Here is a 144,179-nt window from a genome sequence, read left to right on the forward strand (position 1 = left end):
ATTTGGTAATATTTGGTGGGATAGCCGAATCTGATTCCATGAGTCATAGACCATGACACTACCGGTTGTCCCAATTATGGTCTGAGAATATTTTATTGCTATTTATTCACCTTTACCTAATCACCGCGATTTGATATATGTATCGCATGAATGGGTTTGCATCACTTTTACTTCTAACCACTTTCGAAGCCACAGCTGAACCTGCAACACTACCGGGAATCTAATGTGGTCTGACCAAGTCTGACCCTATTTTTCCATCAGGTTGTCGATAAGTCGTGATCAGTCTTGTTTGAGATCATAGTCATTTGAACCTTTTCGTCGATATTCGGCCTCCTTTGTTTCCGACATTCGCAACACAAGCAATCAAACTACTGTTCGAAACAAAAATGTCAAACGAATGCACTTCACCACGATAGCGGCTTCGGGAGACGGTTCGGCTTTTGTTATTCCTGTCTTCTTCCATAATAAGAGCTATGTTGCCCATCTGTGTGTCGTATTCAATGCAACATGCAATAATAAACTAATATTAACATTCATAATCGGAATTGGCTGAAAATCTATGCGTAAAGCTACAATTAGACACATGCCATCGTGACAGATGACATAGATTTGACCCTTTCTTATGTTTATTGATCTTCGTTCTACTGCTCGTGTTATGTGTAGGTAAGAGGTAACGATAGCGCACGAATGTAACAAAGCCGTAACAATGCCGTAACACCCGACTGCGGCAACGAAATGAAGGTAGGAAAAAGTGTCGAATGTTTACAAGACTGGTCGTGATTTGATGTACCACATCTATGGGTTTGGTTAAATTTTACATTTTACTACCCGGATCTGATTCCGGGTAACTACCGGCTGAACCAAATATGGTCTAACATTATTGTCTTGTTAACTGCTCATCGGTTAACCAACATCGCTGCAAATTGAAGGTGTCACATGCAGAGTTTGACAATTTCGACGGGACTCTCGGAACCAATTCCGGAACACTACCAGTTGTCTTTAGTGTGACGTAAGGCTATTTTCTAGCTAACTGTTTATTTATTTATTTAAATACTTCCAACTGATCTTTTCGATCTCATTGAAATCTTTTAATCTAAAATTTTACATAACAAATCCTTATGCACAGAAACAGGCCTCACTAATAATCAGAGACAAGATCAAACATATTTTAGCATAACATAACAAAGCATACTTTTACGTTTTTCACACACATAAAATGAAACATTTTCTAAAGGAACACTTAATCATATTTGATAAATAACGCAAACTTTATGAACTCTATAACCTTATCCGTTGTATGTATGCCATGAAAAACTGTGATTTATAAACTCGCGGAATTTTACACCTTTAGGCCATGTAGAAGGTTTCATTGCTAACGGCTTCAATCGACTATCCACCGTTACTTTGAAAGAAACATAGTCTAATTCATTTAATTTTCTTCCTTTCGGTACCAGCATCTTAACATTAATTTGATCTGATTCGTTGGTTTTGAGACATTTACGCACAAGTTGGTCTATATCACCCACAGTGGTATGAATCGAAATATTCGTGATAAACACAGAAAAAGTTTCTCCACACTCGGCTTGAGTTGAGCAAGCAGCTTGGTCGACAGTTGTATTCGGCATTTCAGGCACATCGTTATGATCACTTTTGGTTCCATTGAAAAGGCATCCTTGATTCGGCAGCACAGGAGTTGAGTGTACCACTTTATCTTGCTCGTGGTGTACATCTTCGGGGAGGACCATGGAGAGCGTTTCAATGATTTCGGCAACTTTGAGTTTCAGCTCAGCAATATCGGTTTCAAAAGTAGTTGGACTCCCGGACGAATGATCGTGTTGCTCTGTATTGTCGTCGTTGGTGTCACGAGTATTGCAGTAGTGCTCAAGACAACCATCACACATCCACAATACATTTTTAGCAAAGAGTGCAGACACAGTTGCGTCTGCCAGTTCTACACAAGCAGCATGATATCGCTTTGCGCATCTGCCTTCGCATATAGTATAGCGTTCATTGTCACGGTCGATAATGTGCGAACACTTATTGCACACTATTGTTTTAGCTCTAATGTGCGACATATTGAGCTTCGGTGACTACGTCGGATAAATTCAAAGCTAGTTTAATTACACTTCCCGGTGGTTAAGCGTGTGAGAACTATGTGCAACAGATCAAGGGGATGCGAATGCTACTACACAACAGAGGCAACAATTTTATGCGTTATCATTCACAAAAAAAAAAAATCGTTCAAACTTTCAGCACGCAAAAACAAACCGTATCAATAGCGATCAAGCACACACGAGGTGCTTCAGGTTATCGCAAAAGCCACGATTTGATGTGTCACATGCCTGGATTTGGTTTACTTTTACATTTGGCCTCTTCCGGCCACTCAAAACCGATTCCGAAACACTTGCTGGCCGTTCATTAGGTAATCTAAAAACCCGCTATTTGATGTGACGCATGTACGGGTTTGTTTCTCTTTCAGACTTAACCACTTAGGCGGGAACCCCGGAACGGGTGCCGGAACACTACTGGTTCAGATATGGTCTGAGATGGTTTTCCTGCTCATTGTCCATCAGGTCATCGAAAATGCCGTGGTTTGATGTGTCGAATGTATGGGTTTGGTTCAATTGTATATTTGGCCACTTCCAGCGGTACGCCTAGAACCGGTTCCGGAACACTACCGGTTCAGATATGGTCTGAGATGATTTTCCTGCTCTTTATCCATTAGGTCATCGAAAATGCCGTGGTTTGATGTGCCGCATGTATGGGTTTGGTTCAATTGTATATTTGGCCACTTCCAGCGGAACGACTAGAACCGGTTCCGGAACACTGCCGGTTCAGATATGGTCTGAGATGATTTTCCTGCTCATTGTCCATCAGATCATCTAAAATGCCGTGGTTTGACGTGTCGCTTGCATGGGTTTGGTACAATTGTATATATGGTCACTTCCAGCGGGACGCCCAGAACCGGTTCGGGAACACTACCGGTTCAGATATGGTCTGAGACTATTTTCCTGCTTACCACTCATCAGGTTATTGAAAATGACGTGGTTTGATGTGTCTCATGCATGGGTTTGGTTCACTTTGATATTTGCCACTTCCGGCGGGACACCTGAAACCGGTTCCGGAACACTACCGGTTCAGATATGGTCTTAGACTATTTTTCTGCTTACCGCTCATCAGGTTATCGAAAATGCCGTGGTTTGATGTGTCGCATGCATAGGTTTGATGCATTTTCATATCTGGTCCCTTCCTGGGGTACCGTTCCGGAACACCTAAATGGCCATATCTCCGGAACGGCTGAACCGATCCGAACCATTTTCAATAGGAAACAATGGGACCAGATTCCGCGTCGAATGAACCGTCGGTCATTGAAATTGGATGAGGTTTACTGCCAAAAAGTGATGTGAGTTTTTTTGTACACACACATACACACATACACACACACATACATACACACACACATACATACACACAGACATCACCTCAATTCGTCGAGCTGAGTCGATTGGTATATGTGATTTGACCCTCCGGGCCTTCTATCAAAAAGTCATTTTTGGAGTGAACATATAGCCTTTCCAGTACACTGAGTGTACGAGAAAGGCAAAACATGTTTTGTTGGGCAATCCTATTTTGTTATGATCAAGTTTTTGAAATTCATCCACTAAATAACATTTCAATAATATACTTTGCTGTTCATCAAATCTTGTCATTATTCTTCTATTGGAAATGTACAAATATGTGTTGAACTATAACACAACAATTTTCAAATTCGCTGCAAAAATCATTGTTATCAAGTTGTTATTGAACCTAACAAAACATGTTATTAAATTGGTCTTCCAGGAACATTTTTTGTTATGATTTCTGTTATTTTGCCGCTTATGACAGACGAGTTTATAACATAATAAGATATGTTAATAACATAAATATTACTGATTCTATTATGCAGTTATTATGCCAAAATAACACTTTTTATAATGCTGTTGATATTCTCTTCTGCTCGGGACCGGGGTCAAGAATAACGCTGAGGTTAACTTGAGTGATTCCTTGCCTGAATCTTTCCCAATCTGCATACTACCCATAGGGCACTGCATGCAGCTTTTGCTAAGGAAAAATGAATACCATTTAAACCAAGTAGAGTTTTCGAAGATGTTACATGCTATTTAATGCTTACCAATTAAATCCAATTAAAATCACCTTGAAACATAGAACCCCGCAGGATTTTCGTCTGGTATTCCACTAGCAGTTCATACTAGGACTGTTCCAGGAATTTCCCCTTGGGATTCTCGAGTGAATCCTTCTGGGATTCACCAAAGAGTTTCTTCTAGGATTCCTACTTTCTTGGATTTCCTTCTTCCGACATTCTTCTAATAGCTTCTTTTAGAAGTATTTCTGGAAAATGGAATTCCGGAAGGAACTGTTGGAGGGAAACCAGAATGAAGTTGCTGGGGTATTGTATCTAGGAAATCCTGTAGGAGCTTCATGAGGAATCTATAAACAAAAACTGTATGAGGAATTTCTCAAAATAATCCCTAATAAACTCCAGGAGAATTTCAGAATGCACTTCTAGAGGCATTCCAGAAGGATCTGTAGGTATTCCATACGGAACTCTTGAAGGAAACCAGAAAAGAGTTCTTGGATGAATCCTGGAAAAAGTTTCCAAAGGAATCCGCGAAGGAGTTCTTAAAAAATCCAGAAGCAATTCCTGACAGATGCCCAAAAGAAATTCCCAGAGGAATCCCTGAAGAAGTTTCCGAAGGAATCCCGGAAGGAGTTTCTGATAGAATCCTAGGAGTAGTTCCTGGAGGAACCAATCGCTCCCAAATTTTGCACAGTTGCTTTGGACACTAAAATGAATCGAAAAAGCTTTGTTCCGAAAAATCGATTTTGTTGACCTAGTCTAATCACTGTGGAAGTGATCAAATTCAGTTGAAATTTTCTCAAATGTTTTGAAAATACGTACCGGTGGGTCGCTGAATTCCAATACAATCAAAAGTGTGTCGCAAGCTGGAAAAAATTAAGAATCTTTGTACTAGAGTGTCAAGATAAAAAAAATCGTCCACAACATCAAACTTTTCACCACCTAGCACCACTTCATCACTACTACCACGGCCGGACCGACGTTGACCACCAGCAATCATGTACTTGATCTTTGTGGTGTTAATCGTTAGTCCAATCCTCGCAGTCTCCCTTTTAAAAGGTATGAACGCCTCTTCCACGGCCCGACGTTCGATCCCGATGATGTCGATATCATCCGCGAAGCCCAGGAGTATATGCGACCTCGTGGCAATGGTTCCGCTCCTTTGCACATCAGCTCTCCTTATCGATCCTTCCGGCGCTATGTTGAACAATAAGTTCGAAAGAGCAACGCTCTGCTTCAGCCCGTCAAAGGTTACGAACGATGACGATATTTCAACCGCAACCCGAACACTTGATTTCGAACCGTCAAGCGTCGCACGAATCAGTCTAATCAGCTTCGCCGGAAAACCATGTTCAATCATTTCTCTTCACTGAATCGTACGCCGTCTTGAAATCAATAAACAGATGATGAGTCTGCAAGTTGTACTCCCGAAATTTATCGAGAATCTGCCGCAGGGTGAACATCTGATCCGTCGTTGATCGGCCCTCACGAAAACCCGCCTGGTATTCGCCGACGAAGGACTCCTCAATCGGCCTCAGCCCGTAAAACAGAATTCCGGACAAAATTTTGTTCGCTAATAGAGAAGTGTTATTCCTCTGTAATTCGCGCACTTCAGTTGATGCCCTTTTTGTATAGATGGCAAATGAGACCATCCAACAAACTAGCAGGCAGTTCTTCCTCTTCTCATATACCTATTCAATATAATACGGTGTAAGAGTAGATACTGCTGCTCACTACCGCGCTTGAGAAGCTCTACCGGGAGTTCGTCCTTTTCAGCAGCCTTATTGTTCTTCAGCTCTCTAATGGCTGTCTTGACCTCGTCTAGCGTTGGAGGTTCTACAGCTTGTCCGTCGTCGTCGATTCGAATTCTGTCTGTCGCTCTTCCAATCCCACCGTTCAACAACTCCTCGAAATGCTCTCTCCACCAGGCAGCCACCATTGTTTTGTCTGTCAGCAAGTTTCCTTCACGGTCGTTGCACTGTTGCACATGACGGGAGAAGACGCTGTTTTTCTCCGCACGCCATTGACAGTTTCGTAAAATCTCCGCATATCATGCTTTCTTGCGCCTGGCCTGAGCAATCACATTTTCCTCATGGTATTTTTTCTGTCTGCGGTGGATTCATTTCTCGGCTGGTCTCGCTTCCCAATGTCGCTCCCTGCTCTGCCGGGTTCCAGACACCAGCATCCGGCTTCTGGCGACATTCTTCTCATCCGTTACCCTCTGACACTCCTTGTCGAACCACCCGTTTCTAGGTCGTCTTTGAGCTGTGCCTATCATCTCCCGCGCTGCCGTACTCATTGCTCCGTGGATAGACTCCCACAGTGTTGAGATTATCGCTCTCGTTGATTTCACTTATCCGCTCGTCCAGCTTCTGGTGAAAGTCGTCTACCAGCACATGGTCGATTTGGTTGCAAACTTCGCCATTTGGGTGCCTCCAGGTGTGCTTGTGGGTATTCTCGTTTATCGGCTTCCACCTCAAGACTCGGTTCATCTGTTTGCCGATCACTATGAATCCGACCCCATGTTCTGCCTTATCGCTGCCGCTGTGGTAGATGTTATATTTGAATGAAGTGTTGGCGACGGGATCCACCGCCCTGAATTCACGTTCATCAGATTTGGGCCACCGCACTTCCTGAATAGCAGCAACACACACACCAACTTTCTGCAATTCACGAGCCAAAAGGCTTACTCGTCCAGGTTCATTTAAGGTCCTGACGTTCTAGGTACCTAGTTTCCAGTCGTAGTCCTTATTTCGTTGCCGGGTCGGTTTCCGAAAGTATCGTTCACATTTTCTTCTATTATCTTCATTTTTCGTGGTGGAGTAAGGCTTCGACAGGCTACCTTACCGGGGTCGCGCTGCCTACATCGCGTTGGTGGGGCTGCCACCTTAAGTGTAGTTGACGCGATACAGCGTTTCATAATCAGCCGCTGGATGGCAGAACACACGCAGTTTGAGCCGCACCTCGTTGGTGAACAGACGCTCGGGTCCTCCTCTCTCCTCTTCTTGGCGTAACGTCCTCACTGGGACAAAGCCTGCTTCTCAGCTTAGTGTTCTATGAGCACTTTCACAGTTATTAACTGAGAGCTTCCTCTGCCAATGACCATTTTGCATGCGTATATCGTGTGGCAGGCACGAAGATACTCTATGCCCAAGGAAGTCAAGGAAATTTCCTTTACGAAAAGATCCTGGACCGACCGGGAATCGAACCCGTTACCCTCAGCATGGTCATGCTGAATACCCGTGCGTTTACCGCCTCGGCTATGTGGGCCCTAACAACAACAGACGCTCGGGTCGTACCTCCTCAATCTAGCTGAAGTCAAAGGACAACAGTGCCCAGGCTGCACTACCAGCTAAGCACACAACTCTTAGTTGGCGGTCTTTTCATCGCTTGACCCGTGGAAGCATGAGGTAGGAACTTGTGAGGACCAGAGCTATGTTGGACGCTCTCCTTATCGACTCACCGTTTTGCAGCCCATTCTTCTGCATTTTTATATTAAAAAGAAAGCCGCTTGACCTTTCTTACCACTATATTGTTTGAATGCTGCCTTAGAGATGAATTTACGGTTTGAAATTTCTTCAATGAAGGCATCTTAATTGTGTAAACTTTATCCTACTTAGGTATCAATCAAAATCGTGAATTTACTTTTACTCAGTTAGACAGACGTATATGTAGGTACTAAGGTGGGTTCACCATATCGAACAAATCATACTACAAAAAGGAACTTAGTTTCCATCCTTGTGCAAAATATTCGTCCGACGAACAAAAACAAACCCAGTCGAGCGACTTCATTATCGCCGTCACGTATCATCGTGGGCACTTAGGCATTCCATTTGAATTCATGCCATAATTTCACAAAACGTAAAATATCTTCCTTTGCACTCGACGGAGCTCAAACGCGAACCGTGTGATGCCCGTCGTGGTAATAGAATGCTGCCGGCCGTGCCCCATGGCAAGTGTGGTGGGTTGTTCGGGCAAATGCTGGCGACACCGCACCACCGTCAGCTACCGGGAGCCATAGGTTGAACGGTCGAGCCAGACATAAGCGTGTTCAGGACAGGACCGACCGCCTCGAGCTGGCCGTTTGAGCCTGGAGTTTATGTATAGTGGGTTGAAAACGAGGTTTTGCTCACATTGTCGATGCTTACAACTTTTGGGTTCGCGTTGTACCAAAAATAACTTTTGCAGGGTTGTTTTCTACATTCGTACACAGTTTCCATCTAATACACTGGCCCAGCCTCAGTCTCTTATCGTGAATACTGAGTTTGCAAAAAAGTTACGCTTGAGATGAAAAGAGCTCACCAATTCACCCGGTAAATGCATACCAATACGTCCGCTGGCAGTACGGATCGCACCCGTTGATCGAACTATGCACGCCACTGATATCGTGTGTTATCCTTCCAGTGAGCCAACAATAAATGCAACCCGGGAACTTGTGTGACACAGTGACTCACTCAATGGAAGGCATCCTTTACAGTAGATGTTGCTCGCTATGCCTCCAATAGTCTGTAACACACGGGTCACGTACTTAAAAACGATGATGACAGACACACATATGACGTACGTATGCAGCGGGTAATGTGTGCGATGCTGCACTGTGCGACGCCATTCCGCGACATGCGGAACGTGTCTGATGGCTTTTATTTTTTATATGCATTTTCGGCCCCACACGCCGACAGGAAGAGTTGCTCCAAGCAGTAGGGAATACCTGAATAAAATGCTCCGAACATACCCAGCAGTTTCGACGATTCTCTACTTTTTCTAGTCGGAACACAATGAATAATTACGGTTTTGAACGATAGGGTAAAAAATATAATTTGGACATACACGGCGATGTATGCCTTGTTCCGGAGAGCTAATAAAAGTAGATACTTCTCAATATCGATTATTGGATCAAATAGACCCTATTCTGATGACTTACGTTGAAAATACGCTTAACATTTAAGAATTTACTTCAAAGCTATCGAAAATGTGATTTATTTCACTAAAACCCCTCAAATGCACAGGTATGCAAGACGACATACACTTCACAGTCACATACAATATTCACCTCAAAGTCGTTGAATTAATAATTGTAAGAAATTTAAAAGCCTTATTGCATTGAAACATGTTCAATAAAGAAGCATTGGGCAGCGAATCTCTTAACATTCATCTAGAACGCTTGAAATAGGTGTTGTCCAAAATACATTACAAGTTTTCTACTGTAAATATATTTTGGTCATCTGACGAACTACATGGGGATGCAGTGCGATTGCATACTTGGAGGCGTATTCTGTGGATCTGGCGATATTTCTTCGATTTTAACAAAAACTGTAATAGTTATCAAAACAGATGCCTGTTAAGCGGAGACACTTGATTATTTGTAAGAAAATATTTGTTAATTTATGCTACTTCCATGATTTAGAAGTATTCATGGCTAAACATTGAGATAATTGCCCTGTCCAAATTATATATACCTGAGGGTGTCCAAAACATATATTCGGTGTCCAAAATGCAATTCTTACAGGCGATCGGAAATTGCGATTTTCTCAGCTTAAAATGCTTTCGTTAAGGTTTTTGTCACCAGGAACGCAAAGCACAATCATATTATAAGCGTATTGGTAACTTTGCAAAATAATCAATTGCTCTCTAAGGAAGCTAGGGGACGATTTTTTCAACGTTGTCCTCAGCCTGTCCAAAATACATGAATTACCCTAGGACTATTTTAAAATGATTGATGATAAAAATGGTTTAAAGACAAATCGTTTACTGCCTAGATTCACTGAAGAAGCTGTAGAAGTAGAACATAATTCTGCCATACTTTTCAATGTTTGTTCAGAAAGGGAGCCATTCTTTTTATTTTCGCCAAGGGGGCGCTTTTTACCACGATTTCCTCACTCTACCGCCAGTGGTTGAGCACGAATGTACGAAACGACAACCGAGCCACTACATATGGAGTCTGTTTATCTACACATTTACACCGTGCTGAACTTGAAAAGGATGAAGAGCTGATTCGCTTTTCTCGGAATGTTGTACCGGACTGGTTTAGAAGCCGAGCGCCGCCAGCGACAAAAAATCTGATCACGTTGCTGGTGGCGCCGTAGGTGAAGGACAACACAACCGGGCCAGGATATCTAAAGCCTAATTCGACAGCAGAAGTTCTGCTGGTATGCTGATTCAATTAGTTTGCATAAACGACAACTAGTTTCCGCGATAAAGTCGGCACTCAACGTACACTACGGCCACGTTTGAAAAAAAAAAAGATGAAAGTGTAAATGATTTCGATGCAAACATATCTAAATTTGAGACACTTCTGCATCAGACAGACCAATAAATCCACTTATTCTTTCCGTATTATGCCTTATTTGTCGGAAAAGAAGAACCCCCGGAATCAAACGAAAAGGAAATATATTCTATAGTTGTACTAACGGTGTTGCTGCCATTCTGGATGAATTCATTGAAGGCCACCCTTTCAAAAAACGCTGATGTAAACGATTCGAGAAAATTTTAGGATCATAACCCTTTAGCCGATTGCTGAACCGATTTCACCATGGTATCGGAATGGTAAGAACCAATACTCAGCGGTCGGTGGTTTATATTAAAAAACCCGGATTGATCCACCTAGTGGTGATAGTGCCTTTCTCGTCGAATATGTACTCATGACGTTTCCTTTGACGTGAGCTGAAATGTTCCTGAATCATGAGAATACTTTACTTAGAATTTTATCAGAGCCATCATTGAACTGACTTTAAACTTATTGATGGCACATATTCCGACGTTATGTTCAACGTATAGGCAGAGCTGAAAAATATCAGACCTCTCAGTTGACAGCTTGACCTCCTTCACTAGCACTGGAGGCCGATCAACACCAAGACGATACAACTTTTTCACAAACACAGATACCTTAACGATTTTCGACAAAGTATTTTCTACACACTTCTACACACGCTATATTTTATTATCATTGGCTACAAGATGCATGTAAAATTTGACAAAAACATGCAAGTAACTGAAATTTTTCATACTGAATCCCATTCAACTTTCAACCACATTAGAGTGCGTGAGAGATCAACCAGTCGCACAAACATTTTACGCAGTCATTTTAGACGCGAAAGAGAATTGAAAAAGTTTGTTCGGAGTTATTACGATTAAATTTTAATTTTCCCATACAACGTTGACCCATCCTTCTGCATTATTACACCTAAGGAATCTGAAATGGTGTGATTGGATGAGATCGTCTTAGTTTTGTCAAGATATCTATCGCTTGCTTTAATTTTTCTCACTTTTGAATTCCGACGAAGCACCCAACGCTAGTTTTGGAATACTACCGGTAGTTTCTTATGTGGTCTGAGACTATTTTCTTGCTTACCGTTCATCAGGTTATCGGAAAATCCGCGATTTGGCGTGTCGCATGCATGGGTTTGGGTCGCTTTTATATTTGGCCACTTCCAGCGGAACACTCGGAACCGGTTTCGGAACACCATCGTTTGTCCCAAATATGGTCTGAAACTATTTTCTTGCTAACCGTTCATCATGCATGTGTTTGGTTCACTTAAATATTTGGCGGTGGAGCGGGCCTGGTTTGATGGTTAGAACACAAGACAATCATGCCAAGGGCCTGGGATCGAATCCCACTCCCGACATATTCACAAAACGTAGGTTCTTCCTTCGGAAGGGAAGGGAAGGGTCCCGAGATGAACTAGCTTCGAGTTAAAAATCTCGTTAATAAAGACAAAAAAAAATATTTTGCCACTTCCGGTGGGAACCCGGAACCGGTTCCGGAATACCACCGGTTGTTTCAAATATGGCCTAGAACTATTTTTTACTAACCATTCATCAGGTCGCCTAAGGAGCCGCGATTTAAAGTGTCGCATGCATGGGTTCGGTTCACTTTTATATTTGGCCACATCTGGCGGGACATACGGAACAGGTTCCGGAACACTACCGGTAGAATCTTAGGTTGTCTGAGACTATTTTCTTGCTTATCATTCATCAAGTTATTGAAAAAGTCGCAACTTGATGTGTCGCATGCCTGGATTTGCTTCAATGTTATATTTGGTCATTTCCGGCGGGACCTCCGGAACCGGTTTTGGAACACCGGTAGTTTCTTATGTGATCTGAGACCATTTTCTTGCTAACCGTTCATCAGGTTATCGCAAAGGGCGCGATTTGACGTGTCGCTTGCATGGGTTTGTTTAATTTTTATATTTGTCCACTTCCAGCGGGACGCCCGGATCTGGTTCAGGAACACTACCGGTTCAGATATGATCTGAGACTGTTTTCATGTTAACCGTTCATCAGGTTATTGAAAAAGCTGCGATTTGATGAGTCGCATGTATGGGTTTGGTTCACTTTTATATTTGGCCACTTCTGTTGGGACCTTCGGAACCGGTTCCGGAACATTACCGGTTCAGATATGGTCTGAGACTATTTTCTTGCTTACAGTTCATCAAGTTATCGAAAATGCCGTGGTTTGATGTGTCGCATGCGTGGGTTTGTTGCATTTTCATATCTAGCCCCTTCCTGGGGTACCGATCCGGAACGCCTAAATGGCCATAATTCCGGAACGGCTGGACCGATCCGAACCATTTTCAATAGCAAACAATGGGACCAGATTCCGCGTCGAATGAACCGTCGGTCATTAAAATCGGTTGAGATTTACTGCCGAAAAGTGACGTGAGTTCGTTTGTACACATACACACACACATACACACACACATACACACACAGACATCACCTCAATTCGTCGAGCTGAGTTGATCGGTATATGTGACTCGAATCTCCGGGCCTCCTATCAAAAAGTCATTTTTGGAGTGAACATATAGCCTTTCCAGTACACTTAGTGTACGAGAAAGGCAAAAAATGGATGTATATTTATTTCTACCGAGTGCGAAGATCTCAGCAGTGCCAGTATCACAGAGAAGCAAGAAATGATAATCCATCAAATTTGAATGTATTTACCATATAAGGAAAACATGAATATGATTCAAGAAACGGTTTACGACAAGGAGCATTAATTAAACAAGTTACTTACCTTACCGGTCAGGCTAAGACCTGAGTGGCCTCTGCTGTACATAGTAGCCGTCTTCATACTGCTCTGTCCATGGCTTTGTGTCTCCAGTTTCGCATTCTGCGTAGATCTTCCTCCACCTGATTGACCCATCTAGCTCGCTGCGCACCACGTCTTCTTGTACCAGTCGGATGACTCTCGAGAACCATTTTAGTCAGGTTGCTATTCGACATCCTGATGAAGTGATCCACCCACCGAAGCCTCCCGATTTTCGCGGTGTGTACGATGGTTGGTTCCCTCAGCAGCTGGTGGTTCATTCGTCTTCTCCAAGTCCCATCTTCCATCTGCACTCTGCCATAGATGGTACGCAACACTTTCGGTTCGAAAACTCCAAGGGCTTGTTGGTCCTCTACAAGTAGAGTCCATGTTTCGTGCTCATACAGGACTACCGGTCTAATCAGCGTTTTCTAGATAGTTAACTTCATGTTACGGGAAACTTTAGTCGATCGTAGAGTTCTGCGGAGTCCAAACCTAGCCACACGATCGCATATGCTGTTAAATAGGATGTACACGCGGTTAAATGGAAGCATGTACGCATATGGCCTCCACTTTAGCATCATATTCTTCATAATATACGACTGCGTGTTGGCTGGGAAGTAAGCTCGATTTCCTGCCACAATGCGCCTCTGAAACTCTCTGCTGGTGTCGTTGTCGGCGGTCACCAGTGAGCCTCGATTTCATCACCGTCGATAAAATTTCGTGGTGGGGGGCGCGATGATTCCTCCTTGGAGCCCTTTGCCATCATGTACTTTGTCTTCGACACATTAATGACTAATCCAATTCGCCTGGCTTCACTCTTTAGTCGGATGTACGTTTCCGCCATCGTCTCAAATTTACGAGCAATAATATCAATATCATCAGCGAAACCAAGTAGCTGAACGGACTTCGTGAAAATCGGTCCACTCGTGTTTATCCCCGCTCTCCTAATTACACCCTCTAAAGTAATGTTGAACAGCAAGAACGAAAGACCATTACCTTACCGTAACCCTCTGCGAGATTCGAAGGGATTCGAAAGTTTCTCTGATACTCAAACTACGCACATCACTCGATCCATCGTCGCCTTGATCAATCGTATCAGTTTATCCGGGAATCCGTATTTGTGCATAATCTGCCATAGCTGTTCTCGATCGATTCTATCATACGCCGATTTGAAATCGATGAACAAATGATGTGTGGGCACGTTGTATTCGCGGCATTTCTGCAACACCTGGCGGATGGCGAACATCTGGTCCGTTGTAGCGCGTTCACCCATAAATCCAGCCTGATATTGCCACATGAACTTCTTGCAATCGGTGATAGACGGCGGCATAAAATTCGAGAGAGTATCTTGTAGGCAGCGCTCAGTAGTGTGATCGCGCGGTAGTTCCCGCAATCCAACTTGTCGCCCTCGATGTCGATTAAACAAGTTAGAGATGGAAAATTCGAAGTTGCGACAACAGAACGGATTTCTCCTACGAAAAGTAGCGGTTGTCGAGCTTACGACAGTTTATATCGTTTCACATCATCGGTATATCATCAGGAATAGTATATGAGGCAGTAAGAATTAACTTAAGTGGGAACAAACCTCCATCCTCTAAAATAATCATCATCATCATCAAAATTGAGGATAAGAAGTCACCGCTAATTTCAAAAGCTTGCGATGGCCCAAATACATATATTGTCACAATCAGTGCTAAAAATGTCATTTTGACATTTCTAAATTCAACCACATCCAGCTCATTGTAGAAGCTCAGCCTGAGAATGTGGTATATGAAAAACTTGTGAGGCTAGACGAGCTCTACAAGAAAGTCTACAAGTAGTACATCGGCTACAGCACTAGGCTTCGCGACTCCGAATCACAGAAACGACTGGTACGACGGCGAATGTGAACAGTTGGAAAACGAGAAGAATGCAGCACCGCTAATCCGAGAATCCTGCAACACCGTACGAGAGCGAACATTATAGACAGGCGCGGAACAGGAAGCACTCAGTCTTCCGGATGAAGAAGCGCCAGCAAGAAGAACGAGATCGCGAAGCGATGGAAGAACTGTACCGCGCTAGGGACACACGAAATTTCTACGAGAAGCTGAACCGCTCGCGCAGAGGCTTTGTGCCACAAGCCGACATGTGCCGAGATAATCACGGGGATATTCTCACGAGCGAGCGTAAGGTGGTTGAGAAGTGGCGGCAGCATTACGATGAGTACCTCAATGGCGACGTTGCAAGTACCGAAGGTGGCGTGGCTACAGATCTAGGAGTATGTGCACAGCACGGCCCCTGACCTCCAAGAGATTGAAGAGAAGGTTGCCTGGTTGAAAAACAACAAAGCCGCTGGAGCAGATCTACTACCAAGCGAGCTTCTAAAATACGGCGGAGAAGCACTACTGAGAGCACTACACTGGGACATTACCAAGATTTGTGAGGAGGATGTATTACCGGAGGAATGGATGGAAGGTATCGTGTGTCCCATCTACAAAAAGGGCGACAAGTTGGATTGCGGGAACTACCGCGCGATCACACTACTGAGCGCTGCCTACAAGATACTCTCTCAAATTTTATGCCGCCGTCTATCACCGATTGCAGGAGAGCTCGTGGGGCAATATCAGGCTGGATATATGGGCGAACGCGCTACAACGGACCAGATGTTCGCCATCCGCCAGGTGTTGCAGAAATGCCGCGAATACAACGTGCCCACACATCACTTGTTCATCGATTTCAAATCGGCGTATGATACAATCGATCGAGAGCAGCTATGGCAGATTATGCACGAATACGGATTCCCGGATAAACTGATACAATTGATCAAGGCGACGATGGATCGAGTGATGTGCGTAGTTCGAGTATCATGATGGTCTTTCGTGATTTGATTTGTCTTTATTAGAGAGACTTTCAGCCCTTGGCTGGTTCGTCTCTATGGTCTTTCGTACTTTAGAGGGTGTAATTAGGAGAGCGGGGATAAACACGAGTGGACCGATTTTCACGAAGTCGGTTCAGCTGCTTGGTTTCGCTGATGATATTGATATTATTGCTCGTAAATTTGAGACGATGGTGGAAACGTCTGGCATCTGGCTGTGGCGTAATTGTGGGTAAAAAAACTGCGAAAATTACACTAGTTTACAAAATAAAACGAAAGTCGTGAACTTCTGGTCAACGACCAAAATTTTTGAAGCATAATTTAGCGCTGATTTCGAAATTGTGCTTCAAAAATTTTTAAGTAGAACAGTTATTGAGCTTAAGCTCAATGTCGAGTTTTACAACTTTTTAAAATATGGCATTTAATAAAATTCAAACATCTTACGTTTTGTTCAACCAATTTAAAATCTTTTTCCATAAATTAAAATCTGAATACAATACCATTCGATTATCTGAATGTAGGTTTTGCGTCAGATTGATGAAATTCAAGATATTGGTGAGTTTTGGGGACAATCTCCTTAAATTTTAGCAAAATTTCCAAAAATATATGAAGAAAGGTTGGTAGAGCGAGAGGTTATAGGTAATCGACTTTTTATTTGTACATGGACATCCCTAGTACATGTCTCCGTCGGTCCGGTCGGTCCGCTCTCTTTCTCATTTTGCGATCGGTCTCGCATATCGGGGTCGATCGTTTGTGTAGTATTTATGTATAGTGAATAGAGAAAGCAAATAGGGAAATCAGCTGCGCTGTAAATCAGTTAGAATAAACCGCCGCGGAGGAAACATCTCCTCTTATCGATCGCAATAAAAGTTGTATCATTCAGTGTTCGCGTAATAAAGTGTTTCTGTTGCAAAAAACGATTTTGTTTCAAGTGTCCGAAAGTAGAAACCGCGGCGGGCGCGAACATTTTGGTCCTTCGAGCCGGATTTGTGAAAAGGACACTTGTGTGCGGTTCCGTGTTGGAACCCGGCAATCTAGTTCAGAGTGAGCTGCTGTTTGCCAGTGCAGCAGCGTAGTGCGATAAGGGACAAACAGACTATCAGTGCGCGAAAGCCGTCGGCAATAAATTTGCACGGCTCGGAAGATTGCGGGCGGAGTGAAATTTCCGCCGGTGTTAGTGCTTCCGAAGAAGAAAAGTCTGGCCTGTGCCAGTGAAAGTTTCCGGCGCCATCGCTGCAGCAGTGGCGCGGTACGTGGTGCGACAAGCAGCCAGAGAACTGCGGCGCCATCGCGAGGAGGAGCGCGCTTAGACGAGGACATCTTGGACGAGCAGACCACATCCAGAGCGCCATCGTAGGGACGGAAGAAGCCCAGCGGAGGACGGACATCTTCATTTGGGAAGTATTCTGTGCATGTTGGGTGGAAATTGCATGTGAATGTAGCTGGCAATAAATGATTGAAGTGCATGCGAGTTGCTTTTCTTGTTTGGAGCATAGCCCTGAGGTGTCCGCTAGTAGTTTTTTTGTCTTGGTGTTCGCTGGATATGTTGGCTTGTTTGGTCCTCTCTGGTCGATACCCCCCTCGCTGCTGTCTACATTTTCGTCGAGCAGTCAAACTGTTTCTCGAGGTCGCGAATTTGTGGAACGTTGAGTCGATCGCGAGTGTTTTGGTGCAAGTGCAAGTGCTGTGCAGTGTTCAAATTTGATTGATTGCGCTTGGCGCAGTTAATTGCAGTGTAGTGCAGTGATTAATTAGTTAGTAATGGCCGATCTTCGCGCCCTTGCTAAGAGTGAGCGACGTGTGCTGAATACGCTGGAAGGACTGGAGAATTTCGCGCGGAGATACGATCCACAAATTGCAGTGCGCCTGGAATCCCTGGAGGCAATCTGCAAGGAGTTTTACGCGATTCGGCAACGAATTGAGCTGCTAACGGACGAAACCGCTGAGGATGAGGACGACAAGGATGTCCAAATGCGCGAAAAGGCCAACCTGGCGACGCTTACCGAGTTCGAGGAGCGGTATTTTCGATTAAAGGCCAGTCTCACATCGAAGCGAGCTCCCCCACCACCAATTGCGACGACGTCCGGAATCGGTCAACCTGGTGACCGGTCAGAATCCTCTTTTTCAAAGGTGAAGCTACCAGAGATTCGCCTTCCTTCGTTTGGTGGGAGGATTAAGGAGTGGGTCCCGTTCCGAGACAGCTTTTGCAGCCTGATCCATGAGAACAAGCAACTCAACGACATGGACAGGTTCAGCTATTTGAAGTCGGCTCTTTCTGGAGAAGCGTTGCAAGAGATCGAGTCTGTGGCAGGCATTGCATTCATCATCTGATCAAAAGATCATCTTTGTGTGGAGGAAAGATTACATCCCTAATCAAAGATGGCACTGCAATGATCCATCTCGTCATCTTAAGATGATCTTGACCCATCTGACAGTCAACCGAACAGCGAGGGTAAAATGTTATTTTTTTTTTTACTAACCTGGTCAGTTTTTGGAACATCTGAATGTATATCGGCGATCTGGGATAACATGAGTATAATTTGGAAGTAGTGTCATTTCCGTCGTACTGTGGCATATTCGTAGGGGGATGGTTAATGAATTTCCTGTTCAATTTATACTATAATACTGGGCCAGGCATAAGTTGAGTTCACTTCTTTTGCACCGATATGTTATAGCAGAAACCCCGACGAGTAATCCTTGAAAGGACATGCTTTTAGACTATCTTCTCGGAAAAAGTGGCTATCCGATTATACCTGAACGCTGACAAGAATGGATAGTCAAGGGATTTTCGAATTTTCATCATGGCTTTGATAATAAAGGCCCGTTCATAAACAATGTAGACTCTGAGGGGTGGGAGTAGTCTAGCCAAGGTCAACGAAAGTCGGGGCTCGTGGCGTAGTTGGTCACACGTTCGCTTCATATGCGGATGGTCATGGGTTTGATTCCCAGCCCCGGCACTTGCTATTTTTCGTCAGTTGTTCCTCACCGAGAGCGGCTGACACTGACCCTCTTCTGAGCCCCATGGCTCAAACGGACCCGGATACCTGGACATCGGCGAACTGCAACTCATAATGGACCCCCAATCGGACTGGAAAGGAACAACGGCCACCTATCATCCTTGTGCTCATCATTCTACCATGTAGAGTAGAAAGGTGAAAGCAGCAGAAAGGCAACCAGTTCGATAATAGTAGTTTACGCAACAAGGTGCAGAATGAAGATTTTTACAGCACGAGTCGTACACTTATCCAACGAGGCTTGCCGAGTTGGATAATTACGACGAGTGCTGTATAAATCGAGTTCTGCACCGAGTTGCGTACAACTTTTTTTGCAATTTTATAAATTACCACTTGAGCATAGTTTTCAACAAAACTTTTTCATCAAACTGCACACTGATGTTCAGAGCCATGTTTAAGAAAGTCTGATCATAGCTGGTTATAACGTGCAGTTGTCACAATTTTTCAAACCTGCGACCAGAAAGCATCATGAAATTGATCAAAACTAAAACAGTGCTGTAATGGTTCATTACGCAACTCAAATCAGTGCTGTAATGAACCATTACAGCACTGTTAATTTGGTGTGGGAAAGAAGGCCTTTTCCTGTCAGATTTGCGTGAGGTAAAACAGCCTATTACGATGAGAAATTGCAAAAAGTATAATAGAATACATCTAGGCTCTGTACAACACTGTAGGTACAGCTGTCAATTGAAATCGCTCACGTAGTGCTTTAGTGGACAATAGCATTAGCATTAGCATTAGCATTAAGCGAGTCGCACAAATTCGTAGGTGGTACAGTCCTAGACCGCTGTTATGAGGGTTGCCTCCTTCCCGTCCGAACCGAAGCACACAGATTTGGAACTAATCTCTGACTCTTAGACAAGACTGACGCAATCCTCCAATGGTCGAGCACTGTCCTGGCCACGTCCTTGCGACTGCTGAGGAATAGGAAAGGATTGTTAGTTTTGGACACCTATGAAAAATGTAGACAACTCTACGATCTCTCAGGCCTAGGTGTCACGGGAATTTGGGTGTTGTTAGTGGAAGGGTAAACTCCAAAGGATACGCTTGGTTAACGTTCAGGCACACCATTGTTAGACTGCTTCGATCAGTTGTCTGCCCAATTCATGCTGGTTTACTCGTCATCTTGTTGGCATTTAGTTGAATTACTAGATTCTTCGGTTGATAATCTGAAATATAAAATAATATTAACATCATACGTCAAATAAGCGACATATTAGTGATACGCTCGCCACAGTTGCATATTTTTAAAATATTATTTATATCGTACGATACATTTACCTGAATCCTGCTGAAATAAAATATTAATTAGCAGTACATTGAAACACAAATACTACAAAACACAAGGAAAAGATCATCAAACTTTGATCTTGGAATATTTAAAAATACGGTAAATATCAAGATCAAAATTTGATTTGGTAGATCTTACACCGCAACGCACCAAAAAGGTCAACGATTCATACAGGTGTTAAAAATAATGTTTGAATAGAAGTCTCCAAGAGGGAAAGATGTTCTGAAATGGCGGAAATGACCAAATATTAGTCTACCTAGTCTATGAACAGTGCCAAGATACAATTTTCAAATCTGACTTTGATTTTTCAAGCCTTTTGCTTTCAGTTTAATAAATATGTACATATGTGGTGAAAAAAATCGGATTATTAAATCATTCCACATACACGTTAACCAAGATGTTAACTGTAAGAACATAGAATTCCTTGTAGAATTCAAGAAAAGTTAAAGTACTCAAACTATGTACCTAATTAATTGTAGACTTTATTTCATAAATTAATAATTGATTTAAAACGTTTCACATATTTGAAACTAGATTTGAAATCATATGGTAATATTAGAATTTTCAAAATGATAACGTTCTCAGTAACGTCTTTTTATGTTTAACGCATTCGTCTAGCCATCCCGGTAAGGGAAGTAGAATTTCGCGTTTCCTGCCGAAGCATAAAAGGCTCATCGAAAGAAATGTACATAGTTAGATCTTCGAGCTTGGAGTGCTGAAAATTAAAAGAAGGCAATTCATTGCGTGATAGCTTTCAAATTACTCTATATTCACTTACCAATTCATCTATGTGTACCGAAAACAGTAATAGAGAATCGTAAATTGCATCAGGCGTCTCCCTTGTATCGCAGAAACTGTCAAAGTGTTCGTCAACGATTTCTACACAGTCTTTCCGGTTTGCTAAGATAGCGTTTTCAATCAGATGATCAGATGAGCAGAAGATTGTTATGGAAAGTTCAATCCAAGAGCACTGGGATGATCTTGTACCATTCGATCAGTATCCCGCTCCAAAGATGGAAAGATGAGATAAATTGCAATGCCTGGTCTGTGGAGCTTTCAGCTGCAAACTACAGCGTGGCGTGGAAGGCGCTGGAATCCCGCTATGAGAACAAAAAACTTATAGTGAAGGCCCACCTCGATGCTCTTTTCGCCGTGGAAGGCATGCAACGCGAGAGTTACGACGGCTTGAGCAACCTAATCGGCGGGTTCGAGAAAAACCTCCAGATGCTGCAGAAGATTCTAGAAGACACCGCTGCGTGGAGCACAGTTCTGGCTTACATGGTGTATTCCCGGCTGGACCCTGCCACGCTACGGCAGTGGGAAACGCACCATAATTCGAAAGACGTGCCAACGTACCAGAACATGATCGCTTTCCTACGCAGCCATTGTGCAGTACTGCAATCCGTCGCTCCCGTGAGTTCGAAGCTGAGCGGTTCCGACTATCGCTCATCGAAGCCATCCGTGTGCCATACCACCGTCAAACCGTCGAGGAAGTGCCCATTCTGCGGAGATTCGTGGCATCCCGCCTTCGTCTGTGGAAAGTTTCAGCGGTTACAAGTTGCGGAGCGCCTCGAAGTTGTTTCCAAGGCAAAGCTGTGTCGGAGCTGTCTCAGCCTTGGCCATTGGGCCCGATATTGCGACAAGGGAACCTGTCGTCACTGCCAGCAGAAGCACCACACTCTTCTGCATGGAGCACCAATCAGATCCTCCGTTCCACAATCGCAGTCAAATCCTCCGACACAAACCAGACAACAGCCACAATCCTCGCAACCAAGACCGAACCCGAGACCACAGACATCAAACGCTAGCAACACTACACCCAGCAACTCTCAACGACCGAGCACTCAGTCACCAGCCACCAACACTGCCACATCCACCACTCAAACACACATTGCACTCCCAGTTACTCCCACACACAACATTCTGCTTCTACCGCCCTTGCCAGGGTCCTGGATCGTCACGGCAATATCATGCTAGCACGAGCCCTGCTGGATTCGTGTTCCCAGCACTGCCTGATGACGAAAGAGTTCTCCAGCAGAATGAATTTCTACGTGTCTCATTCATTCCTCTCCGTTCAAGGAATCGGTTCGTCGATCAGCACGTCGACGAAAATCGTCAGCGCTGTAGTTCGGCCAAGGTTGGAGGACATGTCGGCTTTCTCGCAAGAGATGCATTTCAACGTTCTCCCGTGGCTGACTGTTTCGCTACCGACAGCCAGTTGTAGCATCAGCGGATGGAACCTTCCCGAAGCAGCCTTCATCGCCGATCCGCGTTTCCACGAACCAGGACCGGTAGACATCATAATCGGAGCAGAGTATTACATGGACCTGCTTCGAAGCGAGCGACACAAGGCGACCGAAGATGGACCTACGCTACAGAATACTGAGTTTGGCTGGATCGTCTCCGGCAAGATACCCGATCACCCTGTCGGTGGATCGCCATCCTTGACTTTCGTCTGCTCCACGAACGATCTTCAAGACCAGCTCACGAAGTTCTGGGACCTAGAAACCTGTCAAAGTCACAGTACGCAGTCACTGGGAGAGTCAGCTTGCGAGGCGTACTTCAACCGTACAACCGTACGAGACGAGGCTGGTAGATTCATTGTGACCCCTGAGAGTGTAATCAGTCGACTAGGTTATTCCGAGACAACAGCGATCAAGCGACTGATGGGAATGGAAAGACGATTCGCAGCTAATCCCGAGCTGAAAGCGATGTACGCCGAGTTCATTCGCGAATACCTCGAGCTAGGGCACATGAAGCAAGTGGAACAAGATGCTGGAGAAGAAGTCAGGAGGTACTTTCTGCCGCACCACGCAGTTCTGAAACCGGACAGCACGACCACGAAGCTGCGAGTGGTTTTTGATGCTTCGTGCCAGACGTCGACCGGCGTTTCCTTAAACGATGCGTTGATGGTCGGTCCCGTCGTCCAGGACGACCTGTCCAGCATCTGTCTACGATTTCGAACACACCAAATAGCCGTAAACGCCGACATTGCCAAGATGTACCGTATGATCCGAGTCCAGCCCCAAGATTACCCGTTGCAGAGCATCAAGTGGCGGAACGATCCAAGTGAACCGCTTCGAACGTACGAGTTGACTACTGTCACGTACGGCACCTCGTCCGCTCCATACCTGGCTACAAAATGCCTACAGCGTCTCGCTGAAGACGGAAAGGCGTCACACCCCGTAGCGTCTGAAGTAATCGAGAAAGACTTCTACGTGGACGACATGCTCACAGGAGTTGACACAGTTGACGAAGGTCGGCAGCTGGTGAAGGGAGTCATCGAGCTGTCGGATTCAGCGGGTTTCACGTTACGAAAATGGAACTCCAACAGCGTGGAGCTTCTCGAAGTCGTCCCGGAGAACTTGCGAGATGAACGTTCCATCCTCGCACTAGATTCCGCCGAAACAGCGATAAAAACTCTCGGTTTAGCGTGGGAACCAGCTACAGATGTCTTCCGTTTTACCTTCCCCTCGTTCAACTGGACTGCGATGATCACGAAGTGCATTGTAGTCTCCGACGTTTCGCGCCTGTTCGATTCGCTAGGTCTGGTCAGACCTGTCATCATTCAGGCCAAGATTTTCATCCAGGAGCTGTGGAAGCAGAGTTGCGGCTGGGATGACCCTCTGAGTCCCGAGTTACAGGAGCAATGGCAGGAGTACAAACGCAATCTAGCTGGATTGGAAAACCTAACCGTTCCCCGCTGGGTAGGAACCGGCGGTCATGCTACTGCCATCGAGCTACATGGCTTCTGTGATGCGTCAAACAAGGCGTATGGTGCTTGCTTCTACGTGCGAACCATCTCCGAAACGGGGGAGGTGTGTGTGAGGTTGCTGACGGCGAAGTCACGAGTCGCCCCACTCGACAACCTGAAAAGGGGGAACAAGCGTCTCTCGACCCCACGGTTGGAGTTGTCGTCTGCGTTGCTGCTAGCCCATCTCTTTGAAAAGGTCGTGAGCAGCCTTGGCATACATGCAAGGTACTTCTTCTGGACGGACTCAACCATCGTCAAGTGTTGGCTATCGTCGTCGCCGTCAAGATGGAAGCAGTTCGTCGCTAATAGGGTTTCGGAGATTCAGTACATCACGAAGGACGGTGTCTGGAATCACGTTGCTGGACTGCAGAATCCGGCGGACATCATTTCCCGCGGAATGGCTCCCGTACAACTGCAATACGAATCGCTCTGGTTCAGTGGGCCGTATTGGCTGAGGTCGGACGAATGCAACTGGCCATCAGCCCCACCGATCAGCGAAGACGAATTCAATCCGGTGGATCTCGAGGTCAAGACCGTCTCGGCAGCACTTCCAGTCATCCAACCAAGCGATATCTTCAGCCTCCGATCATCGTTCAGCGACCTCCAGCGCCTCACTGCCTGGATATTACGATTCCGCTACAATTCGCAATCGGCAAACCGAAGTACGCGACGTCAAGGAGCCCTCACGAAACTAGAACTCGAAGAAGCGACGAAGGTGTTGGTTCGCCTCTGCCAGCAAGAAAGCTTTCCGCAGGAGTTGGCAGACCTGACGAGCGGCAGAGAAGTTAGAGAATCGTCGAAGATCCTAGCTCTAAACCCGCAACTTGAAGACGGAATACTGTGCGTCGGCGGCCGGCTTCGTCACGCGTCAATCACGAACCGCCGCAAGCATCCGTACATCCTCGATCATCGACATCTGTTCGCTTACATCGTCGTCTCGCACTACCATCGAAAGTTGCTGCATGGCGGACAACAACTGATTATTTCGACCGTCCGAGAACGTTTCTGGCCGACAAGCGTCTGGAATCTCGTGCGGAAGGTGCTTCACGAGTGCGTGCCCTGCTTTCGAGTCAGACCCAAGATCCAGGATCAGCTCATGGCTGACCTTCCACCGGAAAGAGTCACTCCTTGTCCACTCCTTGTCCACCGTCCAGCGCGTAGGAGTCGATTACTGCGGCCCGTTTCAAGTCGCTTACCCGCACCGACGTTCTCGGCCAGTGAAGATCTTCGTCGCCGTCTACATCTGCCTCGTTACCAAGGCTGTACACTTGGAGCTAGCGGCAGACTTGTCCGCTCAAGGTTTCATTGCGACCTTGAAGCGCTTCTCCTCCCGGCGTGGCAAGCCGAACTTAATCATGTGCGACAATGGCAGAAACTTCGTTGGAGCGAGACGTCAACTAGACTTCGTCGGCTGTTCATTAACCAGCAATTCCAGTCAGACGTAGTCAGGGAAGCGAAAGGAGCAGATAGAATTCCGCTTCATCCCAGCGCGGTCGCCAAACTTCGGCGGACTGTGGGAGTCAGCAGTCAAATCGTTCAAGCTGCTGTTCAAACGGACGATCGGCACGCACACGCTCCTGTACGACGAGATGTCAACGATTTTGGCCCAGGCGGAAGCAGTTCTGAATTCGAGACCGCTGACGCCGCTCAGTAATGACCCGGACGATTTCGAAGCGTTAACTCCCGGGCATTTCCTCATTCAGCGTCCCCTCACGGCCATTCCGGAACCAGATCTGGATGGAATTCCCGAGAATCGACTGTCAGCCTTCCAAAAGGCTCAACGGTACCGTTTTCTATGCGGCCGAAACTATGTAGTCGAGATGGGGCTGGTGTCGTTTGACGGCGCCGGAACTGGAAACAAATGAAGTCGGAACGGAATTGGACAAGGAATGGCAGCCATGTTTGAGCTAGAACAAGAACGATGGTGTGCAATCGAATTTAGAAATGAGTTAAAACAACGTAAGAAAACATTTTCGGCACATTTTACTTACCAGTTTCTTTGAGAGAAGAACACACTAGAACGCTAATAATACAAAAGGTGACATAACTATTGTATTTTAAACTATTTTTCAATTAAAATAATAGCTTTTTTCATTTTTTCCACCAATCACCAACGATACCACACATTGAATGATCACGTTTTGACAGGTGTGCGGAGTGCGCGTAACGCTTGATAATTTTCATGAGTTCAAGCTCATAAAAATGGTTGCAACGAATCATGATATCAGTTGCTCAGATTATGAAATTATGATTCGTGATCATAAATCCATAAAATGACAAATCTTTATGTTTTATGATTTGTGAATCATAAAAACAGGATCAGATTTGTTCCCGTGTATAGTTCATTTTGCGACAGCAACTGGAGCATCTGATGTTGAGGGACTCCGCCATAATATCAGCAATGTACCAGCACACGTTTTCGGTCACCATCGAAAATGTCGAGACTACTTTTGCACTAAGTCGTCAGTTGAAAATGAGTGTCATATAGATTTGATCCAGAAATATTGGGTTTCTCATCAATGTTTAGACTACTGTGATAATTTGAGAATCCACTGAATCATCATTTCCCCGCGAAATTTCACACTAATCAAACTTATTTTGTTTACCTGTCGTGCATCCGACGCCACTGTCACGAACTCAACCAAACGTGAGCATGCCAGCCAGTGTTGCGAATACTCACTTGCAAGAGTGATACTCATTTGCTTCTATCTCAGTCCAGAAGCATGCTATCAAAAAATGATGTTAGAAGGGCTTTTAGATTGTTGTTTAATCTAGTAGAATAACTAGCCACAGAAGTCCAATGTCGCGGCTGTTCGTGTGACTAACATCTAGTTTGCCACGACCTTACAGCGTCAGCAGTGGTACTAGAAGTGTCAAGTTAAATTTGTTTACCAAAACAAAAGGTCCTCTACACGATGGCCACTAAAAAAAATAAATTATTGCAATTAACGTTATTAAAATAATTAAATGAGAAAAGTGACTACAGCGCCATTGGAGTTCTAGTGTATTTCTATTTTTAATCTAAAAGTTTGCCGAATAAAGTAAATGTCGCAGACGCATACCAAAGTTGTGAGAGAGCTGTGAGTACGAGGTGAGTAAAATTCGTGTAATTTATACTCACCTTGGACTCACAGCTCTCTCACGGTTTTGGTATGCGTCTGCGATCTTTACTTTATTCGGCAAACTTTTAAATCAAACTACAATCTAAAACCCCTTCAAACATCATTTTTTGATAGCATGCTTCTGGACTGAGATAGAAGCAAGTGAGTACAATTTTTTGCTAGTGAGTATTCGCAACACTGATGCCAGCTGCTGTGAAGTCGTGTGCAAAATTCGACTGTGATGATAATGAATTTCGACCGAGTCTAAATGGGTGCAGATGTCGCAATATGGTGTGTTATCCAAAATTCATAGTGTGGTTGAAGCGGTTGCTGCCAAAGCTGAATTTCAAAATAACAGCAAGACCAGAAACCACGGTGCTGAAGCCCAATTGCCTGCAGATATACCTACGGTATATTAAGGCAATCATTACTTTACATGCAAACATAAGGTTGACTTAAGGTGGAAATGGGCAATTATAGAATCAAATTAAGATTACATTGGTATAATATTAGCACAGTACTTGCCCATCTCAACTTTTAATCAATCTTAAGTTTGCATGTAAAGTAATGATCGCCTAAATACACCGCATATGTGCATGCAATACGGCTCCAGCATCGTGATTACTTGGGTAATTACAAGTCGAGCTGTTTCTATAACTTTATGTTTTTAGCTCTGAAAATGTATTTTGTCGGTTGTGTAAATATAATCAAAGATTTTAAAGTACAAGATAACCTACTTCTCAATTCTACATACTATCCCCAGGCGAACAAACTTTAGTGAGCTTAACGCTACCTAATGGTGGAAAATCAAACTTTTGCGAGAAAATCAATCAAGGTAGCATTGGTGTTGTGCGGATACAAGTTATTATTATTTTTTTTTCGTGTCGTTCTGACATGTCAGATTTGGCAAAAGGGTTGATCTTCTGGTTTATCTAGTGGAATGCATATCATCATGCAGGCAATAAAGACTCCTGTTCCATTTTGTGTTGTTGAATGAACGAACGAGTGCTGTCTAAATTTACGTCATAGCATCTCCAGTGTTTTTAGAATAAATTTTCTTTGTAGACGATTTTTCATAGTCTACAGTTTTCTCAAGAAAACTTGTATCTTTTGGAAATTTTGATGGCATATTCGGAAGAACTTATTACTATTTCGGTATCTGAATAACTTGGAGGAATTTGTGGTAGTTTATTTTGTAGAAGTTTGTTATTGAATGCTTCATGAAATCCTTGTGAATGTTGGGTTAATTTCTGGAGGAAGAAATCGCAAAAGTGCTTTCTGGAAGATTTCTGGAAGAATATTGGAGCTTGGATTGCTTTGTACTAATATTGAAGAGGGAATTGTTTCAGAATTCCTAGGAATCTTTCAAAGAATCGTTTTGAGAACTCCTTCATAAGTTTTTGAATTCCACCAAAAAGTTATTTTTTATAGTTAAATGGAACGATTTCGAGAATTTACTAATCTTCAAATAATCTGAATTGAAAAGTATCTGAAAGACATATAAAAACATCAGGGAACGTCACAATGCTCTTAATAAAGGCAAATGAACAAGCGATGTCCATAAACTGCGTACACTCAGTTTTGACCCCTCCATCGTTGTAGACTTCCGTCTATACACAATTTGGATGGACCGTAGACTCTGACCAGTCCTCATCACTCCTAGAGTCTACGTAGTTTATGGACTGACCCATACGTGTACATTCCATTTTGAAACGCTTTTTTTCAATGAGGAAATACAAATTTATTCAGCTTATAATTAAAAAAGTCTAACAGTGCTAAAACATAACTAAACAAAACAAAAATCTATAACATAACTTGAAATAAAACATAATGAAAAACTAGAAAAAGTTTAAAAATTACAAAAAAGAAGATTAAAACGAAAACCAAACTACTTATACATATTTAGCCATTAATATTAAGCTTGCGACGTTTCGCTGTGACTTTGGATTTTTTGTTAGCGCGTTTCTTCCTGTCTGCAGCTTTCATATTCGTGTTCAAAACTTGTAATTTGGCTTTTATCAACATATTGATATACTTGTTGGCGATCATTCTAGCACAAGGAATGCATAGGATGTCGTATACAATATGTTCCTCTGATTAATCTGATTTGTATGGCCAAAACAAAACATCCAAAAGTTTTTTCTTCACTGCATGTGTTGACTCTTTCAAAAACTTTTCAAAATTTTTCTCAAAAATAAATACAATTTTTTTACAGAATTTGTATAATTTTAGCCCTGGAACGCATAAACGTGATGTATCCTTATACTTTTTGTTATTTAATAATATTTTAAGGCCTGACCCTACATGATCCACATCCGAATAACATCTTTCCAAACAGTCTTTATGCAAAATTTTTGATCCTATCCAACCTGTTGTGTAAAATATGCTGTTTGCTTGGTTCAAATCTATATCCTCATCTTTAAAGTTTGCCTTAGTCGTTTTGAGTTTTGGATTTGGGGTTGAAATCAGCTTTATATCCGCCATTTCGGGAGTACTAACAAAGTATTTGGATAAATCTGCTTCGACGTTTCCAAGTTTCTTCGGAGCAATGAGCTGATTCACAACGATCGATTTATAGGCCGAAGAAAACTTGCTTGGATCTGGATGATTGTTGTGGCTGTTCTTCCATCGAATGATCGAAAAAAAATGCTCCAAGCAGTCTTGAGACAGATTTCTGGTCCGTAGAAATGCGAATCCGTATTTTGTGTGTAGCTCCTTCCATAACATTTCTATTGCGGATATGTACAAAATCCATCCTTCTATGAAATACGGCTTTCGAGATTGAGTTGGTAGCCTTGGGTGATCGTTTTCCTACAAACATGATGTATTTATAAAACTTTGATTCAAAACTTGTTGAAAACGTATTTAAATAGAAATAATTTTATTTGGTATCACGACAGTTACCGTTTTCAGAGATCCGCAAGCTTTTGAAACAAATCGTAATTTTTTCAACTGAAGCTTCATTTGTTTTAAAAACTCCCAATGGGCTGAATGTTCTTGGATTGGCCTTTTCAATTCCTGATGAGATAAGTAAGTTATGTTTATTACCAGAAACAATGCTATAATAAATAACTTATCATATTAAAAAATATACCTTTGTCTCATTAAAAGTGCTGGAGCTTGCACAATCAAACATTTTGTCGAATCTTTCACAGTAATTCGCTGTATTCAAACATTCTTTGGGTAGTCTTCCAGTTTCAACAAACGTCTTGATTCCTGCGCTCACGGACTCGCTTAATGTTTGAGCGGCCAAGTTAACTCTCATCTCAGCGAATGGTGCCAGGTCTATGTGACTGTACGTTAATTTTGGCACTGATCTTGGAATGATTTTGATGTCCTCGTTATAAAGTTCAGCAATGTGATCGAATTTACAAATTCTACCATCAAATATTGCATTATGCCTTAACAGATTGTTTCTGCTTGATTTGATTAAATGACAGGCATCGAATGCGCAGAAAATTTTGGATTTTTTGTACTCAAACCATGGCTTCTCCGGAGATATATTTAACGATTTGAAAAGGGATCGGTTTACCGAGCTTTGATCACAAACAATAAGTTTGGGTATCAAACCGGTATCAGATACAAGTTTGACGGCTTGTTTTACTAATGTTTGGATTCGGCTTGAGTTGGATGAAGAATTATTAAAAAAATATCCAATGGCTTGCTTAAAGCCAGATTTCATTGATTTCACCATGAACGTTAGCGCCGAATTTGCTCGTTTATTGATATCAATGTTCTGTCTTCCAACCTTTAACATAAAAACGTTTAAATAAGATGATTTTTCTTGGCTTCTTTAACATCAAATTTCAAATTACTTACCTTCGTAGGGAATCCAGTAAAATAATCTGTCTTGGCATTTGCCACATAAGTAATGCGTTGCGACACAGACATCTCATCTAAGAATATGGTGACAACTCGTTCATCTCGTGGTAACGCAGCTGCCTTAAGCTTCAACAATTTTAGAATAACTGTGGAGAAACCTTCTTTTACATCCAATCTGGAAAGCCACTTTTTTATGGTATTAATTGAGGGCAGAGCAAAATATTTTCGCATTTGTTTGTAGGCTTTTCCTGAGCAGTAGTGTAAAATAATTGCCATATTTTTCATTTTATCGGAGTACCCTGCACCGCGCAGTTTTCTTGTTTTATTCTGCTGCAGTTCTAATAAAACAGGATCTATCAGACCCGTGGATCAAGCTTGCAAACGTGATTTTAACTGTTTTACTTCAGCTTTTAGTGATCGTATTTTCATCTTTAATTTTGAAGTTTCCTTTTGCTTGGATTTAAGCTTCTTTTTCAACGTTATATTTTCGTCCTCTTTCAAAACGAGCTCTTTCATCATTTCGGTGATATCATCAACACTACAGAAATAATCATGGTCATTCAACGGACTTGATTTCTTGCATTTTTTGTTGGAAAGTGGTACAGTGTCATCAATTGGAGCAAATCCCAGTTCAATGTTACATGCAACGTCCATATCAGTAACCACATCATTTATGGTGGAATCGGAATAAGCAAGATGCATATCTTCGTCCTGATCGATAGGTACTTCTGGATCCTCTTTTTTCGGAATCTCGCTTGTTTTTATTGATGGACGAGCAAACAGATACAAGCTGAAATCATCAATTTTACGTACTATATTTTGAAGCCTTTGCATTAGTGCACATTATGTATACGTACCCTTGTGATTTATTTTTAGGGTTGTGAAAATCACATTCTTGAAAATGCTTGGAGCAAATAACGCTATGCTTTGTTAAATATGGGTTATCGCAGAACTCAGCCCATCCTCTCACGGCCCTAGAATAAAAGGTTGTGTTATCTATATATATAAAAGTCAATGTATGTATGTTTGTATGTTAATTTGTATGTTAATTTGTATGTTAATTTGTATGTTAATTTGTATGTAAATTTGTATGTTAATTTGTATGTTAATTTATATGTTCGTATGTATGTATGTATGTATGTTCCAGCATAACTCTGGAATGCCTACACCAATTTAAACCAAATTTGGTATACATAATCGTTAGGTTAAGGAGGTGGTTATAAGGGTATTGGAATTCAAGATGGCGGCTCGGGATCCAAGATGGCGGCCAAAACGACAGAATGTAAACTATTTAACGGTAAATCTGTCAAGGATACTACGCAATATGGGTATCTATCGATCGGGCTTGATGAGTAGAAGTCAAAAATCGATATTTGACGCCATTTTGAAATCCAAGATGGCGGACCATAATCCAAGATGGCGGCCATGGAATGGTTGTTTGAGCTATGATACCATGCAATATGGGTATCTATCGATCGGGCTTGATGAGTAGAAGTCAAAAATCGATATTTGACGCCATTTTGAAATCCAAGATGGCGGACCATAATCCAAGATGGCGGCCATGGAATGGTTGATTGAGCTATGATACCATGCAATATGGGTATCTATCGACCGGACTTGATGAGTAGAAGTCAAAAATCGATATTTGACGCCATTTTGAAATCCAAGATGGCGGATCATAATCCAAGATGGCGGCCATGAAATGATTGATTGAGCTATGATAATATGCAATATGGGTATATATCGATCGGGCTTGATGAGTAGAAGTCAAAAATCGATGTTTGACGCCATTTTGAAATCCAAGATGTCGGACCATAATCCAAGATGGCGGCCATGGAATGGTTTATTGAGCTATGATACCATGCAATATGGGTATCTATCGATCGGACTTGATGAGTAGAAGTCAAAAATCGATGTTTGACGCCATTTTGAAATCCAAGATGGCGGACCATAATCCAAGATGGCGGCCATGAAATGGTTTATAGAGCTATGATACCATGCAATATGGGTATCTATCGATCGGACTTGATGAGTAGAAGTCAAAAATCGATATTTGACGCCATTTTGAAATCCAAGATGGCGGATCATAATCCAAGATGGCGGCCATGAAATGATTGATTGAGCTATGATAATATGCAATATGGGTATCTATCGATCGGGCTTGATGAGTAGAAGTCAAAAATCGATGTTTGACGCCATTTTGAAATCCAAGATGGCGGACCATAATCCAAGATGGCGGCCATGGAATGGTTTATTGAGCTATGACAATATGCAATATGGGTATCTATCGATCGGGCTTGATGAGTAGAAGTCAAAAATCGATGTTTGACGCCATTTTGAAATCCAAGATGTCGGACCATAATCCAAGATGGCGGCCATGGAATGGTTGATTGAGCTATGATACCATGCAATATGGGTATCTATCGATCGGGCTTGATGAGTAGAAGTCAAAAATCGATATTTGACGCCATTTTGAAATCCAAGATGGCGGATCATAATCCAAGATGGCGGCCATGAAATGATTGATTGGGCTATGATAATATGCAATAAGGGTATCTATCGATCGGGCCTGATGAGTAGAAGTCAAAAATCGATGTTTGACGCCATTTTGAAATCCAAGATGTCGGACCATAATCCAAGATGGCGACCATGGAATGGTTGATTGAGCTATGATACCATGCAATATGGGTATCTATCGATCGGTCTTGATGAGTAGAAGTCAAAAATCAATATTTGTCGCCATTTTGAAATCCAAGATGGCGGATCATAATCCAAGATGGCGGCCATGAAATGATTGATTGAGCTATGATACCATGCAATATGGGTATCTATCGATCGCGCTTGATGAGTAGAAGTCAAAAATCGATGTTTGACGCCATTTTGAAATCCAAGATGGCGGACCATGATCCAAGATGGCGGTCATGGAATGGTTGAGCTATGATACCATGCAATATGGGTATCTATCGATCGGGCTTGATGAGTAGAAGTCAAAAATCGATATTTGACGCCATTTTGAAATCCAAGATGTCGGACCATAATCCAAGATGGCGGCCATGAAATGATTGATTGAGCTATGATACCATGCAATGTGGGTATCTATCGATCGGGCTTGATGAGTAGAAGTCAAAAATCGATATTTGACGCCATTTTGAAATCCAAGATGGCGGATCATAATCCAAGATGGCGGCCATGGAATGGTTGATTAAGCTATGATAATATGCAATATGGGTATCTATCGATCAGCCTTGATGAGTAGAAGTCAAAAATCGATATTTGACGCCATTTTGGAATCCAAGATGGCGGCCATGAAATGGTTGATTGAGCTATGATACCATGCAATATGGGTATCTATCAATCGGGCTTGATGAGTAGAAGTCAAAAATCGATATTTGACGCCATTGTGAAATTCAAGATGGCGGACCATAATCCAAGATGGCGGCCATGGAATGGTTTGTTTGTTTATTAACGACCTTTAACCGTTATGTGGCCGGCAAACTTTTTGCTTTTTTCCACACCGTGTATTTTAAATGAGTGCTGTGTACCCGGGTACCCAGCCGGTTATGGTTATCTAGCGATTGGGGTGGATGAGTAGAAGTCAAAAATCGATATTTGACGCTATTTTGAAATTTGTAGTCGTAGATGGTGACCACGGAATGGTGGATTGAGCTGTGACAAAACAAATCGACGTCCGATGAGGTTTGAAACACTAAGATGTCAAACCTCAATCAGTATTGGTTGCCCGTCATCATTTTAAAATCTAAGGTGAAGGAAACTATACAAAAGAAGTAATAGTTTTAGCCAAGATATTATGCAATATTAACATTATTTATCAAAGACTGTGTAAAAATGAAAGTTATCCCATCAGTAGTATATCAGATTACAAATAATTGTTTAATGTTGAATGGACGGTGTTAAAAAAATAAAGAATTTGTTGCACAATTGGTAGAACTACTCAATTGCAACATCATTCTGAATTTGAGATTGAAGGAATTTTCACATTTGGTCTGAATTTGAGATTGAAGGAATTTTCACATTTGGTCAATATGCCCTAGATTTTTCTTAGCTCCACAATACACGCCAGAGCCCCACATTTTCAATTTTAAAGAGACAAACAAACGTAAGAGATTCACAAACAGCAAGCAAACCGAGCTTCCGTAAGAAATTGACATCATTATTTGTGCTAACTTTCATTGCTGCTCAACCAACTTCGTCAAGGCAAATAAACACGAAGAAAATCGGATGCCCAAAAAATACGTCATAAGAACGCAAAACTAAATAATCCCGTTCGTTTTTTACTTAGCACTGAGTTGTTTACTACTCAAAACTCAAAATTAGGTACTTTTAAACTAAAATTTTATTTCTTTTTCATCTCCCTTTTCATGCGCTTTTTGATTGTGTAGATAGAAAAATAATCGCGAATAATTGCATTTATTCATTTGGGTATCTTCTATGTAGTTAATACTTGGTTAATTTCCGCACTTATTAAAGAAAATACGAGCATACGACGATATACTGGCGAACATCTATGTGAAATTTTGTACATTTTTTGTGCGATAATCTACGGCAAAACGCGCAATATTGTTGTCAGCAAGAAAATAGTGAAACAGCCCAGCTTTTGCAGATCGAGTGTGTCATCCTCAACATTGAGTTTCTGGCATAGTTCTCAAATTTGAGTAAATAAATTTTAATCGATTTTTTGGTCAGGTGAAAAAACATCTAACCATACAGTATATTTTGGACAAGGGAACTAACGGGAACATCGATTCCATAAACTCAAATTGTCCTTGACACACGCAACCCCGAAGTTGGATGGATATAATTTAATTTAGTTTGAGTACTTTTTCTTTACTCGGCTGATCCGCCATCAGCCGATTTTTCTCTTAGCAGTCCAACGCGTGTTATTACAACTCACTAAAATGAAGTATTATGGCTCTCAGATAGTGGCGCATCAAGTATGAGCTAACCAGTACTGCGAAGTGTCAGTATCAACCGACATTTAAAGCTGAAATTGAGATAGGTAACCACTCATTTTTCCATTTACCATCAGAATATCAATTGACTAGCCTCTGATCATTCGATTGAGCACCAGCTTGGAAGCAAAATTTGTGCTGTTGTAGATTTCGTCGGTTTTCTGCAATAGGGACACAACTCAAAAAAAGTGAATTTTCAGAATAAGCGTTTGAAAATTGGCAATCTTGAAGCACCTCCTGCAAATTCACTTATTTCTCTCAACTTTTGACAAAAGTAAACAAATTTTGATTATTGTATCATCGAAAGGGGCTGAAGGACTATCTGTTTCATGAATTTTTGATTACTATTTTTAAACGACTATTGAAAAAGTTGGCTGATTTTGAGTTGTGCCCTTACTGCGGAAAATTGGTGAAAATGCCCAAAGCTCGCGTTCCACAACGAATTTTGGAACGGGTCTTTGTGAGATGAAATTTTACATAGTTTTTCATCATTTGCCATCAAAATCTCAAAAATGACAAATTTTGAGTTGTGCCCCTATTGCAGGAAACCGACGATTTAAAGCTTTTTCCATCATTGATGACGTCAAACCCGACATCAACCTATCATTCACCTATTTTTATTTTGGCCACCAAACCCAACATAGACCCAATAGTTGTTCAATGTTGGTCCAACAGTGGTCCAACATTCGATAAAAATTGACCCGACTTTGACCCGACATTCGACATTTTTTCAGTCTGGCGGAATTTTGCAGGGTTTTTCGTGTTCCGTGCCCTGCTACTCATTCGTTGATAGGTGCTTTGAATAAATGAAATCGTTTTGCACATGACTAGAAGGAAAAGTTACTGAAAAGATCTGTTGGTTAGAGTTCAAATGAATGAGATGAATTTTTGCAACACTGGAGCTAACACATCGTTGACATTAACAATGCGTTAAGAGCTGTCAGGCGTTAGCATAAGCACGTTTATACACCGAGAAAAAATCTACTCTGTGGCTGAGTTGGTCTTACTCAGAAATAAAAAAAACCCTTTGTTTTCTTACTCAGTTTTCGCTAAAAGTGGGACAACTCATTGCCTATGAGTTGTCCCTTTTTATCGGAAACTGAGTGAGAAAACAAAAGTTATTTCTATTTCTGAGTAAGACCAACTCAGCTACTGAGTAGAATTTTTTTCTCAGTGTATAAATTCATTCATGCACGCTAAGATAAAGGCATGCGTAAGCGCCAAGATAATTCAAATAAAAATGAGACACTCAGAATATACTGCTTTTCCGTATCTGGCACCTCAGGCACAGGCAGCCAAATTTGACTTATTCCGAGTTAACTCGAATTTAAGTGAAAACAACATCACTGGGTTAAAATGTTTGCAGCGACCAAATTGAAACTACTTTCTCACCACTATTGCTGCTTGATCCATTTCTGAGTTATCCCAACGCGGTGAAAATCAGATATACATAAGCATACTTTTTAATCCATCTCTCGCTTCTTCTGTTGTTATTTCAGGCTTTCGATTTGAATAGGTTAAATCACAGCAAACTCACGACCTATTCAAATCGAACGCCAGATTTGTATGCATAAGGCAATTAGATCGGTTCAACCATTACTAGGGATTGAATGACTCAAATGCATAAAAATGCATACAATTGGGTTTTCAGATTTTGAAAAAAAAATATTTTTTTATAATTTTATACGAAAGAGCACCTTTTTCTGAGCCATGTTTTTTTTCAGTTTTTTTTAACCTTATTTTGGTACCTAAAATCAGCTTCAAAGATATTTTTCAATATCACCTTTTGACAGCTTGGCACAGTACAAAATCCGATGAGAGGTGATTCAACAAATCGCTCCCATACAATCTTCAAATTGATTTTTTAATAGAGCTCCAAAATTCTTGAAAATTTGAATTTCGGCTTCGTTTGGCGCGCAGATTCAGAATATGGAATTATATCAACATCGCTTAAGAAGCCAATTGCAAAATAAATAACTTGAAAATACTTGAGGTTTTTTTTTGTAGTTTGACCAATTCTAAGATTATTTCAAAGTCAACGTTGGGAAGAAATAATATTGCTACGAGCCGGGATCAGACGAAAACAATCCACTCACAGTAATTACACTGTTTATCCAAATTTGGGTTTTCGCACTTCCAGATGAGTTAAAAGTCAATTGCTGTGTTCCGGGTCAAAGTGAGGTACACGGAACCGCCAAACTACCCAAAATTGAGTTCTTTTGACGCAATCCCATAGTTCGGCCCATTAAGCCAAAATTTGAGAAAATCGATTAAATTCACGCTAGGTAAATTGCCTTTATCTCCGGCTTAAAATAAATTCTTGAGTAGGTAAATTCATCCCTCCATTCAACCCGAATTTAAATAAAGCTACATTTACCTAAAGTTGGCTTACTGGCCTCAAGCACAGGTAATGAAATTATCAGCAAATTGAGACGAAACTTGGCGTTTTTCGAGCAACCGAACAATTCAACGATTCTTTTTCCAGCGAGAAATGTTTATCGTTCGCTGCTGTTATCCACGACCAAAGATAGCCGAAAACTGAAAATCGCTCTTGCCATTTTCGCTATCCATCTTTATCACCTTGCCGGTTGTCGCGATAATTATCAGGAGGCAAATAACAAAAATTGTGCCGCCAATGGGATTCGAACCTAGACTCTCCACAAAAATGATTTTTAGCGCGCACCATAACCACGCGACCACACAAGCTGCTCGAAAGGAGAAAGAAATTTGATTTATAAAAGCTACCTTTGGTGGCGACGGCCAGCCGGAAAGGCGAACAAGGTGCAGAGAGCAAACCAGTCGGCTTTTCATTGCTGGTGATAATCCATTTTCGGCGCTGCGGGACGAGCGAGAACACATTCTCGGGAGAAAACCGGGTCTGAATTTATCGCACGTCTTTTTTCGCCGATAATGCGTGTGAGAGAGTTTTCTATGATCACGATCGTGATCGATAATTTCATTCCCTGCTCAAGCACACCTGTTGGATAGACGCATCACTGTTTATCGATGGGAAAGAGAAACCTTATTTTGGGTAACAAGTTTATTTGATATACTGAATTTTGGGTGAAATTGGTCCACAAATTATATATATAGTTTGGATTTTTCGTGTACTATTTGGAAAGCTTTCAGAACATGAATTTTCCGTGTGTGGTTATTTCACACTGGGGCAGTTGCACAACTCTATGCACAGCACAACCCTACAGATTGACAGTTCCCAGCACGGAGGAAGTTAGGCGTTCGACAATGTTAGGCATTTGTTAGTTATGTTGCTCATCGAAAATTTTCGGAGAGCATAAATCATAACCCCGAATTTATGCTGAATGTTCGATTTTTTCGCGCACCATTGACAGTTGAGCAAATGGCAGTGGAAAAACACTTTGTTAGTTGCGGCAGCTTAAAAATCGCGTTCGTCGGTCGAGAAAATGAAAAAAATTGCGCGTCTCAATTAGTTTAAACTCGTAGGAACTATTTCAGTCGTTTCGTCGTCGAACCCGTCAGTTCCTCGTCGCTGCTGCTGGCCAATAAGTTCGGTTCGTTCTCGTCCTACTGTCGCCGGAACCAGTCATCACCAAAACAGTGTCCGATTCCGTTAAGTATGGCCTCATCGTGTCGGTGAGTCACTTTAATTTTAATTCAATTTCAATTCAATTTTAATTTAATGTAGAATTAAATTTAATTTAAATTTAATTTAAATTTAATTTAAATTTAATTTAAATTTAATTTAAATTTAATCTAAATTTAATCTAAATTTAATTTAAATTTAATTTAAATTTAATTTTAATTTAATTTTAATTTAATTTTAATTTAATTTTAATTTAATTTTAATTTAATTTTAATTTAATTTTAATTTAATTTTAATTTAATTTTAATTTAATTTTAATTTAATTTTAATTTAATTTTAATTTAATTTTAATTTAATTTTAATTTAATTTTAATTTAATTTTAATTTAATTTTAATTTAATTTTAATTTAATTTTAATTTAATTTTAATTTAATTTTAATTTAATTTTAATTTAATTTTAATTTAATTTTAATTTAATTTTAATTTAATTTTAATTAAATTTTAATTAAATTTTAATTTAATTTTAATTTAATTTTAATTTAATTTTAATTTAATTTTAATTTAATTTTAATTTAATTTTAATTTAATTTTAATTTAATTTTAATTTAATTTTAATTTAATTTTAATTTAATTTTAATTTAATTTTAATTTAATTTTAATTTAATTTTAATTTAATTTTAATTTAATTTTAATTTAATTTTAATTTAATTTTAATTTAATTTTAATTTAATTTTAATTTAATTTTAATTTAATTTTAATTTAATTTTAATTTAATTTTAATTTAATTTTAATTTAATTTTAATTTAATTTTAATTTAATTTTAATTTAATTTTAATTTAATTTTAATTTAATTTTAATTTAATTTTAATTTAATTTTAATTTAATTTTAATTTAATTTTAATTTAATTTTAATTTAATTTTAATTTAATTTTAATTTAATTTTAATTTAATTTTAATTTAATTTTAATTTAATTTTAATTTAATTTTAATTTAATTTTAATTTAATTTTAATTTAATTTTAATTTAATTTTAATTTAATTTTAATTTAATTTTAATTTAATTTTAATTTAATTTTAATTTAATTTTAATTTAATTTTAATTTAATTTTAATTCAATTTTAATTTAATTTTAATTTAATTTTAATTTAATTTTAATTTAATTTTAATTTAATTTTAATTTAATTTTAATTTAATTTTAATTTAATTTTAATTTAATTTTAATTTAATTTTAATTTAATTTTAATTTAATTTTAATTTAATTTTAATTTAATTTTAATTTAATTTTAATTTAATTTTAATTTAATTTTAATTTAATTTTAATTTAATTTTAATTTAATTTTAATTTAATTTTAATTTAATTTTAATTTAATTTTAATTCAATTTTAATTTAATTTTAATTTAATTTTAATTTAATTTTAATTTAATTTTAATTTAATTTTAATTTAATTTTAATTTAATTTTAATTTAATTTTAATTTAATTTTAATTTAATTTTAATTTAATTTTAATTTAATTTTAATTTAATTTTAATTTAATTTTAATTTAATTTTAATTTAATTTTAATTTAATTTTAATTTAATTTTAATTTAATTTTAATTTAATTTTAATTTAATTTTAATTTAATTTTAATTTAATTTTAATTTAATTTTAATTTAATTTTAATTTAATTTTAATTTAATTTTAATTTAATTTTAATTTAATTTTAATTTAATTTTAATTTAATTTTAATTTAATTTTAATTTAATTTTAATTTAATTTTAATTTAATTTTAATTTAATTTTAATTTAATTTTAATTTAATTTTAATTTAATTTTAATTTAATTTTAATTTAATTTTAATTTAATTTTAATTTAATTTTAATTTAATTTTAATTTAATTTTAATTTAATTTTAATTTAATTTTAATTTAATTTTAATTTAATTTTAATTTAATTTTAATTTAATTTTAATTTAATTTTAATTTAATTTTAATTTAATTTTAATTTAATTTTAATTTAATTTTAATTTAATTTTAATTTAATTTTAATTTAATTTTAATTTAATTTTAATTTAATTTTAATTTAATTTTAATTTAATTTTAATTTAATTTTAATTTAATTTTAATTTAATTTTAATTTAATTTTAATTTAATTTTAATTTAATTTTAATTTAATTTTAATTTAATTTTAATTTAATTTTAATTTAATTTTAATTTAATTTTAATTTAATTTTCATTTAATTTTAATTTAATTTTAATTTAATTTTAATTAAATAAAAATAAAAATTAAAATTAAAATTCAAAATCAAATTCAAATTCAAATTCAAATTCAAATTAAAATTAAAATTCAAATTAAAATTAAAATTAAAATTAAAATTAAAATTAAAATTAAAATTAAAATTAAAATTAAAATTAAAATTAAAATTAAAATTAAAATTAAAATTAAAATTAAAATTAAAATTAAAATTAAAATTAAAATTAAAATTAAAATTAAAATTAAAATTAAAATTAAAATTAAAATTAAAATTAAAATTAAAATTAAAATTAAAATTAAAATTAAAATTAAAATTAAAATTAAAATTAAAATTAAAATTAAAATTAAAATTAAAATTAAAATTAAAATTAAAATTAAAATTAAAATTAAAATTAAAATTAAAATTAAAATTAAAATTAAAATTAAAATTAAAATTAAAATTAAAATTAAAATTAAAATTAAAATTAAAATTAAAATTAAAATTAAAATTAAAATTAAAATTAAAATTAAAATTAAAATTAAAATTAAAATTAAAATTAAAATTAAAATTAAAATTAAAATTAAAATTAAAATTAAAATTAAAATTAAAATTAAAATTAAAATTAAAATTAAAATTAAAATTAAAATTAAAATTAAAATTAAAATTAAAATTAAAATTAAAATTAAAATTAAAATTAAAATTAAAATTAAAATTAAAATTAAAATTAAAATTAAAATTAAAATTAAAATTAAAATTAAAATTAAAATTAAAATTAAAATTAAAATTAAAATTAAAATTAAAATTAAAATTAAAATTAAAATTAAAATTAAAATTAAAATTAAAATTAAAATTAAAATTAAAATTAAAATTAAAATTAAAATTAAAATTAAAATTAAAATTAAAATTAAAATTAAAATTAAAATTAAAATTAAAATTAAAATTAAAATTAAAATTAAAATTAAAATTAAAATTAAAATTAAAATTAAAATTAAAATTAAAATTAAAATTAAAATTAAAATTAAAATTAAAATTAAAATTAAAATTAAAATTAAAATTAAAATTAAAATTAAAATTAAAATTAAAATTAAAATTAAAATTAAAATTAAAATTAAAATTAAAATTAAAATTAAAATTAAAATTAAAATTAAAATTAAAATTAAAATTAAAATTAAAATTAAAATTAAAATTAAAATTAAAATTAAAATTAAAATTAAAATTAAAATTAAAATTAAAATTAAAATTAAAATTAAAATTAAAATTAAAATTAAAATTAAAATTAAAATTAAAATTAAAATTAAAATTAAAATTAAAATTAAAATTAAAATTAAAATTAAAATTAAAATTAAAATTAAAATTAAAATTAAAATTAAAATTAAAATTAAAATTAAAATTAAAATTAAAATTAAAATTAAAATTAAAATTAAAATTAAAATTAAAATTAAAACGGGCTCCGAGTTGTTTTTATTAAACATGTTTCGTCCAGCTTTCATTCGAGGCAAGAGTACGGTTGTAGTAGTGAACGTCGACAAAAGTTCACTACTACAATCACACTTCTTGCTCGAATGACAGCTGGAATGAAAACAAGCAGTATAAAATCTATGCCTAACATTTGTCTAACAGCCCATAGTAAAACATGTCTAACGTTAGTCTAATGTTAGACTAACAACATGTTTCGAATTTGCAACATGTCTAACAAAAGTGTGTCATATCTGTCTAATTTTAGACTAACATTAGCCAAAAGTGAGACAAAAAGTTAGCCTAACATGCTGGCCAGTTAGTCTCACATTAGGCTAATGTTAGGCTAACTCTCCGTACTGGGTTTGATCGGTCATGTCCGTGACCGCTAAGCTGAAAGCCGGTGAAGAGGTTGCTGCTGACACCTGTCTCTTTTTACCTCACGCATTGAACATGAGCATGTTTTCTTCGGGAAATCATTTAGTGCGTGAGTTGGATAGAGGTAGGTGTCAATCATCAACAACTTTTATTTTACGCAAGAAGACAAACCGAAAAAAATGCGAGTTTTCGGCGCGAGTTTTATGGAAAATTTGTATCCATTAGAATCATACGGAATCTATAATTGTGATTAATTGTTTCTATTCGTGAATGATGTGTAAAATGGAATTACTTCCAGTAATTCAAAGAAGGAATCGTAATTTCTGAACTCTGTTATGGTTTAAAGCGGAAAGGTTGAAAAAGATTATGTTGGTGCAGTGCCTGATATAAAGTGATACAATAGAATTCCAAAGAATTGTTTGATGTCTCATAAGTGATAATAGGTTGGTCAATATGTGAACCTGTGAAATGAGACTTACTAAATCATATAAACTCATACTTGATGTGTTGTTTTCCAACCCAAAACCTTGGATTCGTGAAAAACCAATACTAACAGATATTGACCAATCTCTGCACAGAAGAAATAGTGCTGGTCATTTTTTGTACGAAACATATATATATATTTGTTTTCTTCTTTTTGTCTGGCTTTACAAAAATAAGCGTAAAATTTTATCAGGAGAAAAAAACAATTGAAATTAAACGTGAAAAAGTGTGATAAAAGCTGAACAATGTCTACGGTGCCACCTTCCAATTTCCGAGGTAATGATCATACAAAATCTCCAAAGCTGATGATCGTCTAAACGGTGAGTAAAGTTTACTTGATTTAACATACCTAAATGCAAATTATGAAATTTCAGCTGAACGACCTATTAAACATTGTCTATAGTTGGTGATAACAGTTGACACAAAATCTATTGATTTTGGTGGGACTGTTATCTTTACGTTTAAAATTATGAAGTGTTTTTTTTTTTCGTAAAAGTAAATAAGTAGGGTATGTGTGCCATCAGTAATCTCATGCTCCCATATTCATCCTATTCGAAAACAAGCGATTACGGCACCGATTTATTCCGTTCTTTATGTTTTCATGGGTACTCACTTCTAACAAAAAATACAAAAATAAAAAACAAAACAAACTACGCTTCAATCCTTTGTTTTTCGTAGGATGAAAATGGGAGCCACATGCTTAACAAGGGAACCAGTACCCTACATTCTTAAATTTCATAACATATTTTATACATTTCCACCTTGCAACACTTTTTGAACGGATGTTTTGAAAGTCTCCATCAATTCTCATACTGGAGATAAACATACATCTCACTCCATTCATTTCCCATAGCTCCTTTCTTACCGGTTAGTTTAAATATACTATAGTTCGCAAATCGTTCCCTCACGGCGCTCACATAGTTTCTGGTCCTATTTGACGTATACTCACTATCGCCACTTACTCAGCAAGTATGTTTGTCTGTGGTTACACCATAATGGTACTCATCCACCCCGTCCAGCTTTATGGAATTTGTAAATTATCCTACCAATTTCAGCTGTATTATGGTCAGCAAAACAATGAAAATAATTTCATGGTCGTTACTAACCATTCTTACTATTTTGGCATTATATTATTCAACCATGTTTATTCAAGATTCGTTATTCATGCAACCCAGTCATCCATCATCAATACAATACCAAAATAACATCTTAAATGGTTCAAGCTTAAAGTCATGTGTGGCAATATCAACAAAGTTTCAATAAATTTAACGAGATGTTGTAGTTGGTTGAACATTGCTGATGCAATTCTCAATTTTACGATTGATTCAGTAGAAACATGATTTTTATATATGATTCTGAACGTGAAACTTTTAGTTTTACACAGGGCTTCCCAACTTACAAAAGACGCTGAATAGCAGCATATGGTTTTGTGTTTTCGAACTCTTATTTAACAAAACGATTAGTTGGGTTTGTACATAATGAGACAATCAAAAATAAAGTCCATCGCATAAGAAGGGAAGGAATCTTTGAGAGTTTGACAGCAAATTTATTGAGTATACGGAATATAATTACAAAGAAGCGATAGAAGGATGGGACTTTAATGTTAAAGCAAATTACACTCACAGTATAAAAATTCTAATATAAAAAGCTAGGGAAAAAATAGATGTTTAAATATTTGGGAATAAATTGGAAAATATGTAACTACTGATTGGTACAAAAATAGCAATAATAGAAAAAAAAAATCAAATAAAATATGGCATAGAGACAACAGTTTCGTTATTCAACGATAAACTTTTTTTGCTGCTTATTTTCAACATAGAAAAAGTAACCGATTTTTATATTGTTTATAGGAATTCGACGATTAAAGAAAACGAAAACCGGTTGATATCCAAACAGGGGTGACAAAGAAAAGTAGATGTAAGGGGTTCTGTAATACTGGAAAAATCCTTAAAATACATATATTTTTAATTTACAGACAACACTTTGTTTTTCAAATATAAGTATTTTTCTCTACGATTCCTGCAATGGCTCCCAATAAACGAAAGTGTATTGGTCGGATGCAAGGTAAAGCGAAAAAAATGAGAGAACAGCGTCACAATGAAACTGCTTTGGCACGAAGTAAACGCCTTTCTGCGTTGCGTGAAAGAGCTAGGGCATCTAGGGCTTTAGAGAATACAGCAGAGCGGGAGGCCAGGCTAAGTGGTATGGCATACCGAGCGTCTGCAGCCAGAGCTTTAGAGACGGTAGAACAAAGTGATGATCGGCGACGACATATGGCAGAAAGAGCCGCAGTATCCAGAGCAGCAGAAACACAACAACATCGTGAGGAACGGCTTCAGGACATGGCACGTCGAGCAACGGTTTCCAGAGCAGAGGAGATAGATGAGCAGCGTGATGTTCGACTGCAGAATATGGCACAACGAGCAGCGGCATCCAGATTTGAGGAGACACAGCAACAACGAGAAGTTAGATTGCAAGGTGCAAAACAGCGAGCAGCGACATCCAGAGCAACGGAAACAGCTGAACACCGTGAGGTTCGATTGCAGAATATGGCACAACGGGCAGCGACATCCAGATCTATGGAGACACAGCAACAGCGTGAAGCTAGATTGCAAGATGCGGCACAGCGAGCAGTGACATCCAGAGCAACGGAAACGGTTCAACAACACGAAGCGAGAATACACGATATTGCATTGCGAGGAGTACGATCCAGAGTTGAGGAAACAGATGAGCAGCGTGCGCTTCGACTGCAGAATATGGCACAACGGGCAGCGGCATCCAGGTCCGGGGAGACACAGCAACAGCATAAAGCTCGATTGCAAGATGCGGCCCATCGAGCAGCGACATCCAGAGCAGCGGAAACGGTTCAACATCACGAAGCCCGAATACGCGATATTGCAGTGCGAGTATTAAGATCCAGAGCGGAGGAAACAGATGAGCAGCGTGCGGTTCGATTGCAGAATATGGCACAACGGGCAGCGACATCCAGGTCCGAGGAGACACGGGAACAGCGTGAAGCTCGATTGCAAGATGCGGCACAGCGAGCAGCGACTTCCAGAGCAGCGGAAACGGTTCAACAACACGAAGCCCGACTACGCGATGTTGCAGTGCGAGTAGTAAGATCCAGAGCAGAGGAAACAAATGAGCAGCGTGCGGTTCGTTTGCAGAATATGGCACAACGGGCAGCAACATCCAGGTCCGAGGAGACACAGGAACAGCGTGAAGCTCGATTGCAAGATGCGGCACAGCGAGCAGCGACTTCCAGAGCAGCGGAAACGGTTCAACAGCACGTAGCGCGATTGCACGATATTGCATTGCGAGTAGTACGATCCAGAGTTGAAGAAACAGATGAGCAGCGTGCGCTTCGACTGCAGAATATGGCACAACGAGCAGCGGCATCCAGGTCCGGGGAGACACAGCAACTGCGTGAAGCTCGATTGCAAGATGCGGCCCATCGAGCAGCGACATCCAGAGCAGCGGAAACGGTTCAACACCACGAAGCCCGAATACGCGATATTGCATTGCGAGTATTAAGATCCAGAGCGGAGGAAACAGATGAGCAGCGTGCGGCTCGATTGCAGAATATGGCACAACGGGCAGCGACATCCAGGTCCGAGGAGACACAGCAACAGCGTGAAGCTCGATTGCAAGATGCGGCACAGCGAGCAGCGACTTCTAGAGCAGCGGAAACGGTTCAACAGCACGAAGCACGATTGCACGATATTGCATTGCGAGTAGTACGATCCAGAGTTGAGGAAACAGATGAGCAGCGTGCGCTTCGACTGCGGAATATGGCACAACGGGCAGCGGCATCCAGGTCCGAGGAGACACGGGAACAGCGTGAAGCTCGATTGCAAGATGCGGCACAGCGAGCAGCGACATCCAGAGCAACGGAAACGGTTCAACAACACGAAGCGCGATTACACGATATTGCATTGCGAGTAGTACGATCCAGAGTTGAGGAAACAGATGAGCAGCGTGCGCTTCGACTGCGGAATATGGCACAACGGGCAGCGGCATCCAGGTCCGAGGAGACACAGGAACAGCGTGAAGCTCGATTGCAAGATGTGGCCCAGCGAGCAGCGACATTCAGAGCAACGGAAACGGTTCAACAACACGAAACGCGATTACTGGATATGGCACAGCGAGTGACAGCATCCAGAACAGAGGAAACTGTTGAGCATCGAACCATTCGGCTACAGGAAATGCGCGATATGGCAAGACAAACAAGGACTATGCAATATTCAGACATGGATTTGGCAGCATTCCATTACGACCCGGGGAGGAACTATGCAGAACACAATCATGTAATAATTGGAAAAATGGATTCAGTGTGCAGATATTGCCAAGCACAGAAGTTCAAAAATGAGTCTCCGGGCCTTTGCTGTAAAAATGGAAAAGTAAAGCTTTTGCAGCCAGACCAGCCACCACAAGCTCTCATGAACTACATGTCGGGAGATACGCCAGAATCGAAGCACTTTCTAAAAAACATCCGAAAGTACAATTCGTGCTTTCAGATGACATCATTCGGAGCAACATCTGTAGTTGAGCAAGGTGGATTTCCATCTACATTTACAGTGCAAGGTCAGATCTACCACAAGGCGGGTTCATTGCTTCCGATGCCGGATCAACCTCCAAAATTCCTGCAGCTGTATTTCATTGGCAACGACCAAATGGAGATTGATCAAAGATGCGGCTACATCTCAGGAACAAAACGTGAGATTGTGGACAATTTGCAAAAGATGTTGCAGGAGCATAATGATTTGATCAGAACATTCAAATCTGCATTGGACCGTATGCCGACGGATGAATATAGAGTAATAATAAGGGCTGATCGAACACCACCAGGTGAACATGAGCGGCGTTATAATGCACCCCAAGTAGATGAAGTTGCAGTGGTCATGTCCAGTGATAATTGCGAACGACGAGACATAATAATCCAACGACGTGGTGAATCGCTGCAGCGTATTTCAGAAACCCATCGCTCTTATGATGCCCTGCAGTATCCAGTGATGTTCCCATATGGCGAAGATGGGTACCACTTCAATCTGGTGCAAACTAATCCGACAACTGGCGAAGCGACGAACAAAAAAGTTTCCGCGATGGATTTCTACTCATATCGGCTGATGACTCGAGGTGCTGACTATAATCACATAGTAAACTGCAGACAACTATTTCAACAGTTTGTTGTGGATATGTACGTGAAAATCGAGAGTGAACGACTTCTCTACGTGCGCTTAAATCAACGTAAATTGAGGGTTGAAGAGTATGTGCACCTGAGAGACGCTGTAGCTAACGACGGAAATATTGACAGTCTTGGGGCTTTGGTTATTCTACCTTCATCGTTTACTGGTAGTCCTAGACATATGGCGGAGTACACCCAAGATGCTATGACATACGTCAGGATGTATGGAAGACCGGATTTATTCATTACGTTTACCTGTAATCCAACTTGGACTGAGATCCAGGAGATGCTTTCGAACGGACAATCAGCTAATGAACGTCATGATTTAGTTGCGAGAGTGTTCAGACAGAAGCAACAAAAATTAATCGACGTTCTAACTAAAGGCCATGTGTTCGGAGTTGTAAGGTGTTGGATGTACACAATTGAATGGCAAAAGCGAGGGTTGCCACATTCCCACAATTTGATTTGGTTGGTAAACAAGCTTCAGCCAGCACAAATCGATGAAGTAATATCAGCTGAGCTACCAAATCCAGTCGAAGATCCGGAACTCTATGCAGTGGTAACGAAAAATATGATCCATGGTCCATGTGGCAACCTCAATCTCAATTCACCATGCATGAAGGACAGGAAGTGTACTAAGAAATATCCTCGAAATTTCATCGTAGAAACCCAAACCGGAAATGATGGATATCCAGTATACAGACGGCGAGCACCAAAAGATGGAGGGCATACAACAAAGTTGAAGATAAGAAATACGGAAGTTGAAATAGATAACAGGTGGATTGTACCGTATTCTCCGTTTCTATCGAAAATGTTCCAGGCGCATATCAACGTGGAGTTTTGTAACAGTGTGAAATCGATAAAGTATGTTTGCAAGTACGTGAATAAGGGAAGCGATATGGCTGTATACGGGATAGGAAACGAGAAATCAAACGACGAAGTGATGCAGTATCAGCTTGGAAGATACGTGAGCAGTAACGAAGCTGTTTGGCGGATTTTTGGATTCCCGATCCACGAGAGACACCCAACTGTTGTCCATCTTAGCGTGCACCTTGAAAATGGCCAGAGAGTGTATTTCACACCAGAGAATGTGCCTGCATTAGTTGATCATCCACCAAATACAACACTGACAGCATTCTTCCAGCTTTGTCAGGATGATCCTTTTGCGCGGACATTATTATATCCTGAAGTTCCACGGTACTATACATGGAATGCTTCAAGTAAGACATTCCAAAGAAGAAAAGTGGGACAGTTTGTTCCTGAACACAACGTGTTTGCGAGCGATGCGTTGGGTCGAGTGTATACTGTGCATCCCAACAACGCGGAATGTTATTATCTGAGGATGCTTCTTCACTCTGTTCGCGGGCCAAGATCTTTTGCGGAGGCTAGGACAGTGAATCAAACCGTTTGTCAAACGTTCCGGGAAGCCTGCCAGAAGCTAGGATTGCTCGAAGGTGATCAACACTGGGACGATGCTTTGCGAGAAGCATCGTTGTTATGTCTCCCAGAGCAAATTAGGAGACTTTTTGCGATTATTTTAACCACATGTGCTCCATCGAATCCAAACACATTGTGGGAAAAATATAAAAAGGATCTTAGCGAAGATATGCTCTACCACGTCCGCAGACAAAACCCTTCGATTGAAATCAATTTCAACCAAGATGTGTTCAACCAAGCTCTGATTGATCTTGAGAACAAATGTGTGGCCATGGTCGGCAAATCATTGTCACAGCTCGGTTTGCCAGCACCAACAAGAGGCGAAGAAAGAGTACTTGAAGCTGATTACATACGGGAAATGAACTACAATAAGGAGACTTTGGATGAATATGTTGCGGCTAAGGAACCACTACTCAACGAAGATCAGAAAATATCTCTCGGCATGATTATGGATCGTGTAACAACGCAACAGGGCGGTATCATCTTCCTGGATGCTTCAGGAGGGACAGGCAAAACATTTCTGACTAATTTGGTTCTTGCGAAAGTCAGAGCACAAGGAGACATCGCTCTTGCAATAGCGTCTTCCGGAATAGCAGCAACATTGATGGATGGAGGAAGAACTGCTCATTCTGCCTTAAAGTTACCACTTGACATAGCCCGGCAAGAAAACCCCATTTGCAACATAAGTAAGACAAGCGGAAAGGCACAAGTGCTAAAGATGTGCAAGTTAATTATATGGGATGAATGTACTATGGCCCATAAGAAAGCCCTGGAAGCTCTGGATGCAACATTGAAAGACATACGAGGAAACAATAACTTGATGGGAGGAGCTGTTTTACTGCTTTGTGGAGATTTCCGCCAAACATTGCCCGTCATCCCAAAGTCAACACCGGCTGATGAGATTTACGCTTGCCTCAAATATTCGTCGGTATGGAAGTTTGTTGTCAAGGTAAGTTAAAATATAAATAACTGAACAATAATATAATGTTAAATATTTTTTCAGACTACGTTGAAACAGAACATGAGAGTTCATTTGGGGGATGAACATGCTGAAACATTCGCTAACAAACTTCTGGCAATTGGAGAAGGGAGAGTTGCCACTGGTTCTAATGGACTCATCAGACTTCCACCCGATTTTTGCAATTTGGTTTCATCGGTAGCAGAGCTGATCGATACAGTTTATCCAGAAATTGCTAAAAAATATCGTGACACCTGCTGGCTGCGTGAAAGAGCCATTCTTTCAGCAAAAAATGAAGACGTCAATGAGATAAACAATCAGATTCTCGCTAAGCTTCCTGGGTTGGCTGTTGAGTACAAATCCATCGACACCGTAGAGGAAGCTGACGAGGCAGTCAATTTCCCACAAGAATTCCTCAACTCGCTCGATCCATCCGGAATGCCACCGCATCGTCTTTTCATCAAAGAAGGATGTCCCATCATTCTCCTGAGAAATCTGGATCCGCCGAAGCTTTGCAACGGCACGAGGTTATGTGTGCAAAAGATGCTTGGCAATGTTATCGAAGCAGTCATATTGACAGGAAAGGGACAAGGTGAATCTGTTTTCATTCCAAGAATTCCACTCGTGCCATCAGACCTCCCGTTCAGTTTTAAGAGACTGCAATTTCCCGTAAGACTCGCGTTCTCGATTACAATCAATAAGTCACAGGGACAGTCAATTAAGCATTGTGGAGTAGATTTAAGATCATCATGCTTTTCTCACGGTCAGCTGTATGTTGCTTGCTCAAGAGTTGGTTCACCTAATCATTTGTGCATCCTTGCTCCTGGTGGCGAAACGAAAAATGTCGTTTACAGACAGGTTTTGAATTGAATCTGGAGAAAATTCTGATATTTGTATTACAGTAAGACGTCCGGGAATAGTGGACGTTTAATCAGAAATAACAAATAAATGATTAAAAAAGTAGAATTAAATAAAAGAAGTTTGAACTGATCTACATCTTTTTCAATATATATGTTGCCAGGTGCGGAGGGTTCGAAAGATGATAACGTGTTTGTCTTTTTTTGTAACTTTGGAAATGACATTTGTTGAGACGTCGTGCAAAATAATCCTGTTCAGTGACGTAGGTTGAACTTGCTCGAAGTTGCTTGGGCTTGATAAGTAGAAGTCAAAAATAGATATTGATTTCAACAAGATGTCAGACTATAAATCCAGTATGGCGTCCATGGAATGGTGGTTTGAGCTATGCTACCATGTAATATGGATATCTATAGATCGGGCTTGATTAGTAGAACATTAAAGTCGATATTTGACGCCACCTTAAAATCCAAGATGGTGGGCTATAATCCAAAATGATTTGTGCTATGATACCATGCAATATGGGTATCAATCGATCGGCCTTGATGAATAGAAATCAACATTGTAATCAGAAATCAAAAATTGATATCAAACGCTATTTTAAAAATCAAGATAGTGAGCATTCATTTACCACAAAATATTTAACAACTTCTGGCAAATTTTTGCGTTGCAACTGTATGGAGGACCGAGGAACATCGGCGGCAGAAAGCCGCCGATGTTCCGAAAGTCCGATGCGCCGTGTTTGCGTCGATTCACTTCCATGCGAACAGCACATCCAAGCATTTGCCCGGTAGAATGCGAACAGAGGTGTTTTCCTTTTTTTAAGTCCGACGAGCGTAAGCGAGTCGGACAGCAAACGTTTACACGGTGTAATGCTAACATATTTCTACTGATTGAGACTTGAAATCACGGCTCAGCAATTCGATAGGTCATACAGCACGAACCTGAGATGTATATGAACCTTTAACACTTTCTCAAAGTACCGTTGAAAATTGATTGATTGATTGCTTTGTCTTCATTAAAGAGACTTTCAGCCCTTAGCTGGTTCGTCTCTCCATTGAAAATTGATGAGAGCACATGATTTAGGTTTAATTTATTTTGAGCTGTTTGTTAATAGAGCAAAACATGAAGAAACATAATTTATATTGAAAGGAATGAAACTAATAAATCTAACAAATGCCCTGCTGCCATGTAGTCAGAAACGAAAATAAAATTTGAGTTATGGAGTTGAAATTGACCTACCTCTCTTCCGCTTAGTCATTTTTTTTTAAGACAGCTTCTGTTTTTAATTGAATGGCTTCTTTACTTTACATTGCATAAATTTGTTTATTGTGTGGCAAACACAATGTCGCAATATTCCGTAGAAACGTATCAATAGATTTCATGTTTAGTATTAAAACTGCCAAAAAGCTGAAATTCCAAAGCATATTTAGTATAATACTAAATATGCTTTGGAATTTCAGCTTTTTTGCAATTTTTTTTTCATATGGCTTTTATGTCACCTGAAATCTCTTAATCTTCAGAATGGTCTTGTGGAATACCAGCACTCATTCGGCTATATGGGACATCGCATTTGCTTCAATCCTCTTCAATAAATAAACCCGAGCAAAGCCGGGTAATTCAGCTAGTAGAATATAAAGCCCTCTGTATTTAGGATAATTGGCTCCCGATGTATATAAAATGACACAGCAGAGATTGTTACTTCGAAAGAATGGGTATTTAATTACCTGTCGCCCGCAAAAATTTTATAGAATGATAAAGATGAAACCTCATCTTTCACGCTAATGCAACCGTTCACTGCACAATAAATTCGTCCCATAATTGAGTATTTCACCGTTACGTTTTACACAACCGAAAGTTTGAAAACCGACCAATCTGGTATGACGTTAGGGTACAATTTGTTATGACCGTAACGATAGAGAAGCTTACTTTGATAAAATAGTTCGACCGCGGCCCTCAAGGGCGCTGCGATCACTAAAATGCGTTCGCCAGTTTTACGGTAGAGTGGGCCATATTCTTAATCTATATATATAAAAGTCAATGTAAGTTTGTATGTTTGTATGTTTGTATGTTTGTATGTTCGTATGTTCGTATGTTCGTATGTTTGTATGTTTATTTGTTTGTATGTATGTATGTATGTTCCAGCATAACTCCGGAATGCCTCAACCATTTTCAACCAAATTTGGTTTACACATTTGTTAGGTTAAGGAGGTGGTTATAAGGGTATTGGAATTCAAGATGGCGGCTCGGGTTCCAAGATGGCGGACTATAATCCAAGATGGAGGCCATGGAATCGTGGTTTGAGCTATTATACCATGCAATATGGGTATCTATCGATCGGGCTTGATGAGTAGAATTCAAAAATGAATATCCGGCGCCATTTTGAAATCCAATATGGCGGACTATAAATCCAACATGGCGGACCATAATCCAAGATGGCGGCCATGGAATGGTGGTTTGAGCTATGATACCATGCAATATGGGTATCTATCAATCGGGCTTGACGAGTAGAAGTCAAAAATAGATATTTGACGTCATTTTGGAATCCAAGATGGCGGACTATAATCCAAGATGGCGGCCATGGAATGGTGGTTTGAGCTATGATACCATGCAATATGGGTATCTATCGATCGGGCTTGATGAGTAGAAGTCAAAAATAGATGTTTGACGCCATTTTGGAGTCCAAGATGGCGGACCATAATCCAAGATGGCGGCCATGGAATGGTGGTTTGAGCTATGATACCATGCAATATGGGTATCTATCAATCGGGCTTGATTAGTAGAAGTCAAAAATGAATATCCGACGCCATTTTGAAATCCAATATGGTGGACTATAAAACCAACATGGCGGACCATAATCCAAGATGGCGGCCATGGAATGGTGGTTTGAGCTATGATACCATGCAATATGGGTATCTATCAATCGAGCTTGACGAGTAGATGTCAAAAATAGATATTTGACGCCATTTTGGAATCCAAGATGGCGGACCATAATCCAAGATGGCGGCCATGGAATGGTGGTTTGAGCTATGATACCATGCAATATGGGTATCTATCAATCGGGCTTGACGAGTAGAAGTCAAAAATAGATATTTGACGCCATTTTGGAATCCAACATGGCGGACCATAATCCAAGATGGCGGACTTGAAATGGTTGTTTGAGCTATTCAACCATGCAATATGGGTATCTATCAATCGGGCTTGACGAGTAGATGTCAAAAATAGATATTTGACGCCATTTTGGAATCCAAGATGGCGGACCATAATCCAAGATGGCGGCCATGGAATGGTGGTTTGAGCTATGATACCATGCAATATGGGTATCTATCAATCGGGCTTGATGAGTAGAAGTCAAAAATAGATATTTGACGCCATTTTGGAATCCAAGATGGCGGACCATAATCAAAGATGGCGGCCATGGAATGGTGGTTTGAGCTATGATACCATGCAATATGGGTATCTATCGATCGGGCTTGATGAGTAGAAATTAAAAATCAATATCCGACGCCATTTTGAAATCCAAGATGGCGGTCTATAATCCAAGATAGCGGCCATGGAATGGTGGTTTGAGCTATGTTACCATGCAATATGGTTATCTATCGATCGGGCTTGATGAGTAGAAGTCAAAAATCGATATTTGATGTCATTTGTAAATCCAAGATGGCGGACCCTAATCCAATATGGTGGACCATAATCCAAGATGGCCGCCATGGAATGGTGGTTTGAGCTATGATACCTTGCAATATGGGTATCTATCGATCGGGCATGACGAGTAGAAGTCAAAATTCAGTATCCGGCGCCATTTTTCAATCCAAGATGGCGGTCTGTAATCCAAGATGGCCGCCATGGAATGGTGGTTTGAGCTATGATACCATGCAATTTGGGTAGCTGTCAATCGGGCTTGATAAGTAGAAGTCAAAAATCGATATTTGATGCTATTTGTAAATCCAAGATGGCGGACCCTAATCCAATATGGCGAGCCATAATCCAAGATGGCCGCCATGGAGTGGTGGTTTGAGCTGATACCATGCAATATGGGTATCTATCGATCGGGCTTGATGAAAAGAAGTCAAAATTCAGTATCCGGTGCCATTTTGGAATCCAAGATGCCGGACAATAATCCAAGATGGCGGCCATGGAATGGTAGTTTGAGCTATAATACCATGCAATGTGGGTATCTATCGATCGAGCTGGATGAGTAGAAGTCAAAAATCCATATTCGACGCCATTTTGGAATCCAAGATGGCGGACTATAATCCAAGATGGCGGCCATGGAATGGTGGTTTGAGCTATGATACCATGCAATATGGGTATCTATCGATATATGACGCCATTTTGGAATCAAAGATGGCGGACTATAATCCAAGATGGCCACCATGGAGTGGTGGTTTGAGCTGATACCATGAAATATGGGTATCTATCGATCAGGCTTAATGTGTAGAAGTCAAAATTCAGTATCCGGCGCCATTTTGCAATCCAAGGTGGTGGACTATAATCCAAGATGGCGGTCATGGAATGGTGGTTTGAGCTATGAATGCATGCAATATGGGTATCTATCAATCGGGCTTGATGAGAAGATGTCAAAATTCCGTATCCGGCGCCATTTTGGAATCCAAGATGGCGGACAATAATAAAAAATGGCGGCCATGGGATGGTGGTTTGAGCTCTGATGCCATGCAATATGGGTATCTATCGATCGAGCTTGATGAGTAGAAGTCAAAAATCGATATATGACGCCATTTTGAAATCCAAGATGGCAGATCATAATCAAAGATGGCCGCCATAAATATCATGCAATATGCAAATCTTTCCATTGAGCTTGACAAGTAGAAGTCAAAAACCGACATTTGACGCCATTTTGAAATCCACGATGGCGGGCCTTAAACCTAGATGACGGCTAAAACGTCAGAATACATGCTATATAACGGTAAATCTGCCACGGATACTATGCAATATGGGTATCTATCGGTAGAGCTTGATGAGTAGAGGTCAAAAATCAATATTCGACGCCATTTTGAAATCGAATATGGCGAACCATAATCCAAGATGGCGGATTCTAATCCAAGATGGCCGCCATGGAATGGTGGTTTGAGCTTTGACACCATGCAATATGGGTATGTAACGATCGGGGTTGATTAGTAGAAGTCAAAAATCGATATTTGACGACATTTTCAAATCCAAGATGGCGGACCCTAATCCAAGATGGCAGACCATAATCCAAGATTGCCGCCATGGAATGGTGGTTTGAGCTCTGATACCATGCAATATGGGTATCTATCGATCGGGCCTGACGAGTACAAGTCAAAATTCCGTATCCGACGCCATTTTGGAATCCAAGATGGCGGACCTCAGTCCACTATGGTGGAAAATAATCCAAGATGGCTGCCATGGAATGGTGCTTTGAGCTATGATACCATGCAATATGAGTATCTATCCATCGAGCTTGATGAGTAGAAGTCAAAATTCGATATTAAACGCCATTTTGGAATCCAAGATGGCAGACTATAATCCAAAATAGCGGCCATGGAATGGTGGTTTGAGCTTTGACACCATGCAATACGGGTATCTATCGATCGGTCTTGATGAGTAAAAGACAAAAATCGATATTTGATGCCAATTTGAAATCCAAGATGGCGCATCGCAATCCAAGACAGCGATCAAGGAATGGTGATTGAGCTATGATACCATGCAATATTGGTATCTATCAATCAGGCTTGATGAGTAGAAGTCAAAAACTTATGTTTAACGATATTTTGAATTCCATGATGGCGATCCATATTCCAAGATGGCGGCCTTGGAATGGTGGTTTGAGCTTTGAAAAATGCAATATGGGTATATCTCGATCGGGGTTGATTAGTAGATAGTCAAAAATGGCTATTATCCACGATGGCGGCCATAGAATGGCGGTTCTATCTATGATACCATGCAATGTGGGTATCTATTAAACCGGCTTGATGAGAAGAAGTCAAAAATCCATATTTGACGCCATTTTGAAATCTTAGATCGCAGTTATGGAATGGCAGTTTGAGCTATGATACCATGCAATATGGGTATCTATCGATCGGGCTTGATGAGTAGAAGTCAAATATCAACATCCTACGCCATTTTGAAATCCAAGATTGCTTACCATAATCCAAGATAGTGGACCATAATCAAAAATGACGGATTATAATCCAAGATGACGACCATAAAATGGTGTTTAAGCTATGATACCATGCAATATGGGTATCTATCGATCGGACCTGATGAGTAAAAGTAAAAAATTAATATCCAACGCCTCTTTCAAATCCGAAATGGCGCATAATAATCCAAGATGGCAGACTATAATCCGAGATAGCGGCCATGAAATGGTGGTTTGAGCGTTGATACCATGCAATATGGGTATCTATCGATCGGGCTTGATGAGTAGGAGTCAAAAATCGATATTTGACGCCATTTTGAAATCCAAAATGGTGGACCATAATCTAAGATGGCGGCCGTGGAATGGTGGTATGAGCTATGGTGCTATGCAATAGGGGTGTCTTCCCAGCGGATTTTGTAAGCAGAACACAACAATCGATATTCAACGCCATCAATGTTTTTTTTTAAACACGGACACGTTCAATGCTTCCAGTGAACTACTTGCTCTTTGAAAGAAGCACGACACTAGACAACGGACTAGCATTCAACGCCCACTGGCATAACAGGAAACATTTCCTGGCAACTGCGGCGGAAATCGAACCCGCGTTCCTCAACACGATGCGACTAAATGCTTGGTGACGCTAGCCGCACGGACATGAATCCACACAGATGACGAACAATAATACAATTTTGCGGCCGTGGAATGACAGCTCAAGCTATGATACTATCGATACTATAATGAGTTGTTGAACTCAAAAATTTATATCTGATACCAAAATAAAATCCAAGAAAGTGGATCATATCCCAATAAGGCAATGATACTATGCAATATGGATATCTGTCTATCAGACTATTACAATCAGACTATCCGACCTTAAGAATCGATATCAGACGCTGTTTTGATAAGTACATATGGCCATTTCCAAAGTGATGGCTACGAAATGGTTTTTCAGTGCTGACATCCGGCGCCATTTCGAAAAGCATGTCATGCTGTCGTACAATAAAGATTTTAATCAATCGCGAAGACCATAAATCGATAACCAATGTGATTTGAAACGCTAGGAAGACGAACCGAAATCTGTAATGGTTGCCCAACATACTTTTAAAATCCAAAGCGAAAGAAAACTATTCAAAAAAAAAAAGTAGTAGTTGATATCATAACTGTACATTATATATTTTATGATCAAAGGCTGAGTAGAAATAAAAATATTTAGGCTTACAAATAATTATTTTATGTGGAATAGACAGTATATTTATGTAGGTCTTCGCGTGAAATATGTCAATATGCCTTAAAAAGTTTTAAAAATCATCTCAGCCCCACAATACACGCCAGGGCCCTATATTTTCAATTTTATAGAGTCAAATGAACGGAAAAGGCTCACAACTGCAATCAAACTGTGTTTATGTACTCGGCAAAAAAACAGATTACCCAAAAATACGCAAAAACAAGTAAACCGATTGAACTTTTTACCCAGCAGTGGGTAGTTTCCTCGCGCTTCCCCTCGCAATGTTGTCAAAAACAAAGCGGAAAGCAGCTACCTAGCCGATAATGTCCGTGTGAGAAGCCAAGTTCGTTTTTTTTTTTTTCGTTTACCCAAAAGTGGGTTTATTTCAGCCGACTAGGGTACTTTGAAAGTCAACGCTGGATAGAAAGAACTTTGCGATAGGTTGTAAGTTTCTGCCGGGTTCAAACGGAAACTACCCACTTAGAGCTTTAACGCGGTTTAGCCAAAATTGGGGTTATCGCACGAAAGAGTCGATATGCGTGAAAAGAACGTATATTTGGGTTGTTTTCTGATTCCATATACTCTCATCGCCGACTTCGTCAAGGTATATAAACACGAAGAAAACAGATACCCAAAAAAAATACGTTATAATAACGCAAAACCAAGTAAACCTATTCAAAATTTTTACCCATTTTTGCGATGTCCATTTGCTTTGAAACGATGGCGATCGATATCGACAAACAATGTACTATGCATAAAAGTCAGAATCTGGTTAATAGGACCGAACTGACACGGTAAGAAATAGTTACTCTTAAATGGGCAAGATTTACACAAATTTGATCTAAACTGGAATAGCTCGAAAAAATGAGCAAATTACATTTCCAGCGCTAGCGCCGTATAATATTCCTAATATTGTCGCTATCGTTATCGCTGCTTGATGTGTTTCTGAGTCATCCCACACGGAGAAAATCAGGTATGCAACGTAAGCAAACTTTTCTATGCACCTCTCGATTCTTCTGCTGTAATGTGTATGCATTGAAGACAATTTGATAGGTTCACCCATTGCTAGGGTAAACCGATCGAAAGACTCGAATGCATAAAAATTACAGCAGACGAAGCGAGAGGCAAATGGAAAAGTATGATAAAGGTGCATAGCTGATTTTCTTCGTACACGGTAACGCGGGATTGCGCCAAAAAAAAAAACTAAATTCGGGTAGACTACATTCCGTGTAGACTTCTGACAAACTGAAGTACAAATCGACCCAAATTTAAGTTCTTTTAACGCAATTTCGGTGTTCTGTGGAATAACTAGAAAATACGTCAAACTGCGCTGGTGGCGAAAATTTTAACCCAGTAGTATTGCGCATTACGTTCACTACTGGACTGTGCAGCTTATTTACAGAAGTGCAACAATCTGTATAAAAGTGCGCGTTTGCAACAAATTGAGTTGATTTCTTCAGCGCACCATTTCTTCGATCAACGCTAATAAGTGCTTCGAAGACACCGAGTCGATTTTATATAATCGCGTTCTTTTGTCGCGGACTTATGAAAACTGCTGCGATAGTCCAGTTGTGAAATAAATGCACAATAAGTTGTTTCCGTTCCATTTGTCGCAAATGTGTGTTTAAATATTTTTTACATACTCGAAAAAAAAAGGATTTCAAAAAAATAACGCAAATACCGTTTCAACTGTTTACCCAAAGTTGGGTAGTTTTCACGCAGTATTGTCAAAAACATGTACTGGCCGAAAGTTAGGTAGAATTTGAGACGCTTTCAAAACATTAACTTATTTTTCCGTGTGTGGTTATTTTACACTGGGGCAGTTGCGCAGCACAACCCTATCGTTTGACAGTTTGATCGATCATGCCCGTGACAGCCAAGCTGGCCTGGGAGCCGGTGCAGATGTTCCTGCCAACAGCTGTCTCTTTTCACCCCACGCATTGAGCATGAGCATGTTTCCTTCGGGAAACGATTCATTGCATGAGGTGGAAAGGGATGTCAAGCATCAACAGTTTCGGCACAAGAAGATAAACCGAGATGAAAAGGAGCGACAACTTCAGTTTTCGGCGTGAGTTTTCTGGAAGTTTCTATCGAATCATACAGATGTAGTTGATTGTTTCTATTCGTAAGTAATGTGTAAAATGAAATTCCATCCAGTAATTCAAAGAAGGAAGCGTTATTTTTCAACAGTGTGAAAGTAAAAAGTGGAATGGTGGAAAATCATTATCTTGGTGCAATGCCTGAAATAAAGTGATACAACAGAATTTCAAAGAATTGTGTGATGCCTCAAGTGAAAATTGGTTGGTTAACATGAAGAATCTGTGAAACTTATCAAATTTCAAAAAACACATACTTGATATGTTGTTTTCAACCTAAAACCATGGCTTCATGAAAAACCAATACTATTTACAGGAATCTCTTCAGAAAAGAAATAGTGCTGTTTTTTTTAGTACAAAACATATCTATACAGTCAGGTCTTTTTTTTACGCGGTTTTCATTTACGCGGCCGCGTAAATGAAAACTCCATACAAAAAAAAATCATTGTCTTATTTTTGCATGATTCGTCGAGAAATGGCGAGACTTTTTCTACGCGGTTTCTTGAATTTTGAACTGAGTTTTTTTACGCGGTACGTATCCCCCGCGTAAAAAACCTGACTGTATATATATTCTTTTCTTTTTGTTTGTATTCACAAAAATAAGTGTGATAAGCTTATTTAGAGAAAAAAGAAAACAATAGAAAATTAACCGTGAAAAAGTGTGGTTAAACCTGAACATTGTCTACTGTGCCATCTTCCTATTACCAAGGTAATGATCATACTATATCTCCAGGGCTTTTGATCGACTAAACGGTGAGTAAAGTTTATTTGATTCTACATACCTAACATACATGCAAATTATGAAAATTCAATGGAACGCTTCAGCTCAAATTTCATAACGTATTTAATACATTCCCACGTTGCAAATCTTTTTGTACGAATTTTTAAAAAGCTTTCATCAATTCTTACACCAAAGACAAACAAATATCTCACTCCATTAATTCCCCATCATCTATTTTTTCACGGATCAGTTAAAATATTCTATAGTTCGCAAATCGCTCGCTCATGGCGCTCATACCGTTTCTGAGCTGACGTTTACTCACTACCGTCATCTACTTAGCACGTCTGTTTGGTCTGGTCACACCATAATGGTCATCCACCCACCCCGACTAGCGTTTCGAAATTTGTGAACTATCTCAAAGAAGGCAGAATTCATTTATACGGTATGCATTACGAAATGTTGCCAAGTTTCCGTTCATTTTCAGCTATGGGGATTTTTTTTTATTACCGTACGGGTTTGGGCTGAAGGGTCTCAGATTTTCATGAAACTTTTTCCACAGGCAGAGCTCATGGATATATGAACAAAAAAAAAATTGAGGAAAATTCAGGTTCGCCTATTTTCCCGGAAAACTCAGGTGGATTTTTGTTGTTTTCCTCTGATACTACTTACTTTGAAAAATCATAACTCAAGAACGAAGCATCGTAGAAACTAAGTTTTTTTTCCGAAAAAAAAATAACTGGAAAAAGCTTCACAAAAAAATTTCCACAGTTGCATAAAAGATTTAGAAATCATATGGGTATTTTTAGGTAAAAACCTGAAATTCTTCAAAATGTACTCATTATCTCTAAAAATGATAGAATTAGTGAGAAAATTCGATCAAAGTTGAAAAAATATTGTTTTATCTTAATTTGGTGGAAAACTACTAATTTTTGGTGTAGTAAATTTAACCCTGATTTAGGCAAAATCCAGACCGAACTTAAATGCGTATTCCAGTTCCAACATCAAATATTAATTGGTTTCAGGTATTCCTATTACCAAAGTGTCAAAATAGTGTACTATGGTTAGCGAAATTCCACAAACACTAGATTCGAGATTTTGCCCCAGTGGTGGGGCAAGAGTTCGAATAAGACACACATAGACAAAAAGTATTGTAAATCAAAATTGAAAGACATTTGGCAAACCTTTGTTCAGCAAAGTTTTAGCTCATGAATGGTAGAATCACCACACGGTATTCATTTATTTTTATCTGTTTCGATTTTTCTACTCTATGGTTTTGTGTTTTCAAACTTTAACAAAACGGTCAGTTGAGTTTGTACATGATGTTACATTAAACAATTTAAACTTCGTTGGATATGAATTTTAGAAAGTTGGACAGTCTATGCATTGAGTATCAGAAAAATAGGACAAAGAGAGGGTTTGGCTTCAAGAATTGATAAGATAAATGAAAAACAAGATATCAATGAGTCTAGAGAACGACACAATTGAAACAAATTTGTGTTTTTATAATTTTCACCAGCAGCCTTTTGGTAAAGTTGTTTATAAAACTTAAAAACCATTGTTTGGATCTCACAGAATATTTCTCATTTCAGTAATTTATATTCTCAATTCTATTCTATTCATAATACATTTAACTCATACATTTTATGTTGAAGTGGTTTTCGGCTTATGCAATCGGAAGACCAGCTAAAACGTTATTTTTAAATTCTGATCAGAATTTAAAAATAATGTTTTAGCTGGTCTTCCGACTGCATAAGCCGAAAACCATTTCAACATAGGTTTTCACAGTCGATAGCCCCTAAACTACCATACATTTTATTCCCAAAATAACCATCTACATATGTATAAAATACTATCTATAAGAATTTTAATTACCTATGGAGAAGTAATTCACATAAATAGTACTCAAATTCTATTGTAAACCTAAAAATTAGGACAGATTTTCAAGTATTTGGCAATAAATTGGAGAAGAGTCAGTTCTGATTGAAATAACAATAGAAATAACAGAAAAAATGAAATCGAATAAAATATGGCATAAAGAAAACAGTTTTGTTATTGAATGATATACTTTTAAGCAGCTTATTTTCATCATAGAAAGAGTAATAGATTTTTAATATTCATTGTAGGAATTGGACGATAAAAGAAAATGAAAACTGGTTGATTCTTAAACCGGAGTGACAAGGAATATCAGATGTAAGGGGTACTAAAAAAACTTAAAATACATGTATTTTTAAATTACAGACAACACTTTGTTTTTTTTTCAGTATAAATATTTTTTCTTCGATTTCGCAATGGCTCCCAATAAACGAAAGTGTATTGGCCGAATGCAAGGTAAAGCAAAAAAAATGAGAGAACAGCGTCACAATGAAACTGCTTTGGCACGAAGCAAACGCCTCTCTGCGTTGCGTGAAAGAGCTAGGGCATCTAGGGCTTTAGAGAATACAGCAGAGCGGGAGGCCAGGTTGAGTGGTATGGCATATAGAGCGTCTGCAGTCAGAGCTTTAGAGACGGTAGAACAAAGTGAAGATCGGCGACGACATATGGCAGAAAGAGCTGCAACATCCAGAGCAGCAGAAACGCAAGAACAGCATGAGGAACGGCTTCAGGACATGGCACGTCGAGCCACGGCTTCCAGAGCAGAGGAGACAGATGAACAGCGCGAGGTTCGACTGCTGAAAGTATCACGACGGGCAGCGACCTCCAGATCAGTGGAGACACCGCAACAGCGTGAAGCTCGACAGCTGGATGCGGCTCAGCGAGCAACGACATCCAGAGCAGAGGAAACGGTTAAACAGCGCGAAGCTCGGTTACACGATATGACACTGCGAATGGTAAGATTCAGAGCGGAGGAAACAGATGAGCAGCGTGAGGTTCGACTGCATAATATGGCACAACGGGCAGCGGTATCCAGATCTGAGGAAACACAGCAGCAACGAGAAGCTAGATTGCAAGATGCGGCACGGCGAGCAGCGACATCCAGAGCGGATGAAACAGATGAACACCGAGCGGTTCGGCTGCAGAATATGGCACAACGGGCAGCGGCAGTCAGATCTGAGGAGACACAGCAACAGCGAGAAGCTAGAATGCAAGATGCGACACAGCGAGCAGCGACATCCAGAGCGGAGGAAACAGATGAACAACGTGCGGTTCGACTGCGGAATATGGCACAACGGGCAGCGGCATCCAGATCTGAGGAGACACAGCAACAGCGAGAAGCTAGATTGCAAGATGCGACACAGCGAGCAGCGACATCCAGAGCGGAGGAAACAGATGAACAACGTGCGGTTCGACTGCGGAATATGGCACAACGGGCAGTGGCATCCAGATCTGAGGAGACACAGCAGCAGCGAGAAGCTAGATTGCAAGATGCGACACAGCGAGCAGCGACATCCAGAGCGGAGGAAACAGATGAACAACGTGCGGTTCGACTGCGGAATATGGCACAACGGGCAGCGGCATCCAGATCTGAGGAGACACAGCAGCAGCGAGAAGCTAGATTGCAAGATGCGACACAGCGAGCAGCGACATCCAGAGCGGAGGAAACAGATGAACAACGTGAGGTTCGACTGCGGAATATGGCACAACGGGTAGCGGCATCCAGATCTGAGGAGACACAGCAACAGCGAGAAGCTAGATTGCAAGATGCGACACAGCGAGCAGCGACATCCAGAGCGGATGAAATAGATGAACACCGTGCGGTTCGACTGCGGAATATGGCACAACGGGCAGCGGCATCCAGATCTGAGGAGACACAGCAACAGCGAGAAGCTAGATTGCAAGATGCGACACAGCAAGCAGCGACATCCAGAGCGGAGGAAACAGATGAACAACGTGCGGTTCGTTTGCAGAATATGGCACAACGGGCAATGGCGTCCAGGTCCGAGGAGACACAGCAACAGCGTGAGGCTCGATTGCAAGATGCGGCACAGCGAGCAGCGACATTCAGAGCAACGGAAACTGTTGAACATCGAACAATTCGGCTACAGGAAATGCGCAATATGACAAGACAAACAAGGACTATGCCATATTCAGACATGGATTTGGCAGCATTCCATTACGACCCGGGGAGGAATTACGCGGAACACAATCAGGTAGTAATTGGAAAAATGGATTCAGTGTGCAGGTATTGCCAAGCCCAGAAGTTCAAAAATGAGTCTCCGGGCCTTTGCTGTAAAAATGGAAAAGTAAAGCTTTTGCAGCTAGACCAGCCACCAGAAGCTCTCATGAACTACATGTCAGGAGATACGCCAGAATCGAAGCACTTTCTCAAAAACATCCGAAAGTACAATTCATGCTTTCAGATGACATCATTCGGAGCAACATCTGTAGTTGAGCAAGGCGGATTTCCATCTACATTTACAGTGCAAGGTCAGATCTACCACAAGGCGGGTTCATTGCTTCCGTTGCCGGATCAACCTCCAAAATTCCTGCAGCTGTATTTCATCGGAAACGACCAAATGGAGGTTGATCAAAGATGCAGCTATATCTCAGGAACAAGACGTGAAATTGTAGACAATTTGCAAAAGATGTTGCAGGAGCATAATGATTTGATCAGAACATTCAAAGCTGCATTGGATCGTATGCCGACGGATGAGTATAGAGTAATCATAAGGGCTGATCGAACACCACCAGGTGAACATGAGCGGCGTTACAATGCACCCCAAGTAGATGAAGTTGCTGTGGTCATGTCCAGTGATAATTGCGAACGACGAGACATAATAATCCAACGACGTGGAGAATCGCTGCAGCGTATTTCAGAAACCCATCGCTCTTATGATGCCCTGCAGTATCCAGTGATGTTCCCATATGGCGAAGATGGGTACCACTTCAATCTGGTGCAAACTAATCTGACAACTGGCGAAGCGACGAACAAAAAAGTTTCCGCGATGGATTTCTACTCATATCGGCTGATGACTCGAGGTGCTGACTATAATCACATAGTAAACTGTAGACAACTATTTCAACAGTTCGTTGTGGATATGTACGTGAAAATCGAGAGTGAACGACTTCTCTACGTTCGCTTAAATCAACGTAAATTGAGGGTTGAACAATATGTGCACCTGAGAGACGCTGTAGCTAACGACGGAAACATTGACAGTCTTGGGACTTTGGTTATTCTACCTTCATCGTTTACTGGTAGTCCAAGACACATGGCTGAGTACACTCAAGATGCCATGACATACGTCAGGATGTATGGAAGACCGGATTTGTTCATTACCTTTACCTGTAATCCAACTTGGACTGAGATCCAGGAAATGCTTTCGAACGGACAATCAGCTAATGAACGTCATGATTTAGTTGCGAGAGTGTTCAGACAGAAACAACAAAAATTAATTGACGTTATAACTAAAGGCCATGTGTTCGGTGTTGTAAGGTGTTGGATGTACACAATTGAATGGCAAAAGCGAGGGTTGCCACACTCCCACAATTTAATTTGGTTGGTAAGCAAGCTTCAGCCAGCAGAAATCGATGAAGTAATATCAGCTGAGCTACCAAATCCAGTCGAAGATCCGGAACTCTCTGCAGTGGTAACGAAAAATATGATCCATGGTCCATGTGGCAATCTCAATCCCAATTCACCATGCATGAAGGACAGGAAGTGTACGAAGAAATATCCTCGAAATTTCATAGAAGAAACCCAAACTGGAAATGATGGATATCCAGTATACAGACGGCGAGCACCAAAAGATGGAGGGCGTACAACAAAATTGAAGATAAGAAATACGGAAATTGAAATAGATAACAGGTGGATTGTACCGTACTCTCCGTTTCTATCGAAAATGTTCCAGGCGCATATCAACGTGGAGTATTGTAACAGTGTGAAATCGATAAAGTATGTTTGCAAGTACGTGAATAAGGGAAGCGATATGGCTGTATACGGGATAGGAAATGAAAAAACAAACGACGAAGTGATGCAGTATCAGCTTGGAAGATACGTTAGCAGTAACGAAGCTGTTTGGCGGATTTTTGGATTCCCGATCCACGAGAGACACCCAACTGTTGTCCATCTTAGCGTGCACCTTGAAAATGGCCAGAGAGTGTATTTCACACCAGAAAACGTGCCTGCATTAGTCGATCATCCACCAAATACAACACTGACAGCATTCTTCCAGCTTTGTCAGGAAGATCCTTTTGCGCGGACATTATTATATCCTGAAGTTCCACGGTACTATACATGGAATGCTTCAAGTAAGACATTCCAAAGAAGAAAAGTGGGACAGTTTGTTCCTGAGCACAACGTGTTTGCGAGCGATGCATTGGGTCGAGTCTATACTGTGCATCCCAATAACGCGGAATGTTATTATCTAAGAATGCTTCTTCACTCTGTTCGCGGGCCAAGATCATTCGCGGAGGTTAGAACAGTGAATCAAACCGTATGCCAAACGTTCCGGGAAGCCTGCCAGAAGCTAGGATTGCTCGAAGGTGATCAACACTGGGACGATGCTTTGCGAGAAGCAGCGTTGTTATGCCTTCCAGAACAAATTAGGAGTCTTTTTGCGATTATTTTAACCACATGTGCTCCATCGAATCCAAACACATTGTGGGAAAAATATAAAAAGGATCTTAGTGAAGATATGCTCTACCACGTCCGTAGACAAAATCCTTCGGTGGAAATCAATTTCAATCAAGATGTGTTCAACCAAGCTCTGATTGATCTTGAGAACAAATGTGTGGCCATGGTCGGCAAAACATTGTCACAGCTCGGTTTGCCAGCACCAACAAGAGGCGAAGAAAGAGTACTTGAAGCTGATTACATACGGGAAATGAACTACAATAAGGAGACGTTGGATGAATATGTTGCGGCTAAGGAACCACTACTCAACGAAGATCAGAAAATATCGCTCGGCATGATTATGGATCGTGTATCAACGCAACAGGGCGGTATCATCTTCCTGGATGCTTCAGGAGGGACAGGCAAAACATTTCTGACTAATTTGGTTCTTGCAAAAGTCAGAGCACAAGGAGACATCGCTCTTGCAATAGCGTCTTCCGGAATAGCAGCTACATTGATGGATGGAGGAAGAACTGCTCATTCTGCCCTAAAGTTACCACTTGACATAGCCAGGCAAGAAAACCCCATTTGCAACATAAGTAAGACAAGCGGTAGGGCACAAGTGCTAAAGATGTGCAAGTTGATTATATGGGATGAATGTACTATGGCCCATAAGAAAGCCCTGGAAGCTCTGGATGCAACATTAAAAGACATACGAGGAAACAATAACTTGATGGGAGGAGCTCTATTACTTCTTTGTGGAGACTTCCGCCAAACATTGCCCGTCATCCCGAAGTCAACACCGGCTGATGAGATTTACGCTTGCCTTAAATATTCGTCGGTATGGAAGTTTGTTGTCAAGGTAAGTTAAAATATAAATAACTTAACAATAATAAAATGTTAAATATTTTTGCAGACTACGTTGAAGCAGAACATGAGAGTTCATTTGGGGGATGAAAATGCTGAAGCATTCGCTAACAAACTTCTGGCAATTGGAGAAGGGAGAGTTGCCATTGGTTCTAATGGACTCATCAGACTTCCACCTGATTTTTGCAATTTGGTTTCATCGGTAGCAGAGTTAATCGATACAGTTTATCCAGAGATTGCTGAAAAATATCGTGACACCTGCTGGCTGCGTGAAAGAGCCATTCTTTCAGCAAAAAATGAAGACGTTAATGATATAAACAATCAGATTCTCGCTAAGCTTCCAGGTTTGGCTGTTGAGTATAAATCCATCGACACCGTAGAGGAAGCTGACGAGGCAGTCAATTTTCCACAAGAATTCCTCAACTCACTCAATCCATCCGGATTGCCACCGCATCGTCTTTTCATCAAAGAAGGATGTCCCATCATTCTCCTGAGAAATCTGGATCCGCCGAAGCTTTGCAACGGCACGAGGTTATGTGTGCAAAAGATGCTTGGCAACGTTATCGAAGCAGTCATACTGACAGGAAAGGGACAAGGTGAATCTGTTTTTATTCCAAGAATTCCACTCGTGCCATCAGATCTCCCGTTCAGTTTCAAGAGACTGCAATTTCCCGTAAGACTCGCGTTCTCGATTACAATCAATAAGTCACAGGGACAGTCAATTAAGCATTGTGGAGTAGATTTAAGATCATCATGCTTCTCTCACGGTCAGCTATATGTTGCTTGCTCAAGAGTTGGTTCACCTAATTATTTGTGCATCCTTGCTCCTGGTGGCGAAACAAAAAATGTCGTTTATAGACAGGTTTTGAATTGAATCTGGAGAAAACTCTGATATTTGTATTGCAAGGAAAAAGTTGACGTTTAATCAGAAATAACAAATAAATGAATAAAAAAAAAAAGAATTGAATAAAAAACTTTGAACTGTAAGAGATTGAAATGATCTACATCTTCTTCAAAATTCGAAAAATAGGTTACCAGGCGAGGAGGGTTCGAAATATGATAACATGTAATAAGACACACTATGGAAATGACATTTGAGACGTCGTGCAAAATAATCGTAGGTTGAACTTGCTTGGGGTTGCTCGGGTTTGATAAGTGGAAGTAAAAAATCGATATTGATTTCAACAAGATGGCGGCCTCTAATCCAAGATGGCGGCCATAGAATGGTGGTTTGAGCTATGATACCATACAATATGGGTATCTAATCGTGCTTAATGAGTAGAATTCAAAAATCGATATTTGACGTTATTTTGAAATCCAAGATGCCAAACTATAAATCCAAGATCGTAGACCATAATCCAAAGTGACGATCATGAGCTACGATACCATGCAATATGGATATCTATCGATCGGGCTTGATTAGTAGTAGTCAAAAATCGATTGTTGACGCCATTTTGGAAATCAAAATAGCGAAAATTCATTTACCATAAAATATTTAACAACTTTTGGCAAATTTTTGCATTGCAGCTGTATGGAGGACTGAGGAACATTGGCGGCAGAAAGCCGCCGATGTTCCGAAAGTCCGATGCGCCGTGTTTGCGTCGATTCACTTCTAGGAGACCAGCACATTCAAGCATTTGCCCGGTAGAATGCGAACAGAGGTGTTTTCCCTTTATTAAGTCCGACGAGCGTAAGCGAGTAGGACAGCAAACGTTCACACGGTGTAATGCAAACCTATTTCCACTGATTGAGATTTGAAACCACAGCTCCGCAATTTGATAGGTCACAGAGCACGAACCTGAGATATATGTGAACCTTCAACACTTTCTCAAAGTGCCGTTGAAAAATGCTGAGAACACAAGAATTAGCTTTAATTAATTTTGAACTGTTTGTTAATAGAGCAAAACATGAAAAAGAATAATTTATATTGAGAACCATGAAACTAACTAATAAATCTAGCAAAAGTCATGTGGCCATGTTGGCAGAAATGAAAATATAATTCAAGTTATGGAATTGAATTTGGCCTCCCTCTCTTCAGCTTAGTCTTTTTCTTTTAGACAGCTACTGTTTTTAATTTAACGGCTTTTTTCTACTTTTCATACCATAAATTTGTATATTGTGTGGCAAACACAATGATACACTATGCCGTAGAAACGTATTAGTAGTTTTAATGTTTAGTATACTAGGTATGCTTTATTGCTTTGGAATTTTAGCCTTTTGACAGTTTTTTCATATGACTTTTATGTCACCTGGAATTTCTTCATGTTCAGCATGGTCTTGTGGAATACTGGAACCCATTCGGCTATATGGGACATCGCATTCGCTTCAATCCTCCTCATTAAATAAACCCGAGCAAAGCCGGGTAATTCAGCTAGTATACTATATTTGATATAATGCTGGTAAGAGGTTGAATTTCACATGTCGAAGATCATCAACGAGGAGTGCTGATAATTGCTCTTCAGCATAACGAAGGATACGCGTGACACTCAACATACATGAAAAAAGTATATGGGTTCCGATCCTTCAAAGCCCATTTTCGAATTTGCTGCAGAAAAAGAACGGCTAAAAGCAGCTAGGTACACTGAAATCAAAGATGCGGTCTGACTGCAGCAGAAAGCCAATGAACATCAATGAAATTGAACGAGACTACGGCGAAAAAGCTGCAGCTGTTGCTGCACGTGAAATCAACATCGATGACAAAATACCCACTACCAAAGAAAAGTTCACGGTAGGTACCTTTATTTCAGTAGAATCATACGATATCCTAAAATCATCCTAATTGCACCTGCGTTACAAATGACTGCAGAATCGAACGAGGAACTGCAACATAATGTGAGTTTACCTGAAATGGAAGAATATTCCAAGGGCAGAATTTTGTCAAAATTTGTTGCAGAAGTTGTGGGGTCGACAAAGAAACACAAAACAAGATGTTTGTGGATAGATGCCACAATTATAGGGTAATTTTCCAATTGTTGCACGGCTAAAAACTCGCCCATTGTTGCACACTCCATGTTATTCTTATGGGGTGTGCAACAATTGGCGAACTTTTAGCCGTGCAACAATTGGAAAATTACCCTAATTGCTGTATTTCAGATGGTATTTCTTGATTATTTTGAACTGTGAGATTAATTATAATGTATTTTTTTTTAGGAGTATCGGAAGATAGAAAAACAATTATGATTGTTAAGGAATAAAAAAAAAGCCATCAAAGGACCGATCAAGGAAAATGCAGCTAAGCTTGAATGCAAATTAAAAGATGGTGAAATTATTTTTACAGAAAAAGAACATGCGAAGTCCAACTTTCGCTCCACGCCTGTGTAGCAGAAAATGCGATTGTATGTTTTGTCAACAGTAACAACATTGATGACTATTTGGTAAAGGAAACTCCAATTGATCCCACTTTTTTGAAGAGAAAGTGGAAGAAATTATCAAAGATTTCTTCAAAAACATACTAATTCGTAAGGTGGTAGAAAACGAAGTCCATATGAAGAATTGATTTTTTGAATTGCGGAATTGTGCTGTTATTATTGTATCTTAAATGACATCAATCACGTTTGTTATTCTCTGTTTCATTGCTGGGGTGATTGAAATTCACTTAGTTTCAGCCGAAAGCAATTCGATCTTTTTATTTGTTGCACAAACTCTCTAAATTGTTTCATCACTGAACTGATGTACTGGAAAACCAATTTGGAATGGAAAGCACTATAGTTCAAAGATCGGGCGATGTATTACAAAACCTCCTTTTGCGGACCGATTTCTAAATGTCCAATTCAATATTGTTGCCAATTGCCAACTTGTGATTAGTGTGATGGATATACAGGCGATACTCAAAATAACTGGGACAGGTAAAATTTTCACTTTTCAAAAAATGTTCAATTCGCTGTAACTTTTCGAAAAAGGCATCAAATATTCTCAAATTTTTACAGCAAGTTCATCAACTAGTTGTGTATCAGTGGTCGAATTTTTGAAAAGATCGGGTGTAGAATGGCTCGATCTTTTCTAAATTTGAACCTCTGATACACAACTAGTTGATAAGCTTACAATAAAAATTTGAGAATATTTGATGCCCTTTTCGAAAAGTTACAGCGAGTTGAACACTTTTTGAAAAGTGAACATTTTACCTGTCCCAGTTATTTTGAGTATCCCCTGTATTTGGACCCTCATTTGATCGGATATTAGTTGCGCGATAATGCACTATGGCGTGAAACGCAAAACGCGCAGCATCAGTCCATCACCCTGTTTATTAACCTGTGGCCGAATTCCGGCGCACAGTTTCTTCGAAGAGAAGAAATTTTCTTCTCTTTAGCTTAGCTTAGCTTAGCTTAGCTTAGACTGACTGCACACATCTATGGTTGCTATTCCGTGATTGACCCGAATCAATGACAGTTGCACAATGAATCAACTGAATAATTGACTGGGAGTGGTCAATATTCTCACTGTGCACGCTTCAGAGACTCTCTTTAACGGTACAATAACGGCGCCGGCCACGTCCTTGCAGTCAGGTTGGAAGAGGGAAGGAATATTAGTAACAACTTTTGTTAAGTGAAGGCCCGCGTTTACCGCTGCGACTTCACCAAAGGCTGCAGGAAGTAGTGTTTGTTAGTAGGAAAGGTATCGTTGGGTCTGGATTCACTTTGATAAGTAATATGACCTTCGTGTCATGCTGGTTGCCACGCTATTGTTTGCTTTACGCGGAAAGCAAACAATCGACCACCCGCATCAGGTGGTCGCTTAATATGCAATCTAACACGCTATTATTCGCTTCACTCGAAAAGCAAACAAAGCAAAACCGAAGCAAAAGCGCGCGACACCGGCACCCGGACGAAATCCCAATACCAGGGCTGGTAGCAAAGACTGATGGTTGAAATAGTTATTTTAGTGACCCAGTTCACGAAAATAGTGACCAAATAGTGACTTACAAATGGCAAAAAAGTGACTAAATAGTGACTTTTGGCAAAAAAAATATGATTAGCGACCAAAAATTGTGAGCCGAACTTGATTCAGAAAACTTGAGTACCGCATAAAAAACATTTTCAGGAAAACCTTCTCCACCAACAATTATTAAAAATGCATGTGTATACAACTCTTAGCAAATATAGTTCTGCACAAGATAAATATTAAGTAAATGAACGAAAAGGGTTGTTGGCACATACAGCTTCTTTTTAGTCGGTTCCAGTAGAACCTCAATGGGGAAACATTGGTGCAAGTTCCTGACATTTTTTTAGTTAAAGCTGATATATTAAAGAATTTGAGATGAAATACTCAGAGGTTCATTGAACAAATTCCTAATGCAGATATTTCCTTTGCATTTTATAGAAAAAATCAGGGTAAAATTCTTGAGCCTTATTTGAAAGAGCATTCGGCTCAATTCGTGGATTTATTGCGGGCAAAAAGCATGGAATGGTGTTTGCTAAAATTTCTGGAGAAGTTAAAAAAAAACAAATGCAAAATCAAAGATTTTTTTTTCTATATCTTCCTGATAGGAAATGACGACACAGACAAACAGACATACTACTTAGAAGAAAATTGCTTCAAAAACATCGTTTGGAGTCTCACTAGCACCCTCTATAATGCTCAATCCGAAGCATTCATTTGCAGGTGTTGTTTCCCTCGGCTCGATGTAAAAAATAGCAGGTGACGACTCCCCCGTGCCGTCATCCATTCATAAAACATGAATGAAGGTTCATGATTGAGTCATTTTATGTAAACATTGATCAGCGTCGCGTTCATTTCTCTCCGAAATTGAGAGGGGACGGTGGCACAGCAGCGCCACCATGACACTTGCGAGTACAGTCCGAACCACATGTTATTTTCAAAATGACCGTTAAATTTTGCGATGATTTCGATTTGAGTAGTATGTCTGTTTGTCTGTGATGACGATACGATTTTTTTTAAATTCCTGGATAATTTATTCAATGATTTTTTTTTTATAAATAGACAATGTGACAAATTGAAATTATTTGCGAGAAACCCCTCACAACTATAAGAATGTGAACAAAAAACATGAATTGATTAGACAATTGTGATAGAATTTCTGTAATATTTGTTATCGTATACATTTCAAGCATTTTTGAGGGAGTACAAACAACGCTTATTGACGAAAACCTAATTAAAATTTTAACAAAATTGCTAACTTCTTCAAAAACTCCCATATTTGAAGAGTTTTTCACAACAAAATAGTCAGAACAGTATTTGGCGATGTTCCAGAAAAAAATACTTTTCAAAAATAGTGCACAATTTTTGAAGATTACTGGAAGGTATCATTTCGAAGATTTATTTTCCAAACATACGCCAAAGAAATTTATCAGGACATTTTTCCAGGCGTTGAGCTAGATACAGAAATCATACCATCAGAAATTCAACAAAAGCTTTTGCTAATGATAAAATTTCACAAGTAATATTCAGTGATTTTCGCCAAAATTCTGCATGAATTCATGCATAAATGGTCATGGGGGTCATACAGGAGCATGTTTCGAAGCCTACATCGACAATTGTATAATTAATTCCGCCAAAAAATTCTTCAAGAGTTCTGGCAAATGTTTTCTTAATTCCCATTTTACTTGATCAAAATCCTCTACTTTTTTTTCGAGGATGCCATTACAAGTTTATTCAGATTTTCACCCATATTTGTTTCGGTAATAGTTCAAAAACATTCATCACTTTACTGGAGAATGACCAGAAACTTCAATGGGAAAGAATGGTTTCTAGTATAGTCGCATGAATCTTGGACGAAAAGACAACACTTCCACTGAATAGATGAAAAAGTTATGGACTGGAAATCTCTCTGATAAAGACACCTAGCTTAACAATACCACGAATTAAAATCAGTCACTCTACAGGCGATCGATACATTTGCTAACACAGTCCAGCCACACAATGCTTGATTTGCACTTTTTATCACTTTAAATCTTATTTTTCTCTCTGACTGGATTATTATTTGCCACAAAACATTAAAATAGTTGAAAATAGTGACTTTTCAACAGAAAAAGTGACTTTAGTTGAAACATCTTGAAAATAGTGACTTTTTAGTGACTGACCCGAAAATAGTGACCAAGTCACTAAATAGTTACTCGCTACCAGGCCTGCAATACACACTGATGCACGCTGGGCCCGCCGCCGTCGAAATGCACACTACCGAATAGAAAAAGAATCGAACCAACGAAGCAAAAGCGCGCGACACAGAAGAAATTTTCTTCTCTTTGAAGAAAAAGTGCGCCGGAATTCGCCTACTGGTGTCTCCACTAGACAGAAATGTCTTGCCTTTTTCTCGGACGTTTGCAAGGAGAGCAGTGGCGTTGAACATTTCTGTAACGTTTGCTCTTTCTGGCAGCAAAATGGCAAGACATTTCTGTCTAGGGGAGACGTAAAATAAGATAAGTGTGCAAGATCATCTCGAAAAAAAGCTGCATCTGTTGATCGGAAATTCAGCATGAACGAAGCAATGTAATGAGAATTATCAGAAGAAAAGAGAAGAAAATTTGTGTGGGCGTTATGCATTCGTTCAATGTGACAACAAAGGTCTTATCCTACCCAGGCCTGCCCAACCTTTTTTGGCCGCGGGCCACTGGTGAAACTCCATACCAGTCGGCGGGCTAGACATAAAAATTCGATAATAATACAAACAATTTTTTTTATCTTTTCTGACCATTGCTTAGGAAAGAACATTCAAATTTTTTTAAATGACAATGACACTTTTTTTCAATTCAATGTTTCTAATAAAATTCTTGCAGAATATTGGAGATCGGAACATAATTTAAGTAGTTTCAATAACGTTTTTCTATATGGTACCAGCCAGAGCTAGATTGGCTTCAATATTAAAAGTCTGATAGCTTGAAAAATTGTGATTAAATTTTTCATGTTTTTTTTTCTCAAAATTACTCGAAGTTGATGACGTAATGTTTTTATTTTGTTTTACAATTTTATCAAGAGAAATTTCGCATACACATTAATTTTACTGTTGAGAAACTTTAACTTTAAATCTTTACGGAACTCAAACCAAATGCTTGCATATTTTTAAACATTAGAAAATTTTTACAAAATACACTTTAAAAAGTCATTTTAGTTTTGTTAATTATTAAAATACATTTCTATTGAAAAAGAAAATATTCAGAATTATTATTCCTCGGGCTAAGTTCTATTATTTTTCTCCAATCGTGTCGCGGGCCACATAAAATGTCCTCGCGGGCCGGATCCGGCCCGCGGGCCGTACGTTGGGCAGCCCTGTGACAAAGTGAGAAAAGGAAAAAAAGCAAAAAATAGTTATGAAGTTTACGCTGATTTGTATGGGCACATCACTATTTGGCAAACTTTCTTAAGAAATTGAGCACTCCCATCTTAGAAGCAATTATTTAATTGCATCTCACTGGATTGAATTGAATGTGACCTCCATGCAATATCGCCATTTGAAAATCGGTGACAACTTTTTTTAATTGGTTCTAAACATATTTTTTCAGCATCTAGAAACACCCAAACTAACAAAACTCCTACGCTAGAAATCCCCTAAAAGAAAAAAAAAAACTAAGAAATCTTTCGTTCTTCGGATTGATGAACATCACCTAAAAAGGATTCCAGTGAATAATCTCTGTTCCGCTAAAAAGCCGTTACTATCTACACTGTCCTACTGTCCTATAACGAGAACCATCGTCAAGCAGTTCCGTTCTAAAAAATAATTAAAGTGCAGGTTGGTTTGCCATCTTTATAAAAATAAATTCCCTACACAATGTTGCGTAAAAGGAGAGTGAGCTTCATCTTCTTCTTCTTTATGGCTCTACGTCGCCACTGGGACTTGGCCTGCCTCGCTTCAACTTAGTGTTCTTCGAGAACTTCCACAGTTATTAATTGAAGGGCTTTCTTTGCCTGCCATTGCATGAATTTGTATACTGTGAGGCAAGTAGGGGTATTAGGGGCATAATTGACACCCGGGGCGAAATGGACACCCCTGTTTTTGACGAAACCGTTGACTTTTATGCAAAACTTTTAATGCATACGTGTGAAGGAACAAGTCATAGTTCTATTTTTCAAAAGTACCATTTATATTCCTTCAAAATAACCAAAATATCATTGAAATTGAAGTATGTTTTTCATATGGTGGATTTCTTATAATTTCGAAGCAGCAGCAAATAAGGTATTACGAGTGTTTGAGTGTGCCCACCATAAAAACAAGTGAATTGTTAGCTTATCTACATGTATACGCAGATTTAGTAATGGATAAAGTATTATGTTTTTGATCAGAATTTACTCAAAATAGCAGTTTCAGTTCAGTTGTCGATTCGGGGCGAAATGAACACTGGCAAATATGAATGGATGTACGCGCGTTGCGTACTGTTAGGCGTTTCAGTGAGTTTGGAAAAAATCAATCTGATTATTTTAGCCTGAAGTTTATTTAATTAACTTTAATGCTATGTAAACTCATTTAAGATGGAGTATTATGTCTGTGATATTGAAATATTGAAATTACTTAACTGGTCGATATTATCAAAGATAAGCATAAAATATGCAGGGGTGTCCCTTATACCCCGATGGGTGTCCATTTCGCCCCGTACCTTTCCTGCCAGCCCCAAAAAACACACGGTTTACAATTCATTAATTCTTCACAATAATGACATTCTACCTGCTGTAAATGATTGAAATACGTAGGAAACAAGTTAAAGTTGTAAGCCAACTGATAATATATTAAGTTTTTGTCCGTTATACAGGCCTAACATACTCATTTGCTTAGGGTGTCCATTATGCCCCTAATCCCCCTAAAATGATACCCTATGCCCAGGGAGTCGAGAAAATTTTCCCGACTGGAACGGGAATCGAACTCGCCGTCTCCGGATTGGCTGCCCATAGCCTTAACCACTAGGCTAACTGGAGACCCCCAGATACGAAAGCTGCTGCAGCCCTGAACAACTGAAGCAACTGAAACTGAAGATCGTGGCTGAAGGTCTGTATTCTTCTGAGCAAGTTTTTAGCCGCGATAAAAAGGGATTGTTCTCAGGAAGAAAATACCTTTCAGACCAAATGTATTTCAAAAGCGGAGCAAGTGGCTTCAAAACAGCAAAGCGAAGAATTACTCTTCTGATGATCACCTTTTGAAGCCCTTATTGATCAACCGCGCATTTCATCCTCGCTCCATAAAAAATACAGTTGCTATACTACTTCTTTGTACACTGGATGGGATGGCCAACAATAAAGCGTGGGTAACAAAGTCCAAAGTCCTATTGCTTCTCGACAACACTCCGGGCTACATAGAAATTTCTCACTTGAAGTTGTGTTTTTACCACCAAACACTACCTCACAGATTCAACTCCTTGATCAGGGCATAATTGCGACGTTGAAAAAACATTATGTGAAGTACTCGCTCACTCTTTGGCGAGCGTTCGTGCGAGACAGTCGCAATTCTTAGTTCGTCCGGTTTGTCTTCGATACTTTCCAGTTCGGTGGCTATTTTCAAAGTGCTAGTTTTCGAGTGATCAAGTTATTAAGTGACTATCCCTAGTGGGACGCGTGCGGTTGGCTAGGCCACAATTTTTGCCGCAAAAGTTCGTTTGATTTGAGTAAAGTTCACGTTTTCATTACATCACGTGGCGCATTGACTATCGAGTACAGAAGTGCAGCACCCCCCGCACACCGCGCCGCTCGCGCGGCCGTGATCGGCTTCTTCCAGTGAGTACCCAAGCTCATCGTCGTCGACAGCAGCAGCCCACCGAGAGAGGAGCAGAGAGCGTTCAACCGCCGCACACGAACGACGGCGCTCAGCAGCAGCTCGCTTCTTCCCTGTGCGGGCCATCCGATCGCTTGGACCTGTCGTCGTCGAGCCTGTGGCTAAACAGAGTGCACAAAGATAAGTACATAAAGTTACCTCTCGTTGTTCCCCCCTCTCCACTGACTCTTTGATTAGATTTAATTTGGTACATAAGCAGTTTTTTCTCACTTTTCCTGTAGCGTTAATTTTGTTCCTTGTTTTTTGATTATTTCTCGTCCCCGTGATAGTGTTAGTTTAAGATTTTTGAGTGCCCCGTGGTGGTAGTTAGCTACCACAATGGGCAATGATGATGATGGCGGGGGAACATCGTACCGCATCAACGAAGCTTCGTTATTGGCATCGGATTGTTCGAGCCAACAAGGCGATGTAAATGCTAATCCCTTTGTCTCCCTTCACCCTGGCGCTTCTGCAATGGACACCAACAGTAAATCTGTTTCGACGTCCCCCCGCCTCAAGGCCTACCCTCCCGACTTTGGCGGACCATATGTTGTTTTCTTCCGACCCAAAGGCAAACGTTTGAACACCGTTCAAATCAGCAAGGATCTGACTAAGCGGTATTCTTCCGTTGTCTCCATTGACATGGTCGGTACAGCTAAGCTTCGGGTGACAGTAGGCGACCGAAAACACGCTAATGAGATTGTGGCCTGCGAGTTGTTTACTCTTGAGTACCGTAAAATGGGGTAACTTTGATAGTTTTTCAGCGAATTTTCTCAATATTTTTACATGTAACAGTATTTCCCAGAGTTTTATATTTTTAAAACAAGTACTGGGGTATCAGTTATCAATTGCAATTAAAAGATTCGACAATCTGAAATATTTTGGATAACTATTAGTTTTTCATAAAACCGAAAACCAGATTTTCATTTTGGGGTAACTTTGATAATGCCCTAAAAACACATCAAATCTAAAAAAAATAATCACAGATTTAAATCTTAGGAGTATGAACATGATGAGAGAAGGCTTGTGGAATATATTACTTAGAATTTTTATATCAAAACATTGATTTTTTACTAAATTCTACATATAAAAATGAGTTGGAGTATTGAGTGCAAAACACAATAAATTTAGCTATCAAAAATCATTATCTTTGTAATAATAAATGCTTAACGGTACATCAACATATGATTACATGCTATCCATGGTTAGTTTTCTTCTTTTGGATAGTTTTTTAATGTTTTATTAACAAATTTTGAACAACACAGATTTGTTTACATGAAATTACAAGGGCATTGCATACTTTTAGGCGTTTATCAATGTATGGAGATTAATATCCCAATTTACAAAATTGCTTCCAATTCGTAAAAACACATTTCGTTAAGAGATTCTAGGCCAGATTTGGAATCTACTATGATGAATCTATCGAGAATAAGAGTCCATTCATTGAAAAAATAGTTGTAACGAAGTCGTATAGCAGATTGTTTGAAGGGGTTAATAAATGACAAAAACATCAACAATTTTTATTTTTTGTCCAAAAAGTTGTATATAAACTACATTTTAATGAAAATATGTCTAAGATGAACTTTCATATGTCTAGAATTGATTTACATTTATCTTTTTCTTAACTGGTTGAAGGAATCATAGTTATAAGATAAATTACATAATGCCAGCCGAACCATCAAAGTTACCCGCATTATCAAAGATACCCCATTTTACGGTACTTTGTCTACCTTCCGAGCGCGTCGATAGAGATTTCGGGGAAGGTCGCCGACGCATCTTTGACCTGCGAAACGATCATGCAAGGCTGTGGTCGTTTCCATAACCCTTCTCTTCCTCCTGTCCAGATACTGGATTGCCGGCAACTGCATTCGGTGTCCCAGGAGGGCGAGAAGAAGGTTTACACACCATCTGAAGAATTTTCTGTGACCTTCTCCGGATCTGCATTACCAGATCTGCTGGTGATTGGCAAACTTCGGCTACCTGTGAGGCTGTATGTACCGAAGGTAATGAATTGCATCAATTGCAAGCAGCTGGGCCACACCGCCCAGTACTGCAGCAATAAACCTCGCTGTGCAACATGCGGGGAGAGACATGTGGACGGTGCGTGTAAAACGCCGCCCAAGTGTGTTTATTGTGGCAGCGACCGTCCACATGATCTGATTGATTGCCCAAGGTACATACAGCAGAAAAAACATCAAAAACGATCGTTGCAGCAGCGATCACGGCGAAGCTACGCCGAAATGCTGAAAAAAGCTGCCCCGACCGTTGAATCCCGTAACATCTACTCGTCTTTATCTCTCGATGATCAGGGCTCTGACTCTGAGGTCGGGGACGGGGTTCCCTTTGTTTTCAAGGGTGAAACGAGGAAACGGATGAGGCTCCAGAGACCCACCAAAAAACCTCGGAATCTGCCTAGCAGCGACCCCCAACCCACCATGACAAATTTGAAGAGTGGTAAGAAAGCCACAAAACGTTCCCCTCCGGGATTCAAAATCCAGGACGAACGAGACTTTCCATCACTCCCGGGAACATCTAAAATCCCAGATGTCCCACGTTTTTCGAATTCTCAACCGGAAAGACAGCATTCGGAGCACCAGGAGCAACCTCAGGGTGCGCCATTGTTTACGCTCTCTGGCATTGTAGACATCATCCTCAGCTTCTTCAATGCTTCAGATTCCGTGAAGAACATTGTAAAAGGACTTCTTCCTTGTGTGACCCCTCTTTTGAAGCAGTTGGCTTCTAAAATGCCCCTCCTTGCGACAATCGTATCTTTCGATGGCTAATTTAACCACCGAGGTCGAAGATACGATTTCGGTTCTACACTGGAACTGTCGTAGTATTACACCGAAATTAGACGTTTTTAAATTTTTAGTTTACAATTTACAATGCGATGTTTTTGCACTATCCGAAACATGGCTGACACCTGATGTAACCTTACCTTTTCCCGATTATAATATCATTCGCCTTGATCGATCCGACTCGTACGGAGGGGTGCTTCTAGGGATCAAGAAGCAGCACTCATTTTACAGAGTCGATTTTCATCCGATGACAGGCATTGAAGCCGTCGCATGTGAGGTGACTATCCGAGGTAAAACCCTCAGTGTTGCCTCCATATATCTTCCACCGAGAACTGCAATATTTCGCAGGGATCTCGCCCACATCTGCTCGGTTATGCCCGAGCCTCGGCTGCTCATGGGAGATTTCAACTCCCATGGTACAGGCTGGGGGGAACTGTACGATGACAGCCGTTCAACTTTGATATATGACCTCTGCGACGACTTCAACATGACAATTTTGAATACCGGAGAAGTTACACGAGTGGCACCTCCAGCTCAAGATGGCAGCCCTAGAAACAGCCGATTAGACCTCTCAATCTGTTTGAGCTCACTATCGCTGGAGTGTACATGGAAGGTTATCCAGGATCCTCATGGTAGTGATCATCTGCCGATTGTAGTTTCTATTTCCAATGGGTCACATCAACCTCCATCTATCGACATCGCCTACGATCTCACCAAGCACATTGACTGGGAGAAGTACGCAGAAGCAATTATCGACGGTGAACAATCGGTAGAAGTCCTTCCACCGCGGGAAGAGTATCAGTTTCTATCAGAACTGATCATCAGTAGTGCGCGTCAGGCACAACGTCGACCAGTGCCAGGTCCGTCGGTTCGCAGGAAACCCCCCAATCCGTGGTGGGATAGTGAGTGTACAGAAATATATCGCGAGAAATCCGCGGCGTTCAAAGAGTTTCGGAAACGCGGTTCGGTCGAAAACTTCAAGCGGTTCGCTTCCCTTGAAAGCAAGTTCAAGAACTTGATCAAGGCGAAGAAAAGCGGTTACTGGCGTCGGTTCGTCGAGGGTTTGTCGCGCGAGACTTCGATGAGAACTCTTTGGAACGTCGGTAGAAGAATGCGTAACGCGTCGTCGGTCAACGAGGATCGAGAAAGCTCTCCTCGATGGATCCTCAAGTTCGCAAAAAAAGTTTGTCCAGATTCCGTGCCCGTGGAGCGAATAATTCGTGACGTTTCCGACGATAGGGACGACATGGATAGGCCGTTTTCAATGATTGAATTCTCACATGCTCTTCTTTCATGTAACAATTCCGCTCCAGGAATGGATCGAATCAAGTTCAACTTGCTTAAAAACCTCCCCGACGTCGCTAAGAGGCGCTTGTTGAACTTGTTCAATCAGTTCCTGGATAACAACATCGTTCCGGATGACTGGAGACAAGTGAGGGTGATAGCTGTTCAAAAACCCGGGATACCCGCGTCGGATCATAATTCGTACCAATCGCGATGTTGTCTTGTCTACGGAAGCTGTTGGAGAAGATGATTCTCTTTCGACTGGACAAATGGGTTGAATCGAATGGCATGTTGTCAGACACACAGTTTGGTTTCCGCAGAGGCAAAGGTACGAACGACTGTCTTGCGCTGCTTTCTTCAGAAATTCAGCTTGCCTTTGCTCAAAAGCAGCAAATCGGCTCAGTGTTTTTGGATATTAAGGGTGCTTTTGATTCAGTTTGTGTCGATGTTCTTTCCGACAAACTACACGACTGTGGCCTTTCCCCAATTCTTAACAACTTTTTGTATAATTTGCTGTTTGAGAAGCAGATGAGTTTCGCTCATGGTGACTTGACAGTTTCACGAATAAGCTACATGGGCCTCCCCCAGGGTTCATGTCTAAGCCCCCTTCTTTACAACTTTTATGTTAGAGACATAGATGATTGTCTCATGGAAAACTGCACGTTAAGGCAGCTTGCGGATGACTGTGTTGTCTCTGTAACGGGATCAACAGCAGTCGATCTGCAAGGACCACTACAGGATACTTTGGACAATTTGTCTACTTGGGCTCTCAAGCTGGGTATCGAATTCTCTCCGGAGAAAACTGAGATGGTTGTCTTTTCTAAAAAACACAAACCGGCAAAGTTTCCGCTCGTTCTGATGGGTAAGACAATCACTCATAGCATGTCTTCACAATACCTCGGCGTCTGGTTCGACTCCAAATGCACCTGGGGGAAGCACATTGTGTATCTGATACAGAAATGCCAAAAACGAATCAACTTCATGCGAACTATTACCGGAACATGGTGGGGAGCACACCCGGAAGATCTGATCAGGCTGTACCAAACAACCATTCTATCGGTTTTAGAATACGGTAGCTTCTGTTTTCAATCCGCGGCGAAAACACACTTGCTGAAGCTTCAACGGGTTCAGTACCGTTGCCTTCGGATCGCGTTAGGTTGCATGAACTCGACTCACACAATGAGTTTAGAGGTACTTGCTGGTGTACAGCCTCTGACAGACCGCTTTGCGGAGTTGTCGTTCCGGTTCCTCATCCGATGCGAGGTTGTGAATCCGTTGGTCATAGAAAACTTCGAAAAGCTGCTCGAACAGAATCCCCAAACTCGTTTTATGAGTGTGTACTACTGGTACATGACGCTGGAGGTAAGCCCATCTCCGGTTAACACCAATCGTGACAACTTCTCAGACTTCGACAGCTCCTCTGTGGATTTTGATCTCTCTATGAAGGATGAGATCACCGGTATACCGGAATCTTTTCGTTCCATAGGTATTCCACAAATTTTTGCAAGTAAGTTCGGGCATGTTAGCGGGGCCAGACAGTTCTTCACAGATGGTTCCAAAACCGATGATTCGACTGGATTCGGTGTCTACAACGAATTTCATAGCGCCACCTTTATGCTTCAAAAGCCATGTTCGGTATATATTGCTGAGCTAGCGGCTATATACTACACCTTAGAGTACATTCGCACTCTCCCACCTGAGCACTACTTCATTTTTACCGACAGTCTAAGCTCTCTGGAGGCTGTTCGGTCAATGAAACCGATGAAGCACTCAGCGTACTTCCTGAATGGAATACGCCAAGTCTTGAGTGCTTTGTCCAAACGCTCATACATCATCACCATAGCTTGGGTCCCTTCACATTGCTCAATTCCGGGCAATGAGAAAGCGGACTCTCTGGCTAAGGTGGGCGCTAGCGAAGGCGATATTTATGAGCGTCAAATCGCCTTCGACGAATTTTTTGAATTGGCCCGTCAGGAGACCTTGATCAGCTGGCAACACAAATGGAGAGATGGGTAGATGGTTGCACTCCATCATTCCACAGGTGTCGAAGAAGCCATGGTTCAAAGGGTTGGATTTGAGCCGCGATTTCATTCGTGTAATGTGTCGGTTGATGTCCAACCACTATTTGTTGAACGCACATACCTTCCGTGTTGGGCTCTCAGAAAGCAATCTCTGTGTCTGTGGCGTGGCTTACCAGGATATCGAACATGTCGTGTGGGGATGCAATGAGTATCGTGATGTCAGATCTGAGCTACATGAAATTCTCCGGGTCCGAGGAAAACAACAGAAACCCGTTAGAGAAGTGTTGGCAGGACTTGATTTGGAATACATGAACCTGATTTACCAGTTTTTGAAACGTGTTGATGTCAGAGTTTGATGTAGTACGTTCCTTGTTTTCGTTGTCCGCCTTTTGGTTTTGTTGTTCGCCCCTGTCTGTCGTCACCCCCCTTCCGTTTGTCCTCTTCTTGTCATTGTCTACCGATAAAGTCCTTTCTTTTTGGTTCCATTACAGATATGGACAATTGTCCCATCAATGTTTTAGTATAAGTTAGCAAATAATTTAGTTTTAAACCCATAAATCCCTCCTTCCCAATTTTATTTTTTTTATTTTTTATTTTTTAATCCTTAACCTCGAAACAGCCGCGAGTACTTCGGCTTCCCAAACTAACATAGTTTTAAGGCTGTAATAAATTGTAAAATGTATAACCATTGTAAAAAAAAAACAAAAGATTTCGGCTCAGTTATGCCCATGTGGCGCCCGAGCCTTCCAAATAAACGAATAAGTAAAAAAAAAAAAGTACTCGCTGCATCAGATTCTGAAAATGACGGAAGAAGAAGATTCGGTTTTTATTTCTGAAGCACGGATAGTATTCACGATTCGTGATAGTACATCAGGTACAACTCATGGAGAAGACTTGCTGGAAGTAACCTTGAACGCATTGGCCGAAACACAATAGATCCGGTTAACAATCCGTTTTTTTACATCTATTTTAAATACACGCGAATGTATGTGTCAACGCACAATGCAATGATTGAGTTTGCGGCTTGGTACTAAATTTTACTAAAGGCAAACTCGGCCGCAAAGTCGACCGCCAAGTTTGCCACTTTTTCAAATCTTGCGCTTGACTTAGCGGAAAAGTGTTTGTTTTGATACCATTTTTTTTTTTCAGTGCGAGAATCACCGCGGACTGATATTTTCTCAGTTTCCGCACAGTTTTTTTGCAGCTTCCGATCCAAATTGCAAATGGTAAGTAGGATTATGAAGTTTGACCCTCCTAAGTTCTTACATTTTTCACACCACGATGGCGTAATACACGTTATGCGCGCCGTCTAGGTCATATTGACCTCAACATCCTACTAGGGTTAAAATGTTAAATAAATCTACCGTTCGATTTAAATAGGTCGAATCTGCATAGGAATCACTGAAAACTTACTACCTATTCAAATCCAACGCCAGAAATGCTAGCTGTCTGGGGGAATGCTCAAGGTGTGTGGTGTTGTTGCACTGCTACCTTGATGTTTGGCATTCATCCCGGAATATAGATAGGCTACCATCCATCCTAGAATACCTGGCTCGAACAGTGAGCAAAAGCCAAGCTAATCGGATTATTTCGATTTGCTGAGAAAGTGCACCACTTTCCGGGAGATTTGAGCCTTTTTCGCTCCCCTCGGTCACGATAGATGTCATTTTGGACGACCTACTGCAAAAAATCTTTAAATACAATGTGGATCAGGATATTACTGGTTTTGTCTTGCATTCGTTTATTATTATTTTTTAGTTATAGGTAATTTTGTGAACAACTACGGAGCCAGCATTTCATTCCGTAAAATGGACGATAAAACGCAAAATAGCTCTGAAAATAACGTACCTAAGTTCAATTGAAAATACTATGCCTAAGAGCCTAAGTACAATCCACACAGTCGAAGCAGTAAAGGAACGGGTATTCAGCAAGGCCATGTTGGCAGTCTAGTGGGTTGGATTTCCGGTGGGTCAATTGGCAGAGGAATGCCGCTGTTGAATGTGCTCATAGTTTTCGAAGCTGATTAGATCATTTAGGAAAGTTACGCCAATAAAAAGAACAACAGGACCAACGAAACCAAAATTTGGAATGATGGTAACATTACCAATAAGGCCTTCAGAATTCTCCATCGTGCAACCAGAATCCCAGACGCGTTTTCAATAGTTCGGCGAGCCCGTGAAAGCTAAACGATTCCCGGATCGATGGAAGAAGTTTACCGGGGAAGGCTCATCAAGTTAGGTTTAAGCGGGAAAGCTGCATCACCTACTATGTAATGAGGTATTTCGATATCAGAATGTGGCAAACATGCTGCAGATGGGAGATTCAATGACCCCTCAAACAAACGTTTACCGAACTCTGAACTTGCAAAAACCCCTGCATCACTGTTTCCTCCATAGGCTCCTACATCTACTGATAGAAATGTGTAATCAGCATCGCAGACCGCAATCAAATTGATGCTGTGATCTCCTTTGTAATTATAGAATTGAGATCCGGAGTTCTGGAAACATTCAATCTTGACGTGCTTTCCGTCCACAGCGCCGCAGCAGTTTGGGAAATCCCACAGCTGATAGAATTGTGCAGCATTCCTCGATCAATCCTCCGTCGTTAAATCTGGCAGAAATACGCCCTTCAGTTCGGATCACAGCACATCACAAACCTCATAGATGATGCTCCTGGAAGTTCTTTCGCCGATTTAGAAGCTCCACGACAAAAACGGGGTTGCCTGGTCCATAGGCATAAAAACTAAAATTAGTTATTTATGCAACAAATTTCAAAATGATGATTTTTTCAACACGAGTCGTACATAATATCCAACGAGGCTTGTCGAGCACTCTTTAGAGTGCCGAAAAGTAGTACTTTTCGGCACCTTCACATCAGTACAAAAAAGTAGGCCGTTTTATCATATTTCCGCCAACTGAAAAGTAGGACTTTTGATAGCGTAATTGCAAAAAAAAAAAAATATATATATATATAGCGGATCAGTTTATGGAAAAAGGCATAAAAGGGAATACCCGTGCTATTTTCGGCAGTGTGCCGAAGTCAAACCTATGATTCATCATCAATCTCAAGAATTTTTCATCTACTCTTAAGACAGGCTTGTACGTTATAGTCTCTCGCAAAGCAGTTCAGCAAGAATTATAAGAATTAGCAAACTTTGCAATCGCAACAGTAATCGTCTTACGCAAAACTTTCATCATGCAATTTCCCGAGATTCCATCCGGCACTGCCGGTAATCGTGACTAAGTTGCTGAAGACGTTTACTCGCGTCCTGCTGCATCAACCGGAATCCAAAAGAGCACGCGGTTATCATTTCGTCGGCCGGGGTGGAAACATCTTCTACACTTTCGTGCTAAATTAAAGAGTTGCCACGCCACCACCACCAGTGCCAGTGGGGAAGATATTAATTGCATCCCGTTTCCTTCCGTTTATCTCATCACGTAGCCAGTAACGCGCGAAAAGAAAACGAAACGAACCATCATCAGGAATCGGACTAGATCAAGCGGAAAATGAAAGCAACGAGTTCCGACAACAGCGTCCAACTCGGGTGGACAATGGGATTTTACTTGTTGAAAAATAGCGATAAAATCGGAAAATTTTATTCAATAAGGTTCATTGATTTCTGAGATATGACAGTTCAAATATAAGCTGTCTAAAAAATAGTGTTTTACGAAAACGGTTCTAGCTTCGCGAAAGATCAACCAAACCAGCTCAAATTTGTACCAATGATGCACATAAAATAGGTTGATAAACAGTCAAAATTTGTGAATTTTTGATGCACTCTATGAAAAGTTACATGTTGAACTTTTTGTGAGAAAAAAAAAGTTGCCTATTCCAAACATTTTGGTCACCCCCTGTACATATTATCACCGTAAATCTTTCGTGCAGGAATCCGGCTTGATGATTCCCTATTGGGCCTGTTACAATCTAGCATCGATTTGGCGTTCATTTTGTTTTGCCTGCTTTTGTAGCGGTATTCGAAATAATAAAAATGAATCAGCACGTCTGTGCAATTAAAAATAAATTTCAATAAAAGTTTAGCTGTTCAGAATGAACAGTAGGATAAATGAATCCTCTTGCATGCAAAATGAATCCAAAAAACTTGTAAATAAATCCTGCATGAAAGTTCACTCAATTTAATGCCGGTTCACTCACTTGGCGCGCAGATTAAAAGTCATCTCACTGAGCATGCGTTCGGGTCCGTTGGTTTGAGCCAAATCTGCCAACTGGATCCCTTGTCGTTATATAAGTTAAGAATAAGAAATTGAATAATGAGCTTAGGGACCAGAATGGGTTAGCTAGATGTGAACGGTTTAAGAGGGAAAGGAACAATATGACTGATCGGCTCGAAAGGTGATCGAGGCTCGTCTTTTGATAAGATCGGACTCCGATTTCCGGAACGAAGGCCAAAACTCAAATCGCGACCTATCTGAGGGATTTCAAGTTCAGACTCGGCCACTTTAATCTGACCCGTGGAAGAGGCAGGACTGGGAAGTTTCTTTTAATTAGTTTTGCGGTGTGATTTTTGAGGTTTGTTAAACGTGAAAGTGTCTTATATGTTCAGTGTGATTTAATGTTAGATTTCCCTCCCGTATAGGTAGTGCTATTAAAGTTAGAAAGTAGCAAGTGCGGTACTGTGCGTGATTCTGTTAAGAAAGAAAAAGGTAAAAAGGTGAACGCTTTATATTATACGACGATACGCTCACACTGTGATGTAGCCGTTCAACGGCTTTTTTGTTACAGTTTTTTTCTTTGTGCACACCGCCTCACCTCCCGCTCGGCACACCGCGCCCATCAAGTCGAATACCCCTATTCTGACCCCACGTGCCAGCATTGAAGGTCCCCAACGTCCGGTCGGAGTTGGAAGAGAGTTGCAACCGCCAACACTGCACTCCGGAAGAGCCCGATTCCCGCCAACTGGGAATAATTCACTTGCCGCCCACCAAAATTGGCAAGCTAGCTGCGTTAAGTCATTTCCACGATGCGCCATTGTTCACTGTGGTGAACCAGCACCGGACTGGCGACGCGACGCGAGAGGCAGAGAGAAGAGTCAAACCGTGAGTAAGCTCCTGCGGGAGAACTACAAATGTTATGTAAGCGTGCTTAAAGCGTAAAGAAGATGTGAGAAAGCTCGAGTTTTGTTGCAAGAAATCCGCACAGTTAGGTAGTTAGAAGGGAGAGGAAGAAAGGAAAGAAGAGAGCGCGAGAGAATAGCATGAATAGGGTACCCGAATAAAAGTGAATGTTCTAAATGTAGTTTGAATAAATGTTTTTGCGTTTTCCTTAAAGTTATGAGTATCTTGTTGAGTTAGAACTTCCGATAGATGATTGCACTGGTGTAGAAGGTATTTTCACGTTTCGTTCGTTCCGTTTTGTTGTAGTTTTGTTGATGTACTCCAAGTGTGGACTGCTTGGGAATCTCAGTCCCCCATTCTTGCTTCTGAAGCGTTAGGGTTAGAGGGTTTGAGGAAGAACTTGGCCTGTGATGAAAACTGGTCGACCACGTGCTTTCGTTCTGGTAGGAATTCGAGCTCTGTATTGCTTTTCGGGTTGGTTAGGAGTTGAGTTCCGAGTACTAATTGAATCAGAGTATCTGCTAACACGTTCGGTCTATCAGGGTGTCTACTCAATCCTGAAAACAAAATTCCCTGATTTTTCCAGGTTTTTCCATGTCAAATTAAAAAATTTCCAGGATCGGAAATACTGTGAATGTTAATAGAACGTTATGTATAGCAATTTCAAATGTTGTCGGAAATGTATACCATTGATCAAAACATTAAAACATCATTGGATGACAAGCTCATTTATTTAATCACATCAAAAGTTCTTCAATTCCAGTCACTTTTTAAACATATTAATTTCTTCTTCCAACTTTTGAGCTTCCCTTTGAGCATCCTCCAAGATTTTAGCACGTTTCGCCTGTAGAGCTTTCGCTTCCGCTTCTCGCCGCCTTTTTTCGGTTTTTGCCGCTTGTTCGTCCTTGTTCTCCTTCTTTCGTCGTTGGATGTCCTCAAGGTACAGGGAGTGGGCGTTTCTCGCTCTCAAAATCAAAGATTGCGGTATTTGAACCTTTTCGATGCCACCTTTTTCAGAAATCGCATCGTATATTTGTCGGCGTGCCACAACCGACTCCTCCATCATATTCTCAAAAAGACACTCCGAGTTGATCGAAAAGCCTCGTTCCACTGATGAGTTACCGTGCAACACACAGCATACAATCCGAATTATCGTTGAGAGAGCCTCATTTTCGTCTTTCAATAAGCTACTCCAAAACTCATCGACACGGGTTTTCTTTCTGTCATATGAATCGAACGAGCCACTCCTCGAGATCACAGTTTTGTATTGTCTTATGGCCGAGTCTGCCAATACTCCACTCACTTGTCCATGGTTGGTCAAAATGCTTAGCAATTTCTCCATTCGTCGCTTTGCCAGTTCCTTATCCAAGGCGATAGTCTTAGGATCGATGGCCGAACACGCCCTCGTAAAGGAATACGTCAAAGGTGATCGTTTCAGCAATTTGCAGATAATTGTTTTCATAAACGTTCTACATTCATCCCGAAACTGAAGAATGTCCTTCTCTTTGATGTTGCGAATTTTGCTAAGTTCTTTCATGACATCAAAGCCAACAATCACATTTTTAGTGAGAACATGATTCTTGCTGTCGTTGACCGAATCCTCTGTTATCAATGAAAGCTTCTGCAGACTCTCCGGCTTCATAAATCTCTCTGCGAGATTCAACAAGGTACGGGAGAGGTTTGTGTACAAAAAAGGAACCAGGGGTGCGTCGCTTTGATAATCCCGAAGAAACGGTTCGAGCTCACCGGCTACTGACTTAAAGAAAGCCAGTTTAGGTAGCAACAGTGGATCAGCCAGGGCATTTGCCACATCATTGAAAGATTTGGAGGTGGGGGCAATTTTATCTCGTTTTACTCCATCCATGAACTTTCTTATGGAAGGGATGAGTTCCATACCCCGTTGAGCGACTATTGCGTTCTCAAGCCAGCGATGCCCACAAAATTTCCGAGGAAAAACTGTGCTGGATGAGTATTGGGTATATAAAGCTCTGCGAGCCGGAACGTCTTTGAACAAATAATGAATACCGCGCAAATAAGACTCGATATCCCATTTTGAAGCACGAGCACCGTCTTTGAAAGCACCATGAACGATGTGCAGACCACAACTACCAAGTTCCAAAAGTTTTGTAGTGTTCTCTTTCAATTCAAAATTCAATTCTCTCAGAAAGGCCCAGTTTACATTTGGGCCGTCCATGGAAACTTGAAGGATCTTATCTAGGGATAGGCCATCAATTCCCTTTTTGAACGCTACAAGCAGGTCAACCGCCCGAGAGCGCCCGAGAAACTCTGACGTTAAGTATCTGGTAACCACCAAATTCTTGGTTCTATCCCAGAACCGTACGTTGATGTCCATCTGTTGCTTCTTGGTGATCTTGTTCAACGACTCGTCAAACCCGATTACAATAAAACTCGCATTCCTTACATCATCCATCAGTTCAGCCTTGAAAAATAGGGCGATGCCAAACATGATGGTGTATCCCAATTTGTCCTTCTTCAGTTGCATCTTTTTAGCGATGTTGCTATCTGGAAACATGCGGCTCATAACCAGTACGTCTTTTTCGGAAGAACGTAATGATTTATGGCACATCACGGTTTGCATACACCACATTATTTCTGCCTCCGTAACTTCATTCCGAATGGCAAAGGAATTTATCGTCGACTGCCCGAGTGACGAAGAGGAAGCTTGGTATAGCGACGATGATTGGTTTTCAATATCAAGCTTATGATCTGCCTCGGAATCTTTTACGTCCTTCTTAAGCGTGGTGTAATTCAAGATAGATCCGCCAGATCCGCCGATCGAAGCAATCTTTTCGACGTGTTTCTTCCCTTTCATGAGCTTGCCGTCCCATATTACTAAGAGAAAACTCTCCTCTGCATAGCGAGCAGTATGCATAAGTGGGTTTCTTTTCAACACGCTTAATCCATGATTGGAAATCTGAATCAGTAAGCCATGCATCTTGAAAAGTAGTCGACATGATCTAAAACGAAACAAAAACATAGTTCAGTCACAGAAACAATCGCGATAAAATATGATATTGCCTACCACTTTTGGTTTTGATACTACGAGCCGGGGTTTGCGTGCAGTAAAAAAGAACGTTCACCGGGGCTTCATTTCACAGGATCATAGGACAAACACGCACTATTTATAACACCAAGGAAGAAAATTATCCGCTCTTCGCACCGGAAAAAATTTGAATCGTATAGTAATGGCTGCCCGCCTGTTGTTTATTGCTGGTGTGAAAAGTCAAACCAGAGCGTTCACGGACAGAGGTGTGCTAAAATCAGGAAATGTTGTTGTATGAGTGACCATCCTAAACTAATGTGCACACTAATACTAAAAGATTTACAAAGCACGTGCGCATTTTGCCACTGGCATTTTCCATCCGTGTTGCGTGCTAGTTTCGCCTACACTTGTAAAGGCGGCCCGCTTTATCAGTAGAAAATATATGAAACGCAAGCGCCGCCTATGATACAGTAGCAAAAGTTTTGCTATTCTTTAACGATGTTACTGTTTCTATCATCAGCGAGCATCTCTACTGCAACTCTAGTATTTTTTTACCGAGAGTAAAAAATTCCCTGATTCCGCGTAAAATTCCCTGATAATTCCAGGTTTTTCCAGGTTGCATAAAATTCCCTGATAATTCCAGGTTTTCCAGGTTTTTCCAGGTAGTAGACACCCTGTCTATTGACTATAAATGAACTCGCCCTGAGGCTTGCGTTTTGCCGGGCAACTAAAACGACAAGTGGTCCTGAGGTGGCGCTTAAGCCATTTGTTTTAAACAATTTTCGAACGCTTTAGTAGATCTGAGACTTAGCCACTCGAGCCGGCTTCCTCCTAGTCTCTCTGAAAAAGTCTTCGTTACGACGGTTCTCGAATTGGTCATTTTGACGAGCACGTGAAAACGCTGGATTCGGAACATCCAAACTAAGTCTACGTCCTTGAGATATTCTGTTGTCTACTTCCCCATTTCGGTACTCTCTTCTAACAGGTTCTGATGCTCTGTAATCTCTATCCTTTTGTGATTCTCCCCTCCATGAGTTTCGCCTACTAGAGTATCCCAAAGGTTCTTGCTCCTGGCAAAAGATCTCTATGGGATTGGCGGTATACTCCCTTCTATCACTCACGATCTGCTCTGGACAATTTTCAACCGAACTCTGAGTATTGAGAACAATCTTTGCTAACTGTTTTTCCAGCATATAAATTTTGTTTTTAAGGGCCTCGTTTTCTAGTTCTAAGTCCGTCTGAGATTGCTCCTAAAGAGTTCCTTGAAGCATTGTTTTGGAATGTGTTTAAGGAATTTTCTTCATTACGTGTGTATTTGTCTTGATTACTATCACCCACTCTATCTGTATGTTCACTAATCTGGCTAAAAACCTCTTCACCTCCTACCGCTCCACACTCTTGCTCCAACTCTAACGCTTCTTTGGTAGGTGCATCCTTAAATGAACATCGATTCAAAATGGCTTTTATTTCCTGACTCAACTCATCTCGCAACTGTAATGATCGAGGATCCTCTGCAACACAACGTTCTACTCGCATCAAATAGTGTTTAAGTCTTGAAATACTTTTATCGCCCAGACCTTTCTGCAATCTTTTGCCAAGAACATCAAGTTTACTAGCAATATAGTCGTACTCTTGGTCCATCGTATAACGGGAAGTGTATGTTTTATTCCCCCCCACATCTTCAAAAAATAAATTCCTGAGCAATCTATGCTTGGCATTTAACTCATTCTTAGTCTCTCTCTTTTACCTCGAATAATAAGCTCATAGTCAACTTCTTCGTTTGTTAAATGATCTGCACGAGGAAATTTTGCAGCCATTTTCATGTAATATAAGGTAATACTGTTCCACAAAACCACACAAACAGTCTAACAGTCACAAGAATATATGTAAAGTATAAAAAAGCGGTTTAATTTAACTTCAACTTTTCAACTCAAAATCAAACGAAACAAACATGCAAATACTCAATAATAACAACAAAAATATAACTGAATTTGAAACCTGCAGTTGGGCGCCAAAATGTAGCCGGCTCGAGTGGCTCGAGAGTCTCAGATCTACTAAAGCGTTCGAAAATTGTTTAAAACAAATGGCTTAAGCGCCACCTCCTAAGAGGACCACTTGTCGTTTTAGTTGAACGGCAAAACTCAAGCCTCAGGGCGAGTTCATTTATAGTCAATAGACCGAACGTGTTAGCAGATACTCTGATTCAATTAGTACTCGGAACTCAACTCCTAACCAACCCGAAAAGCAATACAGAGCTCGAATTCCTACCAGAACAAAAGCACGTGGTTGACCAGTTTTCATCACACGCCAAGTTCTTCCTCAAACCCCCTAACCCTAACGCTTCAGAAGCAAGAATGGGGGACTGAGATTCCCAAGCAGTCCACACTTGGAGTACATCAACAAAACTACAACAAAACGGAACGAACGAAACGTGAAAATACCTTCTACACCAGTGCAATCATCTATCGGAAGTTCTAACTCAACAAGATACTCATAACTTTAAGGAAAACGCAAAAACATTTATTCAAACTACATTTAGAACATTCACTTTTATTCGGGTACCCTATTCATGCTATTCTCTCGCGCTCTCTTCTTTCCTTTCTTCCTCTCCCTTCTAACTACCTACACGGTTACAGAAGTTACACAGATTTGTGTACTACTAGATCAGCCTCACCGCTGTGTCAAATGTACACAGATACTTTTCCGGCTCCAGCGCTGGCATGAAAACAAAATTAACAATTATTTTTGCACTGATCGATTCCTGATAATGCATGTCATCGTTCAGAGAAAATTAGTTATGTACTTTGCTCCCATACCAGCGCTAGAGCCAGAAAAGTGATTGTGTACATTTGACACAGGGGTGGAGGCTGATCTAGTAGTACACAAATCTGTGTACATTGTACACAAGCCTGTGTACATTGTACACAAGCCTGTGTTGTTTCATTTTAGGGTGTAACTGTGCGGATTTCTTGCAATAAAACTCGAGCTTTCTCACATCTTCTTTACGCTTTAAGCACGCTTACATAACATTTGTAGTTCTCCCGCAGGAGCTTACTCACGGTTTGACTCTTCTCTCTGCCTCTCGCGTCGCGTCGCCGCTCCGGTGCTGGTTCACCACAGTGAACAATGACGCGTCGTGGAAATGACTTAACGCAGCTAGCTTGCCAATTTTGGTGGGCGGCAAGTGAATTATTCCCAGTTGGCGGGAATCGGGCTATCCCTCAGATAGGTCGCGATTTGAGTTTTGGCCTTCGTTCCGGAAATCGGAGTCCGATCCTATCAAAAGACGAGCCCCGATCACCTTTCGAGCCGATCAGTCATATTGTTCCTTTCCCTCTTAAACCGTTCACATCTAGCTAACCCATTCTGGTCCCTAAGCTCATTATTCAATTTCTTATTCTTAACTTATATAACGACAAGGGATCCAGTTGGCAGATTTGGCTCAAACCAACGGACCCGAACGCATGCTCAGTGAGATGACTTTTAATCTGCGCGCCAAGTGAGTGAACCGGCATTAAATTGAGTGAACTTTCATGCAGGATTTATTTACAAGTTTTTTGGATTCATTTTGCATGCAAGAGGATTCATTTATCCTACTGTTCATTCTGAACAGCTAAACTTTTATTGAAATTTATTTTTAATTGCACAGACGTGCTGATTCATTTTTATTATTTCGATTACCGCTACATAACATCGGACTTGTTTTACGAAAATTTGGTTGTAGGAGTACAACCAAATTTTCGTAAGGGCAAGCCTTACTATATTACAGAAATTAATAAAAATGAGACTACCATACATTGTACGGTTTGTACATTGTACCAACGGCAGAGCAGCATGGCGCAGCTACACTTGAAGATGGCTGGAGGGACATCCGATCTGCCATAGGTAGTACCTCGGTTACAGCACTAGGCTTCGCGACTCCGAATCACAGAAACGACTGGTACGACGGCGAATGTGAACAGTTGAAAAACGAGAAGAATGCAGCATGGGCGAGAATGATGCAACACCGTACGAGAGCGAATGAGGCACGTTACAAACAGGCGCGAAACAGGCAGAACTCAGTCTTCCGGATGAAGAAGCGCCAGCAGGAAGAACGAGATCGCGAAGCGATGGAAGAGCTGTACCGCGCTAAGGACACACGAAAGTTCTACGAGAAGCTGAACCGCTCGCGCAGAGGCTTTGTGCCACAAGCCGACATGTGTCGAGATAATCACGGTAATATTCTCACGAGCGAGCGTGAGGTGGTCGAGAGGTGGCGGCAGCATTACGATGAGCACCTCAATGGCGACGTTGCAAGTACCGAAGGTAGCGTGGTAACAGATCTAGGAGTACGTGCACAGGAGTAAAGACTTCTGGCCCCTGACCTTCAAGAGATTGGGGAGGAGGTTGGCCGGTTGAAAAACAACAAAGCCGCTGGAGCAGATCAACTACCAAGCGAGCTTCTAAAATACGGTGGAGAAGCACTGGTGAGAGCACTACACTGGGTAATTACCAAGATTTGGGAGGAGGAAGTATTACCGGAGGAATGGATGGAAGGTATCGTGTGTCCCATCTACAAAAAGGGCGACAAGTTGGATTGCGGGAACTACCGCGCGATCACACTACTGAGCGCTGCCTACAAGATACTCTCTCAAATTTTATGCCGCGTCTATCACCGATTGCAAGAGAGTTCGTGGGGCAATATCAGGCTGGATTTATGGGTGAACGCGCTACAACGGACCAGATGTTCGCCATCCGCCAGGTGTTGCAGAAATGCCGCGAATACAACGTGCCCACACATCACTTGTTCATCGATTTCAAATCGGCGTATGATACAATCGATCGAGAACAGCTATGGCAGATTATGCACGAATACGGATTCCCGGATAAACTAATACGGTTGATCAAGGCGACGATGGATCGAGTGATGTGCGTAGTTCGAGTATCAGGGACACTCTCGAGTCCCTTCGAATCTCGCAGAGGGTTACGGCAAGGTGATGGTCTTTCGTGCTTGCTGTTCAACATTGCTTTGGAGGGTGTAATAAGAAGAGCGGGGATAAACACGAGTGGGACGATTTTCACGAAGTCCGTTCAGCTGCTTGGTTTCGCCGATGATATTGATATTATTGCTCGTAAATTTGAGACGATGGCGGAAACGTACATCCGACTAAAGAGTGAAGCCAGGCGAATCGGATTAGTCATTAATGTGTCGAAAACAAGGTACATGATGGCAAAGGGCTCCAGGGAGGAATGACCGCGCCCGCCACCCCGAATTCATATCGACGGTGATGAAATCGAGGCGGTTGAAGAATTCGTGTACTTGGGCTCACTGGTGACCGTCGACAACGACACCAGCAGAGAAATTCAGCGGCGCATTGTGGCAGGAAATCGTTCTTATTTTGGACTCCGCAGAACTCTACGATCGAATAAAGTTCGCCGTAACACGAAGTTAACCATCTACTAAACGCTGATTAGACCGGTCGTCCTCTATGGGCACGAAACATGGACCCTACGTGCAGAGGACCAACGCGCTCTTGGAGTTTTCGAACGGAAGGTGTTGCGTACCATCTACGGCGGAGTGCAGATGGAAGACGGGACTTGGAGAAGGCGAATGAACCATGAGCTGCATCAGCTGCTGAGAGAACCAACCATCGTCCATACCGCGAAAATCGGGTGGCTACGGTGGGCGGGTCACGTCATCAGGATGTCGGATAGCAACCCGACTAAAATGGTTCTCGAGAGTCATCCGACCGGTACAAGAAGACGTGAAGCGCAGCGAGCTAGGTGGGTCGACCAAGTGGAGGACGATCTGCGGACCCTACGCAGAGTGCGGAACTGGGGACAAACAGCCATGGACCGAGTGGAATGGAGGCGGCTACTATGTACAGCAGAGGCCACCCCGGCCTTAGCCTGACCGGTAAGTAGCCATACATTGTAAATAAAATACTCAAACATTTACACACAAATCATCACACAAAATAACGTTGCAAAAAAATCGCAACAAATAAATAAATCAATAAATAAATAAATAAATAAATAAATAAACAAATAAATAAATAAATGAATAAATAAATAAATGCACACATAAATCAAAAAATAAATATGCACAAGAAAAAACAAAATAATCTAATAAACTAATCAACAACTCAATAAATAAATAAATATGAGTATTGTTCTCAACAGCTGAAGCATATCCCTTTCGTGACGGACCATAAAGGAATGATTATCTCAAATTTTCTCTTATAAACTTAACGTCCTCTAGAATAAAACTTTCTTTACTTCAGCTACTTTATCCACCTATGCACTTTTTGGTGTCAAATTAGGACCAGCACAATTGTGCTGGTCCGTCCTCAAGCCGGTCGATGTTCTCTAAGTAATTGCTAATAATTGCCTACTTTTAGGCGTTTTTGGTACAGAAGATCTATTGCAATTATTAAATCACTGTAAAGTGTTAAGTTTGTAGAAATTTAGACGTTTAATTTTTAATCTAGTAACACGGAATCAGCTTGACAGGGTATTCAAATCATAGAAGTGAATAAAAAGAAGATAATAAGAACAGCTAATCCCTGTTCCAATCTTATTCATGATTTCGATAATATGGAGTAATATTTTTCACCCAAGTATTCAGATTTCCTTAAAAAAAAACTCGTACAAGCTGATATCGTGTTCCTTGAGTTGAAATTATACGTCTAAGTTTTTACAAACTAACACTTTGTAGTGATTTAATAATTAAAATCAATCTTCTATACCATAAATCGCCTAAGAATAGGCAATTTCCATTGGAACTTGGACCGCCTTGGGAGTACGCCTTGGAGCTCCATCGTCGATGTCATCAATAGCGACAGAAATTCGGAAGAGAAAGTGGCACTGCGGTCAAAATAGATTCACACCCGAATCAAATGTACCATGTACAAAACGCACATAAGGCCGGTGGTCCTCTATGGACACGTGACATGGACCATGCTCGAGGAGGACATGCAAGCCTCGGAGTTTTGGAGCGATGCGTGCTAAGGACGATCTTAGGCGGTGTGTTGCGGAGAAGGATGAATCATGAGCACGCTGTACTCTACGGTGAACCCAACATCCAGAAGGTGTGGCCTAAGTCGAAAGGACACGGTGGACAAGGAATGTTGCAAGAATGCTGGACAAAAACTCTGCAAAGCTGGTGTATGGGTTTGCTAATCATCCAGTTGGCACAAGAAGGCGTGGATTGCAGAGAGTACGATGGGCAAACCAGGTGGCGTGTAATCGGGCGCGCATATGGTCATGACCAAGGATGGAGAGCAGCAGCTTGGAATCGAGTATTGTGGCTTGCATTGTTGATTACGTGTTCTTATAATTATGATTTTGTGTATTTGAATAAAAGTATTATGGTTGTAAGTGTGTAGGTATAACAATATCAGAATCATTGAAATATTTTACTAGTCCGTCACTGCTAAAGACAGACGGAGGCTTTCGAATAGTTTTGGCGTTTCAGTCTTTTCGGGGTCAAAAACAACTAAATGTTTTCTTCTTCCAACGTTTCGATCCTTATTGGAAAGCGTTATTCGTCGGCAACTCCTGGTTAACGATTTTCCGAATACGTTGATCAGCCGAGTAATCAATAGGGTGAAACTGCACAGACAACAAGTGGATACAGCTATGGAAGCGAACGAAAACAGACCAGGTGAGGGAGAAACTGTTTTTCGTTCGCTCACCAATATCGATGGACTCTCACAACAGATAATCAAAACACTGAGAAGGGAATATCCAACACGAATTGCCACCAAAACAACAAACACGGTTGGCGCGATACTACCACAGATTAAGGACAAGACACCCAATGACGAACAGAGTAATATAATATACAAAATCAACTGCGACAACTGTGATGGCTGCTACATTGGGATGACAACGACGAAGCTGAAAACGCGCATATCGGGACATCGCTCAAACGTACGCAGACTGACGACACTGAGAGAAGCAGGACACACCAATGCAGACGCAGCGATTATTAGTATTAGCTATTAGGGAAAAGACAGCGCTAGTAGACCACGCAGCAGAAAATGAGCATGTTTTCAGACTTGACGATGTGAAGATATTACATAGGACACAAAAACCATCAAATCTTCCCATCTTGGAAAGCTGTCACATATACAACACGCCACACACGGTAAACAAACGTACTGACACAGACAATCCGAACGTAGTCTACGCTGGTCTACTCCACTCAATCATGAACGTAAAAAGAACAAAATCAAACAACCAAAACAGACTGAATGTAAACATGACACAAACTGACGACACTGACACGACTGAAACCGAACACACAACGCACGAATAGAACAAACTAAAACTGTCATTTTGAAAATTGTACGCAAAAGTAGTGCACGGGGAAAAATATTTGGTAAATACATACAAAATTTGGCAAGATTCAACCAAATCTCAAGGTTGATTTTTGCACAAACAAAATCTTACTTTCATTTAACTGCTGGCATTTGTTGAAACAAACTATAATTTTATGTTACTGTTTTGAGGGCTCGATACTTTAATTCAACCAAATTTTGTTTATATTTGCCATTATATTGGTCGTTCCATTTTGACAGCTCTCGGAACAAACTAAAACGTTTGTTATTTCAGCCAAATTTTTAAGTTTATATTTAACAAAAGTTAGTTCGAAACAAACAAACACTGTAGTTCAAATTAAACAATCAATTCGTTGAAATTACTTTATTCGTCCACCCTTCCTCAACCCTCCTCTTCTTATCTTTTTTTTTTCATTGAAAATAAATTGTTTAAATAAAGCAATGAATTTGTGTTATTTTTTTTTTATTCTCTGGAAAACATCATATATAGCTTATATTTCGTTCCCTACAACCACCCCAGCGGTTGATAAAAGGTGTAAACATGGCTTTGAAAGAATTAAATCATTGAGGCCAAACATACTTGAGAAATTCATTTGTTGTAAACCAAACCCCAACATAAAAATGAATATTTGTTAAGCTTGTTGCAACCAAAATTGGACTTTGAACGCCAACCAAAATTTTGGTTGCTTCAAACTGGCTTGATTTCTCTCCGTGTGGATAGCGGTCCGGTTTCCGACTAACGAAAATATCTTTTTGAATTTGAAGGTTTTTCGGAACAGAAAAAAAACGGACAAATTGTAAGTAGACAGTGACATTAAGGTATTCCTTAATTGACAATAACTTTTTGTAGCAAAAAACAACAAATGACGGTTAAAAGTTAAAAAAAAAAACTACCACTGGACGAAAAAGCAACAATTTTATTCGGTATGTGCTAAGTGTTGTCCAATGTGTTAAAACCAATGAAAATGACTATAATAAATTACAGATTCCCTGAGGAAGATCCAATAAGGATCGAAACGTTGGAAGAAGAAAACATTTAGTTGTTTTTGACCCCGAAAAGACTGAAACGCCAAAACTATTCGAAAGTCTTCAAAACAGTCGTCGTCAATATAGTGGACAGACGGAGGTCAAAATTAAATTTGGTAACTATCCCACTGTGTGGCACGCAACGCGCGAACAAGGCATCCATCTTTTTCTCGCATTGACGCTGGTAGTTTGTTAAGCACGGAGCCACCAAACTACGCATCGGAGTGCTAGGGAGGGGCTAGTGCAATCGTATGCAAGTTTTCTTATATTAGCAACCATCGTAGTGGTGGCGTGCAAGATTGCCAAGCGCGTCACTCACTACTACTGACTGTAAAGAGCAATGCGAAGCAAACGCAGAAATGATCTCCAGCTCTTCTGCCAAGGAAAATAAACAGTCCAGTTGGTTTGCTACAGTTTGTTGGATAGATGGGCGACCGGCGGATGCTTACGAATGCTTCCGAGGAGTAAATTAATTTATAATTTAGTTATAAGTGGGAAGGCTCGATGGGCGAGCATGGCTGCGGAACTAGATGGCGGAGGAGAAGGACATTTTCAGCATTGCAATCACAACGGTTCTTGGTGTCGTAGTGTTCTTCCTCGTTGCTTTACTCAAGTGTTAGAATTAAAGAAAATTTAATTTTGCGATGCATCTGTTTGAATGAAACTGCTGACGCGCTCCTAGCGGAACTATGGAAATGAAATAGGGATAGTTCAATTAGGTAAGCATAAACTCAATCCAGCTGTAGATGTTATTTGCCAAAGAGATAAAGATAAGAGGAAAATCAATGTTTGATTAATTGAATTTAAATGATAAATTGTGCATTTTGGGCAGGCTGAGGTCATAAATTCGTGGTTCATTTTGAATATGTTGTCCAAATTCTTAAAAGTTATGGACGATTCAAATAAGAGGTGCAGAATTTTTCAGAAATTTCAGCCCCTTTTCGCTTTTTCGTATACCAAGTACATGGAATGTCACACTTTCTCAGCCGCCTTCCCCCTTGACCGATGGACGTCATATTTGATTGACCCCTTTAAGTTATTTTAGAATTAAAATCCTTTAAACCGCGAATAACGCCTGATGGTAGGCAATATTTTAAGGAATTGAAAGCCCACTTTTGATATAGGTATCGTAGGGGGATTAGGGGCATAATGGATATCCTAAGCAAATCAGTACATTACAAGCACCAGGGTGCGATGACTTCACGTTTTCGATTCCCGCATCTTGTACCAATGTTTTGGGAACCCAAATGCATTGTCAATGGGGGAACCCAATTGATGTTGGCTGCAAACAATCCTATGGGGTGTGATTAGGGATGTCATATACGTGATTACAAGCCTAACTTTACCAAACACCATATGTAACATTTGTAAACAAAAAAGAGTTTTTCACTGAATCTCGTTAAAAACTACTTCATCACTCACCTTTGACGATGATTTGCGCAAAAATACCCGGATTTTTCACTTTCCAAAAGAGCTCAATGTATGAGTTGCTTTGGGAACAGCGAACTTCCCCTTTGTTTTCTCCGTTCGTGAATTTTGTTAGATACGGTGTTTGGTAAAGTTAGGCTTGTAGGTCTTTGTAACAGAGAAAAACTTAACATATTATCAGTTGGCATACAAGTTTAACTTATTACTTACGTATTTCAATCGCTTACAGCAGGTTGAATGTCTTTGTTTTGAAGAAATAATTAATTGTAAACTGTGTGTCTTTTAGAACTTTGGGAATGTTTTCACCGGCAGAAATAACGGACATCCATTTCTGCTACGGTTTTGCATTAGAACAACTAGTCACAGAAGTCCAATGTCGCGACTGTTCGTGTGACTAACATCTAGTTATCCACGCCCTTACAGCGTCAGTAGCGGTACTAGAAGTGTCAAATAAATTTTGTTTACTAAAACAAAAGATGCTTTACAAGCTGGACACTTCAAAACAATCAATTATTACAATAAAAGTTGTTAATTTAAGTAAATGGGAAAAGTGACTACAGCGCCACTGGAGTTCTAGTGTATTTCTATTGGGTTTGCCAACGGGGTAACTATGATTGCGTGGCAAAAATATCGTCGTTGATATCCCAACCATAGCCTACTTAACACAAGAAGTTGCAGTTATAAAATGTGTGATTTTTTTTTACAGAATAGTACCTTTTAAGGAACGTTTTCTACCTCGTATCGTCGTATTCAGGAAGGAACATTCTTCCGAACAGCTCAACAAGCAAAACAACCTCACCAGGTGATGGCCCCACAAATAGAGGAACGAGTCTTAGAAATGATACATAACGACTCTACAACGAGGCGAGTAGAGGCTCAGTTGCCAATATCGCATTGGCAAATATGGAGCGTCCTTAATAAGGAAAACATGCACCTATACCATATGATGCAAATGCAGGAGTTGCTGCTGTAGGATCTACCAAAGTGCCTTCAGTTTTATTGGTGGTTAATGAAGCTTTAAGAGGACAACCATTTTCTTTCAAACATTTTGTGGACTGCATCAATCTGCGCTTGAGTATTGAACGACCTTATGGGCATAATGGACACCCCTGCATATTTTATGCTGTATCTTTGAGAATATCGACCAGTTAAGTAATTTGCCAACGGAGATCAATACCACAGATATAATACTCCATCTTAGACGAGTTTACATAACTTCAAAGTTAATTAAATAAATTTTAGGCTGAAACAATCGGATTGATTTTTTTCAAACTCTCTAAAACGCCTAACAGTATGCAACGCGCGTACATCATTCATAATTGCCAGTGTTCATTTCGCCCCGAATAGACTACAACAAGCCCAGCTAGGAGTGCCTCGGGCACATCAGGAACGATGCCAGTAAGTTCCTGATTACGGCATACTGGTCACGCTTAGTATTTGGTTTGAGATGGTACACGCTTAGGTAACTACGCACTAGTGAGCTGATGGTGACGGCATTCTATCCTCTTAGTAAAGTCGGGTGACACTGACTTGAAACGGCGGGTAGGCTAATGTCGACGCTGTCTTCCGCCCCATAAAACCGTGGCATGGCCTTAGAGTACGTTCCCGACCTGTGCCCAGCTTAGGCAACTAACTGGGTGGAAGTAGGTTCAGTTGAAGTATCCTGATTAGCGCTGATCCGGCTCTGAGCCCAGTCCCCATAAGGGCCTGGGCCAACCCTCGGGTGGCCTCCCTGCTTGCATAGATAACCACCAGGATCCTTGGCGACTACCTCATTTACAGCGAGGGATAGCGGCTCTAAGGGGGGCCCAACAGAAATGAATTCAAAACAATTCAAAACAGTGACCGAGTGCGTTGAAGTCGAGAGTGAAGGGGAACTTAACCCGTTTGCGCGTGGTGGCTTGGCGAGATCGCCACCACGAGGGGCTGGTGCATCCACCAGCGACCCAAAAGCGGGGAGTTCAGGGAAAAGCGGTTCAGTGCCTGAGGAAACCCAGATGACTGGGGCAGACCTCACGCGGGCGCTGAACCGCAACCGAAGCGGGTTACCAAAGATGGTGGTAGTGGCCGAACAGCTAGACGAGCTGATCGGCTACGCGAGTGGTCGTCACAACATCAGTAAGGACCTCAAGCAGGGCCTTCTGAAGTTGCGAAAATCGCTAGCTCTGGCCAAGAAGGAGTTCGATCTCCTGGCAGAGGAGCGATGTGCTGCCGACGTGAGCAAGGAGGAACGGTCCACGCAGACGGACAGCTTCCTCTTTGCGGACAAAGCGACGAAGCAGCACGAGACCACGCAGCTCGCCGGGGCAGTAGCGGAGCGGTCAAGCCGCCCTACGACCCAAGCTGCACGTACGAAGCCTGTCGTTAAGCCACGGCCCAAACAACGACAGGCAGAGGCAGGAGTAGAACCACAGAGGGAGGTAAAGGGTGCGGCCGGCGTGAGCAACCAGGCATCCAAACCGGTTGCGAAACGCGCACGTGGTAAGGCCAATCCCAAGAGGGGTGGTAGCCAACCAGACCAAGGGAAAGAGAACCCTTGGATCACGGTTGGAAATAGAAAACAGCCGAGAAAAGGGAAAACAGTCCGCAAGCGCGTAAGGAGCGACGCGCTGGTCATCAAAGCCGAGGCGGACACATACGCCGAGGTGCTGAAGGCCATGCGGGGCGAAAACCGTCTCTCACCGATGGGCGCGGATGTTAAAAGCATCCGACGCACCAGGACCGGAGAGATGATGGTAGTGCTGAAGAAGGATGCGGCTGAGAAAGGCGCATCCTACAAGGCACTAGCCCAAGAAGTACTCGGAGGAAAAGTACAGGTAAGAGCTCTAACTGCGGAGGCAACTCTCCAGTGTAAAAACCTGGACGAGATCGCCTGCGCAGAGGAGCTCGCAGCCGTACTTAAGCAGCAGTGCGATGTAGATGTACCAAGTGCATCGATCCACATGCGAAAGGGTCCGGCTGGTACGCAGATTGCCACGTTCAAACTCCCCGTAGGGGAGGCGAACAAGGCGGTAACAGTCGGCAGCGTCAAGTTAGCTTGGTCAGTGTGTCCGCTCAGCATACACGAGCCGCCGCTGGCGTGCTTCAAGTGCTTCGAGCAAGGACATAAGTCCTGGGCTTGCAAAGGCCCGGACCGGAGCAAACTCTGCAGAAGGTGCGGAGTAGAAGGCCACTTCGCCAGGGAGTGCAACTCGGCACCAAAATGCCTGATTTGCACGGCGAACAAGGGCCACATGACGGGCGGGCCTAAATGCCCAGCCACGCGAGGAGGTCGAAGTGCTAAGCGATAATGCAGGTTACACAGCTAAACCTGAATCACTGTGAAGCTGCGCAGCAGCTGATGTGGCAGTCAGTCTCGGAGTCTAGTACAGACATCGCCCTGCTAGCTGACCCCTACTGCATCCCACCCGACAACGGGAACTGGGTAGCGGATAAGGCTAAGCTAGCAGCGATCTGTACAACCGGTCGTTTCCCGATCCAGGAAGTAATTTCTAGGTCGCACGAGGGCTTCGCAATAGCGAAGATAAATGGGGTGTACTACTGTAGTTGTTATGCCCCACCCAGGTGGCCGATAGACCAGTTCTCAGCAATGCTGGATGCGTTAACAAACGCGCTAGTAGGGTTGAGTCCCTTGGTCATCGGCGGAGACTTCAACGCCTGGGCGATTGAGTGGGGTAGCCGATCGACTAACGCGAGAGGCTGGACACTACTCGAAGCCATGGCTAGACTGAATGTAGAGGTCGCGAACGTAGGTGAAAAAACGACCTACAGTAGGAACGGTCGAGAATCCATCATTGACGTGACCTTCTGGAGCCCGGGTTTAAACCCTAGCTCAGATTGGAGGGTCGATGATGGGTACACGCACAGTGACCATCTAGCGGTACGCTATAGGGTGGAACATGGTGGTAGGAGGACGCAGCCGAAGGTCATAGACAACCATCGAGGATGGTTGACTTCGCGCTTCGATAAGGCGTCATTCGTCGAAAGGTTGCGTATGGAGCCTAACATCGACGATCTGTCCAGTGATGATCTAGTCGGATCTCTAAGCCGTGCATGCGATGCCGCGATGCCTAGACGCGCGCTACCCAGGAACGGACGAAAACCGGTATACTGGTGGTGTCCTGAAATCGCAGAGCTCAGAGCGTCCTGCCTAAGAGCGAGGAGGAGGATGCAAAGAGCTCGTACCGATGAGGGTAGAGCGGAAAGAGGCGAGGTCTATAGGGCGGCTAAACTGGCACTGAGCAAAGAGATTAAGGCACGAAAACGAGCGTGTTTCGAAAATCTCTGCCAGGCAGCCAACACGACACCTTGGGGCGATGCCTACAGGGTAGTCATGGCCAAAACGAAAGGGGCGTCTGCGCCCCCGGAACGTTCACCCGTGATGCTACAGAGGATCGTGGAAACGCTGTTTCCACGCCACGATACAAGACCATGGGCTGCCATCCCCCCTGGCCGAATAGACCAGGGGGAGGTAGCCCCAGTGACGAACGATGAGCTCATCGTAATCGCGAAGTCGCTCAAGTTGAACAAGGCTCCGGGTCCGGACGGTATCCCAACGGTAGCCATCAAGTCGGCCATCGAGGCATGCCCTGATATGTTCAGAATGGCTATGCAGATGTGCCTGGATAGAGGCGAATTTCCGGAGAGGTGGAAAAGGCAAAGATTGGTTCTGTTGCCAAAGCACGGGAAGCCACCCGGCGACCCGTCGGCATACAGACCTATCTGCCTACTAGACACCTCCGGGAAACTGTTGGAACGAATCATCCTGTCGAGGCTACTGGTCTACACCGAGAAACCAGATGACTCTGGGCTCTCGGATAACCAGTTTGGCTTCCGTAAGGGTCGATCGACGGTGGACGCTATTAAGGCCGTAACTAAAGCGGCCGAGATAGCGTTCCAGAATAACCGTAGAGGAATTCGTTACTGCGCGGTAGTCACGTTGGATGTGAAGAATGCTTTCAATAGCGTCAGTTGGGCGGCTATTGAATGTGCCATTCAACACCTAGGTGTCCCGAATAGTTTACGCCGGATACTGGAGAGTTATTTCCAGAATAGGGTGCTACTCTATGACACAGACGAGGGCGAAAAGAGGTACAACATCACCGCGGGAGTACCACAAGGGTCAATCCTGGGCCCGGTACTATGGAACGCGGCGTACGATGGTGTATTGAGGCTCACACTTCCACCGGGCGTAAAGCTGGTCGGCTTCGCGGATGACATTACCCTCACGGTATGCGGCGAGTCGATAGAGGAAGTGGAACTGACAGCGGAGCATGCAATTGGCGTAATAGAGGACTGGATGAGGTCACGTCAGCTGGCACTCGCACACCACAAGACGGAAGTGGTGTTGGTGAACAACCGTCAGTCGGAACAACAGGCGGTGGTCACCACAGGCGGGTGTGAGATCAACTCCAAGCGCTCATTGAGGCAACTCGGAGTCATGATCGATGATAAGCTGAACTTTAGTAGTCACGTGGAATATGCTTGCAAGAGGGCGAGCATGGCGATTGCGGCATTATCGAAGATAATGTCAAATAGCTCGGCAATTGTCTCGAGTAAGCGTAGACTTCTCGCGACAGTAGCGGTCTCCATACTACGGTATGGTGCCGCTGCATGGTCGAGCGCGCTAGTGGCCAAGCGAAACGTAGAGAGGCTCGAAAGTACACACAGGTTGATGGCCCTTAGGGTCATCAGCGCATACCGTACGGTGTCAAAGGACGCGGTATGCGTGCTGGCGGGTATGATGCCCATAGCTCTTGTGGTGTCAGAGGACGAGGAGTGCTTTGCAAGTCGAGGCACAAGAGGCGCGAGACGGATTGCCAGAACATCGTCGATGTTGAAATGGCAGAGAGATTGGACAAACTCCAGCAAGGGTAGATGGACACACAGGCTCATACCGAGCGTGTCCAAGTGGACGAGCAGGCCCCATGGCGAGGTGAACTTTCACTTGACACAATTTCTGTCAGGCCATGGGTGCTTTAGGTGGTATCTGCACAGATTCGGACACGCTGGTTCTCCTTCATGTCCGGAGTGTGCAGATTGCGACGAGACCGCGGAGCATGTGCTCTTTGAATGCCCACGCTTCGTGGAGCAAAGGTCGAGTATGCAGGAGATATGCGGTAGAGACATCACTCCCGACAACATTGTTGAAAGGATGTGTACGGGGGAGGACAAGTGGGATGCCGTTTCTTCCTCGGTATCTCGAATCGTCCTTGAACTACAGAGAAAATGGCGAGCCGAACAACAGCTAGTTGAGTTGGCTCCCCCTCCCCATCCAGGAGCTTGAGCCCAACGGGTAGTCTATGCACTAGCCAGGGCCCGAGCCTCCGGGGAAGAGTGAACAACTTAAGGCGGTAGCAGGTGGAACGCTTACCATTAGAGAGTACTCATTGTACGAAGTCATCCCCCCTTCTCGAAGTCATCCCTAACGGGCGTACCGCGAAGGTAAGGAAGAAGAGAGAAAGAGGTTTTAGTGTCGACCCCACATAACCTGAGGACCCACCTCTCGGGTATCTGTAAAGGCAGATTTCCTCTTTCTATAAAAAAAAAAAAAAAAAAAAAGACTACAACATTGAAATTGCTATTTTGAGTAAGTTCTGATCAAAAATGTAATACTGCATCCATTGCTAAATCTGCAAATACATGTAGATAAGCTAAAAATTCACTTGTTTGTATGGTGGACACACTCAATCACTCGTAATACCTTATTTGCTGCTGCTCCGAAATTATAAGAAATCCACCATATGAAAAACATACTTCAATTTCAATGATATTTTGGTTATTTTGAAGGAATATAAATGGTACTTTTGATAAATAAAACAATGACTTGTTCCTTTACACTTATGCATTGAAAGTTTTACATAAAAGTCAACGGTTTCGGCAAAAACAGGGGTGTCCATTTCGCCCCGGGTGTCCATTATGCCCCTAATCCCCCTATTGCATTATTTTTTAATGGCTGATGGTTTGTTTTCAGTCCTTCAGAAATATTTTAGGCGATTCCGAAAAATCTCAATAACTTTGTGAAAAATGAACCAAATCGTGTCAAAATTTCACAGCACATAGTATAAATAAAATACCGTCAAACGTTTTTATCCAAATAAGGTTGTTATATAAATATTTCAATTAATGTAGCTTAGTGTATACAACAGTGACATGGGGAGACTTGATCCCTCGAGGATTACACACACATTATACATGTGAAAAATAAAATTCTATTTGGAAGCCTCTATTTACTCGGAATTCTAGTATATTCAATGAAAAACGTGTCAGATAATTATTATTTTATTACACACCATTAAAAGGGGGATCAAGTCTCCCCATTTTCAAAATACGGCATATCCCTAACAATTTAAGGAAATCTTATAATTTCAAATACACCATATTCATCAAAAATGTAAGAAAACTTGAAAACAAAATGAACAGGAAGCTTCTGAAGTTATTTTCCCTTTAAATTAAACATGTGCTAAAAAGGGGATCAATTGTGACCAATTTTTGAAAAATACTTCATAAGACATGCCTCCATAAAAACACAGTTTTGAAAACTTTAACAATAATGTAAAGTCCTTATGTTGTGTATGAACTTGCAATAGATGTTTACCTGCCATTCTGTACGAAAAATGAATCTAAATTTGTGTTTTTTTCTTAATGTTACAGGCAAATTAAGAAAAAGGGATCAAGTCTCCCCAGTCTCCCCTATGTATGTGCGCAAAATAAGTTCACTCTCTTTTAAGGCATTTCCCATTGGCTGATTTTTCGGATTATAGCTTGAATCTAACCGGAATTGTTTGGTATCAAAAATGGTCCAGATCGGCCAAGGCGTTCCGGAGTTATGGCCATTTCAGTGATCCGGACCAGCACCGGTAGAGCTGGTCGTATATAAAACGGAACTAGCCCATCATGCGATACATCAAACTGCGGCGATTTTTGTAACCTTTAACATGGTTGGCGAGTTTTGTGCGGAAATCAACACTGGAGACCAGAAGCTCCATGATGTCGGCCGAAAATTCAAGATGGCAGCCAAATGTTTAAGGTGGTGGTTCAAAATTTAATATGGCGGCTGTTTAATAGAGATTTGGGCTCTTAAAGCATGCTATATGGGAATATTTGATATGTGGAAGATGTCTGGACTCCCAAAATGGCGACTAGAATATCCAAGATGGCGATCTGAAATCCAAGATGGTGGCTTCAAATTCAAGATGGCGTCTATTTAAAGAAGTTTAAGGCTCTAAAACCATGCAATATGGGTATATTTGGTATGGGAAAGATGTCCGGAGTCAAAAAATGGCGACCATATTGTACAAGATGGCGATCTAAAATCCAAGATGGCTCAAACGGCTGTTTAATGAAATTTTAGGCTCTAAAACCATGCAATATTGGTATATTTGGTATGGGGAAGACTTCCAGTGTCCAAAATGGCGATCATGATATCCAAGATGGCGATCTAAAATTTAAGATGGCGGCTCCGAATTCAAAATCGCGGCTCGTTAATGGAGTTTTAGGGCCTGAAGCAATGCATTTTTTTTTTATATTTGGTAAGGGGATGATGTCTGGATTCCAAAAATGGCGACTTGAATATCAAAGCTGTTGGTCCAAAATCAAGATGGCGGCTGTTTAATGAAATATATTTTTCATAGGGAAGATGCCTGGACAAAAAAATGGCGACCAGAACATCCCAAATGGCAATCTTAATTCCTAAATGGCAGCTTCAAATTCAAGATAGCGTCTTTTTCTTAAGAGTTTGAGGTTCAAACATTAAAAGCCAGATAACCGATATGATTTCTGGTATCATGAAATGGATTTCTGTTAATTGTATGAAAGTGCGATATGCATCAACATTTCGCTTGAGTTTTATTGAAATGGGCACGAGAAAGGCGCTATCACCGCTAGGTGGATTAATTAGGGGTTTTTAAGAATTACATGTCATTTAATAGCTAAATAACAGCAGATTACGATATACCATTCGATAGCAGAAACTGGTTCAAAGTAAAATGCTTGTTTGAACATTTCATGAGGTCGGTCAAGCCGATCAATGTTACCCCGCTGATCAATGATACCCCGTTTTACGGTAACAACGGTTGTTGAACTAACATTCCTTCCCTTTCCCGATGACCGTAAGGATGTGGTCGGCGCCGTTATTGACTTTCAAATATTGAACTCTCGTATTGTGCACTTTGAGAGTGTGTAGCTAGTCCCAAGCACCATTCATAAATTCTCTGTGCAATTCCGATTTTTCTAATCAATCACGGAGTAGCATCTACGATGAGTACGGTTATCTTTGCTTTGCTTGCTTTGCATCAATCTGCGCTTGAGCAAATTAAATTGATTGCGAGCGACGACGCTGGTCCCAAAATCCTTGGGTGACGATCGGGTATGTTCTAATTATGTCGAAAGCTCTTGACAAGTTGAACTTCGGGTCGGCTTGATTTCCCCATGATTGTGGTGAAATCGAACTCTAATGTAAGCTCGCTTATATGGTGTCTTCATGGCAACCACAAGCTATTTCGACCCAAAAATGTTAAATCCACGTAGCAGCGCCGTTTTTTCAGCCTATCCTAGAGAAAAATGTAATGAAAATGAAAAATAGCCATCTATTTCTTTTCCGGAATTGGCCGCGATTGTAACGAAATTCATTGCTTTAATTTTACTAATAATGTTCCAATCATCCAAGTGCTGAATGACGGTGCTTCCGGAAAAAGCTTTGCCGGTGCTTGAAATTATAACTGGTGCTTCAAGCTTTTTGGTTTGATAGCACCCCAGTTACCTAATAAATAGAATTGCAATTCGGTCGACATGATTATTTCCGGAAAGATTTTCCACAATTTTTCCGTCCCAATGAACGGCCAGTACCGTAATCTGGGGGGAAGTTGATCACTTTTGCTCTATTCTTTTGAATAAAATCAAGTACAATGCACATGACTCCAAACAAATATTTTTAAAACATGTACTGAGTGGACCTGTTTCAAGTTCCGTATACTAAATTCTTACAAGAAATTGCTAAATTTTATAAAAATCGCTCAAATGACCGAATTTGAAAACTTTTAATCCGGGGTGAAGTTGACCGACCAATGACATAACATTCTAAGAATAGAAAATTATTGAACAATCTTAATTTGATGACTTCTTTCTTTTTCTTTTTTATGGCTCTACGTCCCCACTGGGACTTGGCCTGCCACGCTTCAACTTAGTGTTCTTTCAGCACTTCCACAGTTATTAATTGAAGGGCTTTCTTTGCCTGCCATTGCATGAATTTGTATATTGTGACGAGGCAAGGACAATGATACACTATGCCCAGGGAGTCGAGAAAATTTTCCCGACCGGAACAGGAATCGAACCCGCCGTCTCCGGATTGGCGATCCATAGCCTTAACCACTAGACTAAATGGAGACCCTAATTTGATGATGCTGAGTCTGAATAAGTTTTTTAAAATTCTTACAACTATTGTATTTTGTATGTTATAAGTAAAATAAAATTTAGTTAGTTACAGAATGGCCCACATTAAACGCTTAAAGGTAGGCAATTTCTTGAAAATCGTCTTATTTTCTCAAAAATATGATATTTTCTAAAAAAAAATAAATGTTAACATCAATTTTGACTAAAATATATGTTCAATAAGCCTACCATGAATGAATAAAAGTATTTTGCGAGTCATTTGATATGCAAGGCGTTGCAGGGAGGCGATTTTTGACGGACAATCTTTTCACCGTGTTCTAATACACATCCAAAAAAGTCGATATTTTCATGTAAAATCTGACACAATTGGCATAAAAACCTTCAAAAATCCATCCAATATATTCACCCAATTGATTTACGTCAAAAGTTCTTCCACTGAGACAAAATTCTAGCGTCCTCAGCAGCCGTTGAAAGACGTAGATTCCATAGTGATCAACTCTTCCCGCTGATCAACTACTCCCAAGATTACGGTACTACTTAATATGTTTCTTGAGGTTTGATATTTTGCAGGCAATATATCGGTTCGCCGTCTTCGTATCGGAGTGCTTACGAATTGTGGCCGCATTTTCGGGATCCACACGGATTGTGGTGCGCTGCGCTCATCAACTTTGTGAGTACATCAACAAGCTGAAAGTTGTTTTATATAATTTCAGGGATGGAGACACCTATGTAGAATTCACCCAAAAAGGATTCGACTCAAACGGAGGTTCGAGCGTTTGATATATTAGATGATATACCATTTAACGCAAATTGTTCCCTAAAATAGCCATACTTATTTAGTAGGTACTACGTCATCCATGTTCACAACGTCCTTCACCACGAGATTAATGGTGTGGGCAGTACATTTTGGTGTCGCGATGCAAGACTCATTTCCATCAAGGAAAATGTTTTCCACAGCCTGAAGCATTTCATCCACCTCGTCATCTAACTTAGCTAGGGGGATTAGGGGCACCCTAAGCAAATGAGTATGTTAGGCCTGTATACCGGGCAAAAACTTAACATATTATCAGTTGGCTTACAACTTTAACTTGTTTCCTACGTATTTCAATCATTTACAGAAGGTAGAATATCATTATTATGAAGAAATAATCAATTGTAAACCGTGTGATTTTTGGGACTGGCAGGAAAGGTACGGGCCGAAATGGACACACCTGCATATTTTATGCAGTATCTTTGATAGCATCGACCAGTTAAGTAATTTGCCTACGGAGATTAGTACCACAGATATAATATTCCATCTTAGACGAGTATACATAACATCAAAGTTAATTAAATAAACTTTAGGCTAAAATAATCGGATTATTTTTTTCCAAACTCTCTAAAACGCCTAACAGTATGCATCGCGCGTACATCCATTCATAATTGCCAGTGTTCATTTCGCCCCGAATCGACTACAACATTCAAATTGCTGTTTTGAGTAAATTCTGATCAAAAATATATTACTTTATCTATTGCTAAATCTCCGCATACATATAGATAAGCTAACAATTTACTTGTTTTATGGTGGACACACTCAAACACTAGTAATACCTTATTTGCTGCTGCTTCGAAATTATAAGAAATCCGCCATATGGAAAACATACTTCAATTTCAGTGAAATTTTGAATAAATATATATGGTGCTTTTGAAAAATAGAACAATGACTTGTTCCTTTACACTTATGTATTAAAAGTTTTTCATAAAAGTCAACGGTTTCGGCAAAAACAGGGGTGTCCATTTCGCCCCGGGTGTCCATTATGCCCCTAATACCCCTACATCTCCTTCGGTGGGATCCTCCGGTTCGATTTCCAGATCAATTTGATCTACTTTTTCTGGCACTGCTCCAGTAGCGTTTTCATCGTTGTGAGCGTTCAACTTCGTGTCCACGACCAAAAGCTGGGATTAATCTAACTGTGACACACATTTCAACATATTTCTCCCATTATCGGTTGTGTACGGTGGCACCATTGCATTTACCAGTCTTAATCCACCTGAACTAGCAAAAAGATAGGATAAAATACAAAATAAGTCTCCAATTCACCAAACCCAATCTGAAAATTCCTGACGTTCCATTATCAACATGAAAAATTTTAAATTCCGCAAAGCTTCCTTTGATCAAACCATAAAAAAGTTGGAGGGGTTGTATACTAGACACGACCGCAAGTCTGACGTTGAATAACGTCCGTTTATGCATTAGTTTCAATTATTGAATGCTGTAATTAACATTGATAAAGACTGTGATGCGACATTTTGATTTCATTTAGTTTTATTGTAGACGGTGATTGATAGTGCACCGCATAGCATCTCTAGGTTCCATACCTCACATTTCGAGGAAATGTAAAATCCTCGAATAATCCTCTTTTAGTTGTTGCTTGAGCAGTGTTTGACGCCAGATTGAAGCAGATTTCAGATCCTCTCCCACTATATCACTGCTTTTGCTGGTTTTAGAAATTTTGAATTGACGCGACAAGACTTGACCTGCGTAGTAGTTGGTTTTAACATATTTCCATAAACGAATTTGTCAAAACTGTTTAATAATCTTTACTCATAACAGAATTGTCTTGGTAACCGTTCATTTTATAAGAATTTAAACTGATGCAATCCAACAGATCATTCAAGCTTTTGCTAATTGGTGAACTGAATTTACCAATAGTTAATTAAATAAATTAGAATTTTCAGATATCGCAGTTTGACCCAGTTTGAACTGGCTGATATCTCCACTGGCGCCGCGTACAACGAAGTGTAGGAGAGCGTAACAGCCGACAACCACTGCGCTCGGCTTGCCAAAGCGTACTGATGGAAAACGCAAACGGAGAAACTGGCTAGCTCTCCTTCGATGCGATCCTCTCGAGGGGTCAGGAAAGAATGCTGGAAGATGAGAAGAAGCAGTTTGCTTTTATACGGCACAATGGCCTGGCTTCCCCTCTCGAACGTGATTGGTTAGATGTGAGGGGAGTAAAATTCAACGATGCCATACAAATTTATCTGCATTAATTTATTATAGCGGAGTATTAAAATATACTAAAATGATTATTATTAGCCATTGCCAAATCAGTAGGTAGGCTTAGGATTAACCAATATTATAATGTTTAGTAAGGAATAACAGTATATAGTACAAAAGTCATGTATTTTCGATCATAATGTCTAAAGATTACAGATATTTGAAATTCTTATTGAAATTTGGCAACACTGGTTAATAGTTTTCATTTTTCAGTAAACCTGCCATTTTTCAAAGTTGTAGAAATTTCAAGCAGATTTATGATGCGCGCATAAGTTTAGGCTTTCGTTACCGTATCTTGAATTTAGAATAGATTCTACATCAAGCGGTTAAAATATTCCCAGTTGTTGCCATGGCCATCCGCTACCGCACTGGGAAATCGTGAATGAGCCACCGCCGCGGCTGCTTCTAGGTTGCTAGCGGCGTTCTCGATGTAGGTTTCAAAATGTTTGCAGGAATTTCAATCAACACTTACGTGGAATTTAGAATTATAGCCCTAATAAGGGCTGTTTAATTTTGATTTCACAAAACCAAACCGCGTTGCTGCCGTGTCGTCGGCGCCCATCCGCTTCCGAACTGGGGAAATGATAAATTATTCCCCCCACCGCCGCTGCTGCTCGGTTGACGTCGGTGCGTCCGTCCGTCTACCGCGGTCGACAGCGTGAGAATGTGCTGTGAGAAGAGAATGCTGAACGAAAATGCAAACCGAGCTGTGCTCCTCCGTCTCTGATCCGGTAAACGAGCTGCCGCGCGCGAAGAGGCACCGACCACCGCGCTCGGCTTGTCAAAGAACACTAAAATGAAAACGCTAACGGAGCAAACTGCACAGCTCTCTGCCGATGCGTTCCCCTCGAGGTGTTGATGAATAATGAAGGAAGAGGGGAAGAAGAAATAGCTTTTATACTGCCAGGCGCTCGACGGAAAAGTCCAAAACTGTGCTCGAACGTGATTGGCTGGATAAAACATGGGTTCACTTTTCTCAAATTTTCAATAGTTTGTTGTTGAAAATCAAAAGTAACCTTAGATAGATTCGATGCGTAGATAAATTTGTGATCAATTCTTGCAAAAATTTTGAAAATCCATCAAGAAATGGCAGAGTTATTAGCGGTCAAAATCTAACCACTTTTCGTTACATGCTCAAATTTTCGGTTTTCTGAAGTTACACCCCTATATGTTGCCGAAGGACGTTATTCAACGTCAAAAATATAGTGGCGGCAAGAATTGTCAAAGGGGGGTTATTCAAAATTTATGGCAGGATAATTTACCTTCTTAATGTGGAAATTCATGTGATTGCAGCTAATTAAAGCTTATTTCAGGCAAAATTAAGTGCCAAGCAATACCGAAAATCACACAATTATGGGTCACTTAGGGAAGGGTCATTTATTACGTCCATCGTTTTTCGGGATTTCTAGACCCCCCCACCCCTCTCTCACGCTATTTTCCTATACTTTATACACGTACTGTCACACTTTTTTAGACCACGTTTCCCATGAAATTGAGAGTTCTGCGTCCATGGGCATTGCATACTTTTAGGCGTTTATCGGTGGCTGTGTTGGAGATTTTGTCCCAATTCTGAAAAATGGATTCCAAATCTTCAAAACACGCTTCGTTCAGAGGTTTGAGACCAGGTTTACATTCTACTATAGTTGATCTATCGAGAATAAGTGAACTTTCATTGAAAAAATAGACAAAACATTATTGTTGAGCCGTTTAATCTTGAGTGACCCATAATAGGCAACAAATTGACCCATAATTGTTATACAGCCAATTTTGACGCATTATTGTGGTTTTCATCAATCACCAACCTTTTAACAATTTTCACCGCCTAAAGTGAATTTTACAAGCAGATTTTTATATAAAACAATAAAAAGGAGTTTCAATGAAGAGAATATAAACTAATAATATTGAAAGTGTTGTTTTTGAATGAAATAGGGGTATTAGGGGCATAATGGACACCCCTGTTTTTGCCGAAACCGTTGACTTTTATGTAAAACTTTTAATGCATAAGTGTAAAGGAACAAGTCATTGATCTATTTTTCAAAACTACCATTTATATTAAATAACCAAAATATCATTGAAATTGAAGTATGTTTTGCATATGGTGGATTTCTTATAATTTCGAAGCAGCAGCAAATAAGGTATTACGAGTGATTGAGTGTGTTCACCATACAAACAAGTAAATTGATAGCTTATTTACATGTATACGTAGATTTAGCAATGGATAAAGTATTATATTTTTGATCAGAGCACACTTACACTCATTGCACAATTATGGGTCACTCAAGGAACAACCATTTCATAATATGAATCGTTTTTCATGCAAAAATAACACTTTCATTATTTTTATTTTATATTCTCATCATTGAAACCCTTCTTTATTGTTTTAAATAAAAATCTGCTTGTAAAATTCACTTTAGGCGGTGAAAATTACTAAAATGTTGGTGAATAATGAAAACCACAATAATGGGTCAAAATTGGCTGTGTAACAATTATGGGTCAATTTGTTGCCTATTATGGGTCACTTAAGAGAAATCGGCTCAAAAATAATGTTTTGTCTATTTTTTCAATGAATGATCACTTATTCTCGATAGATCAACTATAGTAGAATCTAAAACTGGTCTCAAACCTCTTAACGAAGCGTGTTTTCACGATTTGGAATCAATTTTTCAAAATTGGGTCAAAATCTCCAACACAGCCACCGATAAACGCCTAAAAGTATGCAATGCCCATGTACGCAGAACTGTCAATATTATGCTGCACAAAAAGTGACCCATAATTGTGTGATTTTCGGTGTTCCTTGGCACAATAATGAGTCACTTAAATTTTGCCAGAAATAAGCTTTAATTGGCTGCAGTCACATGAATTTCTACATTTAGAACGTTAATTATATCTTTGTTCTGGTGACGATACCATTTCGCACATGAAAATCACTGAAGCTCCCTTTTACAGAGCTTACGAAAGCAGCGCACGCACTGTCCGATATTCACAATCGAAGCGTTACTTTGACAGCTAGTTTTGCGCCGAACAAAAAAATATTGAAAATATGTATGTTTTGATGTATAAGCCCGTGTGCGATACGTATAGTGACACAAAACAAATCAACTTATGTGCGAAAAATAATAATAGCTAACAAAAGCTTGCAATTAATTAGTATTTATCTATTAAAGTGGAAAGTGACTAATAATTGTGTGTGACCCATAATTGTGCAATGAGTGTATAATAGCAATTTCAAAGTTGTAGTCTTTTCGGGGCAAAATGAACACTGGCAATTATGAATGGATGTACGCGCGATGCATACTGTTAGGCGTTTTAGAGAGTTTGAAAAAATTCAATCCGATTATTTTAGCCTAAAATTTGTTTAATTAACATTGAAGTTATGTAAACTCGTCCAAGATGGAGTATTATATCTGTGGTATTGATCTCCGTTGGCAAATTGCTTAACTGGTCGATATTCCCAAAGATACAGCATAAAATATGCAGGGGTGTCCATTATGCCCCGATGGGTGTCCATTTCGCCCCGTACCTTTCCTGCCAGCCCCAAAAAACACACGGTTTTCAATTCATTATTTCTTCACAATAATGACATTCTACAAGCTGTAAATGATTGAAAACCGTAGGAAACAAGTTAAAGTTGTAAACCAACTAATAATATGTTAAGTTTTTGTCTGTTATACAGGCCTAACATACTCATTTGCTTAGGGTGTCCATTATGCCCCTAATCCCCCTACGATTCGTATTATGAAATGATTGCTCCTTGAGTGACCCATAATTGTGCAATGAGTGTATGATGGGAATCATCAGAATGTTACGTCTGTTTGTCGGTGGTTTCAGTTGTGAACGTGTTGCATCCTAATTTTTAATAATGATGCTTGTATCAATACCGATTTCTTTAACCATAATGTTCTGCCTACAATTGAAACGCTACACACCTAGAAAATATCATGTAATATTAAGTTTCCTGAACCTGACATATACGAGCATCTTTAAAAACACAAATTTAAATGTTAAAGCATGTAAATTTGCATCTTTCAAGACAGCCCCAAAATAAAACTTATTTCTTATTAGCAATCGCTAGAACCGATTTGAAAGATAAAACAAAGAAAAGTAAAATATTGTCATGCATGGATTCGAACACCGGATCTGCTGATCGTGAGCCACATCTCTTACCTCTCGGCATTTCACCGAGTTAGAAGGTAGCTGATGAACGTGATACTAATTCTACGCTTCTGGTGAAACGGATTTGTTGACATCTAACGCAACCAACCAGCACTTGCATGATGCGCGTATAATTGAGTCCAATTTGTGATTCAGTCTTGAAAACTTTTACGTTTTTTGGTGTTTCCGTTTCGTGCAAATTTCAGAATTTCTGAATGTGTATACTATAGATACCATAACGATTTCTTTTACATTCCACTAACAGGCGGTGAGACGATACATAACCTCGAAGTTGGATATTTCGGAGAACAGCACGGAATACTTGGCATACCGTCTGTTCATGCAACTGCCTCATCTACCGTCCAGATAAAATTCAGGAAGGATTAGAATTAGTGATGGCGCACTTAAGTAAGGTACTTCCGCACGCAATGGTTGCAAAACGTGGGTCATCACCTATATTCTTCATACAGAGTGAGGATCACGTGTAACAATGCGACGGAGTCCTATCACGCCAAAATGTTGCGCTTTTTAAGGAAACCCAGTGGGGTATTTACTTCCATTCAATGGACAAGAACCCTACAACAGTCGTTCACAATCAAAAATCATATATATAAAAGCCCAGAGTTGTCTGTCCTTCCGTCACGCTTTGAAATGTTTCATTGAAATGTTTCACCATAGTTGTATCACTTTAGATATAATAAGAAGCACCGTTTTGGAATGATCTGGAACATCATTCTGAAAATTCCAAGAACTTTCTGGAAGTTACTGAAAGCTCCAGAAGAAAAGAAGAAGAAGGTTCTGGAATTTTCCGAAGTATTGAATTTCTTAAATATTCGAGACCTAGAAGTTTCTTGACGCTCCAGAAAGAAGATGCAATATTATGAAACATTTTCTTCTTCTTCTTGGTATAACGTCCCAATTGGAACAAAGCATGCTTCTCAGCTTGCTAAATGTTGTAGAAATTGCTAAAAGTTTCAGAAAAAAGAAGAACGTTCTGGAATGTTCTGAATTATTAAACTACTTTAATTTTCGAGAACTTTCCGGAAGTCTCTGGAAGTTCTCTTACCCTCAGCATAATTTTGCTAAATACCCGCGAGTTTACTGCTCGGCTGTATGCTCTCCGAACATTAATTCACGGTGACTGAAATGAAATGAAAGATTCGCAGTTCCTGAGAAACTTCTAGAAGTTTCTTACCATTTCAGAGATTAGAACCCTGTGACAGTTAAAGGTTTGTACTTGGAAGTATACTTTCTGGCGTTTTTCATTTCTGGATACATGATAGTATACCTTCTGGCGCTTCTAATGAGTTCATTGCTCAATGAAATGTTTCGCATATTTACAATGGATATACTTCTGGAAATTGTTATTCCCGAATGCTCAAGAATCTCCTTGAGGAATGACCATTTTCTAAATCTAAATTAAGGTGATCAAAAACGGCATATGAATCCAGGTGCTGTCCTCCCGTCACGCTTAGCAAAGTTTGACTGAAATATTTCACGTATATTTCGGTGAGGCCAGATCTGAGTGTTCGAGATTGAAGTCGAATCGAAGTCGAAGAAACTTCATTTCTATCAGAACGTCAATGTAATTCGAGAGGTTTCTGTTTCAAATATGAAGACATTTTTCAAACTTTCTGGGCAAAGATGAAGAAGCAGAAGAGAAGAAGAATATTCTAGAACATTGCGTATGGCTCGGAGAGATGAAAATACTATTTATACAAAGGTTCAAGAGTTTTCCAAACACAATGAAAATTCTTGGCTTGGAATACAAAAAAAATTTCACCAAGAAGAAAAATAAGTTTCTGGAACATCCTAGAATAATCTTTGAATGAATCAATATGCTTTTCTTCATTATTTGAAAAAAAAAATTCCGGAACTAAAACAAGGATAAGAATATATTCTAGGACATATTTCGAAAGAAGGTCAGGCGTTTTTCAAAACTTTCCATAATAAACTTTTTGTTTCGAATTAAATCAAATTTCTGAAACTTTCCTGGGCGAAGAAGTTGTAGAAGAGGAACGAGAAAAAGATAAAGATACGCATGTTTTTGGAATATTCTCGAACATTCTCTGATACAGGAAATACTAAAAATGTTCGTAAATTTTCGATGAATAATGGAATATGTAGAAGCTTTCTGTTTCTAATTCTAAAAAAATAGGAACATTTCTGTGAGAATCAGGAGATGAAATCGAAAATTCGTGAACATTCTCGAACATTTTTCGTAGGAATCAAACCAATGACATACATGTTCAAGTATTTTTCCCAAATAACAGCATATTTAAAAACTTTCTGTTTAGAATTCGGAGAAAAATTGCATACCAACATTTTTAAGCCATCGTCATAATTCTCGGGGTTGTGAAAACGTGGCTAGCCACGTCGGGTCAGCTAGTTATATACATACTAGCTGACCCGACGTGGCTAGCCACGTTAGCTAGAAATCTCTCTCCAGAATGCTTCTCTCTTGAACGTTTAGTTATCTCCAGAAAGTTCTCAAAATTTAATGAATTCTGATTTTCCAGAACTTTTCAGAAGGTCCATTTGACATTTTTTTTTCTTGAACGTTGACAAACTCCCCGAACATAATCAGCATTAAATAATTTGTTCCAGAAAATTCCAGAAGGTTAGTTTTCTTGTTCTTTCTAAAACATTCAGTAACTTCTGGAAAGAACCTGGGAAGTTTAATGTTCCACAATATTCTAGAGATTTTTTCTGTTTTCATTTAGAATGTTCAGTAGCTTCCAGAAATTTCTCAAACATTTTATGAATTTGGTTGTTCCAGAACCTTCTTAAAGGTTATTTTTAATTCTTTCTGGAACGTTCACAAACTCTCAGACTCTTTTCGTAAATTTAAAAAAGTTTGCAGAAGGTCTTTGTCTTGTTTTTGCCTAGTAACTTCTCGAAAGTTCTCAGAATTTTGATTATCTAGAACATTTTCGTAGATTATTATTCTTCTTTCTGAAACATACAGTAATCTCTAGAAAGGTCTCGAAATTTAATGAATATCGGTGTTCCAGAACATTTTAGAAGGTCCTTTACTTCTTTCTTGAACTTTCATTAACTTCCAGAAAGTTCTTGAAATTAAGAATGAAAAGTGTACAGAACATTCCAGAAGGTTCTTCTCCTTTCTTTGATTGAAACGTTCAGTAACGCACAGAAAGTTTTCGATATTTGAGGAAGTGTGATATCCAGAATATCTCAGATAATTGTTTTATTTTTGTAACGTTCAGTATCTTTCAGGAGGTTTCTGGAAATTTTATGGATTTTTATGTTTCAGAACATTCTAGAAGATTCTTTTTTGGTTCCTTGCTCGTTCCCTAACGTCCATAACCTTTTCCCAATATAATAAAGTTTCATGCTCTCTAGAACATTCTAGAAGGTTCTTTTCTAAAACGTTTAACAACTTAGAAGTGCTTATTAGAAGCCGAAGTTCTCAGTTAATAACTGAGCTCATAGACACTAAGCTGAGAAGCAGGGTTTGTCCCAGTTGGGACGTTACGCCAAAAAAAAAGATGTTCCATAATGCTGCAGAAGGTTCTTCTTCTTCTTCTTTCTGAAGCGTCCAGAAACTTCAAGGGGATTCTCAGAAGTTCCATGTTTTAGAGCATTCCAGAACGTTATTTATTTTCTGGAACTTCCAGAAAGTTCTTAGAATTTTTAGAATATTGATGTTCCAGAACATTCCAGAAGGTTCTTCTTATTATTTCTGGAAAGTCAAAAAACATCCAGAATGTTCTCGTACCTTTTAGAAATTTGATACAACTATGGTGAAACATTTCAACGAAACATTTCAAAGCGTTACGGACAGACAGACAGACAACGCTGGGATTTTATATATATGATACCGGGTAATATACCTTCCGGCGCTTCAGGTGAGTCCAATGCTGAGTGGAATGTTCCGCAATATATTGAATTGATACGGTGGCTTCTGGAAATTGTTATTTCAGAAGTTTCAAGAATCTCCTTAATGGATGAAAATATTATTAATTTCTATTAAGGAGATCAAAACGACATACGGTATTAAATAAATACCGGAGTTGTCTGTCTGTTGTTCTCCCGTCACCATTAGCAAAGTTTCACTGGCATATTTCATGTAACGTGGAATGATGCGGACAGCAATGTATGTTCTAGAAAAAAAAGAATAAGGAGAAGAAAAAGCAAAGAGAGAATAGGAAGGGAGCTGAAGTTTCAAAAACTGTCCCAGTACCGTAAGGCAGCATCCATTTATTACGTAACGCTAAAATCGACATTTTTATACCGGCCCCACCTCCCCCCTTTGTAACGCTTTTTTGTATGGAAATCCTAAATTTTTTGTATGGACCGTAACGCTCGGCCGTACTACACCCCCCTCCCCCCTCCCACCATAGCGTTACGTTAATTATGGAAGGCGTCTGATCCGGGGTCAAATTCATCACTTTAATGTGAAGATATGACGAAGCCACACCTCGAATTTTCAAGAGCACAAATCGGAAGATCCGAATGTCGGTTTACGCTGAAAAGTTGATCGATTGGTCACCACCAGCGGCTCACCAATCGATCAACTTTTCAGCTCAAACCGACATTCGGTTCTTCAGATTTGTGCTCTTGAAAATTCGAGATGTAGCTTCGTCATATATTCACCTTAAATCAACTTTTGCGGATAACATCAATGGCAATTCAAATATTAAGGGGATTCACTTAACAGCGTAAACTGATAAAACTGATTAAACGTCGCGATCACCAAGGCAATCTTCGATTATTTCATTCGCAAAATCATGAAACATTTCAAATAAGCAGAAAATCATGGCTTACGCAGCAATTTAATCTGTTTAGTGAATACCCCTATTGTCAAAAGATTTTCTGTAAAACCAGTACCCAGTGGATCCCCATGAAACCATGTGACAGAATTTTGTTCAACAAATGTAAACTTTTAATTAAATTACTTAAAATTAAAAAAAAATGAAGATGCCACTTTGGGGCGAAATTGATCAGTATAGAATTAGGCAGGCATCGGTTAAAAAGAAAAAGTTAGTTATTCACTTAATTTTGCTCTTCTTAATCCGCCTCAAAAATCTTACAACTAGTGAATTTGACACCTAAAATTAAAAGTTAAATTTCGAAATTTCCTCCTTAACGCCTAAAGGTAGGCAATTTTCTTTGAAATAAGTGATTACTGTTACAATAAATGACTTTCTCATAAAAAAAGATTTTTTTTTTAACTTATTCATATTCAGAATAGCTTCATGACTTTCCAACCAAGGCTCCACACAAAAATGTTAAAACATAAAATTTACTGGAAGTCCTACTGGCAATCGATTGCTTAGTAGCAATGATTTCAGCTAAGTGAGAAATACATTGCAAATTCTTAAAAAAAAAAATAAGGTGAACTAACCTTTTCCTAAAAAAATAAAAGTCTTAACTCATCTCTAGACATCTATGAATTAGATGAGGTAAGAAGTTTGAGATCATTGCGACGCTTAGAAGTTCCTGGTATGCAATTACAGTGTAGTATCCAAATGATCAATTTCACCCGCTGATCAATTTGACTCTGGTTTACGGTACTTTCTACAAAAGATCGATACTTTTATGCTTCGAAATCGATATTCTAGGACATATTTCAAAAGAATGAAGAGACGCATAAATAAAATGTTCGTGAACTTTGTCTTTCAATAAAAAAAAACTGTGGTTGGTGAAGTGGAGGGAAGAGGGAAAAGATGAAGCTACGCATGGTTTTGGAATATTCTAAAACATTCTTAGATGAATGAAAATACTATTACCATCAATCAACCAAAATTATTGGAGAAGTTTTGATAAATAAGGGAACATTCAGAAACCTTCTATTTAAAATTTAGAAAAATAAGTATATTCTGAATAATGTTGTAGGGGGAATAGGGGCATAATGGACACCCGAGGCGAAATGGACACACCTGTTTTTGCCGAAACCGTTGAATTTTATGTAAAACTTTTAATGCATAAATGTAAAGGCACAAGTCATCGTTCTGTTTTCAAAAGTACCATTTATATTCCTTCAAAATAACCAAAATATCATTGAAATTGAAGTATGTTTTTCATATGGTGGATTTCTTATAATTTCGAAGCATCAGCCAATAAGGTATCACGAGTGTTTGAGTGTGTTCACCATTAAAACAAGTGAATTGTTAGCTTATATACATGTATACGCAGATTTAGCAATGGATGAAGTATTATATTTTTGATCAGAACTTACTCAAAATAGCAATTTCAATGTTGTAGTCGATTCGGGGCGAAATGAACACTGGCAATTATAAATGGACTAGCTGACCCGACGTGGCTAGCCACGTTAGCTAGAAAAACCCTAATTAATCCACCTAGCGGTGATGTTGCCTTTCTCGTGCTTTAAAATATCCTTTCAACAAAACTCAAGCGACATGTTGACGACATTGCCATAAATACAAAATGAAAACTGCTTGCTAAATCTACTCAATATGGATACATTTTATATTAGCATAACATCCAATATTCAGAAATTATAAAACAAAATTCAAACCATATAAGTGTCATGAAGTCGCAAAATTTTGAAACGTCATTTTAGATTTTCCGGTCATCATTTTATGACTCCCGATATCTACCCCAACTAAACTAACCGCCATCTTGAACATTGAGACACCATCTTGGATGTCCTGGTATTCATTTTTGGACCTAAAATTACATAAAATAGTCGCCGCATTGAATTTTGGCATGTCGTTTATGATTTTCTGGTTACCAGTTTTGGACGAAGACCGGCATTCTTCCCTATTCAAACTATAGTCATATTGCAGACCTTGTGAAACAGCGGACAGCTTGGGTTTTCTGATTACAAATTTTGAATTCTGAACATATTGACATACAGAATATGCCCATAATGCAAGAATTAAAAATCCTATAAAATAGGCACTTACTTGAATACTGGGCCATTATCTTGGATTTTGGACCGCTATCTTGGATACTCTGGTGGATTCCGAACATATTTCCCATACCAAACACACTTATTTTACATACTCTCTCTCTCTCTCTTTCTCTTTCTCTCTTCTTGGTGTAACGCCCTCATTGGGACAAAGCCTGCTTCTCAGCTTAGTGTTCTATGAGCACTTCCACAGTTATTAACTGAGAGCTTCCTCTGCCAATGACCATTTTGCATGCGTATATCGTGTGGCAGGCACGAAGATACTCTATGCCCAAGGAAGTCAAGGAAATTTCCTTTACGAAAAGATCCTGGACCGATCGGGAATCGAACCCGTCACCCTCAGCATTGTCATGCTGAATACTCGTGCGTTTACCGCCTCGGCTATATGGGCCCTTACATACACAGATCGAAAAAAGAGTGTAAAATTCTGTGACATCCCCAGCAGAAGGGCATACCTTACAAATACCGTGCACCGGTTGCGCTCTAATACCTCAAGTTGGTATTGCTATATTATTCTACGCAATGTTATAAGAACACCACAATAACAAAAGGAGGTATTTGAGCAAAGTTAGGTATTGATGTGGTATTGTTGATTTATCTGGGAAAATATCTGAATAACAAGATTTGTTATTACATCATGGAGCTATCGAAAAATGTTCAATTTAATAGCAAGACATGTTATTACTTTGTTATTTCATACCTTCTGGATAACAAATAGAGCACTTGAAATTTATGGTATGCATTCATTATTGAAATAACAAGACTTGTTATTTTTCAGGTGTTATTTAAACAAAATTATGGTATTCATTTTTGTTATTTTGCCTCTTATGTCCACCTAATGAAGGGCATATCGAGGTATAATGTTATTTAAGATAAATACCTCGATATGTTATTTTGTTGCTATTCTTTTCTGCTTGGGATATGATGCACATAATTGGAGCGTGGGATATCACAGAAGTATACATGACATATCATGTAAAGTTCATGAAATATCATGTCTGGAGCAACATTTGAAAAGGGCCCAAGAGGTCTTGTGTCTTTTTTCGAAAACGCTCCGTAGGGCATAACAGCAGCCCGCCCACGCAAATGAACACCGTTATCCGAAAGATCGATGTTTGCTCTATCTGATAACGGTCTTAGTTTTTGTGAATAAGCTAATGGGGACTCAGGAGAGACGTGTGAAGTCATTGTTTACTAATGCTTGTATGCCCTTTTCAAATGTTGCTCCAGATGTAAACTTCCATTATATGTCATGTAATTCAGCATGACTCTGAGTGTTTACATGACATATAACACAAATTTACATGGCATATCATGTAAACCATCATAACATTAAGTTTACATGAATAAAATGAAGTTTATATGGCGTGTAAATCTCATTATTTTTATCTGTGTAGTTTTAGAGCTCAAAATTCCTTAAAACAGCCGCCATCTTCTGTTGACGCGGTCAAATTCTTATTTTTCCATTCAACGTTGACCCATCCTGCTATAAATTTACACCTTAGGAATCTGAAATGGTACGATTTGGTGAGATCGCTTTAGTTTTGTCTATATTTTGTTCTCTTTCATATATGTGAACTTAGACCGATTCGTCACTGTTGTTCATACCTAACGTTTATCAGGCCATTAAACAAAGCCACGATTTAATTTTTCACATAAACGTTGGTTCTGCTACACAAAAGCTAGTCTCTAATGTGATCTAAGGCTATTTTCTTGCTAACCGTTCATTAGATTATCCAAAAATCTGCGATCTGATGTGTCGTTGGTAATATCCGGTGGGATAGCCGAATCTGATTCCATGAGTCATGGACCATGACACTACCGGTTGTCCTAATTATGGTCTGAGATTATTTTATTGTTTATTTTTCATCTTTACCTAATCATCGCGATTTGATATATCGCATGTATGAGTTTGATTCACTTTTACTTTTAACCACTTTCGAAGCCACAGCTGAACCCGCAACACTACCGGGTCTGACCCTATTTTTCCATCAGGATGTCGATAAGTCGTGATCAGTCTTGTTAGAGATCACAGTCATTTGAACCTTTTCGTCGATATTCGGACTCCTTTGTCTCCGGTATTCGCAACACAATCAATCAAACTACTATTCGAAACAAAAATGTCAAACGAATGCACTTCACCACGATAGCGGCCTCGGAAGACGGATCGGCTTTTGTTATTCCTGTCTTCTTCCATAACAAGAGCTATGTTGCCCATCTGTGTGCCGTATTCAATGCAACATGCAAGAAAAAACTCATATTAACATTCATAATCGGAATTGGCTGAGAATCTATGCGTAATGCTAGAATTACACACGTGTCATCGTGTCAGATGACATTGATTTGACTCTTTCTTATGTTTATTGATCTTCGTTCTACTGCTCGTGTTGTGTGTAGGTAAGAGGTAACGGTAGCGCACGAATGTAACAAAGCAAGCTGACATCCGACTGCGGCAACGAACCTTCATAGTGAAAAGTGTCGAATGTTTACAGGACTGGTCGTGATTTACTACACCGCATCCATGGGTTTGGTTAAATTTTACATTTTACTACCCGGATCTGATTCTGGGTATCTACCGGCTGAACCAAATATGGTCTGACATTATTGTCTTGTTATCTGCTCATCGGTTTACCAAAACGCTGCAAATTGAAGGTGTCACATGCAGAGTTTGACAATTTCGACGGGACTGTCGGAACCCATTCCGGAAAACTAGCAGTTGTCTTTAGTGTGACCTAAGGCTATTTTCTAGCTAACTGTTCATCAGGTTATCGCAAAAGCCACGATTTGATGTGTCACATGCCTGGATTTGGTTTACTTTTACATTTGGCCTCTCCCGGCCACTCAAAACCGAATTCCGAAACACTTGCTGGCCGTTCATTAGGTAATCTAAAAAGCCGCTATTTGATGTGACGCATGAACGGGTTTGTTTCTCTTTCAGATTTGACCACTTCGGCGGGAACCCCGGTACCGGTTCCGGAACACTACTGGTTCAAATATGGTCTGAGATGATTTTCCTGCTCATTGTCCATCAGGTCATCGAAAATGCCGTGGTTTGATGTGTCGCATGCATGGGTTTGGTTCAATTGTATATTTGGCCACTTCCAGTGAACGCCTAGAACCGGTTCCGTCGCACTACCGGTTCAGATATGGTCTGGGATGATTTTCCTGCTCATTGTCCATCAGGTCAACGAAAATGACGTGGTTTGATGTGTCGCATGCATGGGTTTGGTTCAATTGCATATTTGGCCACTTCCAGCGGGACGCCCAGAACCGGTTCGGGAACACTACCGGTTCAGATATGGTCTGAGACTATTTTCATGCTTACCGCTCATCAGGTTATTGAAAATGCCGTGGTTTGATGTGTCGCATGCATAGGTTTGATGCATTTTCAAATCTGGTCCCTTCCTGGGGTACCGTTCCGGAACACCTAAATGGCCATATCTCCGGAACGGCTGGACCGATTCAAACCATTTTCAATAGGAAACAATGGGACCAGATTCCGCGTCGAATGAACTGTCGGTCATTGAAATCGGATGAGGTTTACTGCCAAAAAGTGATGTGAGTTTTTTTGTACACACACATACACACATACATACACACACACATACATACACACATACATCACCTCAATTCGTCGAGCTGCGTTGATTGGTATATGTGACTCGACCCTCCGGGACTTTTATCGAAAAGTCATTTTTGTAGTGAACATATAGCCTTTCCGGTACACTCAGTGTACGAGAAAGGCAAAAATGTTTTTAAATTTCCAGTTACACTTCTTCAATGAAACTGTTTTCGAGAACATTCCAGAATCTCTCTCCAGAATGCTTCTCTCTTGAACGTTTATTAATCTCCAGAAAGTTCTCAAAATTTAATGAATTCTGATTTTCCAGAACTTTTCAGAAGGTCCATTTGACATTTGTTTTCTTGAAAGTTCCCCGAACATAATCGGCATTGAAAAATTTGTTCCAGAAAATTCAGAAGGTTAGTTTTCTTATTCTTTCTGAAACATTCAGTAACTTCTGGAAAGTACCTGCGAAGTTTAATGTTCCAGAATATTCTAGAGATTATTTCTGTTTTCATTTGGAATGCTCAGTAGCTTCCAGAAATTTCTCAAACATTTTATGAATTTGGTTGTTCTAGAACCTTCTTAAAAGGTATTTTTCATTCTTTCTGGAACGTTCACAAACTCTCAGACACTTTTCGTAAATTTAAAAAAAGTTTGCAGAAGGTCTTTGTCTTGTTTTTGTCTAGTAACTTCTCGAAAGTTCTAAGAATTTTGATTATCTAGAACATTTTCGTAGATTATTATTCTTCATTCTGAAACATTCAGTAATCTCTAGAAAGGTCTCGAAATTGAATGAATTTGGGTGTTCCAGATTATTTTAGAAGGCCCTTTACTTCTTTCTTGGACTTTCATTAACTTCCAGAAAGTTCTTGAAATTAAGAATGAAAAGTGTACAGAACATTCCAAATAATTCTCCTTTCTCTGATTGAAACGTTCAGTGACGCACAGAAAGTTTTCGATATTTGAGGAAGTGTGATATCCAGAGTATCTCAGATGATTGTTTTACTTTTGTAACGTTCAGTATCTTTCAGGAGGTTTCTGGAAATTTTATGGATTTTTATGTTCCAGAACATTCTAGAAGGTTCTTTTTTGGTTCCTTGCTCGTTCCCTAACGTCCATAACTTTTTCCCAATATAATAAAGTTTCATGCTCTCTAGAACATTCTAGAAGGTTCTTTTCTAAAACGTTTAACAACTTAGAAGTGGTTATTAGAAGCCGAAGTTCTCAGTTAATAACTGAGCTCATAGACACTAAGCTGAGAAGCAGGGTTTTGGGACGTTACGCCAAAAAAAAGGTGTTTCATAATGCTGCAGAAGGTTCGTCTTCTTTTTCTTTCTGAAGCGTCCAGAAACTTCAAGGGGATTCTCGAAAATTTAAGAAGTTCCATATTTTAGAGCATTCCAGAACGTTATTTATTTTCTGGAACTTCCAGAAAGTTCTTAGAATTTTTAGAATATTGATGTTCCTGAACATTCCAGAAGGTTCTTCTTATTATTCCTAGAAAGTCAAAAAACATTCAGAATGTTCTCGTACCTTTTAGAAATTTGATACAACTATGGTGAAACATTTCAACGAAACATTTCAAAGCGTTACGGACAGACAGACAGACAACGCTGGGATTTTATATATAGAGTAAAGTGGGGCAAAAATTCGAGTGGGGCAAGAGTTTCTTTTGAAGTTTTTGAGGTCAATTCAAATTATTTCTTTCGGGTGTCAAGGTTGTTCGAAGACTTTTTGAAACAGAGTCTTTCACTCCAAAAATTATGAAAATTGATCAATATTTCGAAAAATTATGACAAAATGTTGGTTTTTGATCAAAAAATTGTAATATGCGAAGGTCCTTCCAACGCATGGAATGGAATTGTAATGAAATCGAATCCGATATTTTATTTTGGGGCGTAACTAGGTATATTTTGAAGATGCTTAAACATGTATAACTTTTTGCAAAAAAGATTTGGAAATCATATTTTACACATAGTGGGGCAAAAGTTCGAATTGTGGGGCAAGAGTTCGAGTCATGCAGCAACTTTAGGTTAAAACCTAAAATTGCGCAAACAGTACATATTATCTCTAAAAATGATGGAATTAGTGAGAAAATTCGATCAAAGTTGAAAAAAAATGTTGTTTCATCTGAATTTGGCGGAAAACTACTAATTTTTGGTGTAGTAAATTTTACCCTGATTTGGGTAACATCCAGATCAAACTTTAAAGTGTATTTCAGTTCCAACATCAAATATTAATTGGTTTTAGGTATTCAGTTTACCAAAGTGTCGAAATGGTGTGCTACGGTTTGTGAAATTTCACAAACACTAGATTCGAACTTTTGCCCCAGTGGTGGGGCAAGAGTTCGAATTAGACACACACATACAAAAAGTGTTGCAACTCAAAATTGAAAAGACATTTGGCGTAACTTTATTCAGCAAATTCTTAGCTCATGGATGGAAGAATCACCACACGGTATTCATTTATTTTTATCTGCTTCGATTTCTTGAAAAAAGTTGAATATTCAACTAAGGTCGAACTTTTGCCCCACCTTACTCTATGATGTACGCGCGTTGCATACTGTTAGGCGTTTTAGAAAGTTTGGAAACAATAAATTCGATTATTTTAGCCTAAAATTTATTTAATTAACTTTGATGTTATGTAAACTCATCTAAGATGGAGTATTATATTTGTGGTATTGATCTCCGTAGGCAAACTACTTAACTGGTCGATATTATCAAAGATACAGCATAAAATATGCTGGGGTGTCCATTATGACCCGATGGGTGTCCATTTCGCCCCGTACCTTTCCTGTCAGCCCTAAAAATACACGGTTTACAATTCATTATTTCTTCACAATAATGACATTCTACCTGCTGTAAATGATTGAAATTCGTAGGAAATTAGTTAAAGTTGTAAGCCAACCGATAATATGTTAAGTTTTTGTCTGCTATACAGGCCTAACATGCTCCTTTGCTTAGGGTGTCCATTATGCCACTAATCCCCCTAAATAAACAAAAATCTCATATAAGATAGTTGTAAGCCATTATGACAATTACTAAATTGGTTCGGCTGGCTTTTATCGGGGAATTTTAACACAAGTCGCATGTATTTAATTTGCGTAATGCGTTTACGCAGTAAGCCAACGCTTTAGCCATCCTCAGACGCCTAAAATAAACATTTATTCAACATTTTCACATTTTCAAACATAAAAGACAATTACAATTTACACTTACAACATGCTGATATAGACCGAATAGCTTGGCTGGTCAAAACTACACTAAATTACTTTAACTCCCCTTTTTTCGTACATCCTGCTCAATTTCCAATATCGCCCGTCTCCTCATCACTTTCATAACCGGTAGGGTTCGTTCGTCTTCCCATTCGTGTTTCCGATCATGCGTGTAGTCGGGCCAATAGTCCATTCCATTGTATGCGGAGTTAAAATTGCCACACTCTCGTTGTAGGTTGACCGTTTGCATTTCTCCTTATCCTTATGTGGAATACCTCTGCGATCATCCTGGTCTCCGGATCTTCGATGCGCTCTAGCACCTTCGCGTTATCGAAATTGAAGTTGAGTGTCCTTTTTCCAAAGTGTGCACCGCTAGGTCCGATTTTGGATTTCGTTGGTTGATTTCGTTTTTGTGTTCGGCAATGCTCACCTCCAGCATTCGTTTCGTCTGGTCTACCTATACCTTACCATCGTTTGAACCAGTGTTGCGAGTTCCCGACTAGGGGTAGAGCTTGACTACCACGCGAAAAGACGCAAAGCGAACACTGTAGGGCTAAAGCGCTGTGTTATCTCCCCATACAATTTCGATCTTAACTTGTAAGATACTCACGGTACCGAAGCTACCACACCATCGCTACGAAACCCGTCGACAACGCTATCCTGGGCTGCGCTTTCGGCTCCGGCCGAGCGCCTTTCATCCGAGTCACCGTTCCACGGTAAACGAGCCATAAATCGGAATTTGTTGCAGATGTCCGTTTGCGAATCGCCGTTTGTGTTTCGACACGGTTGAGCACCTCTGGCGACCGACGTCCGTTCGGCCAGCACGTCTTGGGAATGGAAACTGTTCTCGGAATTGAGACAAGTCGGGTCAGCTAGTCTCAAAATAGCACACCATTGCTTTGGATGTTGTTCTGCTGAAAGTTTTCACTGCTGTTTTAACATTCATTTTGGAAAATGCTGGTAATATTACAGCTTTTGCCGTCAGTCCGGGAGCTAATCGTGTAGCGTGATCCCAGAGCGTTCATGATTAACAAAAATTTTAATCATGATTAATCATTGATGATTAAAATTCCAATTTTGGTGATTATTGATTATGATTAATGATTAATTTGATTTTTAGGATGATTAATGATTATGATTAATGATTAAAATCGGTTTTATCTGTGATTATTGATTATGATTAATGATTAAAAATGGCTCATTGATTAAAAATCATGATTAATCATGATTAATCAATCACAAAAAACTGGAAATGATTAAAATATATTTATTGTTTAACATGTTTTTGAAGTTTCAAAAGTAAAAGGTATCTCTGTCCGGGAGATTTTTGAAAAAAGAATCATACATTATATTATTTAGAACAGCATTTAAACCAATTTAAGTTGGATCATATATTTTATATGATGAATTATTTTTGGTGATGAATGATTAATGATTGATTAATATTTTTTCTTGTGATTATGATTACTGATTAATGATTAGATTGCAAAAACAGTGTGATTAAAATTAATGATTAATGATTAAATGAGATTTTTTTGTGATTATGATTAATGATTTTGATTAATCTTAATCATTAATCATTAATCATGATTAAATTTATGATTAATCATTAACGCTCTGCGTGATCCACATCTTTAAACAAATCGTTGATATGCTTATATGACACAACTTGCTGTTGTCCAAAACTTATTTTGAGTGTACATTATTTCACAATGATTTCATTGAAATATTTTAAAAACTTAAATTTTCTGTGCTTTTGAGTTTTGCACTCGTGTTGTTTGTTCGTAAACAACACCGCGAAGCAGGTACCTTTACCCTCCACTACAGTCATTGCACAATTATGGGTCACACACAATTATTAGTCACTTTTCACTTTAATAGATAAATACTTATTAATTGCAAGCTTTTGTTAGCTATCATTATTTTTCGTACATAAGTTGATTTGTTTTGTGTCACTATACGTATCGCACACGGGCTAATACATCAAAAAATACATATTTTCAATATTTTTTTGTTCGGCGCAAAACTAGCTGTCAAAGTAACGCTTCGATTGTGAATAACGGACAGTGCGTGCGCTGCTTTCGTTAGCTCTGTAAAAGCGAGATTTAGTGATTTTCATGTGCGAAATGGTATCGTCACCAGAACAAAGGTATAATTTACGTTCTAAATGTAGAAATTCATGTGACTCCAGCTAATTAAAGCTTATTTCAGGCAAAATTTAAGTGACTCATTATTGTGCCAAAGAACACCGAAAATCACACAATTATGGGCCACTTTTTGTGCAGCATAATATTGACAGTTCTGCGTACATGGGCATTGCATACTTTTAGGCGTTTATCGGTGGTTGTGTTGGAGAATTTGTTCCAATCTCGAAAAATTGATTCCAAATCGTGAAAACACGCTTCGTTAAGCGGTTTGAGACCAGTTTTGGATTCTATAGTTGATCTATCGAGAATAAGTGATCATTCATTGAAAAAATAGACAAAACATTATTGTTGAGCCGATTTCTCTTGAGTGACCCATAATAGGCAGCAAATTGACCCATAATTGTTACACAGCCAATTTTGACCCATTATTGTGGTTTTCATTATTCATCAACATTTTAGTAATTTTCACCGCCTAAAGTGAATTTTACAAGCATATTTTTATTTAAAACGATAAAAAGGGGTTTCAAAGAGGAGAATATAAAATTAAAATAATGAAAGTGTTGTTTTTGTATGAAAAACGATTCATATTATGAAATGGTTGTTCCTTGAGTGACCCATAATTGTGCAATGAGTGTACTTGAAATGTGGTGGCGCGTCGATTGCTGCAAGTTTATCGTTTGGCAGTCAATAATGTTTGAGGGGTTACGGTCGAATTTACGATTTATTGTGAAAAATCTGACCAAAACGGCGTCAAAACGTTGTAACGTCATGGTAGAATGTGTCCAATACTTTTGTTCAAGACAACATTGCCATCCTTCAATTTGAATCCTATAATAGACGCCTTCCTAGTTTTCGAATATTCCATATTTTTTTTACTAAATGTCTTTTTTCTTAACCAACAGCAAGGTGGAGTTGTCTTCGGAGATTGTTGTAACATATAATTAATTATATTAATTCACATAAATTTCATGTTACAGTACCGTATAGAAAAATGTATTAAGTATGCTTCATGAAAATATACTCAAACTAATTCATAGTCCACGCAATATCGAACCAATAATAGTCCGGTTGGGTTTCAGCAGATTCTACACATTCGTAGTTTTTAACATTGCATCGCACTTCTTCTCTTTTGGTCGATTCTTTGGAACTCACTATTTCGGGTACAAATTTAGCCAAAATCCGACCTTTAGCGAATTCCTCCACCGTTGTTGATGTGATACGGTCTTTCAGAATATCTGATTCGGGGTAATGGCTTCCGGTATGTTTTCGTTCTTAAGTTGATGGACGCTGAGCTTTCCAATCGTCATCGTTCACCTGAAGACCTTTCTGAGCGTTTAGGACTTCTATGATGATCTTACCGTGGCATGGGAAATGGTTTATTCACGTTCGAGCTGCGCCTTCGTCTCTGTTATCATCAGTGCTTCCAATGTGAGGGCTGAGCATGTATGGAGAACGTGCCACTGGGGCCGACCTACTGATAAAAAACAGAGTCTCCTCATAAATAGTAAACAACCGTATCAACTCACCTCTATTAATTTGTTACTGTAATCAACACATCATTCAAATGATCAATAATCATCACGTGCCCCCTCATCAAAATCAGTCGTCACAAACCAGATTGAAATGTTGTATTAATTACCATCATCCACCCATGGCAGGCGCAAAATAATTAATTCTTCGTTCAATTTTGCATCCATTGTATGCGTTCACAGGCAGTATTTATGATTCTAACTAGCTCTTGCCAATGACACCAGGTATCCAGTAATTGAGTGAAAATTATGTAAATAATTAATTTGTTGTCAAATCAACCCGATCCCGGACTAAACTAGCATTCGCCAAAACACATCAAAAGTCGACCTAATTAGCCAACAACATACGAACGTTCAGCCCCATCATTGGATTCATTCGATATTTTGATTGCTCTCGTCACAGGTGGTACCTGTCGCCTCTCCCGGAGCTACAAGCCAAGGCCTCTTGTGGTCAATTTCCAATCATTTATTCAAATTTGCTCCTATGCGGTTCAATGGACCAATGCCACCCACTCTTCCACTAATAAACAAACCCACATAAACCATCACCTAATTATACGCGCAAATCACAGATACCTACCTTCTCGAAATACGTTCACCCAGCTGCTTTAGGAACCAGCTCAAATTGAACAATTAGCGCAAAACTGTGCCTGTAGCGAAGGTGGCCATTGCATTATTCGTGAACAATCAGCCCTAGGACCAAAACATCAAGAGGTTGTTGCAACCCTTCGAATCTCGCAGAAGCAGAGGGTTAGGGCAAGGTGATGGTCTTTCGTGCTTGCTGTGCTAGCGTTAGAGGGTGTAATAAGGAGAGCGGGGATAGACACAAGTGGAACGATTTTCACGAAGTCCGTCCAGTTGTTGGTTTTGCTGATGATATTGATATTATAGCTCGCAAATTTGAGACATTGACGGAAACGTACAAGCCAAGCGAATCGGATTAGTGGTGCGCAGCGCGCTAAATGGGTCTATCAGGTGGAGGACGATTTGCGAACCCTTCGCAGAGTGCGGAACTGGAGACACACAGCCATGGACCGACTAGAATGGAGACGACTCCTACGTACAGCAGAGGACACTCAGGTCGCCTTAGTCTGACCGGTAAGGTTGCCTACAGCAATTTTGATGAGATCTGCTTGTCGATGAACACTTTGATTAACGGACAAGTAACTAAAATCTAATCGAAATAAAAGAGAAGAAAACGTGCTGTGCGATCTCGACGAAATGGAAATGCACGAAGATTGGATCTGCCTCGAAAACTGACAACCAAAAAAAACGAAGTTGGCCGACAAAGCTAGCCAAGCGTGGAAAAAATTGAAATGATCACAATATACCAAAACATGCTCTTGAAATTCTGTGCGTAAGCAAAGCGTAGTCGAAATTGCAGGTCAAAGGAGTTCAACACGACATCGTTCGAAAACCTCTGCAACACCGTCACACAATCGTAACGCCCTGAAAAGGACCTGAGCGGAGCCTCTAAACTGTTGAGTACGGACGGTCACCCGTGTAGTGGCGAAGCGAAATGAAAGCGTAATCCAGAAAGCAGGTTCCAGTGGGGCGGTACAAGTACCGTGACTAGCTCCGCAGATCCAGAACTCTCCAAAATGCAGCAGGTTGTAGAACAGTTGGAACAGCTTCATTCCAGAAATCATAAAAGATCTACATCGAGGGACGATAAGAACTTCTTCGATTTATTGTAATGTGTGAAGATTGATTATATTTATTTGCAGATATTTCTTCCACATGTCTAAAGATAGTATACTGACGACTGACCACATACGAAGTGCATAAAAACGGGTTGATCCCAATATTCAGCAAATATAGGGACTACTCCGACCGACAACTTCGATCCGTAACTGGTTATTGACGTGGAACGAAGTTAGCTCGGAATTCTCTGACGACCAGCAATACGCAATTGCCATATTTTTGGAAGAAAAGTCGGTTCCTTTGGAACAAAAACGAGAGGTATGATGTATGTAGATGTATGCATCATTAACCCAACCGTTACAAATGCATCAAGAACTTAAAATTTTCAAATTAGATAGGTAAATGCCTCTTTGGTTATGTCCCATTCCTTTCAGTTCCTTGAATACCCTAATCATATAGTTAACTCCAACTAGCATTCCCAAAAGGCGAAAGTAATATTTCTTTATCATCTACCTAGAAACTACATTTTAAATTTTTCATGAAACTTGACACCGTAGGGTAAAAAATATAATTTGGACATGCACGGCGATGTATGTCTTGTTCCGGAGAGCTAATTAAAGTGGATACTTCTCAATATCGATTATTGTATCAAACAGACCCTATTCTGATGACTTACGTTGAAAATACGCGTAACAATTAAGAATTTACTTCAAAATTATCGAAAATGTAAATTATTTCATTAAAACCCCTCAAATGCACAGGTATGCAAGACGACATACACTTCACAGTCAAATACAATATTCACCTCAAAATCGTTGAATGAATAATTGTAAGAAATTTGAAAGCCTTATTCCAATGAAACATGTTCAATAAAGAAGCATTAGGCAGCCAATATCTTAACATTCATCTAGAACGCTTAAAATAGGTGGTGTCCAAAATACATTATAAGTTTTCTACTGTAAATATATTTTGGTCATCTGACGAACTACATGGGGATGCTGTGCGATTGCATACTTGGAGGCGTATTCTGTGGGTTCGGCGATATTTAATCGATTTTAACAAAAACTGTAATAGTTATCAAAATAGATGCCTGTTAAGCGGAGACATTTGATTATTTGCAAGAAAAAAATTGTTAATTTATGCTACTTCCATGATTTAGCAGTATTCATGGCTTTACATTGAGATAATTGCCCTGTCCAAATTACATATACCTGAGGGTGTCCAAAACATATATTCGGTGTCCATAATGCAATTCTAACAGGCGATTGGAAATTGTGATTTTCTTAGCTTAAAATGCTTTCGTTAAGGTTTTTGTCACCAGGAGCGCAAAGTACAATCATATTATAAGCGTATTAGTGACTTTGCAAAATAATTAATTGCTTTCTTAGGAAGCTAGGGGACGATTTTCCCAACGTTGTCCTCAGCCTGTCCAAAATACATGAATTACCCTATTATGCACAAAATAATGTGAATACTCTCAGATGTTTTAAAGCACATTTGTAAGGTTCTCGTACATCGGCTTAGCTTTTATGTGACCCAAGGTCATCTTCAAGATAAATAATTTGTATGTAGGGTAATTCGTGTATTTTTGACAGGCTGAGGAAAACGTTGGAACAATCGTCCCCTAGCTTCCTTAGAAAGCAATTCTAAGCTCAGAAAATCACAATTTTAAATCGCCTGTTAAAATTGCATTTTGGACACCCTCAGGTAGGTATATATAATTTGGACAAGGGCAATTATCTCAATGTTTAGCCATGAATACTGCTAAATCATGGAAGTAGCATAAATTAACAAATATTTTCTTGCAAATAATCAAATGTCTTCGCTTAACAGGCATCTATTTTGATAACTTTTAGGGGGATTAGGGGCATAATGGACACCCGGGGCGAAATGGACACCCCTGTTTTTGTCGAAACCGTTGACTTTTATGTAAAACTTTTAATG

General features: G+C 40.1%; 3 protein-coding genes across 3 annotated transcripts; all 3 read left to right on the forward strand.

Annotated features, from left to right (window-relative positions):
* Nucleotides 1-17,781: 17,781 nt before the first annotated feature.
* On the forward strand, nucleotides 17,782-18,351 carry LOC134291105 (uncharacterized). The gene has a single exon (XM_062858412.1). The coding sequence runs from the start codon at nucleotides 17,782-17,784 to the stop codon at nucleotides 18,349-18,351; it is 570 nt and encodes a 189-aa protein (XP_062714396.1).
* Nucleotides 18,352-22,364: 4,013 nt separating this feature from the next.
* Nucleotides 22,365-25,944, forward strand: LOC134291107 (uncharacterized). The gene is made up of 3 exons (XM_062858416.1): nucleotides 22,365-25,236; nucleotides 25,298-25,492; nucleotides 25,568-25,944. Exons 1-3 carry the CDS (start codon nucleotides 22,365-22,367, stop codon nucleotides 25,942-25,944), a joined length of 3,444 nt encoding a protein of 1,147 aa, XP_062714400.1.
* Nucleotides 25,945-45,880: 19,936 nt separating this feature from the next.
* Nucleotides 45,881-91,914, forward strand: LOC115261339 (uncharacterized). Its single transcript, XM_062858421.1, has 5 exons — nucleotides 45,881-51,629; nucleotides 51,684-52,496; nucleotides 64,918-70,008; nucleotides 91,398-91,464; nucleotides 91,544-91,914. The coding sequence occupies exons 1-5, from the start codon at nucleotides 46,083-46,085 to the stop codon at nucleotides 91,912-91,914; spliced, it is 11,889 nt and encodes a 3,962-aa protein (XP_062714405.1). The 5' UTR covers nucleotides 45,881-46,082.
* The last annotated feature ends 52,265 nt before the right edge of the window (nucleotides 91,915-144,179 follow it).

This window comes from Aedes albopictus, chromosome 1 (assembly GCF_035046485.1).
Source record: "Aedes albopictus strain Foshan chromosome 1, AalbF5, whole genome shotgun sequence".
Lineage (NCBI taxonomy): Eukaryota > Metazoa > Arthropoda > Insecta > Diptera > Culicidae > Aedes > Aedes albopictus.

Excerpts from the sequence above, each read along its gene's own strand:
- LOC134291105 (XM_062858412.1), top strand. The coding sequence starts at position 17,782 with ATGGCCGATCTTCGCGCCCTTGCTAAGAGTGAGCGACGTGTGCTGAAT.
- LOC134291107 (XM_062858416.1), top strand. The coding sequence starts at position 22,365 with ATGAATTTCTACGTGTCTCATTCATTCCTCTCCGTTCAAGGAATCGGT. Across the intron at positions 25,237-25,297 it reads CCTTGTCCACCGTCCAGCGC|TGAAGATCTTCGTCGCCGTC; the intron begins GTAGGAGTCGAT and ends GTTCTCGGCCAG. Across the intron at positions 25,493-25,567 it reads TCAACTAGACTTCGTCGGCT|CGCGGTCGCCAAACTTCGGC; the intron begins GTTCATTAACCA and ends GCTTCATCCCAG.
- LOC115261339 (XM_062858421.1), top strand. The coding sequence starts at position 46,083 with ATGGCTCCCAATAAACGAAAGTGTATTGGTCGGATGCAAGGTAAAGCG. Across the intron at positions 70,009-91,397 it reads TATGGAAGTTTGTTGTCAAG|GTAGTGCTATTAAAGTTAGA; the intron begins GTAAGTTAAAAT and ends CCTCCCGTATAG. Across the intron at positions 91,465-91,543 it reads TTCTGTTAAGAAAGAAAAAG|TTTTTTTCTTTGTGCACACC; the intron begins GTAAAAAGGTGA and ends TTTTTGTTACAG.